At 45.3% G+C, this 140361-nt stretch overlaps 12 protein-coding genes and 2 pseudogenes across 15 annotated transcripts; 6 read left to right on the top strand and 8 right to left on the bottom strand.

Moving 5' to 3' along the window:
- The first annotated feature begins 39734 nt into the window (after positions 1 to 39734).
- LOC133925732 (uncharacterized) lies at positions 39735 to 42749 on the top strand. Of its 2 annotated transcripts, none has more exons than XM_062371594.1 (8): positions 39735 to 40020; positions 40239 to 40444; positions 40552 to 40698; positions 40808 to 40969; positions 41079 to 41269; positions 41365 to 41623; positions 41733 to 41784; positions 42457 to 42749. In XM_062371594.1, exons 1-7 carry the CDS (start codon positions 39813 to 39815, stop codon positions 41772 to 41774), a joined length of 1215 nt encoding a protein of 404 aa, XP_062227578.1. In that variant the 5' UTR covers positions 39735 to 39812; the 3' UTR covers positions 41775 to 41784; positions 42457 to 42749. The 2 variants fall into 2 exon arrangements, with proteins under 2 accessions (XP_062227578.1, XP_062227515.1); XM_062371531.1 differs by having other exon boundaries at positions 41728 to 41784.
- A 2769-nt stretch (positions 42750 to 45518) lies between these two features.
- On the bottom strand, positions 45519 to 48547 carry LOC133925544 (S-type anion channel SLAH2-like). Of its 2 annotated transcripts, none has more exons than XM_062371500.1 (5): positions 48482 to 48547; positions 47692 to 47813; positions 47041 to 47601; positions 46117 to 46887; positions 45519 to 46020 (listed from the first exon to the last, which is right to left on the bottom strand). In XM_062371500.1, exons 2-5 carry the CDS (start codon positions 47797 to 47799, stop codon positions 45637 to 45639), a joined length of 1824 nt encoding a protein of 607 aa, XP_062227484.1. In that variant the 5' UTR covers positions 47800 to 47813; positions 48482 to 48547; the 3' UTR covers positions 45519 to 45636. The 2 variants fall into 2 exon arrangements, with proteins under 2 accessions (XP_062227484.1, XP_062227438.1); XM_062371454.1 differs by lacking the exon at positions 48482 to 48547 and adding an exon at positions 47937 to 48059.
- A 1233-nt stretch (positions 48548 to 49780) lies between these two features.
- LOC133887027 (U11/U12 small nuclear ribonucleoprotein 59 kDa protein-like) lies at positions 49781 to 52311 on the bottom strand (annotated as a pseudogene).
- A 1013-nt stretch (positions 52312 to 53324) lies between these two features.
- Positions 53325 to 59901, top strand: LOC133925453 (uncharacterized). The gene is made up of 15 exons (XM_062371397.1): positions 53325 to 53814; positions 54557 to 54678; positions 54772 to 54860; positions 54929 to 54967; positions 55182 to 55275; positions 56112 to 56154; positions 56288 to 56388; positions 56990 to 57548; positions 57624 to 57711; positions 57949 to 58134; positions 58251 to 58819; positions 58928 to 59066; positions 59159 to 59227; positions 59314 to 59433; positions 59567 to 59901. Exons 1-15 carry the CDS (start codon positions 53603 to 53605, stop codon positions 59678 to 59680), a joined length of 2544 nt encoding a protein of 847 aa, XP_062227381.1. The 5' UTR covers positions 53325 to 53602; the 3' UTR covers positions 59681 to 59901.
- Positions 59902 to 60612: 711 nt separating this feature from the next.
- On the bottom strand, positions 60613 to 62810 carry LOC133925364 (reticulon-like protein B1). Its single transcript, XM_062371331.1, has 5 exons — positions 62460 to 62810; positions 61576 to 61756; positions 61317 to 61458; positions 61160 to 61229; positions 60613 to 61060 (listed from the first exon to the last, which is right to left on the bottom strand). The coding sequence occupies exons 1-5, from the start codon at positions 62734 to 62736 to the stop codon at positions 60894 to 60896; spliced, it is 837 nt and encodes a 278-aa protein (XP_062227315.1). The 5' UTR covers positions 62737 to 62810; the 3' UTR covers positions 60613 to 60893.
- A 9613-nt stretch (positions 62811 to 72423) lies between these two features.
- Positions 72424 to 74128, top strand: LOC133925285 (probable membrane-associated kinase regulator 2). The gene is made up of 2 exons (XM_062371235.1): positions 72424 to 73693; positions 73793 to 74128. Exons 1-2 carry the CDS (start codon positions 72613 to 72615, stop codon positions 73870 to 73872), a joined length of 1161 nt encoding a protein of 386 aa, XP_062227219.1. The 5' UTR covers positions 72424 to 72612; the 3' UTR covers positions 73873 to 74128.
- A 5903-nt stretch (positions 74129 to 80031) lies between these two features.
- On the bottom strand, positions 80032 to 83840 carry LOC133925152 (uncharacterized). 2 transcript variants are annotated; one of them, XM_062371122.1, is made up of 5 exons: positions 83494 to 83838; positions 82476 to 82590; positions 81695 to 81813; positions 80964 to 81025; positions 80032 to 80338 (listed from the first exon to the last, which is right to left on the bottom strand). In XM_062371122.1, the coding sequence occupies exons 1-4, from the start codon at positions 83733 to 83735 to the stop codon at positions 80974 to 80976; spliced, it is 528 nt and encodes a 175-aa protein (XP_062227106.1). In that variant the 5' UTR covers positions 83736 to 83838; the 3' UTR covers positions 80032 to 80338; positions 80964 to 80973. The 2 variants fall into 2 exon arrangements, with proteins under 2 accessions (XP_062227106.1, XP_062227026.1); XM_062371042.1 differs by lacking the exon at positions 80964 to 81025 and having other exon boundaries at positions 83494 to 83840.
- A 2359-nt stretch (positions 83841 to 86199) lies between these two features.
- Positions 86200 to 86862, top strand: LOC133925066 (late embryogenesis abundant protein Lea14-A-like). The gene has a single exon (XM_062370930.1). It carries the CDS (start codon positions 86271 to 86273, stop codon positions 86724 to 86726), a length of 456 nt encoding a protein of 151 aa, XP_062226914.1. The 5' UTR covers positions 86200 to 86270; the 3' UTR covers positions 86727 to 86862.
- A 277-nt stretch (positions 86863 to 87139) lies between these two features.
- On the top strand, positions 87140 to 89564 carry LOC133924996 (3-methyl-2-oxobutanoate hydroxymethyltransferase 1, mitochondrial-like). The gene is made up of 5 exons (XM_062370814.1): positions 87140 to 87639; positions 88161 to 88367; positions 88480 to 88626; positions 89010 to 89063; positions 89156 to 89564. The coding sequence occupies exons 1-5, from the start codon at positions 87196 to 87198 to the stop codon at positions 89408 to 89410; spliced, it is 1107 nt and encodes a 368-aa protein (XP_062226798.1). The 5' UTR covers positions 87140 to 87195; the 3' UTR covers positions 89411 to 89564.
- A 255-nt stretch (positions 89565 to 89819) lies between these two features.
- On the bottom strand, positions 89820 to 95709 carry LOC133924916 (uncharacterized). The gene is made up of 9 exons (XM_062370697.1): positions 95190 to 95709; positions 94478 to 94569; positions 93634 to 93713; positions 92867 to 92908; positions 92668 to 92795; positions 91992 to 92172; positions 91729 to 91907; positions 90813 to 91061; positions 89820 to 90528 (listed from the first exon to the last, which is right to left on the bottom strand). The coding sequence occupies exons 1-9, from the start codon at positions 95564 to 95566 to the stop codon at positions 90285 to 90287; spliced, it is 1572 nt and encodes a 523-aa protein (XP_062226681.1). The 5' UTR covers positions 95567 to 95709; the 3' UTR covers positions 89820 to 90284.
- Positions 95710 to 97164: 1455 nt separating this feature from the next.
- Positions 97165 to 101457, bottom strand: LOC133924823 (uncharacterized). The gene is made up of 8 exons (XM_062370582.1): positions 101292 to 101457; positions 101000 to 101219; positions 100438 to 100662; positions 100094 to 100350; positions 99293 to 99522; positions 98749 to 98874; positions 98155 to 98334; positions 97165 to 97384 (listed from the first exon to the last, which is right to left on the bottom strand). The coding sequence occupies exons 2-8, from the start codon at positions 101101 to 101103 to the stop codon at positions 97187 to 97189; spliced, it is 1320 nt and encodes a 439-aa protein (XP_062226566.1). The 5' UTR covers positions 101104 to 101219; positions 101292 to 101457; the 3' UTR covers positions 97165 to 97186.
- A 1415-nt stretch (positions 101458 to 102872) lies between these two features.
- LOC133924743 (SMR domain-containing protein At5g58720-like) lies at positions 102873 to 110483 on the bottom strand. Its single transcript, XM_062370467.1, has 11 exons — positions 109596 to 110483; positions 108396 to 108421; positions 106735 to 106899; positions 105857 to 105933; positions 105216 to 105433; positions 104757 to 104827; positions 104600 to 104656; positions 104120 to 104187; positions 103945 to 104051; positions 103746 to 103813; positions 102873 to 103204 (listed from the first exon to the last, which is right to left on the bottom strand). Exons 1-11 carry the CDS (start codon positions 110332 to 110334, stop codon positions 103082 to 103084), a joined length of 1719 nt encoding a protein of 572 aa, XP_062226451.1. The 5' UTR covers positions 110335 to 110483; the 3' UTR covers positions 102873 to 103081.
- Positions 110484 to 112018: 1535 nt separating this feature from the next.
- LOC133930401 (mitochondrial arginine transporter BAC2-like) lies at positions 112019 to 113519 on the top strand (annotated as a pseudogene).
- A 9326-nt stretch (positions 113520 to 122845) lies between these two features.
- LOC133887018 (indole-3-pyruvate monooxygenase YUCCA4-like) lies at positions 122846 to 126518 on the bottom strand. Its single transcript, XM_062326927.1, has 4 exons — positions 125603 to 126518; positions 124053 to 124301; positions 123831 to 123953; positions 122846 to 123431 (listed from the first exon to the last, which is right to left on the bottom strand). Exons 1-4 carry the CDS (start codon positions 126350 to 126352, stop codon positions 123240 to 123242), a joined length of 1314 nt encoding a protein of 437 aa, XP_062182911.1. The 5' UTR covers positions 126353 to 126518; the 3' UTR covers positions 122846 to 123239.
- Positions 126519 to 140361: the final 13843 nt, after the last annotated feature.

Raw genomic sequence — 140361 nt, 5'->3', positions numbered from 1 at the left:
TTCTGCTTTGCAACATTTGAAATGGATGGCCTCATTATTTCCCCTGGCAAAGAGGATGTTTCCAAGGCCTTCTCCTCTGCCTCATCCACCACCTTCCTTTACTCTCTCTGCTGCACTTCTGATCCATGCATGTTGGGGCACGAAAACGTGCCCGAACAGAGCGCGACAAGAGCCTCTCTAAGAGGGCTCAAGCTTGGAGCTGAGCCTAGAGTAGGGATGGCAATGGGTCTAGACCCGTCGGGTTGTACCATCCCGTACCCGTACCCGTATGAAAAAAATTACACCCGCTACAATACCCATACCCGCACACGGGTACAATATTTACCCATACCTGTACCCGTGCGGGTAACGGGTACCCGACGGGTTACCCACACCCGGAAACTCACCCTCAACGATCGGGAGGGGCGACAGAGGGTGAGGCGGCGGTGGCGGCAGGGAGGGGTGACGAAGGAGGAGGCAACGACGGTGGAAGCCACTGGGAGGGGCGGCGGAAGAGGAGGAGGCGGTGGCAGCCGGAAGGGTGATGGAGGAGGCGATGTCGGCGGCGGTCGGGAGGGGCGACGAAAGAGGTGGTGACCGAAAGGGGCAGCAGAGGGGGCAGCAGAGGAGGAGGCAGCGGCGGCGGCTGCCGGGGGAGTCAATGGAAGAGGAGGAGGTGGCAAAAGAGGCAGCGACGGGGTTGGTCGATGGAGGAGGAGGCGGTGGCCGGGAGGGGCGGCAGAGGGGGCTACGATCGAGGAGGGTGATGGAGGGGCGACGAGGGCGGTGCTCGGGAGGGGCGAAGACGGCTGGGAGGGGTGGCCGGGAGGGTAATGTGGGCTAATTGGGTTAGTTGGGAGATTGAGGACCCATGGGTACACGGGTACGGGTAGTAGGAGAACGGACCCGTACCCGCTCCACCCGACGGGTGACGATTTTCCCCATTAATAGACCCGCGGGTATAAGAAGTGGTCCATACACGGCCCCTAATGGAGTAATTACCCGTCGAATTTCGGGTTTCGGGGCCCCATTGCCATCTCTAGCCTAGAGCTTAGATGAAAAGAAGAATTATGGAGGAGCTCTATAATTAATGGGAGAACTCTCTGTCCTTCCTGCCTGCCCTTAGGGGCTCATGTTATAGAGAGAAGGGGTAGGAGAAATTATCATCTTGCTCTCAAATTGTGTTACAACTATGTACATATGAGGCTATTTTTGGTAATTTTCTTCCTCTACATGGGTTATATCAATTTGAGAATTATAATCGCCTATTGTATCCTGCAGTACATCGTCAGGGTATCCATAGGTTGGTGTATTTTTCCCAACAACAACCCCTCATCCGCTGGTTTCGAGGTATCAAGGGGCGAGCGGATGCGCAGAGAATTAGCTCAGCCCCTTTGAAGTCAAAAGATCTTGGGTGGCTTTCTATCGTTGCAGCGCGGACGTCTTTGATCAGGAGCGAGGGCTGCAAGGTTCGCGGGTGGCGCGAACAAGGCCCGACTGAGGCGACATCACCCGGGGGCCTACAACAGGGGCCTTGAGTAGACAGCATGGAGGCTCAATGGAGGTAATGTCATCCGGAGAAGCACGACCGGAGCCGGACACCGAGTAGACGGCGAGGAGGCTCGATGGAGGTGACGTCATCCGGGTTACAGTGACCACACTGTCCAGGGCTTCGCGGCAGTGACCGGAGGTGAAGTTGATGGAGAAGCCGAGGGGGGCGTGGGTCTGCGTAGTCCGGAGCCCCACAGTGGTAGTTGGAGGCGAGGGGGCATAGTGTTGCGATCCCCTCAAGGTTCAACGGAGGCGATGTAGTTTGGAGCCCCGTGGTGGTGGTCGGAGGTGAAGTCGACAACGGAGCTGAGGGGCGGCGAGGCTCGACGAAGATGGCATGGTTTGGAGTCCTGCAGTGGCGGCCGAAGACGAAGTCGATGGCTTCACCAAAGGTGAAGTCAACATCGGAGCCTAGGGGTGGTAAGGCTTGACAGAGACGGTGTGGTCCGAAGCCCCGCAGTGGTGGCCGGAGGTGAAGTCGACGGTGAGGCTGAGGGAGGAAGTTTGCGACCCTCTCAACGCTATCCATGATGAGGCTCGATGGAGGCAGGGCCGTCTGGAACCGCGTGATAGTGGCCAGAGGCGTAATCGACTGTGAGGCCGAGGGAGGAAGTCTGTGACCACCTCAGTGCTAGCCCTGGCAAGGCTTGACGGAGTCAGGGGCGTCTGGAGCCACGCGGCGGTGGCCAGAGGCGAAGTCGACGGTGAGGCTAAGGGAGAAAGTTTGCAACCCCCCTCAGCACTAGCCGTGGTGAGACTCGATGGAGACGGCGTGGTCCGGAGCTCCGCGATGGTGGGTGGAGGCAAAGTCAACAACGAGACTGAGGGAGGAAGTCTATGACACCCTTACCCTTAGTGCTAGCCACGACAAGGCTCGACGAAGGCGATGTAGTCCGGAGCCCCGCGGCGATGGCCGGAGGTGAAATCGACGTCGGAGCCGAGGGGAGGTGAGGCTCGATGGAGATGGTGTGGTCCGGAGCCCTATGGCCAGCGGTGGCCAGAGACGAAGTCGACGACGAGGTTGAGAGAGGAAGTCTGTGACCTCCTTAGTGCTAGCCGCAATGAGGCCCGACGGAGGCAGGGCTGTCCAGAACCGCGCGATGGTGGTCGGAGGTGAAGTCGATAGCAGAGCCAAGGGGCAGCTAGGCTCGACGGAGACAGGGCCATCTGGAATCGCGCGGCGATGGTCGAAGGCGTAGTCGACAGCGAGGCTGAGGGAGGAAGTCTGCGACCCCCTTAGCGCTAGCTGCGGCGAGGCTCGACGGAGGCAGGGCCGTTTAGAGCTGTGCGGCGGTGACTGGAGGTGTAGTCAACATTAGAGCCGAGGGAGGGAGTCTGCGACCCCCTTTGCGCTAGTCGTTGCGAGGCTCAACGGAGGCAGGGTTGTCCAGAGCCACGCGACGGTGGATGGAGGCGTAGTTGACAACGAGGCTTAGGGAGGAAGTCTGCAACTCCCTTAGCACTAGCTGCGATCAGGCTCGACGGTGGCAGGGCCATCCGAAGCCACGCGGCGGTCCGAAACCACGCAGCGGTCCGAGCATGCTCTTTGACGGCAAGTCTTTTAGCAATTCGAAACATCGCAGTGGAGATTTTGTGTGGAGGCGAGATATTCTCCTCCTTTTCTAGTGCAAGTACATGATGACATAAGGTAACAGTAGCGTGTCTGACAGGGTAATGCGCCAGTTCTCCTAGGGTCTTGCGTCAACTGCCCTTGCACACGTCAAAAGGGATTCGAGCAATAAACGTGATGAGACGTGTGTACAAAAAACTAGGGCATTAACGCAAGATGTTGCCACATGTGTGAGGGGCTAACTGGGGTGTTGCCACGTGCCCTCGAGTAGTAATTGGAAAAGCTACGGAATTAGCATCATGACAATTCCTTTTCCTTCCTGAGGCACACACCAACGACTGGCAGAGATTTATAAGCAGAGGTTTACCTCGTGAGTTATCTATTGTTGAGTAACAGAGCAATCCTCCCTTGTTTGATCATGTCATCTTCTTCCACTCTAGGCGCAAGTGATCTGGCCAGGGCCGGGTCACATCTCACGCTGGCACTAGTTCCGCTAGCCGTAGTGCCACCGGGAGCGGGCTATTCCAAGGGCCCGTATCCAGGGCTAGAGCTGGTTCCAGCCACCGTGCTCCCGCAATTGCCGAAACGACCACTGCCCGCCTCTCCACTTCCATCTCCAGCCCAACTTGTTTCTCCAGTCGAGATCATCAACATATCCAACGACGAGGAGGATATTGATTGGGATCTCCTGGAGAAGGAGAACGATGAGGAGGAGGAGGAAGAGGAGGAGGAGGCCAAGGAAAAGTCCCCCAGCACTTCTTCGTCCTCTGATGGCTATGGTGGCTCGGGGGCCGGCTTCTACATCAGCCTTCTCGGCGGGACACACTTAAAGTGTAGACGTCGCCATTAGGATTATTTGGTGTCCTTTTGCTTTATGCTTTCTTCTCCGAGTTGCTCGAAAAGCTATGAACTTGGAGAGGTGACTTATGCATGCAAACATCTTTTGGGTGACTTTTATGAATCCTTGGTCATCTCCTTTGATTATCTTATGCTAATAATGCTTTTACCTTAATTGAAACGTTAGTGAATCCCCAGGTAGGACTTCCATTCAACCGGGGACCTGGTAGCCCATTGGTCATCTAATTGGGGTACTGAGCCTTCTTCGAGTTTGTAACATCCTAAGTTTAAACATATTAATTAATTGCAAATTTCACTCCAAATTAAAAAAATTGTGATTAATTAGGCTAACTAAGATTAAGGAAATAGGTATATGAATGTATATATATACCAATATGTATACATTCATATATATTAAAGTTACTCAGATGAATAGGTATTCCAAAATGCACTAGGTAAATTTCTAAAAACTAATCCCTGCATTAAATTAATTCACATACATTGGTTTATGGTTTTTATGGTTCTTTGAGTGGAGATTTGAAATTGAATGTCTCTCAATTTCAAATCTATTCTTAGTTTCTATTCAGCCCAAATCCAAATTGAATTTGAATCCTCCCTCAAGAACCAAGATCCAAGTCCAAATCACAATTCAAATATGTTTATTTGAATTGATATTAATCAAAAGTCAAATCCAAATTCAAATATCTTAATTTGAATTTAAACCTAATTCCTTATTCCATTTTCCTTTTACTCTCTTCCCGGGCCGAACCTCTTTCCCTTCCTTCTAGCTCAGCCCACACCAATAGGCACGGCCTTCCTTCCCTTCCTCCCCCTCCTTCCTTCCCCACGCTAGGCCGCGACCATGCTACTCGGCCCACTCGGCCTGCTCGCCCTCACGCTGGACAGCCCGCCCGCGTGCACGCGCCGGCGCGAGAGTGGTTGTCCACGGGTCGCACATCGATCGGTCGCCCGCCCGCCCCTCTCCTTCCTCCTCCAGCGCGACGCCGCGCCGCTCACCACCGGAACAGCCGCCCCCTCCGGGGAAAATATCCCTGATCGGCCTTCGCTTCTCCTGCTCTCTCCCCTCTCTCTCACTTTCTCTCTCTGCCCATGCCGCATCGCCCATACCTCTGCAAGTCACGTGAAGTTCGCGCCCCGCCCGCGTGTGGACGACGCAGAGCACCCACACCCCGGGAAAAAGGTGGGCGTTGCCCTACCACCTCATCGCTGCACTTGTTGCCCATGCCGCCCGACGTCACGAACCGCACCGCCTCTCTCTGCTCACCTCTCTCCCCTCTCCCATCTATAAATAGTGCACCCGGCTCCTTCTCCTCCCCCTTTTCCCATTCCACCGCCGCCACACCCATTCTCTCTGCCACAACTTCACCATTACCGAGCCATGTCAATGTGCTGCCAAGGAGCTCTAAGAGTCTAATGCCGTCCCTGTGCCATCGCTCGTTTGCCAGATGCCCGACGAGAGCCGTCCGAGCAAGAAGACCAAGCCGCTCCACCGCTTCGGCATTGTCGCTCTGCCGGCTGCCTTCCAGTTCTCGCCGTATCAACGCCGGTGAGCCTCCCAATTCCCCCCTTGAGGCCGCGTAGATAGCATGTAGGTGTCCCTGTAGCTCCTTCTCGCGCGTAGCCGTAGCATTTTTCCTCCGCCACTAGCATGCTTTTGCTATGTGTTGTGGCCTGCCATCATGCCGTGATGCCTCGAGGCACTAGGCCTCTTTTCTTTGCAGGTGGCACCTACCAGTGTAGGGGAGGTGCTGCCCAAATTTTTCTAGGCCACTATCCCCTCTCCGACCGCTATTTGGCGTTGATCTCGTCACTGGCCGCCGTGGATGAGCTCCCCGCCGCATCCGCCGTGCCGCGTAAAAGCCTGACGTCGACTTCCCATCGTGAAACCCTGTCGGAATTTCAACTCCAGTGAGCTTCCCAGTGTACACCGCCGTGGATTCCTCACTGCTAATCGTTTTTCCCCTCTCCTCCGCCGCTCGCGTTGCGCTAGCGCGCCCGCACGCTTGCGTTGATCGGCCTTGGGTCGTGGCTCAGCCTAGGCTGAGTGGGCCACGGCTCAGCCCAGCGCGCCGCTGCCCAAGCAGGTTGGCCCAGCAACCAAAGGCCCTGCCCCCATGGGCCGGCTCAGCTCCCGTAGCCCGGTAAGCCACCTGGCCCAAACCGAGTGGGCCAATACTGTGCAACCCAAAGCCTAGCTCAGCCCATCTAGGCCCGGACTCAGCCCATCTAAGCCCAGTTCGGCCCAATCTTGCACTGTTTATTCGGGTCCCATCGACTCATTGTTCATGCGGGTCCAAGTTACTGTTCAGTGGGCCTCACCAGTGGATCCCAACTATGAATAGTGCTATTTTGTAATTTCTCAATTTAAGTTTAGATTAAATCTTTCGGGAGCCATAACATTTCCGTTCTGGCTCCGATTTCAGTAATTTTTTTGCCAAAATTCATTTAAAATTGAGATCTACTCATCTATAATATTGTGATATCCATTAAGACTCATTTGGCTTTCCATTTGGTGTTATTTGATTCTCCTCTAGTATAGCTAGTTGTTGATCATAGCTGTAATGGCATAAGCACACGATTTCTGCGAATTCTGCGCGGGTAGTGTCAGGAGTGAGGAGGATCCTGACTACAACCAAGAATTTGAAGAAAAATCCGGAGAAGCCAAGTCCTATATCCTTGATCATACTGAAGCTATTGTTTTAAATAATCTACTTGATCAACTAAAACTGGACTATTATCGCATGTGCTATGTATTGCGCTTATACAAACTGCTTGTAATAGTTAATGCAATCAAACACATGCCATGTCTTGAATATTATCATCCAGAATACATATCACCTTAGATTTACATGTTGTTATCTATATTAATGTCGGGCGATGCCTTGATATCTAGTATGCTTAGGATTGAATACGTCTCCTCGGGGACATCACTTTAAAATGCATCTCTTCGGAGGTGACGATTTACTGTTATCCATATTAACTCATATACAATGAATCCTTGATGGTTATGAATTCTGTGATGATTGTGAAATCCTTGATGTCGTGTGGGATATGGAGGGTTATGTGTAAAAATAGGTGAAAACTGTTTTAGCGGGGGCAGGCGGAGTAGTATTCTGGATGAGGATGCTCTTGGGGGCTTCAGTCACCTCTGTGATGTTCGTTGCTAGAATATACCTTCACTAGTCGCTTAAGGATCAAGTCATGCAACGCCATGCTTAGCCACCCTGTGCAACCAAGCATCCTGAATGGGCAGGACTTGACTCTTCTTTCACCAGACAGAGTTGGACATCATACTAAGAGGCTGGGAGCAGCGGGCAATCAAGTGACTGTGTGGCCCTCTTTTTGAGCGTGCAGAGACCGAAAATTGCTTAAAAAGGGAACCTGGCATTTAGTACAAGACTACCAGTGCTTGGGGGTAAATCTCGTAGAAAAGCCTGACAGGAAAGGTGTTTGAATTATCTCGATATGATTCGCTCCTCCACATACAATGGTTGGAAGCTGAGCATATCGTGTGGGTACAATCTACAACCTCTGCAGAGTGTAAACCTATTCAAATAGCCATGTCAACAGTCATGGACATGCGAAGTCATGTTCACGCTTGATTAGACTCAGGGTGCGTGTGTCTTGATGGGTGAGTGTGTGGACTAGATGTTCGTGTGATGATGGTTCCTGGCTCAATCCGCCAGAAGCGGTGTGATACTAGAGGAACACCAGATGTGATAATAGAGACTGCGGAGTGAGGTATAGCCCCTCAAAGGATAAAAAAAACCCAGATATAACTTGTGGCTTTGTTTTGAACTATTTAAACTGTTTTAAAGTCAATGGTAGATGATACAATTGAACACCTGCATAAACAGCTTTGAACTCAGGGTTAATTGGGAAAATATCATCTCGAATCCTTAGGATGGGGAAGGTTGGCTCTCCGAAGGTGAGGGGCGACGTGATTACGGCGAGGCTTTGGAACCAATCACACTCTCGTGTGCCATGTAAGTTCTCGGGATCTCGACCCTTGTATTGGTCCTTTTCGTTCCTTGTAACTGTTTTGAAGGTAATGCATTTTGACAAGGTTAGCAAAATCCTTTAATTGTGCAAGACTGTCTAAGCTAGCTATTATAGGTTGGCTAGCACGCAACTGGATGCACATTGTCTGCCATTTTGACTTCCTGACCCCCCCGGTCCCCTTGCATCCTTCGGCCACAAGCGAGCGGAGGGTGTGTCCTGCATCTTGTGTGCAGTGTGCATCGCATGGATCATTGTCCCTCAACCCCCTTGTGTCTTTCGATCATGAGCTGGTGGACAGTGCATTTTATTAGTGCCATTGCTTTGGCTTCTACTGAGGCGCGGAGCCGTCGAGGCAATATGTCATGCGACTGAGGCCTGTGGCCTTCGAGGTGGCGGAGGGTTACCACGATGCGACCGAGGCATGTGACCTTCGAGGTAGCAGAGGGATTTTGCCATCATCGTGGGCTTTTGCCGAGGCACGAGGCCATCAAGGCGGTGTGTCGTGTGACCGAGGCTTATAGCCTACTAGGTGCAGAGCTGTTTATTTCTCGACGCGACCGAGGTATGTGGCCTTCAAGGCGGCGGAGGGTTACCTCAACGAGACCGAGGCTTGTGGCCTTTGAGGTGGCGGAGGGCTATCTTGTTGTGACCAACGCCTGTGGCCTTCGAGGTGGCAGAGGGTTTAACCTCAATGCGACCGAGGCTGTGGCCTTCGAGGTGGCAGAGGGTTACCTCAACATGACCGAGGCATGTGGCCTTCGAGGTGGCAGAGGGTTTAACCTCGACACGACTGAGGCCTGTGGCCTTTGAGGTGGTGGAGGGTTACCTTGACGTGACTGAGGCCTGTTGCCTTTGAGGCGGTGGAGGGTTTAACCTCGACGTGATCGAGGCACGTGGCTTTCGATGTGGCGGAGGGTTTATCCTCAACGCGATCGAGACTTGTGGCCTTCGAGGTGGCGGAGTTAGTGCCACTATGATGGGTTTTTGCTATCATCGTGGGTTTTTACCAAGGCATGGGGCTGTCGAGGCAGTGCGTCGCGCGACCAAGACTTATAGCCTACGAGGTGCGGAGCTGTTTGTTTCTCAACATGACCAAGGCATGTGGTCTTCGAGGTGGTGGATTTAGTGCCACTGTGATTGGCTCAAGCCATCGTTGTGTGCTTTCTTCTGTCTTAACTCATAGAACCCTCTCCTGCAAGCAATAGGTGTTCTTTCTGGACAATAGCAATGATCTGAGCTCAGCAGGTATTCAGACATCCTAGGTTTAGCAAATACACCAATATGAAGGACCCTCATAGCGCTGCGAAGGCCAGGCTCAGATGGAGAACACGACGACACGATGGTCGGGCATCACACAAAGGAAGAGAAGGAGCACACGGCGTGGCCAGAGCACCGACTACGATGGCGCGGCCAGGCTAGGCTTGACGGTGTGGCGACATACGATATCACTCCTACCGCTTCATTGATGGTGGAGATAGGGGTTGCGGTCCTATATGGAAGGGCCTCGGCGTGGCCCAGCATCTGGCTGGTCTTCTTTTCACATGGGTAGCAGCATGCAGGGCCTCAACACGGCGCAGACCTTGTAGAATCGGCCCAAGCGTGGAGTAAACCTTCAGCGGTGGAGGGAAGCTTCATCGTGGCGCCACGTGGGGTATGCCTCCTATCTCGGAGCAAAGCCAAGGCGCGGAGCTCAGAGGGGGCCTAGTGGCGGAGCCAGCCCGAGCGTGGGGTAGGCCTCCTGCCGCGGAGCGGAGCCAAGGCATGTAGGTTGGAGGGGGCCCCATCGTGAAGCTAGCTCGAGCGTGGGATAGGCCTCCAGCCATGGAGCGGAGCCAAGGTGCGAAGGTTTGGAGGGGGCCCGTAGCGGAGCCAGCCCGAGTGCGAGATAGGCCTCTGGCAGCAGAGCGGAGCCAAGGCGTAGGGGTTGGAGGGGGCCCAGTCGCGGAGCCAACTCGAACAAGGGGTGACCCGAGGTGCAAAGTTGGAGGGCCTCTTACTGTCTCCAAGAGCTTCAACTGCGGTGTGGGCCTCGTTCATGTGATGTGGCCCACATGGTGACCAAAATAGAGCCGTGCGTTAGCTAGCTGCTGCAAAGCCTCGCTGATGCACCGGTCCAGGCTACGTGAGGCCATCCCCCAGACTTTGGGGGCAATTGCATGCATGGTTAGCCAAACGAAATGCGTGCATTCAAGTTGTGCCACTCCCTGTCACTATGCGCACATGCAAATAATTGTGAGCAAGTGGGGCACGGGCATGCTGGGCTACCACAACCTCATGTTCCTACCTCTAACAAAAAGATAAGCTTACATGCACCCTCTTATGCTGACCATAGACTATAGAGACTCTGCATGTGTATGTCAAGTAAATAATATGCTACTATTTTCTACACCAAGTAAATAAGTACCCTAGTGACATGGTATGACCACATGAGGACTCTAGTCAAGCATTGTGGCGTCATGCCCTGCTGTGGATGGTGCATGTGTCAGGAACCCCCCACTGAGTGGACACAACCTGCCCCTTGATTTTTTCGCCTTGTGCAATGCTCGCTGGCCAGTACTCTAGGCCGCAGTGTAGTGAGCTAAGGGTATTTAAATAAAGGCTGCTATCACGGCGCATGCTTCCAACAGTGACACTACCAGTACGTGGCTACTCCCTAGCGTGCCATTGACTTGTACTCACCCGTGGAAAAGCAGCCAACACTATTTTATTTATCCATTTATTGTTCCTGAGGTCCTTACATGCTTACCTTCACATGGAGCTGCACTCGGAGCTATCCGTGTGTGCATATTCGCGAGGTGATGGTCAGCCCTCTCAGCCTGCAGACCCGCGCGCTGCTTGCCGGTGAGCTGTGAGACTGAAACCATGCTCCACAAGGCGCACAACAGATGACACGAAGGCGCTCTGCGAGGGAGCTCCGCTGGGTCTATTGTGCCCAGCAAAGGCTTGACGAGGTCACAACGGCAAGCCCACGTACATGAAACCGCATGGCAGGGGCCTACCCGTCGGTGGCGCTGAGCTCTCGGGAGATGTAACGCTCGCACTCGTGGAGCTACGCTTGTTGTGGCTTTCCTATATCCGTTGTCAAGGCAGTGAAGAGCAACGAGCTGGCACGTGCATAGTTGCACGACAACGTCCCTCCACGCCCGTTGTTCGGCACGTCGAGCTACACGATGTTCAGCTCTGAGTTCGAGTATTGCAAGGGTGTCAGGCTTTCATGTTCTGCTCTCGTGGTGTATTCTCAACTCCTTTCCTCTCATGTATCAGATCCCCACTGATGGCGTCATCTGTTGGAGCACGAAAACGTGCCCTGAACAGAGTGCGGCGAGAGCCTGTCTCCCCAGAGAGGGCTCAAGCTTGGAGATGAGCCTAGAGCTTGGAGGAAAAGAAGAATTAGGGAGGAGCTCTGTAATTAATGGGAGAACTCCCCATCCTTCCTGCCTGCCTTTTGGAGGCTCATTTTACAAAGAGAATGGGCAAGAGAAATTATCATCTTATCCCCCAAATTGTGTTATAATTATGTACATATGATACTATTTTTGGCCATTTGCTTCGTCTACATGAGTTATATCAGTTTGAGAATTATAATCATCTATTATATCCTGCTATACACTGTCAGGATATCCATAGGCTGAGATATTTTCCCCAACAATACACACTAGCTCAGAAGCCCCTAATCTCCCACAAATACTTTATTTTCTTACAGCATATATATGAATGACTCCATATAATCCATATATGACTTTCATCACAACTACTCGTATGTAAACAATCTTAGTTAAAGCTAGAGCTGTTAATCGATCCAACAATATACAGTTGTTATGTGGATCGTGCAGTCTGCTTCTCATGCCCTTGCCATTGTGCTGCTACTACCAGCACAAAATGCAGCTGGTTCCTTAGGGCTCGTTTGGCAGGGCTCCAGATTCTCCCAGAAACGTTTCGGTTTCAAATTTTTCCTGGAAACGTTTCTCTGGTGAATCACTCTCAATTTTTTGAAAACGTTTGGCAGGGATTCTGGATTTGGATTCTTGAAGAAAAATGACCTGAGTGATTCTTGAAATGGGTGAAACACCATTTTGGGTGATTCTCCATGTAGTGTTAAAAATGAAAAACGTTTCAGGTGATTCAAGGTGAAACGTTTCACGTTTTAGTGCGTTTGGCAGGGATTTTGTAGAATCACTAGAGAATCTAAAACGTTTTTTCAACCAAACGGGGCCTTAGTTGTTGGACTGACATGCATGTATTGAACAATGATAGCTGTTGCATTCAACTAGAGTACCCATTACAGTAGTTTAGTGACGGATGCAGATGAGTCAGATATGGAGCTCATCCATCTCTATCTTTCCAAAAAAAAAATCTCTTCCTCTTTCTTCCCTTTCTATTTCCTTTTTCCTTTCCTTCATCCATAGCCAAAAAAAATATATTAGAGGGCTTAAGAGGGCTTCCATTGACTGCCAATCGACAGGGGCCGGGGGCTGGAACCCCCTGTGTCCACCCTGCTGTAGTTGGCTATGAGTCCTTGTCCTAACATTACTGTGAGCAGCTGCATGCATGTCCTTATCCTCTATTAACTGACCTACTATTCTCATCTATGCAAAATTCAGATGGCCGTATGGGCTTCGATAAGTTCATGGCTCCATTCTTTCCTATCCTTTTCAGTCTCGACCATGTAGAGGCATCATGCCCTAGTGGCCTAGTCACCAGCTACGAGCTAGTGTCCAGCTTGACAAAAGAGCTAAGAAAGGACATGCAAAAAAAAATATTCTTACAACCCTCAATGATTCAAGCTTGTTAAGCCTCTTTTTTTCGAATGAAAGCTTGTTAAACTTTTACAATCAAGCATTTACATCCGTGTACTTGCATACTGACAAGTTTTCTAGTATTACATCTCTACTTTGTCCAAAAACTAATAAGTCAATGAACTGTAGTGCATGCAGACAGGATGCAGAGTTTTGAGACGAGCTTGCTTGGACTGGAGCCATGTACGCTCGTAGAAAATTTGTGAATAGGAGTAGCACTCTCACCTGTTGAACATTGAATTCAAAAGGACCGTATACCTAGATTTGAAAATGTGTCACTCACAACATCAAATCACCTGCGGCCCTGTTGGTCCCTTTTGCCTCTGTAGTCCCTTCAACTTCTTATCCCCAACAGCCTGCAACTGTAGTATTCCTGTCTCACGAGCCCTTGACAAGTAGGAAGCAAAAAAAAGTAGTCCAATAATACATGCATGAATTCATGATACTCATATCCTGCCTCCTGCCCACAGTACTACTCTCCTGTGACCTAGGGACGGAAACAAGCACAGGGTAAGGTGAGCTTCAGACTGAGACGTAAGAATTTCGTTTAAGGTATAATTTAGGTAGCAAAATCGAATCTGCATGATATTTTAATATTGATTCTAGACGATTAAGATTTAGTATGGTGCGTGATCAAATCCTGGTTATGCTCGAGTGACCTGTCTATCCATCGCTTATTGTGATCAGCTGCAAGAAATTTGCAGCAGCTGAACTGCTTGGCAATTGTGAGTTGAGTTGACGCGAGCTCGAGCCAGAGTGCCAGACAGCATGCTGGTAGCTTTTACAGTATTTTGTACGAACGCCAAGGGCACGGCAGCACGTACATGCATGGAAGTGTAGTGCTGAATTGATGCTGCATGCAAGTGGAGTTCGTACGTTAAGGTGCAACCCTGACCTCGACATCGCGTCAACGCAGAGGCAACAGCTCCATCTCAAATCCTTGTCAGCAACAGTGCATGCATCGATCGAGCCCATGCTATTGCTTGCCCCCATGCATGCATATGTGCACACCAAAAGAATAGTGAGTGCACTTTTTTCCTGGAGCCCATAGAATCGAAGTTAACTTGAACAAAGCTGCTCCTTGTTCGATGCAGCAAAACACATGCTGTCATCATTGTCCGTGGATGATGTGGCAACAATGAACGCTTTCTGTTTGTAATTTGTGCAGAGCTTAAATTAGCTTTGTGGATGTACGCAGGCAGGGTTGCATGCATCAATCCATGGGTATTTTTAAACTGGGGCATGTAGAAGCAGAGCCAGATGGAATGCCCACGTACCAGACGAGAGCAACTGCGTCGATGATGATCTCAGATTCTGTCTCAGTGCAGACAAGTGTAGTAATTTTCTCCTCCTGTGACTATGAGGCATTGATCCGCATTGCGCGCCTCGGAAACCGAAGAAATTCCTCGTGTCGGTTTGGACTTACTCGCGTTCGATTCCCGGAAGCAGCTATCGGCATCAGATTCCGCCAACTGCACGGACTTTTGCAGACACACACTGCACGTATATCCACGCATTTCAAACGAGTTTGAAACAGTGTCAGGTATCCATCCTGCTCTGCTCATCTGGGTTAATTTGATTAGCTTATCATCAAGCTAGCAGTAGTATTTTAATTTAGACTTGTAGCAGCAGCAGTAGCCAAGAAGCAAAGAGATTAACAGTCGCATGCATGGTCGGATGAGCATGGACTAACCTACTTCAATTCGTACGTAGTACTGGTTCGTTGATTAGAGTTTGCATGTCACAGAAGTAGGACGCGCGTATAGATCATAAACATGCACGCATCAACGTGCATGTGGTTCGAAATATAATCCAGGCATGCAGCCGGTGAACTATGCGAGGGTACACTGTGATGAGCGAGCGGCAAAGGTACGTGGAGCGCTCGCGCGTGTTCGTGGCGGCATGCATGCGCAGCCGCGGGTCCCGTCGCCGGAGGAGGCAACTCCACGGGAGCAGAGGGCGAATGGCCAACAAGTATCAAACAGCAAGCTAAGGTGATGGATGGCGTGATCTGGCCCTATTTTAATTTGCGATGATTTGATCAAAATTTGGTGAATGGTCTCGTGGTGAAAAGGCTTAGGGTCATATGAATACGATCCTTGGTGGCTACAGCCTGTTTGAATTGCAGCTTAAAACTATTGGCAGCAAAGGGGCCGGCCTCATCATGTAACATCTTGTGTCAGCAAGACCGGGGCTTGTTGGACCACAAAAAAGTCATGATCGGCAACAGGATCGAGCACTATCACGATCGATCGGACGGATCGATCGGGAGTTCGGGACCATGCCGGCCACTTTGCAATCGGCAATTATATATGCAGTGAGCCAAGCTCCCTCCTGATTCCTGAGCTGAACCGTGCTCGCTAGCTTGACCTTCAGGTGACGCCAAGCGCAAGGATCGTGCTCGATCGTATAGGCGAACAAATGGCCTTTTCCACCCAACCCAACGGCTTTAATCTCGACGAACAGCTAGCTAGTGGTAGCTTCAGCCTTACCACCGGCTGCTAGCTCATGTCTTCTTGCCCGAACGACTTCTTTGAGAAAACGATAAACAAGGCTGCATAGTTGCTTTCTACCCTGCTACATGCATGCCTGAATTCAGGTCGTTATCGCTTATGATCAGTATAGCTTTTAACTTCTGAATCGATTCTTCAGCTGCGTGGTGGTTGCTATGATCATATATCTGATAAAGACTCGGAGAAAAATAATTGTGCTCCAGTTTGGGTTCACTCAGAGAGCCGTGTGCTCTGGATTGGATCGCTAGCTGCCAGCTCAATAATCAAGAGGAAACACAAGATGTATATATGTAAAGCAACTTCGGTGCCAAAAATAAGACAAGCAGAACAGTCAACAGTTCCGGGTGAAGGACTCGGTGAGATCGATGAAGGACCACATATGCTACTCTATCCATATTCCTTTGATATTACAGCCAGCCAGTACATAGTAATTCTTAGCTAAACAAGTCTTGCGGACAAATTTGTTAAGTTGTCAGAGCAAACTCTGAGATCAAGTACACCATTTTCCAATCTTTATAACAAGATATTTCCGCTTTAGATGTAACAGCATTCCTATATAGGTTCACATCCTATCACCATAACGCTCTAACGTCCCCGATATCCTCCCACATCTTGGGGCATCGCCGTCTTAAGACACCCGTCCAAATAATCTTCACTTGAAGCTCATAAGGGCCTAGCTTGTTTGTACGTTCTTCAACATCATGCCCTAGAACAAGCTTAAAGCATTCAGATTCATGGTCACCCTCACAAAACAGAAACATTGAGCACCAGGTCTTCATCCCGTGGGACAGCTACTATACAACGAGTTAACGAAACAGAACGACCATTTCCAAGCTTTGTCTCAGTGCCTGCCACTACACTGTCATGCAGAATGATTTTGTTTTTATCATTTTCCAGTAGTCCAAGCAGTTATTTTGCCAGTGAAATTAGATTTTTTGAAACAAAACCTGCAGACTTGTTATATTAATAAGAAGAAAAGTATGATGGACTGACGTGCTCGGTTAATTAAGGGAAATCGAGCAAAAACAAAAAAAAAACTGCGGGCTAAGCACCTAGCAAAACTAGACCTATATCATTGAATAGACAACACAACAAACTACAACCAAAGCAACTACAAGAAATTAGATTTCCCATTCAAAATATTGACACCAAGGAAAGCTTCCAAAGCAAATGGAACTGGCGTATACACCATATCGACTATATTCAGGTAACTTTCTCGCGATGAAGTCATGGGTAGACACTGTTGGGGGTCGTCACCGAGGGCCCCCGACGCCCTTGGCTCTGGCACCTGAACCCAGAGATCCACCCTGAAGGCAAGAGTCAAGGAGACCATGCCAACTTGGCTAGCAGATCGTTACGGCCTCTGAAACCCCTCCAGGGATCTCGGACTCCGAGTGGCCACAGAGACCAAAGTCTCTGGAGTCCGAGGACCGCGAAGACCTAAGCCTCCTGAGCCCGAGGACTCCCGGAGGCTAAAGACCCCCGGACCCATGGGGGAGCAAGCGGCCCCTCCGTAGACCAGCAAGATGGGGGCCCACCGGCCACCAACTACATGCCACGAAGTGATCGGCATTTAATACTGGAGTTGTTAGAAGCTGACCACTAGGACTAGACGAACCCATCACTGCAACTGACGGATTGGCCGAGTACTGTGGTCACCAATTGCCACGATCACTATCACGGTTAGGTGATGTCATCAGAGTAGTTAGAGGTTGACCTGGGCCTGGACAATGTTTTAGCAGGCTAGCCCTAGGGCCTAGTTGTACAGTGATGACTTGTATCTCTACTAGCCTCGTAGTGGTATGTATGTACACCTACACTCTAGGTGGCACTATAAATACTGACCCATGACCATCGTGCTAAGGGATCGAGAGTTTTTCATCACTCTTGGCATTCTCTTCCCTTCCACTTCTTCTCCAAGCTTGAGCCACCCCAGTGGGTTGGCTCTCACCGCACACTGTTCATGGAAGACATTCCTTATTTCTTCCCAATAGTTGCAACCGTTTGTGGGGACGAAGCATTGAGAGAGGAAAGATGCCGTCAAAGAAGAAAACCGCCAAGGTGGTAGCCTCATCGGCTGGCTCCGCGGCGACGCCTATGCGAAGGTCTACACGTCAGCCGCGACCAAACACATGCTATGCCAAAGCCGGTGCCCCAACCTGGGGCGACGACGAGTCGACCCTCGGGCGGGACGACAGCCCCGCGGCCGGTGCTAACCCGGCTGTGACTCGCACCATGGCTGACGCTAGGGGCCTCGCCGATTCGGAGGCTTTTCAGCAGCAGTACAGCGAAAACATCATAGCACCCTAGGGGGCTACGGCTGAGGCTACGGTTGTACATGCCACCAGGGCCAGCAACCAGGCACATGTTGCGGCCCTTCAGGTCCAACTGAAGGAGCTACAGGCGGCCCTACAGGCTAATAGGCTACGATCAAAACTGGGGCCACTCCGGTGACGATCAACGCCGTGGTGGCTCAGGCTTCGAGGGCTAACAAGGGCACCATCGCTGCTCCCCGTCGTTCACCTCTAGTCAGCTCGTGGGCGCTTGAGCCTCGTCCCCGTAAACGCGAGGCTCCGCTCCTAGACTCCGACTGACCCCTGCACGCAGACTTGCAAGCTACGCCCTTCCCTGATGGGTTTCAAACCCCTAAACTTCCTAAGTTCAAGGGTGACTCAGACCCAGATGAGTTCATTTGCTCGTACACCCTTGCCATTGAGGCCAACGAGGGCAGACTAGCCACATGGTCAAATGCTTCCCCCTTGTCTTAAATGGGGTGGACCTTCGCTGGTTTGGGGCGCTGGAGCCGAGGTCCATCTACACCTGGATCCAGCCTCGAGACGCTTTCTGCAACAACTTCTAGGGAACCTTCGTCGAGCCACTGACCTCCGGAAGCCTATTCACCATCAAGCAACAGTCAGACGAGACCCTCCGAGATTACTTTCGAAGGTTTGCCCAAACCAAGGCCCAGATAAAGGGCATCTCAGAGTCGTTGGTCATCGACGCGGTGACTCAAGGTCTGGCCTCCGAGCCCATCTTCAATTGACTACACCGATGTCCAGTGCGCATGGTGGATGCCCTCATGTGACAGTTTGAGGGATACGCTCGCGCGGAGGATGAGCGACTCCGTCGGGTGGCCAACGACGCTGCCGCAGCCCCACATCGGGCTAGCGAAGCTAACCACGCAGGCGGGGGCTTCTCGGGCCTCACCGTCTCCCCTAGCAAAAAGGGGTTCTGAAGTGGCTAAGGGCTCCGGAGGATGCGGATCCCAACAACGCTAGCGCCACAACATCCACAACACCAACCACGCACGAGGTGCTCCGAACTCGCCCCGATCTAGGGAGCGGGGCCGCGGGCAGTATAGCACCTATCCTGAGCAACAACACATCCCCAGTCGACACCCTGAAGATGGGTGCTGGTGCACTCTACACGAGGCTGGGTGTGGCCACAACACTAAGGACTGTCGGACCCTCATAGCCTTCCGAGAGGAGTACCTCAAGGGGAAGGCAACGTGCGCATCACCGGGTAGGGCCAGAGGCAAGCGGCCCGGAGGCGGTGGTCCTATAGCAAGCCGCCAGGTGGACCACCTGGCCTCGCAGAACCCTCCATGGCTAGCTCTACCCCCTCAGCTTCTGCCACCTATGGTGCAACACATCACAAAGGAGGACCAAGCCAAGCAGGTGGTCCTAGCCATAACCAGAGGAGGGACCTTCGTGGCCCCTCAAAGCAGTAGCGGCGAGACTACGCTCATGGGGTATGCCATGTTGTGGCAACCAATGTCCATCACTGTGTCCCTAGATGGGCTGAAGCCCATGTGACCTTCACCTTCGACTACGATGTGGGGGTGAACTTATCCCACACTGACGCTTTGGTCATCACGGTCGACATCGCTGGTGTCAAAGTCCGAAGAGTGCTGATCGATGGAGGGAGCTTCGCAGACCTCCTCTTCATGCATGCCTTCGACCAACTCCGCATCCCATGAGGCCGGCTCTCTCTTGCTCGGAGGCCCCTCCAAGGGTTCAACAGGGCCCCCTCGATGCCTTGGGCCAAATAGAGCTTCCCATCACTTTCGGAGTGGGCTCCACCGCACGAACCAAGGTGATCACCTTTGACGTTGTGGATGTACCTACGCGTACAATGTCATCCTGGGCTGGGGTACTCTGAACAAATTCAAAAAGGACCCCCATCACAACTACCTCTGCATAAAGATGTGTGGACCCCAGGGGCTGATCTCCATCCATAGCGAGCAAGGCTTGGCTAGGTGCATCAAGTACAGGTATCCTACCCTGCTCGATACCTGCCACATCCACAATGTGGCCGAACACCCCCCCCCCCCCCCCCGCGCGGGCCCCTCCAACGAGCCCCGAGCACTATGGCACCCCAAAGCCACGACCAGAGGGGGAGGTCAACCACGTCCCCGCGGGTGTGGGCCACCTGGACCAGACCTTTCATATCAGGGCGGACCTCACTCCCAAGATGGAAGCTCAGCTTCTGGTCGTCCTGCAGGCCAACATCGAGGTTTTCACTGGTCCCCGTAGGACCTCCCAAGGGCGGACCGCTGCATCATCGAGCACGCCCTCTAAGTCGACCCGCAGGCTAAGCCTATGCGCCAGGGGATCCGCAAGCTATCCTCAGAGCTTGCGGAGGCCGCGAAAGAGGAGGTCTAGAAGCTGCTAAAGGTCAGGGTCATCCACGAAGTCATCCACTCTGAGTGGTTGTCAAAGCTCGTCCTGGTCAAAAAGCTTAATGGGAAGTGACGCACATGCATCGACTTCACAGCGCTCAACAAGGCCTGCCCCCGAGATCCATATCTGCGCCCACGTATCGACCAACTCGTGGACTCCACCGCCGACTGTGAGCTATTGAGCTTCTTGGATGCATACTCTGGGTACCACCAGGTGTGGATGGCTACGGAAGACAAAGAAAAAACTAGCTTCATTACCCCCTTCGAGGTGTACTGCTATGTCCAGATGCCTTTTGGCCTTCGAAACGCTGGAGCCACCTTCTCCCGCTTGGTATGTAAAATTCTGGAGCAATAGCTAGGCTGCAACGTGGAAGCTTACATCAATGACATTGTCATAAAAAGCAGGCTCAAAGCCGACCACATCACTGACCTACAAGAGACCTTCAATATCCTTCGGGCCGCAGGCGCGCGGCTCAACCCGGAGAAGTGTGTCTTCAGTGCCAAGGCTGACAAGCTGTTGGGATACCTCGTCTCCAAGAGAGGCATCAAGGACAACCCAACAAGATCCATGCCATCACTGAGATGGCACCCCCATCGATGTGAAGGGGGTCCAGCAGCTGTCCGGCCACCTCGCAGCCTGCAGTCGCTTTCTTGCCAAATCTGCCTAGCACAACCAACCACTCTTCAAAATACTGAGGGGCTCCGAGCCCTTCCAATGGATGACGGAGTGCCAGCACACCTTCGAGGCGCTCAAGGCCCACCTGTTTGACCTCAGGATGCTCGCGATACCACTCCCTGGTGAAGGGCTCCTCCTGTACTTGTCCATCTCCGCCTCCGCTGTGAGCGCCGTGCTCATGCGGGAGGAAGGGATTGATGGCTGCCCCATACAGAGGCCAGTCTACTACATGTCGGAGACCCTATCCAGAGCCAAAACGTGTTACACCAAGCTCGAGAAAATAATGTATGCACTCCTGATGGCCTCACGCAAGCTTTGACACTACTTCCTTTCCCATGACATCACTGTATCAACCTTGTACCCACTAAGTAATATGTTCCGCAATCGGGAGGTGGCATGATGCATAGGCAAATGGGTTGTGGAACTTGCCCCCTTCGCGGTGAGGTTTGTGGCCCGCACGATCATCAAATCGTAGGTCCTGGACGACTTCGTCGTTGAATGGACTCCCCCCTTCGCAGGGCTCCTAACAGGCCCTCCCAAATGTGTGTGGACAATATTCACCGATGGAGCCTTTGGTTCCACCAGTGTGGGGGCTGAGGCCATCCTCATCCTATGGCTATACAGTGAGCTGCGTTCTCCGCCCGCCTCGAGTTCAAGACAACCAACAACATCACTGAATACGAGGCCGTCCTCTTGGAGCTTCGGAAAGCTCTAGCGTTGGGAGCCGCTAGACTCATCGTGAAGACAGACTCTCAGGTCGTCGCTGGACACATTGACAAGAGCTTCTAGGCTCGACATTAGGACCTTGTGAAATAATTTGAAGCCATCCGGAAGGCTGAAGGGTCCTTCCGTAGCATTTCAGTGCAGAGCATACCACGCGCAGATAACCAAGAGGCTGATGCCTTGGCCAAAGCTACCGGTGGGAGCAGTAACCTTTCACCATGGGCCTTCTTCGAAGTACTCCATGAGCCAGCAGGGGGCAACTCCAGTGGGGCCACCCTACCATCCTCCCCATCAGCCTCCCGAACTGGAGGGCCCCCTCGTCTCCTTCCTGAATGGAACATGGGAGCCTGATGACCCTGCCAAACTCCATTGCATGGAGCAGCGTGTCAAGGGCTTCCTCCTTGTGGACCAAGCTCTCTACAAAGTAGGAGTTTGCGCACCCCTCTTCCGATGTATCTCCAAGGAGCAGGGGCCGACATCCTCCGGGAGATTCACGAAGTGCTCTGCGGCATCCACCTCGCCCCTCGCGCCCTTGCAGGCAAAGCACTCCGCCCGAGGCTATACAGACCCGCAATTATGTTGGATGTATAGGAGCTTTCGCACCTACCAAGGATGCCTGTGGATGGTGCGATGGAGACACCAGCCTCTGACTTTGCTGCAGCTGATCACTCCCGTACGGCCCCTGGCATGTTGGGGAATAGACTTGATCGAACCATTCTCTAGTGCCAAGGGAAACGTCCGGTACGCAGTGGTGGCCCTAGAGTACTTCTCCAAGTGGATCGAAGTTGAGCACCTCACGGCGATCACGTCCAGGAACGTCCATAGATTCTTCTGGAAAAATGTCATATGCTGTTTTGGCGTGCCTCGCCAACTCACCGTCGGCAATGGGACGCAGTTCAATTCTGGCCCTGTGAGATCATGTGATGAAAAATGGGTTTGATTGATGAAATTGGCAGAGCAAAGTGATTTAGCGTAATCATATTTGGTTAATGTTCATGAGTTGCTAAGATATGCTTGGATAGCATAGTTGGTTTGATGCGCTATCATTAGTTGGGTATGCTTATGTTAGTATGTTGGTTTTGTTTGCATGGGGTTGCGTGAACTAATCTTGAGTCAAGTCGGGAAGGACTTGTGCTCGTACTCGATTGTTGTTTGATTCATATGTAGGTGTTGCTCAAAGGCGAACGTGGTTGATGACGGATCGATGAACTAAGTTCAGGGAGGAACTGAGGTTCGACGACTAGGTTCAGGAGGAACTGATATCGTGGTGATCAAGGATGTCATGTGGGACATTCGAGCTGAGAGAACAATGCATATGGAGACAAGGTTTCGCGATGGACACATGAGGCGATCTGATCGTGAGAGGACGTCAAGACTAATTCGTGTTCGAGTTGGAGCAGGCACGAGGGAGTAGTGTGGTGGATGGACTTGAGACAAGAGTTAGTGTCGGAGACAGCCTCTGAGTTGGTTACGTATATGCATGTATGCATGGGAGATGTTCGTGCATGATTACGTAAGAGTTGTTGGCTAATTAGTTTAATTAGCGGAAGTTGTTTGTCCTCTTGTGATTAGAGGAGAATAGAGATCAGATTGCATACGACAGGGAGTTGTAGTTCGATTCGGTCACGTTTATATGTGTGGCTACCCTATAAATAGATAGGTCCGTTGTATTGGGTAGAGTACAACAGAGCACAGAAAAAGGCAGCACAACGCAACAGAGAGATAGAGAAACTCGAGAGAGAGCTAATTTGGGATTTCATGGAAATACTTGTTGGATGCTTTAGAGAGGCATCTTGTAAACTCATCTATGGAATGAAAATCAAGTTTCATAAGTTGATGAGTTGCTAATTCGAAATTTTCTCTATGTTCTATATTCTGCATATTTGGTTTTGGTTTTCAATTAATCTCGTGCTTTTATCAAGTTTCATCTTCGTTTAATCCATCCAAAACCTTGCTAGAATATCTAGTTTTTGATCTGAGAAAATTTTGAGTGGATTTGGTTTGATCTCGAGTAGCATTTTATCAACTCGACTAGGTTTTGATCTACTCGATTCTGGTTGACATAGTCCACTTTGACCAGGCATAATTCTTGATCCACATATCCGATTTACTCAATTATTGTGAGGTTAATTTTGTATTTGAATCTAGTTTCTTCTGACCAAAATTGAGAGCAATCCGACCATCAAATCTTTCTCTACATTGTTTTTTACTAGAGCTTATGCAATCTGTTTCGAGTGGAATACCGAGTTTAAATCGAGTTTCAATTTGGGTGAGTTAATCTTTTAATTTGGTTTCTGCAATCATTCACCCCTCCTTTGATTGGGTATTTTTGCTCATATTCGATCCTACTAGCCCATTCCGGGAGTTCTACACTGAGCTTGGCATCGAGCTATGCTTCATCGCGGTTCATCACCCACAGTCCAATGGAGCTGTCGAGTGCGCCAACGATGTCATCCTCTCTGGCCTCAACAGGCGTCTCGTTGACCTTACCAAAGGCTTGTGGGTTGAAGAGCTTCTGAAGGTGTTGTAGTCCCTTCGCACAATAGTCACACACCCCACCGAATTTACTGCCTTCCTCCTCCTGTTTGGCAACGAGGTTATGACTCCAACTGAAATCAAGGGACACTCCCTCCGGGTTCAGCTTTTGGAGACCCTCGAAGGAAGAGAAATCAACCTCAACCACGCCGAAGGCATGAGGCTCCATGTTGTCCGCTACCTCGACCGCTATGTTGCTAAAGCCAAGGCTTGGTACAATGTCAAGGTCACACCGCGAACCTTCTGCCCCCGGCGACCTCGTCCTTCAGTGCACCTTGGCTCTAGGAAAACTGTAGAATAAGTGGGAGGGCCCTCACCTGGTCCTTGCATCCAACATGCCTAACTGCTATCGCTTGGCAGACACAGAGGGGACCACTCTCGAGAATGCCTAGCATGCAGAGGCACTCTGCAAAAATTATGTGTAAAGCTCTCCCCCTCCTCGTAGTGAAGGCGAAGAGCCAGTGTCTATAAGCAGCAATGTACACCCACCAAGCCAATGGCCACCTTTTGTAATGTATGGTTGAAAAACATTTCCCATGTATGCCCTATCAAACTCAGTCCTAAAGGGCATGGGTCTCCGCCCACCACTCCTCCACCTCGAAGGTCATAGGCCTCGGTCGCGTCGAGCAACGAACACTCCGCCACCTTGAAGGCCATAGGCCTCGGTCGTGCCATAGGCCTCAATCGCATCGAGCAACAAACACTCTGCACCTCGAAGGCCATAGGCCTCAGTCGCATCGAGCAACAAACACTCCGAACCTCAAATACCATAGGCCTCGGCCGCGTCGAGCAACGAACACTCCACACCTCGAAGGCCACACGCCTAGATCGCGTCCGATCCCACATCCCCGTACTACGAGAGCAGCATACGCTGCATACTACGCTCACGTTGAGTCCCAGCACTGAAGGCCATGGGCCTCGGATTGAAAAGTTCATGGTAAAATTTCTTGTGTGTTGCCTCCTAGCCGATTCGAGTCCCCTCTCCTCCAGCCATAGCTTAAAGGCCCCTTCAGTCGCACCCTCCGGCCGCTAGCGGCCGCAACGTGCAAACGGCATGGAAATGGGGAGGCTTTCGGAACATAGGCACAAGCAAAGTTAAAAGCAAAAAGGGAAGCAAACTTGATATATCACAATTTTACATATGTAAGTACCAAAAACTGTACTCGGCGCTATGCCTTACAATCAATCCAGTCCTAACAAATAAAATAGGCTGTGACGCCTTTCCAAAGCATGGAGAGATGCAGAGGACTGTCTCCGTCCTCTAGAGTCGCCAAACCCGCGGCTGAGCAGCGCACGATGTGACGGCGCAGATCCTCCCGATGCATAGAATGCCTGTGAAAGATGGAGCCTTCCTGAGCTGCAGATGACGAGGATTCTGCCTAGAAAGGGTAGGGGTCGAAGGCCAAAAAATCCAACTGCACCGATGACAACAAGTCCCCCACGACCTCCATTTCCTCCATCTTAATCCGGGCCATGACGTCCTCAAGTATATCCGATGGCACTGTTCTTTCGGGGTCCTGTGGGAGAACGAAACGCCGAGAGTCCCATGGGCCAGCGGCCTAAAAAATCCTCCACCACTCGATTACCCCCACGGAACTTGGTCCGGTCTCTAGATTAAAAGCAAAGGGACCCTTTGAATCCTCCTTAACGAAGATGTTAGCAGCCACCCCCGGATCCACGTGCCTTTGGGAATTGCGAGGTATGAGAAAGCGCTCCCGCTGTAGGGGATGTAGTGAAGGCTCGGGAGATCGAGGGATGCTAGACCCTCCTCTGGAAGCAGCAGCTCTAGCTCTAGGCAAGGTTCCTGGTGCTTCAGGTCCCCAAACTTGTACACACAATCCCTCTCAGAGGGTTAGCCACATGGCACGTATATTCCAGCACAACGCATAAACAAATGCATAAAGCGCAAAAGATGCATAGCTCCATAAATGTTGGCAAAGAAAATTCAGGATACATAAAGTAGGAGTGTCGAGTTAACAAGTCAGGTCTCCGACCCCTCGAAGAAGGTGAGAGAAAAAAATACATATAGGGCCTACTTAGAGCTACACCTCAAAAGTCCGATCCTATGAAGCGTTGCCCACGTGCGGAGGCTGTCCCCGCTGAGCGGTGTCCGGATGGGAGACAACATCGGTTGGCGGAGGCTGCTCCCGCGGGGTAGCGTCTGGCCGAGGAGGCAACCTGGATGAAGAAATGCCCTATTGTGGCGGCGGTCAACGTAGGGAGGCATCCAAGTGCAGGGCCTGACTTCCCGAAGGGGGGGGGGTCGAGCGGGGAGCTCCTCGATCAATTGACTTCACGCGATCAGCTATAAAACGAAGAGTCACGGTGTGAGGAACCTTCCAAATTGAATTCTAATTAATTATTAAGTCGGTCATTTACATAATCACGACTACAATGATTAACCAGAATACAATCCCGGTAGTCTCGGCATGTGTTTTATGCCCAAGATCGGAACACACGCCTTTACAACATATGTCATCACAACAAAGCTTAAGAAAGAGCGAGTAATGAAATTATATTACAAGTCTTTCCATCATTATAATTTCTTGATAATTTACAACAAAAGAGAGCTAGAAGGGATAAAAGAACAGTTTCACCTCCTAGCCACTAGAGAAACTACGCAACAGGAACAAATGCTATTAACAACAAAAGGTATGGGTGGAACCATTTGCCCTGAGGCGCCACCCCAAAACTTAACACTCGAGTAGTTTGCACTACTCCTATCCGTCACCTACATCGGCGGACATGAAGTAGCCGAACATTACCTCTTCCTCGACGGTAGCACCTGAAAGAGCAGCATGAGTATGAAAGTACTCACAAGACTTAATCCATAATGGGTACATATAATAACCTGACTCCAAGGATTATACATTTGGTTGAATTAGCAAGGATCAGACTACAAGGTTAAGTAAATTCATATGCAAAAGCGGTTTTGACACGAATATGTGAGCCTCTATACTTAACTACATGTATCCCTCTATCCTGAGATCAACATCATGAACATATCTATAAATAAACCATCTTATCTCATCAATAGAAACAACCAACCATTTCCTAACAAACCCTATCATCATCCCACATCGCAACTCTATGACTACTGCAAATGGACAGAAGCATGCTCATGACCAAGAGCGCGGCAATTCAAATTGATCTTACACCCTGCATGGGTGTACAGCTTTATCCACACAACTCGAGGACCATATGGCTTGTGTGACCACACAGGTCCACAAAAGGGGGTACTCGTGTCAAACTTTCCAAAGCAAGCTCCGATCGATTGAGATATGCGCATGTAGGTATGAGGGTCATCTAGAATTACTCCCAAAGCAAACTAGATACCCCTACAAGCCTATTATGCTCACGACACCCAAGACGTTCAAGCCAAAGGATCATAGCTACATGAGGTAATTGGCTCATCTTTCCCATAATCAAATATGTGGTTAGTACGGAAAGTGCTAGAGCCAACTGCAGCAACGGTTGATGCATAAACGATGCAAGCGGTCTATGGCATCCGGGTTCCTCTCCTGACCTACCCCTAGCACCACCCACATCTCACCTCATCCTCACAACTCATACATCCCAACATCATTAAGTCCTATAGCTCTCAAACGATGGAACATGCCACCGCTCGACTTCTATCGATGACCTAAGTATTTCAGTCAACCTTTTTAAGTTAGACACCAATACATTCGACCCAGGTTACAAGGATAAGGATTATCAACATTATCAAGGTAGAAATAATGCATCAACATAGGTTCTACCCATATAACCCGAGATTGGAAGCTCTACCATGCATACTTACATAAGTATAGTTTATCAATTGAGACATCATAAGATCCAAAATATAAGGTGTGATATGCTTATATACTTGCCTTGCTGCTCTGGCGTTTGCCTAATACTTCCTGCACTCATAGAATTTCGAAGGCTCGGTGTAGCCTTCGATCACTCCCGCATCACACTCCAGTCCTTGGTGCTCTAAGGAAGAACACAGGCAATAATGAGCATGAAAGAGATACAATGAAGCATGCTACATGATCCATAATAATTGAGGATGCATCAAAGAACCAACTAAAAGTACAAGACACGCGAAAGAACAAAGAAGGTTTATGATCTAAACGATTTCTGAACTTCCGATAGAACTCGAAACTTCCGGGTATCGGAATTTCCGATCTAACCTCTGGACGAGGTCCTCGGGTTGCGACTAATGTTTGACTTGGAAGTTTCGGGTTGAGGTCGGAACTTCCAGGTTGGGCCGGAACATCCGGGTTTGGCTCCAGACAGGGTTCTCGATTAATCCTAACTTGGGTTAATCCGGAACTTCCAGCCTCCCATTGCTCCTCCTCTTCTCCTCCTCCTCCTCCTCCTCCTCCTCCTCTCTCTCTCTCTTGGCCGGTTGGGGAAGAATGAGGGAGAGGGAGAGTGTGAGCGAGTGAGGGAGTGGGTGAGAGTGAGAGGGTGAGGGAGTGGGCAGTTGGTGTGCAGCCAAGTGGGAGAGAGAGGTGAGGTGTAGGGCCGACTAGTGGGTCCCACATGTTAGAGAAACAGATACGTCAACTGCAAATTCTATTCTTTCTCTCCCAATTTTCTTAATTCACGCAAAGGCTAAACCGCCCAAGAAACTAACAGGCACTAAACAAATACCCATGATTAAACATGATGCATATGATGCATGATTATGCTTAATGACGTGATTACGGTTTTTGGGATGTGACACGAGGGTCGAACATGCTTCGCCCATACCCCCCGGTGGAAGCCGTCCAAGGCAGGTGGATCTCTACCGGAGGTGCCTCAGGCTGGAGGTCCTCGACCACGGAGTCCGGGATCGGCTGCGAGCTGGCAGCGCCCGGTGCGGTGCAATAGTGCCAGCTGAAACACCAAAGCCACGTGGACACTTGAGCTGGCATAGGCCTTGGCAGTGTTGGTTATCACCCCCACTGTAGCTCGGAGCCAGCGGAGTGTCGCGACTAGGATCTCCAGGCCGGAGGGCAATGGCAAGCCCCTGACCCCGAGGCACCCAGAGCGTTCTCAATGGCGTGGGCTGCTTCCATCGTGCACCCAGCCAGTCCTTGGTGCTCTACGCACAACGCTTCCTCCACTACCCGGTCCTCCCCAGCTCTTGCTGAGCTAAGGCCACTGCGATCCAGAGGTCCCGGGCTTCGCCTTCTGCAATAATGTGGCCCACGATGGTCTGGTCAATAGAAGCCTCTACAACCCTACGACCTTCGGTAGCCTGCCGAGTCGCTGCCTCCATGAGCTCCCTGCGCGTCATCTCTTCCTGTAGATGACTCTCTGGAGCCTCTGTTCTCCTCTCGGCCTCCGCTAAGGCATGACGGAGCCCTGCCGCTTCGTCATGGGCCATTTCATGTGCCGTCGTGAGGGCCCAGCGCTGCGAGCAGCCTAGCGCCTTTGCTAGGAGCAATTGCTGCGAAGCACGACATGGGAGAAATAAGGTTAATAGCCAAAAGGCCATAACAAGGAAAACTTATCTAAAAACATACATGCCAAGCCGCAGCCTCTGAACGTGACGCTACCTCCTCTGGGCGCCTCTGGGCCAGAGACAGCTCAATCTCCCTGCTACTAAGGAGAGTCAAGGCGAAGGTAAAGGCACTCGATGCCTTTGGGCGAAGTGCGAAGTCATTTGAGGTCAAAGCCTAGAAGCTCAAGCCCTGCTCCAAGAATGTTATGGCGACCGCCATGGAGGGACCAGCTCCCATGGCCCCAACAATGAGAGGTAGGGCAGGGCCGACAGAGACAACCTGGGGCGGTGAAGTCGACACCTCCGAAGCGGCTGCCTCAGGTGCCTTCGGAGTAGTCATCGGGTCCTCTAGAGAAGCCGAAATCTCTTGTGCGAAGGCACAGTTCGGTGTCCTCTATAAGCAGAAAAGAACAGGGAATTCAGTTTCCTTAGGCGAAAATGAGCAGGGAAAAATGGGGAACCATGTCTCACCCACACCGATGGCCGCTGTAGTAGTGGGGCCCGTGACATCCTCATCGTCGAAGGGGTCTGCAATCCCTCATGCTGCATAATCATCAAGGGAGGCCTCGCACCCCCCCCCCCTCCGCTCTGGTCATGGCCTTCTGGATCTAAGACTACCAGAGCCTTCCCCAGACCATCCCCTCTAGCTTGGGACTCATCGTCCATCGCGCCACTCGCACTATCGGTGCCTTCAACATGCCTTTAACACTTCATCCCATCTGACTCCACCTCGGAAGATTCAGCTAAGCTAGCACAAGAGGTTGCACGGCCGGATGGAGGTCAAGCTTAGAGTGGGATCGTGGGGATTGCAGAGGCTACAACATGTAAGGCCCCGCGACCTCGCTTTCTGGTGATCCGGGGCTCCACCAGGTCTAGCCACACCGGAGCTGCCATTCTGAGGTGGGAGCAGACGCGGTTGTACCACTCCCAACCAGCTCCTCACACTAGTCCCGCTCCACAATAGAACGTTGGCCGAGGAACCGATCCACAATCTCGGACACTTAATCCACCGTAAGGCAACCTTCTGAAAGCAAAAGACGTCTCAATATGAAGGGGAGGACTCACCAAAATTTATGGTGGGTCCGAATTATGCGTTCAACTTGCCTTCCTCATCTTGCTAGAAGGTGTGGTCCCAATCCGCCCAAAGGGGCTGAATTTGTTGCATCGTGAACTCCTCCGCGAGATCACGGATGCTTATCCTCTGAGCCACCTTCCATAGGAGTGTCACCCTCGAAGCAAGCTGGGCCCTGTGCATGTCCACCACCGGGATCTGAACATAATGAATGTCCCAATTGGTGGAGCGAAGGGGGTATCCGAAGCCTACGTCATACTAGAACCACCCCTTCGGCCATCCGGTGTACCACCAATCATTGATGGCCTTCGTCAAAAACACGTCCTAATACTCCTGTTGGAGCTGGAAGTTCACGGTGCCAAAGTTGAAGGCCTTCATTTCTCTGCCCTTCGTCCAGGTCTTCAGTTGGCAGCTTGCCTCATGAAGGGTGGCAAAAAGCTCCGCACGTCCTTCGCAACCCTCCGCCCACATGGTCCACTAGAAGATGGTTAGGCGGGCGATAGCGTTGGTTGAGAGTTGGAGGAGCTCCACGTAGAAGTGGCGGAGCACCCCTTCGAGGAGTGGAACGGCTACGAAACCAAGGCCCGCATCGAAGAAGGCCTCGAAGACCACAGTATCATGGCCCCATGGCGCTAGAGTCACCTCCCAGCGCGAAACTCGAGCGATGGATCGAGAGGGAATCTTTCCCTCCTCGACCATTCTGTCGAGCTCGACCTCGGTGATGGTGGACGCCCCCAGCACACTAGTTTGCTAGGGGTATTTCTTGCTAGCACGATAGAGCGTCACTCCCGGCGGCATCCCCGGCAGTGGCGGAGGAATCTTTGTCGCCCGGGTCCCCATTAGTATCCGCGCATTAGCGGCCCCGCCCTCCGCTTGCTCAACCACGACAGTGGCGGTGGAAGCTGATTCCACCTGAGGGGCGGTGATGGCTGAGGATGCCACCGCGTTGGTCGGGTTCCCGAACATCGCGTGGCTACCCATCAGGGAACTGGCTCTGCCATGTGCGCTAGATCGAGCCATGAAATCCCTAGGACACGACGAGGAGAGGAGCGCTCGTTGGCGATGGAAGCTGAGAGCGCTGCGACCAGTGGACACAGGCGCAAAAGCAAAGGCAAAGAGGAGAAGGAATGCCTGATAGGGCCGTTGTTCGGCCGGAACCCCCACTTTATAGACCAGGGGGTTGTTGCGTCCTTGGGCGCGTGCGCACGCCTTGTCACTTCGCCCATGATCATGGGAAAGTGGAATCGTCCCCCACGACCCTCCAACGCCGATATGCCATGTGTCCCACTACTTCTTGGTGTGGCACGATTACACCACTACTTCTCTCTCTCTCTCTCTCTCTCTCTCTCTCTCTCTCTCTCTCTCTCTCTCTCTTACCTATTACGTTAGGTATCCGGCTCCACGAAACTGAAAGACCGTCAGACCGGTGCTTGGGATGACTCCACGAAACCGAAAGACCACGAATCCCTCAGCGACGGAGCCAAGGATTGCCGAAGACCCTGCTCTGAAGACCGCCAGGTCGATCGCTTCGCGGGGCCTCCCTCGCGAGGGGTTGCTGTTGGGAGGTCACCACCGAGGGCCCCCGCCACCCTTGGCTCCAGCGCCTGAACCCGGAGGTCCTCCCTGAAGGCAAGAGTCAAGGAGACCATGCCGGATTGGTTAGTAGATCGTTACGGCCTCTAGAACCCCTCCGGAGATCTCAGGCTCCAGGTAGCCACAGAGACCAAAGCCTCCGGAGCCATGGGGGAGCAAGCGGCCCTTACATAAACCAGTGGGATGGGGGACCCACCTGGCACCAATTACCAGCCACAAGGTGATCATCATTTAATGCTGGAGTTGTTGGAAGCTGACCGTTGGGACTAGATGGACCTGTCACTGTAGCTGACGGACCGGCCATGCACTATGGTCACCTGACGCCATGATCATTGCCACGGTTAGGTGATTTCATCAGAGTAGTTGGAGGTTGACCTGGGCCTGGACAATATTTATCAGGCTAGCCCTAGGGCTCAGTTATACAGTGATGACTTGTATCATTATTAGCCTTTTATGAGTATGTATGTATACTTACACTCTAAGTGACAATATAAATAATGATACATGGCCATCGTGCTAAGGGATAGAGGATTTTTCATCACTCTTGGCATTCTCTTACCCTTCACTTTTTCTCTAAGCTTAAGCTACCCTAGTAGATTAACTCTCGCTGCATTCTATTTGTCGAAGACATTTCTCCCAACAGACACGTATCACGGGAGGCATCGCGCGTATTCTAGCAAACCTTGGCTGAAATCTTGGTCGACTGCTACCTCGCCCTTAATCTTCAAATGGAACTAAAAAAACATAGTATCTCTGCCAGTAAGTGCTTGATACGGACCTGCTAAAGTTAGGGTACCATTCTGCACAGGGATTTAGGGGAAGCACATGTAAAAAGGAACCGAGCTCGATAAGTCAAACGTAATTCAGACCATCTCGAGGTCTCATGTCATGAGAAATTTGGGTACATACCACACAAAAATATGAGCTCTATGTATTTACCACGAAAAGAGTTGGGTTCACTTAAAAGCTAAACACCACCAGAAGATTGAAGATTTCATAAATTAACCACTCTTGTCAACTTCCGTCTCATCCCGTCAATCAGATAACGCGAGCAAATCCTCATTGTACGGGGATTATTCTTTTTGCAAAATGAGAGAAAGGATTTTGTGTACGTGCGAATCACATTCTCTCGCTTACATATTGAGCACTAAATCTTGTTTTCAATGAGCCAACAAGCAAATCATTAAAGGAAGCAGACAGAACAGAATGAAAGCAACCTTCCACATAATGGTGCAACAGCGGCAGACCTTGTTCTTCACTGTTGATCTCGTTAAGAGCGTGAGTACCTTGCTCTTTGTATTTTCGCACGCTACTACAAAATTTATTTAGTGGAATATCTCTATACAGACGGATCTATAGAGTCATCTGTATAAATGGTACCACAGATGACTCCAAACTAGAATCGTCTGAAAAAATAGCAACAGACAGTAAAAAAACGGATTCTAGTTTAGAACCATCTGTATTGTTCCTTTTTTACAAACGATTCTAGTTTAGAATCATCTGTAAAAAAATGGTTAGAACCGTCTGTACTATTAGTACATACGGTTCCAAATTTAAACCGTCTGCACTAATATTGTCTCACTTGTTTTGAGCGTATCTCTTATATAGATTATTTTCATATAATGATCAGCAATGAACGACAGGTGAGACGGTAAGGAAGGTTCGTAGGTTGTGGGTTCTACTCTAGAAAACGCACTCTTGGTATTTCGCAAGAAAAATCGTGTGACTTACGACTATCCCTACATAATAATATAGGGGCTAGTGTGGGTTGAAAAAACATTTTTTAGATTTTTTTAGCTCCAGAAAACTTAGTACAAATGGTTTCAGAGACGGTTAAAAAAACGTCTCACACGGTGTTTTCGAACCGTCTGTACAAATGATTTCTCTTGTAGTGACAGCAACTAAGAGAGATGGAATGATGCAACTAAGCGTATTCTTAAAAATAAGGAAAAGAGAGAGATAGAATGTTGCAAGTAGGCGTATTCATTGTTTGACATATGTTAAACACTATTTTTCACTCTCAGATACCGGTAAATGAATGGGATAAATCGATAGTCCGACACTAGGGGTTAGAAAGGCGATAGCCGGTAGGTTGCCAGAGTAAGAGGAGTAGGATGAGGTAGGAGAGCGAGCGAGGAAGATAGGGGAGAAGCGTTACTGAAAAAATTGGCCGGAGGTGACATTTGGAACACACAGAATGTAAGTTAGTTATTTTCAATCAATAGTAAACTAGAATAACTATAAAGTGACTCACGCTAATAAAAACCAGCATGGCACACATGTGCCGTGGCCGTGGCCTGCCCGGTTGGTGCCGCGCGCACATGAAGCGGTGCTGTTCCTTCGTCGGTGGATGGATCATTGAGTGGAGGCGCTGCAGTGTTTGGCCAGGCCTCGTGCACGGCGCACCTGGGGCTGCGCGGCGCGGGGGCGGCAGCGCGCGCATCCATCAGTCACCTCGACGATCAAGCGGCTTGGCTGTTCACGCCCAGGCCCCCACACCACACTGGCCCGTGCGCGTGGTGGTACGCATCCACGTAGATCGACTGCAAAATGGAGCTCTGCAAGTACAAGATATGAGATCAACTACTGCATGCAAATCTGCACATATTTCTCTAGCGGAATATGGTAATCCGAGATTCAAACTTCCCGCCTTTAGTAGACTGAAACAACTCTGATTCTCTGCTAGGCCATTAAATGGTCTTTTATTAGAGCAACTCTAACAGCATATTTATATTTCGTACTCTATATCCTTACATAGATTATCATCTATAAAGATTCTCTCTCCATATTACTCCACTACTCTAACAGTATATCTATATTTTACCCTCTATAATCTTCCTCCTATTTTTAATAAAATTCTATAACTAACAATATATTCGTAGACCACATGTCATTCTCTCCCGCCCTCTCCAATGCTCCACGCACGGTCGCACTAGGCACAAGCGGCAAACTCGCATGCTCCTGCTCCCTTCTCTCTCTGCTCTTCCACGCCCGCGCGCCACCGCCGTGCACCCCGCCGCCGTGACGTGCTCTGCTCTCCACCCAGCCGCTGGTCCGTGCCCCCGGCGCGATGCAACCCTACTGCCCTGCGCCGGCCTGCGTCGCTACTCGATCGCACGCTGCGCTACACGCACACATGCTGCACACGCCATGACGCCGTCGTGTACGCAACCGCGACGCTGCACCTCTGTGCCGTCTCGCATGCTGCCGCTGAGCGAGCCCCGCCGGCGAGCCCTTCCTTGCCCTGACCAGTGTCCCTCTTTCCCGACGCGGCTCCCCTTCTCCGGCCACCTCCTTCTCTCCATTGCGTCGCCCGGAAGCCGGGGCGTCAAAGGCGGGGCGGTCTCCTGTGGCTGAGGCGGCACACTCAGGTGGCGCACGTCAGGGAGAAGAAAGAGGAATAGGGGCGACCGATTTGGCCTAGGGGGAGAGGGCACGCCATATTGGCGTGCGGGAGGAGTGGGTTGGCAATGCCGGTAAAATGGCATGTGCGTTGGCTAGTCTGTTGGAGACAAAAATTGATCATTCTTGGCGTTTCAAATGGATGGCGTGCGTGTTGCCGTGGCTCTTGGAGATGCTCTTACAGTCTTAATATAACAGTCGGCTCGTCGCATTGAAGTACACGTGAAGGGGAGAAGGAGACACTAGCCTGCACTGCAGGGCTAGCATAGCTGAAACAAGAGCTACCATTACTGCAGAAACGCTTAACACTGTCGGCTCCAAAATTGGCAGTAGGTAACGGGCAGTGATAGTCGAGGACTATCACTGCCGGCTCAGGGGACCGACAGTGGAGACGGACAGTCCCTTTCCCCTGTAGCCTCCCCTCATGGCGAGATACAGGCACACCAATCGATTTGAGATTCATGTAGTCGACGTAGAAATTGATGACGCAGATGCAGGCACACCAATCATTCCTTGTCAAGCATCACTGACTGTTGGTAGCGAGAGCCGGCAGTGATAGTCAAGGTTTCACTATCGATTTGTGGCTAGAGCCGGAAGCGATAATCAAGTTTCACTATCGGTTCTTTTTTAATGACCTTTTAGTGTCGGTCCTTGATACGAACCGGCAGTGATATACTGACATATAAGCCTTATTTCTGTAGTAGCGAGAAGAGCCAAATTAGAGAAGAAATTCCTGCATGCATGTGTGGTTGGTGTTGCATCCACTCCACGGTTTTGCCGCCGTCAGGGTCGGACGTCTCTCCTCCTTGCGGCCAGTGAGGGACACCACCGTGCGCGTCGAGTGGCACAGAACAGCTCGCAAGAGCGGGACCTCATGCATCTCCATCTCACCTTCCTCTCCCCCCTCCCTGTTTCTCCCTCTCTAGGCGCGGCACCATCAACCCATACGCATTGGAGCATTGCCCCTGGCGATCTCCGTGTTCTTGCCACCGTTAAGGTCAGACCAACTCGATCTTCTCTTGGCGGCCAGCGAGGGATGACACCACGGTGCAGCCCGGGTCGCAGGTGTCAACCTCGGCCTGCCTGTGTCCGTCTCGCTCCCTCTCCTCACCACCTCTCCCTCCCTTTTGCGTGGTGCAGCAGCGAATCGCCGACCCGTGGTGGAGCAGCGCACCTGCGGATCGCCCACCGCTTTGCCGAACCGCTCGCCAACTTCCTCCGATAGGTATCGGATGGGACCAGGCGGTCGCCTGCCTATCGATCCCAGGCTCTTGTTTTCTTCCCCCTCTGGATCCGTTAAGAGGCGAAATGACTCTGATATGATTTGATACAAAGAAATTAGGAATAGACTTGTATATCTTATTATGTACAATTCTTTTTAAATAAAGAAGCAGTACATGGGTATTTTGAGTTAAGTTTTTCGTAACGGTAATGATGGATAATTTATAAATAGAGTAATTTGCCATTTTTTCAGTGGTAATTTTTGGTTTTGAATGTGGGTGCTCCTTTAACCTTTAAATAATAGGTTAGAAGGAGCCACCATGTTTGTTTCAATACCACAAAATTATTGTATTAAACGGTAAAAAAAAAAGAGAAAGATCTACACCGTTTATATGGTAGCTCCATATTATAACGGTGCATATCCATCGCTGAATCAGATTGCCAGGGGATCCATCTGGACTCTTTTAGGATCAATCCGGATTCTTTGGGGATCCAACGTGAGCCTGATCCGGAAGGCATGCAGTGAGAGAACACGCATATTGAGAAATCTAGGTGTGCAAGAAGAGAAAAGGAGATCGATCGATCTCAAGCCGCAAGGCAGGGTGGAAGAGCACGATGCATGCGACAAAGGAGGCCGCCAAGAACCTCGGCGCGTTGGCTCATGCCGATACAGACAAGACCCGCGCCACCTTGCAGGAGAAGTCTACGGAGCACGAGGCGTCGAGGACCAGACTGTGCCCGAGGCGACGCAATGCAGAGAGGCCATGCAAGGCAACGCGGCCGCGAAGAAACGCTACGGCGGAGGCGACCAAGGAGGCCGCAGTGAACCTCGGCGCATGCCGGCACGGACAAGCCATGCAGGAGCAGTTGAATAAAAATGAATCAATTGGTTAACTAAGTAGACAATTTTTGTACTTCATATTAATTAATTAATTAATTAAATTGAACTAAGTGAATTAATGGATTGATTCATGCTCATCCCTATTCTATGGTGCAGACTACAGATATTGGCCCAAGTCAAAAGGCAAATTTATGATACTACTGATAGCTAACTACTTCCTCTGTCCATCAATATAAGCCATAATTGGATTTGAAAAATCTTGTAAGTTTTGACCAACAATTAATCAAATTACATATATGTTTAGTGTACAAAAGTTGTATCAATATATTTGTATTTTAAAATGTTCTAATATGATGTTGATTTTGTATCAATTTGCAATATATTGTAAGAGAAACTGATAGTCAAAACTTAAGGTTTGAAGACTTTTTCATTTTAAACTGTGCCTTACATTAATGGACGGAGAGAGTAGTGCACAATTTTGAAAGTGACTACGTTTTCTCCGTCAAATTAAGTCAATTGCGTTGACACCTTCGGGCAGCCAGAAGTGGAGAGGAGAAGAAAGATTATTTATGTGCCGCGTCACTCAAACCGGGATCCCATTAGGCCTGGTCAATATGGTGCTTAGTACCACTCTTGGAACTTCGTATCTTTTTTTAAGGAAATCTAGCAGGTGCTCCGTCTATCCATTGAAGGTAGGAATCGTAGTTTGACAAATCTTATATATACGAGTTAGAGGCTCCTTTTAAGATCTCCATATTAATTCTCAGATGAGACACGTTAAAAAAAGAACTACTAGAAATTCTCGCAAATCCTCAGTGAGAACCAAAGGAGAGAGGAGAGAGCAAGGGAGGAGTAAGATATAGGGACGGCAACGGGACCGATCCCTACTGGAGAATGCTTCCCTATCTTCATCCTCATTTAGCTATCGGGAGAAGATTTCTTTCATCATATCTCCGCGGGGAATTTTGCGGAGATTAGATTCCCAATGGAGACGTAAAATTTGAACTGCGGTTCAGACTTGACTTGACACTGCAAATTAAGTTTTATATAGTTTTGGGAGGCATCAAACGTATAGTTAGGGAAGTCCAAAAGTACTAAATTTTTGGATAGACCAAAGATTGGTTAACGATCCCCAGGTGTTGTCATTCAAGTTTAGGCTTAGGCTTTCAAATGGTGCATAATCGAAAGGTGCATCAGACAAAAGCTGGCAAACAACTTAAACAATGTTGGCTTTTGTGGCTTAGCAAAAGTATGTAAGTTAAAGTCAAATTTTGGCCAACTTTTGGTGGATGACAGAACAACACGTGGACAACATATTCGAGGTGATATCATCCCAAGATGGCTCACAGAATTCAAATGGTGAGCTTTGGAATAGGGCGTCAGAGCAAGGTTGGAATCCTGGAATTTCAAAAGCTTAAAAAGATTGAATTTTTGGAAGCTCCAAAGGATTAGCAAATGAGCTCCAGAGACATCAGAATTTGTGGGTCTACAGAGAAATGTGTTTAGAACACAATTCCAGAGGTTTAACTCATGGAAGCCTCATGAATTCTAAACTATTAACTTGCAAACAGGGCTACTTGATATCAATTTGCACTTGAGTTTAAACTTCCTAAACATTCATGATTTCAGCTTAGGAACATGTTTTGAGTGTGTTTAGATTTCCTAAGCATGTAGCACTGAAGTTGACTTAGGAGATTCAAATCCACCACAAAATCCATAAAAGGCAAGCAAATTAACACCAAATTTTAAATTCAACTAGCATTCAATGCAACAAGCATGCATCATATGAAATGCAACATGTATGCAGGTGCACATGTTGATGATTATTAATTTTGAGGTGTGACATTATGCACCGCTTTTAGTGACATATTCTCTTGATTCCACATGTTGCGTCGTTTGAGAGGATTTTGCAGAATATCATTAAATGACAACACAAAGGCTAAGGAGGAGAGGGATTCGCAAACAGAAATCAATAAAGAGGAACGATGCCAGACTAATACATGTGTGTGTTCCATTTTAATTACTCTGTTGTTTTAGTATGCAAAGTGTGTGATTTACAAGCGATAGATAGAACTAGAGATGGATTATATAGGAAAACAAAAAGAAGAGAAAAGGAGGAGCATGTGTCGGGCTTTGGGCTTCCGAGGCGGGCCGCGCGCTTTGGGCCGTTGGATGCGGAAGCTAGGTTCTCACGTTAGGTCGGTCCGTCGGTATGGCTGTACATCTCTTCCCTTGCCCGGCGTCTCCCCTCCCCACTCCCGCCCGCATCAAGATTTCGAAACTGACCCCGGCGCCGCCGCCTCCATCAATCCGGGAAACCCTAGGAATGGAACTCCAAGAGGAGATAGGAGCCAAACCTAACCCTAGGGCAGATGAGAGCGTCGTTGAGGCCTCCGCGTCAGAGGAGAGCGACATCTCGGAGGATGATTATTCCGACTTGCGTAGATCCAATGTGCTGGGGTGGCTTTCAGATCTGGAGGAGGACGACGACGGTTTCACCGATATACCGCCATACTCTATAGTCGCGTACCCAGGTACGAATTTCCTTGATGTTTTCTTCTTTCTTTCGGGATTATTTTATTTATTATGCATGCTTGGTTCATGCGGCCTTGTGTTCTGGATTCGACCCATCTAGAGAAGAGGCTTCTTCGTTAGTTTATTTGCTGCTTTAAGATTAATTTGTTGACAGAGATAGATATGAAGTGCCGATGCTCTATTTCCCTTCCTATTTGTGATTTTTTCCCATGTTAAGATCTTCTCGAGAGAGGATGGGGATGGGAAAGGTTGGTGCCCTACAGTTGTCATTCTGTTCAGTGGTCCGAATACAAGACATACCTTGAGGGCTATTACAGCCACAATGCTGGCCAAGTTGCCGCTCTTTGTGCCCAGCACAAGCCTGAGCCAATTGGACAAGGTGTTGCTGCTGAATATAATGTCCTGCATGCTGCAGCCAACCTGGTAAAATCCTCCTACCTCTGCACAACCAAACTCCCTACAACTTGTTTTATTGATTCAGTTGCTAATTAACTTCCTTGCACCGTTGCACAACAATCAATCCTTTCCAGTGTCTCGAGATTGAGGACAAGTTTCTTAGGAGCTGTCTTGACGATATCACTTTTGAAGATATCAAGCTGAGCCATGATATCAAGAACCATGCAAGGCGTATGATCAAGTCAGAGGTTAAATCTTCTGTTGCAGCTGCGGGCTTGGTGGTATGCCTGCTACAAACTAGACCAAACTGTGGCCTACCTAATTCTAGTAATTGTTATTTGATGTTTGCCTATTTTTTTGCACCGAGTGCGCGCAAACGATGGTTTCCAGTGTATCACGAAGGAGGCTGAGTTGATGTGCATGTTGGTGAAATGTCCGTTTGAGGCCACCAAAATGCTCACCTTGAGCAATAAGATCCGGCGGTCTGCCTTAAATCTTATGCTCTATAAAGGGACTGAATCCGATGCTGTAGCTGCCACCGCTGCCATGGTGGTATGTGCCTTCCCCTACCAAAACAAACTGCCACTTTCCTAACTTGTAGTATATATTCTTTTTATGCTGACAAGCTTGTTGCCACTGATTTCAAAACTATGTTTTGAAGGGTATCACAAAGGAGGCTAAGAACCTTTGTGACCTGCTGAGTCAAGACGACCAAGACATATATCTGGGGTATATACCTTGTAATACGATCCGGCACCATGCAGCAATAGTTTTGACCATGCTTGAGAAAGAATTTGCTCGCGAAACTGCTGGTGGCACTCTTACTAGTGATAAATCAGAGAAGCCTATTGGGTATGGTCTGAATAATAAATCAATATTTTGTTTTTCTTGTTGCGAAAATTGTTGCATCAGGATAGTGACATTTGATTGCTCTCTACCATCGGTAGGGCCAGTGCTGTTAGATATCTGAGTTGTGAAGAATCTGACTCAATGGAGAACTCTAAAAAGGATGTGAATGAACACTGTGTAAAGGACAATAACACTAAGGGGAAGAAGAGGAGAAACAAGAACTCAAACAAACGGGCAGAGAAGAAGTTGAAGAGGAAGTTGAAGAAGGAGAAGAGGAAGCTGGAGGAGAGGAAGTTGGAGAAGAGGAGGTTGAAGAAAGAGAGGAGGAGGTTGAAGAAGAATGGAAATGAGGCCAAGGTCGAAGCGTGAAAGAAGACTGCATCATTAGCTCTTGTTTACTTACATCTTTAATATTTCTTGTGCGGAAGTCCTCACTGGCATGCACTGTTTGTTTGTTGAAGCTCAGCTCGACAATTACCTTGAAGGGAAAGCCTCTGCAGACATCTGAGCTACCGAAGGTTAGTGGAGAGGCAGATGAGAATGTTTCAAATTAAACTCTTGCATAGCGCCTTATGTTTAGAAATGGACTGAGTACCAGTTATGAAATGCTGATTGTCTTTGGCAAACCAGAGACATTGGCGCAGTCCTATCCTTGTTCGTATGCGATCAGTATCTTGCTCATTTCTTCAGTTGATCATGCTAGATGGTGTGAACTTGTGTTCATTGCATTTCCTTCGAGTGAATTTTAAAAAAACTACAACTTCGTTTTCCTTTGTATCAGAAAACTACACATTTTGTGGCATGTTTTGAAAAAACTACACATTTGAGGTCACCTTGTGTTGAAACATGCCATTAGATGTGTGTTTTTTTTTTTTAAAATAAGGTTGCCTTAAATATGTAGTTTTTTTATACAAATGCCACAAAAGTTGTGGTTTAATTTACACCCCCAACTTTGATTTACAAAGTCTTCTTAAATGTGTAGTTTTTTTTAAAACATGCCTTTATATGGCAAAGAAGTTCTAGTTTTTCTAAAGTTTCTTCTTTTCTTTTCATGGTCATAAGAGTGCAAGATTATATGCTTCTGATTACAAAATGCTTGGTGCTATTTGAAGTTGGTGTAATTCTCTCTTCCTTTATAATCATTGGGGTTTATTTATGCCTGACATGATTTCATGGTAATTTATCTGCAGGGGTCAAATGGACGAAGTTACAAGGGGTGGATGATGCCCTAGGAGTAACCAGAAGGATCTAATGGAGTTGGGAGGATGGCTGTGGTTTCTTTTGGGCCGCACTTTGTATTCTGGCTGTGAGCGTTTGGACCGTAATACAGTAAAGTACTAGTACTGTATGTCACTTAATGTTATGGCTGTGAGTGTTTTGGGGACGTGTTCAAGTGAAGTACTGGTATTGCATGTTTCCTCGGTCTATGATGTGATCTGTATACCTGGTTTTATGTACCAGTGCCAAGTTCTCTCTTGTTGCATTCCTCGGTCTATCATGTTTCCTTGGTCTATCATGAAGGTGCTTTATGTGTGGAACGATGAGATAGATACATTTTGCGACATACCTTCTATGCCTAACGTGAGAATTATCTGTTGTTGCTTGTCTGAAACCAAAAACAAGAGCACCAGATTCGTATAACGCTCGTTCTGAATTTGTTAGACGTGGTAACTAATAGGAACAGTGGCTGAATCTTCTGACAGATAAGGCTTTTTCTGTCCAAGTTTCGGAGCCAGATCGGGGCTGGCGATGGAGAGCCCCACGAAGGAAGAGGTAGGCAAGGAGCTAGCATGGAGAGGAAGAAACGAGGACTCGGGAAGGAAAGGAGCTCACCTCACTGCTGCTGACTCGTCACCAGTCGTTGCGGCCTACGGGCGTGGAGGCAGCGTTACTGCTTTGCGCCTGCATGGCTGCGCTCGTGCGTGCGGGTGGCTAGGTCACAGAGCGACTGACTGGAGCGCTCATGATTTGATGTATCGGCTTCATATGGGCTGGGCATATCAACTTCGTGAACTAATACATACGGGCCCAAATATTTAATTTTTGTGTATTTATTTTTGGGTGGGTACTGCTTAGATACGTATTAGTGGTGTATCCATATTAGATACGGTGTCCGGTGCGGATACGCTAACAAAGTGATGTATCCGTGTTTTAGAGCTTGCGAGTACATTCTTCAACATTATGCCCTAGAACGAGCTTAAAGCATTCAGCTTCATGGTCACCCTCACAAAACAGAAACATTGAGCACCAGGTCTTCATCCCGTGGGACAGCTACTATACAACGAGTTAACGAAACAGAACCACCATTTCCAAGCTGTCTCAGTGCTTGCCACTTCACTGTCATGCAGAATGATTTTTTTTTTATCATTTCCAATAGTCCACCAATTATTTTTGCCAGTGAAATTAGATTTCCCATTCAAAATATTGATCGACACCAAGGAAAGCTTCCAAAGCAAACGGAACAGGCATATATACCATATCAACCGTACTCAAGTAACATTCTAGTGATGAAATCATGGGTAGACACGTATCACGGCAGGCATTGTGTTCTAGCAGCAAACCTTTGCTGAAATCTTGGTTGACTGCTCCCTCGTCCTTAATCTTCAAATGGAACTAAAAAGACATGTTATCTCTGCCAGCAAGTGCTCGATACGGACCTGTTAAAGTTCGCGCGTATCATTCTGCACAGGGATTTAGGGGAAAACATGTAAAAAAAATGACATAAAAAGGAACCAAGCTCGATAAGTCAAATGTAATTCAGACCATCTCAAGGTCTCATGTCATGAGAAATTTGGGTACATACCACACAAAGATATGAGCTCTATGTATTTACCACGAAAAGAGTTGGGTTCACTTAAAAGTTAATTAAATACCATCAGAAGATCCAAGACTTCATAAATTAACCACTCTTGTCAACTTCCGTCTCATCCCGTCAATCAGATAATGCGAGCAAATCAGATTATGAGACTATGTGTATCTCATTGTACGGGATTGTTCTTTTTTGCAAAATGAGAGAAAGGATTGTGTGTATGTGCGAATCACATTCTCTCGCTTACATATTGAGCACCAAATCTTGTTTTCAATGAGCCAACAAGCAATTCGTTAAAGGAAGCAGACAGAAGAGAATGGTACGTATTTTTGGGATGGATCGAATCTTCTGGTGGCATAACATAGCCAAGCCAGTGTCTACTGGATGGTATGTACTCCAAAGCTTGGGATCAGCTATTGCTGCTCTGCTCATCAAGGAATCAGGTATGAACAATGACTTGGAGCAGCTTTGTTTTGCATTGGTGTTTCGTTTAATTTGCTTCTCTTTTTTATGTGTTCCCCTCCACCCATCTCGTGTTTTTTTATTATCCCTGTAGCGTGCTGCACCGTCACTTCAGTGATTGCCATCAGGATTTGGGAACTCAAGTCCCCAAAGTCTTCTGAGGATGAAATGTACCGGTGACCTTTGAAGTTGTACGCCTTTTCAAGATTGATATATTCGTGCTTGAGTGAAAGCAACCTTCCACCGGATGGTGCAACAGCGTTAAGAGCGTGAATACCATCCTCTTTGTATTTTCGCGGCAACTAAGAGAGATGGAACACTGCAACTAAGCGTATTTAAAAAAAAAAAGGGAAAGAGAGAGATAGAACGCTGCAAGTAAGCGTATCTATTGTTTGACGCTCGTTAAATACTATTTCACTCTCGGATACTGGTAAATGAACGGCGCAAAGCGATAGCCCGACACCATGGGTTAGCAAGGCGACAGCTGGTAGGCGTGGATACGGTGGCGGGGTAGTTGCCGGAGATGGAATAGGATGAGGTAGAAGAGCGAGGCGAGAAAGATAGGAGAGAAGTGTCACTGAAAAAAATTGATTGGAGGTGACATTTGCGATGCGCAAAGTGTAAGTTAGCTATTTTAGTCCATGGTAAAATAGAATTAACTAGTAAGGTTAATCTTGCTATTCATATTAATGGTATGGGTAGTCTAGCTGTAATATTTTATCAGATAACATTTGATTAAAAATTAATCTCTTTTATTCTTTATTTTATTTTATTTGAATTTTTTATTTAGATATTTTTCTTCGCAAGTCATATAGAAATTGAACTGCTAATTTTATAATTTTTAATTTCGAATTTAGCTATTTATTAATCGTATTCAATATGGACACTTTAGTTTAATTTAGACCGTTAGATGTTTATAATAAGTGATCTATACATATCATTTTTTCATTTTTTTTCAATTAACGTGGTAATTTCGGTAAAAATGTATTTTAATACTCAAATAATATAATAGATAGAAAATAGATGTAAATCCAGATCATTGCGAGCTAGAGATCCATCAGCGAGCGCAACGCCGGCAACGGTTGCCCAGCTGATCGGTTTACGTATACGACGTCGCAACGGCGGCTTCCAGGCCCCTGTCGTCGGAGGGGGCGCGGGCGAGCGCCGCCTTGCTGCCGCTCTCCTGCATCATCACCGTCGCGACGACGCTGGGCTTGAGCCGGCGCTCCGTGATGGCGATGGAGATGTCGTTGGGGAAAAGGTCCCGGTGCACCACCGCGTGCAGCAGCGTGGTGAAGAAGAGCGCCGTCACCGTCAGCGTCGCGGCCGCGGAGAGCCCGATGCACATGCACTGCGTGAACACGTTCTTCCTCACCTCAGACGAGTACCGGATGGACGCGATCGCCGCGCTCGTCATCGGGAACGTGTAAGCCCACCACGCCAGCGAGAACCGGAACCCCCGGAACAGGTTGATCCGAACAGCCTGCACGAAATGTAAGCAGCGACAATTAGGCATGCATACATCAAGTGTGATCGATCAACCATGCATGCACGGTGAAGAGTAGAGTACTCCACTTACAAGTGACGCGTAGAGGAACATGGCGATGAAGTAAGCGATCCGGGACCCGTAGCCGAAATCGCCGGTGATCCTCGACCAGGCCAGGCAGGCAACGCTGGGCGTGGCCACGAACAGGAAGAACACCGGGTGGAGGTCTCTGGGCAGCGTCTCGCTCGTCGGCAGCCTCTGGTACAGCGTCACGAACAGCACGATGTAGTGCGCCAGCCCGACGGCGAAGAAGAAGAGGGGGCCCTCCTTCAGGCCCATGATGCCGCCGAGGAGCGCGCCGACGAAGTTGCCGACGACGGACAGGTGGTTCGTCGGGTTCGCCACCCGCGACAGCCGCCTCTGCCCGCCGGAGATCCACTGCCCGTAGATCTTGAGCTCCAGGCACACGATGGGCGCCATGAGCACGTACCAGAGCCACTGCGGGAGGCTGGCCGCGACCAGCTCCGGCACGCCGATGGCCAGGAACAGGCACGCGATCCACGGCGCGAAGAAGAAGTTGACGCGGATCGGGTGGTAGTACTCGCGCCGCACCGCCTCGAAGTAGAAGACGACCTTGCAGGCGTACAGCACCGAGAGGATGAACATGAGCGCCACCGAGATGCACCAGAGCACCATGTTGATCTTGAGCGTGATGTGCAGGAATCGCGTCGACGCCGAGATCGCGATCCTCTTCCACAGGATCGCCATGCTGCTCATGCCCATGCCCATGCCGAACGCGGACACCGGGAAGCGGAGCAGGAACGGCCACGTCTTGTCGGACGGCAGGATCAGCTCCTCCGAGGACTGCCACAACACAACGGCAATAACAACACGTCGGTCAGCTACGTACGTGCATGCGTGCAACCATAGCACGATCAAGCTAGAAACATGTCGTGCAACGACGCTCGCATGATCATGAACAACGCGCGAGTTGCTAGCTGCTACTGATGTGTGTACCCTCAGCTTGTCGAGTTCAGGGCCTTCCAGCGCAGCGAAGAAGCGCTGCACTCCGGGCATGGAGGACCTGGGGCGGTTGCTCGCCGCGTATTCTTCCTCGGGCTCCTCCTGCTCCTGCTGCTGCGGCCTGGATCCTAGTAGGTGCGTGGTGATCTGCTTCTCCAGCTTCCCGGACCACGTCTTGAACGAGTCGTAGCTCCTGTCCCTGCGCGCCTTGGTCCTCGCCATGGGCGGCGGAGGAGCGCTCCGGTTCGAGTCGTCGTACACCTGGGATTTCTTGGCCTGTGGCGGCGCCGCGGGGATCGGCTGGGACCGGAACACCACCTTGTCGGGCTGCGCGAGCGCGATGGGCGCCGGGCCGCGCGGCGGGAGCGGACACATGAGCGACGCATCCGTGACGGCGTGTCGCTGCAGCTCCAGCTCCGTCCTTGCGATGTCGAACCTAGTCGGCGACGCCGGCAAGCTGATTGACACCGAGTGCGCCGTTGGGAGAGCGGGCGCTTGGAACGGCGAGTACCCAGGGGACGCCGCTGCCATGGCGATCACGTCACCGTGCCGCTCCTACATCGGCACGCAACTGTTCATACTCGCGGTTCGATGAGACGGCATGCATGACGGCAAATTAAGGTGCATGGTGACACGAAGACTTACACTGAAGGACGGTTCCTCGGCGTGGCGGCACGACGGGATGTGAGCACCGGCGTCGTCTGGTTGCACACGCGCCGGGCGTTGCGGCACCGCGGATCCGTCCGTTTCCATGAACCTCACGAAACCTGCGACACAAACACATGTTAATCGTCAGGGAGAAGAAGAGGATGGAAATCGAAACACATTGTCACTTGTCAGTGCAACAAGTCATGGAAGGATCTCTCTCTCTCGATCAGTAGAGTTCTTACGAGCGCACACTACCCAGTACAGGACAGCGCGAGCAGTGACTATAAAAGTACAGGGGAATGATCAAGCCAAAATGAACTATCAGCTAGTCTCGAGGAATCACAACTCACAAGAAGGTGCAAAATACTCGTGTTATGGAACCACACATATATAAGATGTTTGTGCAGGGTTCTAGGACAGCGTCAGGCAGAATGTGCAATTCAATGCACACGCATCATGGACCGTCCAGATGTGTGGCGTAAGTGCGGCCATGCAGGATATCCAGGCAAATCTTCGGACTTGTGGCTATGAAATTTTGTTTGCAAGTATGGCAGCGTTAGGCAGGGAGTTCCAGAGACGCAAATGGCATAACCTTTCCTGGTCTGCAGGTAACCCTGACGAAAGCATGGCCTCTAGTTTGCTAGCAAAGCTGGGGAAGAGAACAGTCAGGCTCAGACACATCTACTGTGACTGTAACGAAAATAATTGAGCAGGCCACAGTGATAGATTGCAAATGGTCGATGGCCGGTTGATAGGAAGACCGTCATATCAGAAACTTATTACTTACCTTATCATTCGGGTGTCCATTGCCACGAGGAAGTGAGCAGTTTCCTTTCTCCAATTAGAAATGGTGCCCTTCAGACAGGGAAAGCAGTAAGCTCTGAAGCTTCTGCCAGCGCAAACAAGTGTAAATGGCCGTTAGTTTTCTTCCAAATAATCTTCTTCATAAAAGGCTGAGAGTAATTTTCTTCTAACATGTTTGGCAGCCCCAGTGCTGCGCTCCTATAAAAACTCTCTTCTCTATCAATGAAATAGGCACGATCTTATGCCTGTTCGTTCAAAGAAAAGTTAACAAAAGGTTTGTATCTAAGTTGGCCTTAAATATATGCATGGTTCATAGAGAGATTTTTTCCGGAAGAAAATCGGAGAGAGAGGGGGAGAGAGAGAGAGAGAGAGAGAGAGAGAGAGAGAGAGAGAGAGAGAGAGAGAGATTCATTTGTCAGTTATGGAACCATATTAAGCTGGATTTAGATTTGCATCTAAGTTGGTCCTAAACATACACATGCTTCAGGTCCCAAGAAAACTACAACATACACACGCTTCATAATGAGATTAATTGGTCAATAATGGTCAAATATCAAGAACAGATGAAAACCAAGTGTTGGTGCGAGGTTTTTCGCCCAGCCCGTCTGGAACCTAGGCGTTTCATTTCTGCGGAAGGGTTTCCCTTTCCGTATTCCCTTAAAAAAATATCAAGAACAGATGCGTGCACAAGGACACTTGTGGTGGTGTAGCCCTCTTGCCACGATCGCCATCAGCCCAACAGCAATAAGAATTGAAAGTCTTCAGCTAAACTTTTCCCCTTCTCCTTTCTCTAAGTAAACGCATATCTTTTTATGATCATGGCCTGTTGGTGTGCCTACAAGTGAACAAAGCCATGCGCCAACTTTCTCAACTGAAAGCGAGGCGCATGCAGAATCTGCACACGACGTTAAGGTTTGCCCCGTCGAATGCGGCATTCAGGCAGCTCAAGAAAACCAGGCTACCTTCTGACTGAACCACGCCACATTCAAGAAAAATTCTGGTGATAAGTTGAACTGACTAGAAGCTTCAGATGCCAGGTTAAAAAACTAACTGGAAGTTCAAGAACCGAAGAAGATTCAGGCTTCTGCAGGAAACGATGGCGCCATAGGGCACCCAGCGTATTTCTAACTGACGATACATTCATCAAAGAAAAACGTTCTTCTACGATGCAGCATCAAAGAAAGGGAAGGCCAAGAAAGAAGAGCCCGAATCAATTGATGGTCTCAGAAAAGAAAAAAATCAATCGATGGATTATACCTGAACATATGTACGTACAAATTTAGCCAGGGCCCGCGATGCCCGTGACCTCCGGGAATCCCGGCCTTGACGGTGGCCGCGGGTGCGTGTGCTGGGGAGGGGCAGGCCGGCGGGCGGTTTGAGCCGCCGGAGCGAGGTTGATCGCGAATTGGGGCGGTGGCGCGCGCGGCCGGCCGGGGTTAGGCTATGAAGGTGGCGGGCGTTGGGGTGTGGACCCAGCGTGTGGTAACTCAGAGATTTTGCTCGATGATTGTATGATTGTGCATATACAATTTCGTTTAATGGAAGAAAGAGGATTGTTAGTCATGTGTGCTTCAACTTGCAATGCCTGAATCCAAACAAAATAGCCTTAAGGTCAGAAAACAACGCGATAATAACACTCCATCTGTTTAGTACATGCTCATTTTCTTGGGAATTATCTTTTCGCAATGTAAGTTCGCTACGAACATAAAGTGTAGCCAATTAATTTTTTCCAACCACTGGCCATGCTTTTAAGGCTGTGAGAGAGAAAGAATGGTTAACCATTAAAGTATTTATTAATGTGAGTAAACATGACCCAATTATTAACCATTTCCTAGATACTGCTCCTAATTGATCTGTGGGCACAATGTTGTCAAACATATACTGTGAAACAGAGAAAGGTAAATAAAAACAATAGGTAAACAAGAATATCTTGCCTTGTTTCTTCAGTTTTTGAACTCTTATAGAGCGAAGCTCCTGTAGTTTCTCGACCATAAGGGCAAGCTCAAGCTGGAAGTGACAGATTTGTATTGGGAAAATCAGTTCATCCGGAATCAAGAGTATTATGCTGATACTATTAACTAAAAAACGTACATAGAATCATTAGTAGATAAAAATATAAATAAAGCAACTCAAACAACTACTCAATAATTCTTTGATTGCATACAACTCTGGGGGAAAAATAGCTGGAATGATGGTGCAGAAGTTTTATTGCACTTCAAAGACAAATATAACAAAGTTTTAGATGGTGACTTCCAGATAAATAGATAATAGAGTTCAGAGGGTTCCTAAATTCATAAGAAAACTAGAGAAAGGTCACAAGAATAAAAAGGTATAACTTCAAGCCTGCAACTTAACTTATCCCGTTCCAAACTCAAGTATCAGGTTGTATTAGTATTCAATAGTATGAGCAGATACACTTGCAGACAATTAACAAAACATAGTCCTCAAAAAGAACAGACATTTCACAGGACACACTAAGCATGAATTTTGTTCCAATATTACCTCAGATTCTAGACGCTTCCTTTCCTCATTTGCTTTCTTCTTGGCAATATGCTTCATGCTTTCCACCTGGTTTGCATGTATACCAATGAATCTGTTAATCGTGGAGCCACAATGTAGTCCTACTATAAGGTATCCCTACGAATGAAACAACATTTGAGAAAGCACCTTGCGTTTTGCAATGTCCTTGGCTATTTGCCTAGCCCTCCATTCATCAGCTTCCTGATCAACTCTGTCATAATCTGCACGCTCCTGTGAAACATCAATACAGGGGATGTCATCCAATAGTCGGATTCTTTTACTGCTTTGAAGGAATGTTTTCGCAAATATATGAACAGTGAAAGACAGTGATAAGTGCCACCTTCTGGAAAAGCTCCACGACATGCTTTCTTTTTCTCTTCCTCCATCGCTTATTCCTCTTGGATTTCTTCAGCTTCTGAGTTAACCTAACCATTGCCGATCTTTCCTTCCCAAGGACCTCCTTGGTTAATCACAGAAGAAATAGGTGCAAGAAGATGCTGAAGCTGATGACAAAGGTAATTAGCTGCGTCTATTCCCATGGGCTCATGAATATCCTGACTAATCCCCATAGTTGTAGCAAGCTCAACAAAACGAAGGGGCTTGTCTTCTAAAGAACCACCAAACCCCGATGACAATTTTGACGAAGACAAATCAGATTCTTGTGCACAAGTATCACCTGAATTTCTAGACATCTCAATCTCGTCAAGCTCATTGATCCTGCCAATTGAAATCCCTTTTCAGACAGCGGCCGCAGAGAACAAGTTGCATGGTCATCAGTAGCTTTAGGGGTTTTAGGAACTCACGCTGCTCTTGAAACCTCGATGGTCTCTTGCAGCTTCTTCACATGATCCCGCACATTGTCGCGCTGCCAAAAGGAAATGGCAGGCGAAGGCTGGGGCGGCTGTTGCCAGTGCCATGGGGGAGGCTGAGGAGGAGGTGGCGCCCCAAAAGCATTCGGCGGCCGAAACATACTGAACCACAGGGTTGGACGCGCCTGGTGTGGACGGGCCCTGTGGATACGAGAGTCATATATGCAAGCAATCAAATTTAGGGTGGGAAGCACGGCCTCGCGCGAGAACCTGATGGAATCACAATCACAGGCACTGCTCGCGGCATTAGGGGGCAGTGAAATTGACGGACCAATCGAGTCTTACCAAGAAACAGTTATCCGGAGGAGCAGCGGCGCGGGAGGAGGAGGTGTTTGGGCGTCCCATCAGAACGGCGGCGGCTCCGGTGGAGGATCGGCTGCGCTCAGTTTGGAGGAAGGAGAAGCGGGGAGAAGGCGCGGCCCAACTCGACTGGGCCCGATGCCCTCGTCTCGTGCAACTCGAGGCCGATGAATCGGGCGGGCCACCTCTCCTCTCGGGAGCGGTGTGACGCGGCGGCCCGGGCCTTCTCCTCCTGGCCAGGCCGCGACCGGTAGATGGGCCGGTAGGTTGTCTTCTCCCCGCGCGTCGGTGGGCAAATTTGGCCCAATTTCAGGGGCCTTTCTGCAAGCAAACAGAAGGGTGGTTCCGGCGGCGCGGCATGCACCCAATCCCATTCCCAGCAATGCAAGAGAGCACCCAATTCCGGCGTCACCGCCGTTCACGCCTTAGACCCTGTTTGTTTTAGTTTAGTATTATAATAAACAGTTTATAGATGATAGATTATAATAAGTTGTATTATGATAAATTAGAGGAAATAAGTTGTGAGCTGTTTAGCAACAATAATTTAGATTATTAGTAAAAGTCTGCAATACTCTTAATAGGAAACGGGAGATTCGGGTGTAGAGTGAGGGGAGTAGCATTGATGGGTAATTTTTCCTAAATTTGATAGGTAATACAGTAAATACTAAAATAAGCTCTTTTTCACAGTTTATGAGATTATTATAATCTGAATTTCACCTTATAATAATCTGTACAAATAAACTAATTGTTTGTTTTAATTTAAAATAAATAAACTAATTTATTATAATCTTGAGCTGAAACATACATAGCCTTATTCTGGGACGCAAAAGAAATTTATTTGTGCCCGCTCAATGCTCATGCACGATGACTTGGTACCCAGATCAAATAGATGATGCACCAATGCAATGCATTATATTACATTACATTACATGATTCCGCCAAACCTTGGGAGCCCCGGCGAAAGAATGCCGAAATTTTTTTTTTTAATATGCCATATTATTAAGCATTGGCAATGGGGATGTCACCGGACACCATGACCCATCCAGATCCAGATATGTTCAGTGACTATCCGGTTCGATCCGTGTGCCGCCAAACCTTGGGACTGACACTCTCCAGCCTATCTCCAGTTTTTCTCAGCTGCAGGCAGCGCAGCGTACGTGTATTGCTATTGCAGGAGGACATTACACGTGCCCCGACGCGGAGAGAGCGAAGGAGGAACGAGAAGCCTGCAACGGCAACGAGCAGAGGACCGCCACTTGCGCCACCCTCCCCCTGCCCCCTCCATCTCGCCAAGCCACCCGTTGCCGCGCGCGCGCTCATCCCTCCCCCCTCTTTTAGCCAATCTGCGACCCGCCCTCCCGCACAGGTGTTGCAGCGTCGTCGTTGGATCGCCGGAGTTAGGCAGGCAGGCAGGCATGGAGGGGAAGAGCGTCGTGATGTCGGCGTTGGGCATCGGGATCGGGGTCGGGGTGGGGCTGGGGCTGGCGTCCGCGCCCTGGGCCGGCGGCGGGGGAGGGACCGCGCGGGCCGGGGTCACGGTCGAGCGGGTGGAGCAGGAGCTCAGGCGACTCGTGGTCGACGGCGCCGAAAGCAAGGCCACCTTCGACGAGTTCCCATACTACCTCAGGTTCGCCGCAGCCTCCTCCCTTGCATCGTCTGCCGCCTCCCGATCCAACAATTCCACACGAATGAAGTAAAGCAGGAGGTGCTACTGCATGTGTCAGTCTGCACATCACTCTCTGTGTTCGTTTCATGGAACCGAGAACTGTTGCGTCACCTTGTTGCATAGTTCGGAACTTCGGATCGCTCTTTTGATGTTTTTTTTGGGGGGGGGGGGGGGGTCCTTGTTTGTGTGATTTGCTCGTGCACATGCTGCATGAGACATACAGATAAACTGCATATTTTCTGAAACAGACAAGGAAAAGATAGCGAAAAGTGTGTGTCATCTTCATTCTTCTTCAGTCTCAGGGGTTAGGTGAGGAACTCTGCCTCTGAACGCTGTTGCTCGAGACAGTGATCCAGATGATGTTCTTTCATAGCCTTTTTCGAGTTTTTCTCGTTTGTAGGACAAAACCAAACACATCTCACAGGTGGTCACAAAAATCGCTTTAAAAGGATGAACATGTAAAGAAACGGTTTTGCTATGTTTGGTTGTTTTCCCTTCACAAAAAAGGTCGATCCTTTGATGAAAAATAAAAGTTCTTTATAGTATCAGTTTACTGATAAAAGAGTGATGTTACTGGATGATGAATGATGGGTTGCACGCTGCGAGCTCTGTTTTCTTCTGTGTTTTTTTTTTAAATCACATTTTTGCTTTTCATTTCATCTTCTCATCCCCCTACGTTTTTACCTCCGATTCCAATTTGCAGTGAGCAAACACGTGTTGTGCTGACAAGCGCTGCGTACGTTCACTTAAAGCAAGCAGAAATCTCTAAATACACCAGAAATCTTGCTCCAGCTAGTCGTGCAATTCTGCTGTCAGGCCCTGCAGGTAAATTATATTCTGTGTGAAAGTGATTACTTACTTGATCGATCATTTTATTTCTGCTTCAGACTAAGTTAAGACCAAGTTCCTGTTTTGAAGAGCTTTACCAGCAGATGCTCGCCAAGGCGCTTGCGCACTATTTTGAAGCAAAATTGCTCTTGCTAGATCCTACAGATTTTCTTATAAAGGTGAGTTTGGCTGGCATTTCCATTCATGCGCAAAATATGTTGATGTTCTAGAATGTTCTTCCTTACAGATCCATAGCAAATATGGCACTGGTGGCAGCACAGAGCCGGTAAGACCTTTAAACGCTTCTGTTGTTAGTTTCATCTTGAAATCGGACATATTATCCCCATACAGTCGTCAGTCTTCGGATGTAGTTAAATAGAAATTGCTGGTGGTGTGGTGTAATATGTCTGCACATCATTGCCAAGCCTGAACTTTTCAACACTTCACAGATTGTCAGGTCTATATTTATTGCTAACTGAAGAAAAATTTCTTCTTATCAGCCGTTTAAAAGGTCCATCTCTGAGACAACGCTAGAACGTGTGTCCGGATATATTGGATCTCTTTCAATTCTTCCACAAAAGGAGCAAACCAAAGGTGACACTTGGCCATTTAGTAAATATCGTTCAACTCATCATTATTCTGCAGTGATACACAAGGTTTTGCTTGGTGCTGTAGTAGTCTATTTCAGTTTTTTAACTGAACCTGTAGAACTCAGATCAGCGATTAACAGTTGATGTAAACTTCCGGGTGCTATTCTCCTTGTACAAACCGAATGAAACATCTACTTTGATGCATATATCACTCTGACTTCACATATTGCATAGCTGAAATTATGAAGTCATTCCTATTCTTGTTGTTCTTAGTTATCTGAGAACCTGATTATTTAGAGAGAAATATTGTATGCCTTTTCTCATCCTTTGACATAATATGTACTTGCGTCCTGCTGTGCACCAATTTCTATGGAAAAATGGCAGAAGTACAAAGCGACAGACTTATGGAGAATTATGATTCGTGAGAAAATCAACAGAATTAGTTAGGCTTCTGTTTGAAATTCAGCTAATGCTCGCAATGCACTGAAGTAATGCATTTGACTTAACATCAGTAACCGCTATTTATACTGAATGCTGCTACAAAAAACAATTCGTTGCTTTCATTGTATAACTGAATTCACTTCCATGCAAGGACTGAAGAACATCTGATGTTAGCCGCTATTTATACTGAATGCTGCTACAAAAAGTTATTCATCTCTTTCAGTGTATAACTGAATTCACTTTGCATGCATGTACTGAAGAAAACATCACAACTGAACACTGTTCTTTTAGTAGTTCATAAATTTAGTTGTATGTTTATTAACTTACTTTGGCTTTTGTCCTTTTAGTAGTTTGTAAATTTAGCTGTTATTTATTAACTTACTTTGGCTTTTGTCACAGGAGCTATACGTAGACAAAGCAGCATGACAAACATGAAACTAAGGTCTGAGAAAATTAAGCTTTCTTTTATTCTCGAAAAAAAAAAGATAGCTAAGATTTAGTGGACCTGTTACAGAAACAGAGATACTAGAACTCATTTACTGTTTTTGTATGCTCTGCTTTATGCAATTTTCCAGGAGTTCTGAAAGTATGAGCAGCTTATCGAAGCTCAGAAGAAATGCATCTACTTCATCCGATATGAGTAGCCTGTCATCTCAGGGCTCTTCAAGTAATCCAGGTCATAGCATGTTCTTTTGAAAGAATATAATGGCGCAGAATAAAATTCATGTCCCTGAATAAATTCTTAGTTTTCCTATTTACCAATTATGAACTGACCAAAATATTCATAGAACTGTTGTCTATCATTACCGGTAGTCTCTCATTTATATTGCTTGCTTAGCATGTCAAATCGTGATCTTGTATTAATTTATGACTTGCAAGGTAAAAGTCTGATCTAGAATTATGGTACTGTAGTAAATACAAACCGATAAGTAGTAGTCTACTTTTGTTCTCTTTGTCAATGCACCTCATTGCTTTCAGTATCCTGTACATTTCAATAATTCAACTTGGAAGGAATTAACAAATATGCTTGCGTGTCAAGTTTTTTTCTACAGATAACACTGTTTCATGCACATAGTTGAAAATAAGCAAACAAGAACATGTGAACTGAATGAACATGGAGGGAATGAACAAATAGGTTGTCCCATTGCTATTTCTAGTGCAGCTATTACCTTCGTTATTTCTTGCCGCATCGTTACTTTGAACTATGCAACTTTTCTGTTCTCGTTAACTATGCAACTTTTCTGTTCTCGTGGTCATGTTTAATAAAAAAAATGCAGCTCCTCTCAGACGTGCTAGCAGCTGGACTTTTGACGAGAAAATTTTAGTACAAGCGGTGTACAAGGTTCTTCTTTCAGTATCTAAGAAGAGCCCAATTGTACTCTACATAAGAGATGTTGAGAAGTTTCTTCAGAAGTCCCCAAAAATGTATCTCCTGTTTGAAAAATTACTAAACAAACTTGAAGGGCCAGTACTAGTCCTCGGCTCAAGGATTGTAGAAATGGATAGTGATGAAGAGTTGGACAAAAGACTAACTGTTTTATTTCCATATAATATCGAAATCAAGGCACCTGAAAATGAGAACCATCTTGTAAGTTGGAACTCCCAATTAGAAGAAGACATGAAGATGATTCAATTTCAAGATAACCGGAATCATATTACAGAAGTCCTCGCAGAAAATGACCTCGAGTGTGATGATTTGGGCTCAATATGCCTATCTGATACAATGGTCCTTAGTAAGTACATAGAGGAGATTGTGGTATCTGCAGTTTCTTATCACATGATGAATAACAAAAATCCGGAGTACCGAAATGGAAAATTAGTTCTATCTACAGAAAGGTAGTTAGCATCTTGGTATATTTGTCTGTTGATCTCTTCATTTCTTCCTCGGTTTATGACTCATTCATGGCACAGCTTGTCCCATGCATTGGAAATTTTTCAAGAGAACAAGATGAGTGATAAGGACACCGTGAAGTTGGAAGTGACTGGTGATGCTTCAAAGGTTTATTCGATTCTTTTTCTTCCAAGTTGATTATTATGATTTAAATAACAGATATACACTACTAATAGGGAGGTATGGGTCAGTGGGTGTACACTGCACACCCCACCACCACACAAGTTTGCCTTATTTTCTTCTTGATACACAAATACCTAGTTCCTCCTAGATATTCTTGTTTTACTTGTTCAAAAAATCATTTATAAATTGTATGTGTTCGCATATCATACTTCCAATATATAGGTTGCTGAAAAGGGGATTGCTCCAACTGCTGCAAAAAAATCAGAAACAAAACCTGCAAATTCGCTGCTACCGGTACGTCCTCCTGCTTCTGCTGCTTCCACTGCTGCTGCTGCTGCTGTTGAGAGCAAACCAGAACCAGAGAAATTGGAGAAGAAGGATAATCCCCCTCCAGCTGCAAAAGCACCGGTAATAGCATTACGGGTTGCATGTTTCAGTAAATAGCATTATTAGCCGGTTTATGTTATTTTCTGCATGTCTCGGGAAACTAATTTACCAATCTGTACTTTCTTTTTTTCAATTAGGAAGTGCCACCAGATAATGAGTTTGAAAAGCGTATCAGACCAGAAGTGATACCTGCTAATGAAATCGGAGTTTCATTTGATGATATTGGTGCCTTAGATGATATCAAAGAATCCCTTCAAGAGCTTGTCATGCTCCCTCTTCGACGGCCTGACCTCTTCAAAGGGGGTCTTCTTAAGCCTTGCAGAGGTATATTACTTTTCGGTCCTCCGGGAACTGGTAAGACGATGCTGGCCAAGGCTATTGCAAATGAAGCTCAAGCAAGTTTTATAAATGTCTCTATGTCAACTATCACGTCAAAGTGGTTTGGTGAAGACGAAAAGAACGTTAGAGCATTGTTCACATTAGCTGCTAAAGTATCACCAACTATCATTTTTGTCGATGAAGTTGATAGCATGCTTGGGCAGCGGAACAGAGCTGGAGAGCATGAGGCAATGAGAAAGATCAAGAATGAGTTTATGACACACTGGGATGGCCTCTTGTCAAGACCAGATCAAAGAATTCTTGTTCTTGCTGCGACCAATCGGCCTTTCGATCTTGATGAGGCTATCATTCGTAGGTTCGAGAGAAGGTTTGTATATTTTCCCTGCTAGACGCTAGTTACGTTCATCCATCCCTGAATTTGTAACAGAACCATTCCATTGTTCTATGTCTGAGGTGTGTTCTCTTTCTTTAACAGAATCATGGTTGGTCTGCCGTCAATGGGAAGTCGGGAATTGATTATGAGGAGGCTTTTGTCAAAGGAGAAAGTTGATGAAGGGCTGGACTTTAAGGAGCTAGCAACCATGACAGAAGGATATAGTGGCAGTGATCTCAAGGTCAGTATCATGAAACATGAATACATGTCATCCACACGCATACCAAAAAGAAAAGAAAAACTCCTTTGCTGACTTAGATTGCACTGTAACAGAACCTGTGCACCACGGCAGCATATCGCCCTGTGAGGGAGCTGATCCAGAAGGAAAGAAAGAAGGAGCTGGTAATCAAACCACAACCATACTTAGCATTTAACTCATGATGAATTGTGTGAATTCATTATGTAACCTTTATTCTCAATATCTCTAGGAGAAGATGAAGCGTGAAAAAGGAGAAACTCCATCAGATCTTCCAAAGAAGAAAGAAAAGGAGGAGGCAATCATTCTAAGGCCATTAAACATGACAGATTTGAAAGAAGCAAAGAACCAGGTGAATCCATCTTTTTATCTGATCAAGTGGAATTTGAAGACATATGCAAGCACATAAAACATGTAAACATGAAACTGGATAACTGGCGGCTTGACGTCAAAACTTGTTAATACTCTTAAACTCTCAAATGCAGGTGGCAGCAAGTTTTGCTGCTGAAGGTGCCATAATGAGTGAACTGAGGCAATGGAATGAGTTGTATGGTGAAGGAGGCTCCAGAAAGAAGCAACAACTGACATACTTCCTCTGAACTATCTGAATGTCACACGCAGAATGTATGAACATGATTTGAAAACTAGGGTAGATGAGAAAAAAAGCCATGAGGATGAATGGGTGGTGTTGGGGGGCAAGAAATCTGGCTAGAAAAGCTGGTTCAAACATGAAAGAACACTTTATATCCACCTAAATTGAAGTTTGCCTGTGCAGGTTGTTGTATACACTAATAATGAATCTGCGGTGCAGTTTTTCTTTGGTTTGCTTGTTCACACCATGCTTTTTGTACAGTTAAACTGGTAGGTTGTGGTTGGCTGTAAAAACAAGTGCAATCAGATGCCTGTGAGGTTTCCTGTACTGCAAACATCGGTTCTGTTTACTGTCATGAAGTTCATACTCCCATATGTGTCGCGCGGCAAGTTTCAACAAGTCGTAGATGTGCAAAGAAGCAGAGTGCATCTGATGAACCACGGTTTCAGAGTTATTACCAATGCTTCCAGTTGGACTAAAGGAGTTGCTCTAGAGATGAATTCATTTTCGTCAATGTGTCGGGGAACAATTCGTTTGCACAGGGGAGCAAGGACTTTGTACTAAGCACCTCAAAGGCAAATGAATGTATGTAGCATACACCTGTAAATGTAAGCCCCAGCCCTCCATATCACTTTCACTTAGAAGGCTTGTTTGGATAGGTGGCAGGGCAAGTCCCTTGCTCCTGGATCGATTGGAAAATGCGAAAGGATTGTGTGTGCCTAACCACCATCCACCCAGACAAGCCCTAAAGACTACAAACCCAGACAAATAGCAATGTTCAACGCACAACAAACTGAGCACTAGTAGTACAACCAGAACAAGATAATAAGTTCTTTCACCAAAGCCACGGTAGTAATGAGTAGATGGTACCCAAGCTCAACAAAAGTCCAAAAATATCATCAAAGTCCAAACTGCATCAACGTAAGTGGCACAAAAATCGTTGCAGAAACAATACCATTGGCATGCGGCATCGTACAGTATGTAGATCAAAAATCAAACAGCAGTACAGAAAATCGCAGGCTGCATCTGCGTCACTGCTCTAGGGCAAAGCTATTCGGCTACTCCCATCAAGACTAAACAACAAAAGAGCCATACATAATACAAGGCAATAGGTGGCACATTGGCGCTCGTAACACAAGGGCAGTCGTGATGCCTCCTGAGCCGAGGAACTCGAACCACTTGCTAGCATTCCCTACCGAGTACCACTGAACCACTTGTTTCTAGTACTTCTTGTCTTTCGCGGGGCCCCTTGGTACTTTGCTCAGAACCTTAGCATTGAACACGGCGTACTGCTTCTTAACTTCCACCCACCCCTTCTCACCGTAAGAGTCAATGTGATCCTCATACTTTTCGTACAGAACAGGGACTGTGTGCAGCACCACAAAGACTGTTTTGCATAAGAGAAGAGGATCCAGTGTCAGCCAAGTAGATACTTAGAAGAGGTGTTAAGAAACAAGGTTCTCTCTGAGTTGATTGCATCCCTTACCAATGTAAACCAAGGTCAAGAAGTTGCAGCAGCTCCCAATAACAGAAAGCAACCAAAGCCCAGCAATCACCTAAAAGTTGCAAGAAAGATAAATGAGATGAATCCAGTTTGCTGTAAGAACCATTGTTCAGCATAGGCAATGACATGGTAAACGTACCATAAGGAACTTCTTTATGTCCCGGCCAAGAGCAATCTGACGAAGATTGGCAAATGCCCTGTTGATCTCATAACGAGTAGATAGTGCAATGTTGACAACCAGATCTTCAGGAATAATCACCTCTGGGATCCGTGGGGGAGACCTAAAATAAAGGGCAGGACTTTACATCATTAAGGAAATCTATGTCCATCTAACTTGCAATGAACAAACTTGTATCTTTATCATTTGTGCAGCTTATGACATTGGAATGAAATCTCACTTGTTGATGAACGAGGAGGCGTTAGACCAGAGAAAGAGAACACCCAGAGAGAATATGAGACCATGGCAAACGAAAGTTAGAAGATGGTAGCCAAGCAATTCAAACAGGATCCAGGTTGCAGTGGCACCACCAAGTACTCCAGCAGAGATGTTCCTGTTCCTCCACAGGAACACATCAGCAGCTGCAGAAATAGAGAACTGAAATGAACACAGCAGGTACAACAACAGATAATCAGGTCACACAATGCCATTACACCTCGATCACCAGACAATGCACCTTGATGCAGAAAAAAATGGGTTCAAGTCTAAGACAGGTGAATATCAGCCATTGACATATACTGATAAGTGAATGGTGCTGTGTTTGTCATTCGTTTGCATTTAATATGTAATCGGGCACAAAGACGCAGTGTGATAAGGTTCCTTCACAACCGCAAAGGAAAACCGTTGGAACGCTGAAAGGAACAGGAATCGCGAAGGGATTCGGTTGGAGATGGCCTTACAAATCTAAGGCTATCATTTTTGTATTACCTGACTAGACATTTCAAAATAATTGTTAGCTTGTTCAGCTAGACAAACTCAAGAGCGACAAGTATAGATGCATCACTATGTGATAGGGAATATGTGATCAACCTGCATTGATCAAATTCGAAGCAAGAGTTTGCCTCCATTTTTTAAGGAGGCTCAAGATCCCAATGTGATTAACCCCGCCGATCTAAACAACCGGCTACCTCCTAAAACCCTACTTTCCCATTCCCGGAAACGTAAGCAATCAGATCTAGTCTGCAACCCAAGGACTCAAACCCACCCAGATCCGATCTACAGACTTGAAGGCAAAACCACAAAGAAATAATCAGAGCATTATCTAGATCATTAACAGAACCATACGTTTGCCGCCGCCGAGGACCCTGTGGATCGGTTGCTCGCGTCCGAAGAGGCGGAACACCTTGGCCTTGGCCTCGGCCGCCGCGGCCGCGGCGGAGTCGGAGGAGGGTTTGACCTCGGCGGCCGCGGGCGGCGCCGAGGGGAGCGGGCGCTCGTCGTTGTCGGAGTCCGAGGACGACGAGGAGGAGTCGCCGCCGCCGACGTGGAGCTTGTCGGCGATCTTCTCCATTAGGGTTTCGGACTTGGGGCTCGCGCCCTCCGCGTGCGGCTGCTCCGCCATGTTCGAAACCCTCGCACTGCTCCGTGGGAAAGGGAGAGGAGAGGAGCGTGTGTTGATGGAGCAGATCTGAGCGAGTTGGTGTGGCGGCGCTTTTATAGGGTTTACAATGATGGGGAAATCAGGGACGTCAGATTTGGATTGGACGGTGGAAAGGGACCGAGTGCGGTGGATCGGGGTGAACGGCGGGGTGCGTTGGCTATAGGTATGGTAACGGGTCGGATCGATTGGGAGTAAAATAGATCCGTATCTGATTTAAGATCCGAATTGTCATATCTGTCGGATACCCTAAATATGCATGCCACCCGTGGGTATATGACCAACAACTTTGAGATCAAGTTGTGAAGAGGAAAAGGCAAGGGTTGGGTGGGTACCTGGGGGTGGTAGGGTCTGTGGCGCCGCGAGGTGACTGGGTAAAGATGAGTCTATGCAGGCGACGATGTAGTGTCGTGGCTAGGGGCGGCACCTAAGGATGATAGCGAGTTGGGGACGATGGCTGGTTGGGGTCTGGCCGCCTAGGGGTGAGGAGCGGTGGGCGACGGCTAAGGGTTAGCGTGGAGCGTTTACAGCTTAGAGTTACTAGTTAGTGCTATGTGTGTGTTAAGGTTAGAGATATAGATGGATTGGATCAGGAGTGGGACGCTTAATGTGTATACACGTGGGTACTTATGGGTAGATTATAATATTTGTGCTCAACCTATGACTTCACGGGTACCTAACCCGCTATGCCCATGGACAAAATCTTGTGCTGGTACCTAGGTAGGATTGTCTTCCTTAGTTGGCTGAGTGCTTTCGGTGCTGAGTTAGAGAATAATGCTTGGAGCACACTAGTTTGGAAGAAAAATGAATCAGTGCCATACTGCCATTTTATGCGTTTTGGTCGAAATCGAGCGCGACACCGACACGATTCTCGTTGTAGCTAACTATCATGCCATAAACTCTACCACAACCGGAGTACGTCTGGTATAATCAAAGTGTCTGTGCTGCAACTAGTAGCATCATCTCTTTGCAATTTAAACCAGTGTCATTTTTTTTTGGCTAAACGTGTATTGTGGCTTTATGAAACTAACACGCATTTTGTTACAAACAAGAATCTTAAAAATTGTAGTCCCGAAACAGATGGATGGGCTCAGAATTCACACGTTGGCCACATCAACACCGTCGTCGGAAGTTCCGAGCTTAATCTGTCTGGAATCTTGTCTTGGGCCTCCGGCCCGACCGAGTACTTGCCTTCCCAGCCTTTACGTTCACTAACCATGGCAAACCAAACCCAAGCAAGCCAATTTGGTCCAGGTTAATTTGTATACTTTATTGCCAAGCCAAGACGAAAACGACGCAATATTCTTATACTGTTGCGAGTAAAGTATGCTAAGGACATAACTGAATATCCAGAAAAAAGGACACAGCTGAATAAATTAAAAAAACGACATGCCTGAATAGACAACTTCGTAACTCACAAAATCAACTTGCAATAGTTTGAAGTGTCTGTTGTGACACTGACTTTTTTTTTTTTTTGAGAAACTGACCATGATCGTCTGGCACTGCAATATCTTGAAAAGAAAACAAGAAGATGTGAAGAGAAAGACTGAAGACGCAGTATTGCAGATTCTCCATTCATATCAAATGATTAACAGATCAAATCTTCAGCGTCACAAGTCCCAGCGCCGGCGGCCGGTGTTTGCGTTCGTCTGGCATGCAGATCTCGAGAGCACATCATGTTCTCGTCAGAACGGCATGATGGTCTTCCAGAGCTTTACGAGCTCGCAATTGTACAGCACGTCCAGGGCCGCCGGTCTGGGGGTCGAGGGGAGCGGCCGTCCCAGCTCTCAAAATCTAGAGGTTCTATATGTATATATATATTGTATATATTGGTTTAAAAGAAAAACTAAAAAAATTAGATATATACGATTTATATTTAATAATAAAACTCTATTTTTAATCTCTTCCTGAATCACCGAAATATCAGAACCGGAATGTCAGGAGCACGTCCCCGTGGCCGAACATGCAAAGGTTGTTTGTGATCCGTGGGTAGCTTGATGGCTTCTTCGGGGCGTTGTTTAGGAGTGGCTGCATGATATTGGACGCCACGATCGTTGGACGTTGGTCCATCCACGGTTCGGGAATGGAACGGCGCCATGGCACCTTTAGCTGAGGATGCCATCCCAGTGCTATTCACGTGATGTCAGTTTCTCACCCAAGTTCATACTTCATACGGTGCAGCATTACATGAGCTCATGCAGGGATGGATTCGTTTTCATTCGTTCCACCAAACGCAAATCCCAAGGTAAATTCTCTCCTTTGCATATTCAGAATGATGATCAGCTGGCTTTCATTTTTTTTTCCTATTCACTAGCACTGACCGTGGTCCCCTGTTACAACACCAACACCACCAGCGGCGCGACCCGGCAGCTCTGAAGCAGCACGACGACAGACGCGTGACATACTGCGCTCTGGACGCAGGACGACTCCAAACAAGCGTGTAACGGGTGACGACTGGGTGAGTGCGTGAGTTTGGGCTTGGCCCAGGAGCACTATGTATAAAAGGGGAGATAGAACTTGCGGAAGGGGCAAGAAAGAAGGCAACTGAGAATAGAACTCTGAATGGGAAGATGCAGCTGTTCTTCCCATCTCCTCTCTTCTTCTCTGGATAAACTTCTCTGTCACGCTCCTTCTCCGATCTTCCACCCACCTCTACCCTAACAACCTGGTATCAGATTCAACCGATCCTGTGCGCGCTGGAGCCTCATCCACACTTCACTCGCTTCCAGAAGAAGGCCGGCGCGATGGAACCGCAGATCAAGCTGCTCGCCGACGAGTTGGCGAAACGCTTTGATGCGATCGAGCAACGACTTGATGGCGTCGACAACACGATCGTGGAGCGCTTCAAGCAGGTGGATGAGATCGCATCCGCCATCGACTCATGGAAACCTCAGATTGAAGCAACGGTGGAAACACTGCGCCTCGATGTTTCCGCTCTGCGCAAACAAGTCGGCCGCATTGTGCTCGATCCACCTCAAGCCTCCCCCGGTCTGCTCCTCCACCCTGAGACGGTCGCCGCGCGCCCACCTGCCGGAGAACCGACCGTCGACCCTCATGGGCACCGCGAGCACCACTCTCACCGGGAGCCAGTGTTTGGGTCGGTCACCACCCTTACACCGCTCCCGGTCACAGGTAACCAGCATTCCACATCACCGATTTGCCATACTCAAATGCATACTTCTGGTGCCTCGATTCGTTCGTCGTTCACTAGTGGTTCTGTGAGCTACAAACTTCCTAAGATGCATTTCCCTGAGTTTGACGGTGAAAATCCTCGATTATGGCAAAGCCGGTGTGAAAAATATTTTGATATGTTTGGTGTGGATCCATCCTTCTGGATGCGGGTCGCATCGATGCATTTGACAGGAGTGGCTGCGCGTTGGTTGCAATCCATCAACCATCGTGTTAGTCATCTCACATGGCGTGAGTTATGTGCCTTGCTCCACCATCGCTTCGGTCGGGACCAACATGAGCACCTCATTCGTCAGTTATTTGCTATTAGGCAAACAGATTCAGTGAAGGAGTATAGTGATCGTTTTGTTGAATTGGTCGATCAGTTATCAGCATATGAATCCCATCCCGATCCTCTTTATTATACAACACGCTATGTGGATGGTTTACGCGATGACCTCAAATCCGTTGTTCTTATTCAGCGACCACCCGATTTGGATACTGCTTGCGTGTTGGCTGCTTTGCAGGAAGAGGTCACCGATCCGAGCCGTCGTCATGATGGCCGGCAACAAGAGTGGTCTACAGCTGCGCGATCCACACCACGGGGTGCCCTACCACTACCACTTCCTCCACACTCCAAGCAGCCGCCAGCACCATCTGTAGAGGACCGTCGGAGTCTTGACAGTGCACGGTCTCCAGCATCTGACGACAAGATGGCAGCCTTACGCGCATATCGTCGCACACGTGGCCTCTGTTATCGTTGTGCAGAGAAATGGAGCCGAGATCACAGATGCAATTCTACTGTGCAACTCAATGCAGTGCAAGAACTGTGGGATATGTTCGGTGGTGGGTCTGTCTCTGAGCTGGGCGATGACATACCGGACAGTAATCTCTTTCAGCTATCCTGTGCAGCATTTTCAGGTCAGGACTCCGCAAAAACTCTGAAGTTAATTGGCCATATTCAGGGTATTGAAATCTTACTCCTCATAGACTCTGGTAGTTCCCATTCTTTCTTGAGTACAACTATTGCAAAGCAATTACAAGGTGTTACTGATCTCATGCGACCAATTCGAGTACAAGTAGCTAATGGCCATATAATACAGTGCACTACTGAGCTCCTCAACCCGCAATGGTCTATTCAAGGTACTGAGTTTCATACTTCATTCAAGATACTGCCACTTATCTCTTATGGTGCCATAATTGGTATGGATTGGTTGGAACGATTCAGTCCTATGAAGATTAACTGGGCTACTAAATCTCTGACAATTTCGTATGAGGGTCACTGGATTACATTCCAAGGCCTGCCAACTGATCAGTGTGAGTGTGCTGTACTTCAACTGATGCCAGTGTCAGTAGAACCTTCATTGCCGGATCTCACACAGTGGCCATCAGCAGTCCAATCTCTTTTGATCAATTACAATGATATATTTGAGGAACCTACGGGACTACCACCTCCCAGACACTGTGATCATAAAATTCCACTGCTTCCTGGCGCCAGACCTGTCTCCATTCGACCCTATAGATACTCACCTACTCTCAAGACTGAAATTGAGACACAAATTCAAACTATGCTTCAACAAGGGATTATTCAGATCAGTCACAGTGAATTCTCTTCGCCAGTCTTATTAGTGAAGAAGAAAGATGGTGGCTGGAGATTTTGTGTGGATTATCGTCAGTTAAATGCACTCTCCATCAAAACTAAGTATCCAGTACCGGTAATTGATGAATTTCTGGATGAATTGACCGACGCCAGATGGTTTTCTCGACTGGACCTTCGTGCTGGGTATCATCAAATTCGCCTCCATCCTGGTGATGAGTTCAAGACATCATTTCAAACTCATTCAGGGCATTATGAGTTTCGTGTCATGGCATTTGGTCTTACAGGTGCGCCAGCCACATTTCTTCGTGCTATGAACAACACTTTGACGTCCCTCTTGCGCAAATGCGTTTTGGTCTTCTTCGATGACATCTTGGTCTATAGTCCGACCTTCCAGGATCACTTGGACCATCTTGAGCAAGTTCTACAATTATTGCGCCGTGATCAATGGAAGGTAAAATTGTCCAAATGTTCTTTCGCTCAACAAAGCATTGCTTACTTGGGCCATGTTGTTAGTACTGATGGCGTGCACACTGATCCGGCCAAAGTTGCTGCTGTGCGTGATTGGCCTGTACCCCAAACTGTCAAGGAACTTCGTAGCTTTCTGGGTTTGGCCGGCTATTATCGCAAATTTGTCCGTAATTTCGGTTCCATCAGTAGACCTCTCACTGACCTTCTACGCAAGAGAGCTATTTTCATTTGGACTTCCCATACTGAAACAGCGTTTCAAACTCTGAAAGCAGCCTTAGTTTCAGCACCTGTACTCGCATTGCCGGATTTCAGCAAGCCCTTTCACATTGAAACAGATGCCAGTGAAGTGGGTGTGGGAGCTGTCCTGATGCAGGAGGGCCACCCATTAGCCTTTGTTAGCAAGTCTTTGGGGCCTCGTACACGTGGTCTTTCCACATATGAGAAGGAATACTTATCTATACTGCTTGCAGTGGAACAATGGCGTCAGTACCTTCACCATGCTGAATTCGTCATTCATACAGATCAGTGCAGCCTGTCTTATCTTAATGAACAGCGACTAAACACTCCTTGGCAACAGAAAGTATTCACAAAATTACTTGGACTTCAATATCGTATTGTGTATAAAAAGGGTTGTGACAATCGGGTAGCTGATGCTCTCTCTCGCCACCCTTGTCCGACAACACAGCTCCATGCCATATCTACTTGCCAACCCACATGGTTACAGGAGGTGGTAACAGGTTATGCAAATGACCCTCAAACCCAAGTATTGCTCACTGATTTAGCAACTCAACCATCTGCAGGACCCTACACATTGCAACAAGGTCTGATTCGCTACAAGAATCGCATTTGGATTGGACACAATCCCGAACTGCAAAACAAAATCATTCATGCACTGCATGATAGTGCTCTTGGCGGCCATTCCGGCTTTCCTGTGACATATCGTCGCATCAAGAAGATTTTTGTTTGGAAAGGCATGAAATCACAAATTCACAATGCAATCAAATCTTGCCACACATGTCAGCAAGCTAAACCGGATCGCACTCGCTTACCTGGACTTCTGCAACCTCTACCAGTTCCTACACAAGCTTGGCAGATTATTGCTATGGACTTCATTGAAGGACTACCTCAATCTGGTCGCTATAATGCTCTACTGATTGTAGTGGACAAGTTCTCCCGATATGGTCATTTTCTCCCTGTTAGCCACCCCTTTACAACATCCAAAATTGCTCAGCTGTTCATGGATCATATTTACAAATTGCATGGCTTACCATTGTCAATTATCTCGGATCGCGACCGGATTTTCACTAGTCTGTTTTGGCAAGAACTCTTCAAACTCGCTGGCACCAAATTGAGAATGAGCTCGGCGTATCATCCGCAAACGGATGGCCAAACAGAGCGCTTGAATCAGTGCATTGAGACTTACCTGCGATGCTTTGTTCATACTTGTCCCAGGAAGTGGAGCAGTTGGATTTCCCAAGCAGAATACTGGTATAATACCAGTTTTCATTCCACTCTTGACAAATTCCCATTTGAAGTCCTGTATGGCCATTCACCAAGACATCTTGGCATTGAGGACCCATCCAATTGTGCTGTCACTGATTTGGCTACTTGGTTGTCTGAGCGCACATTGATCAATCGCCTGCTTCATCAACACTTGGTCCGTGCCCAACAACGCATGAAAGTACAGGCGGATAAACATCGCACTGAGCGACACTTTGCGGTGGGTGATTTCGTCTACTTGAAGCTGCAACCCTATGTGCAATCTTCAGTTGCAGTTCGCGCCAATCACAAACTAGCTTTCAAATACTTCGGCCCTTATCGCATACTGACCAAGGTTGGCTCAGTTGCATACAAATTGGAGTTGCCATCAACCAGCACGATCCATCCTGTATTTCACGTCTCTCAACTCAAGCCAGCCATTGGATTCAAAGGTGAGGCTGTTCCTATGTTACCTGCAACTAACATGCCATTGCAGATACCAGAGCGTATTCTTCAGACGCGGCTGATTAAGCGCGGATCCTCCACCATCGCCCAAGTGCTCATACAGTGGTCTTCTTCATCACCGGCACTCGCCACATGGGAGGATGCGGAAGCATTGCGCCAACGATTCCCCTTTGCACCTGCTTGGGGTCAAGCAGGCTCTCAAGGGGAGGGGGATGTTACAACACCAACACCAACACCACCAGCGGCGCGACCCGGCAGCTCTGAAGCAGCACGACGACAGACGCGTGACATACTGCGCTCTGGACGCAGGACGACTCCAAACAAGCGTGTAACGGGTGACGACTGGGTGAGTGCGTGAGTTTGGGCTTGGCCCAGGAGCACTATGTATAAAAGGGGAGATAGAACTTGCGGAAGGGGCAAGAAAGAAGGCAACTGAGAATAGAACTCTGAATGGGAAGATGCAGCTGTTCTTCCCATCTCCTCTCTTCTTCTCTGGATAAACTTCTCTGTCACGCTCCTTCTCCGATCTTCCACCCACCTCTACCCTAACATCCCCTGTTCAGTTCAGCACGGCATGCCGTTCTATGTGATCCAAAGCGTGAGTTGCACATCCAGTGCCAACAGAATTTGGGTTTCTGTTTTCCAAAAGAAAATTTGAGAAAACAGAATTGGAATATTTACTACTTAAAAGCAACCTAGTTTTGATGGTAGTGGTGGACTGGTGGTTGGTTCTTTCTCCTTTCTCCTCTTAGTTGTTGGAGTATATCTGGTTGTTATGGTAAGATATTATTTGTTAGGATTGATGGTGACATCTTTGTTGTTGGTTCCCTTGGTTGTAAACATGAAATAGGGGTGGGTGATGAGGAATTATAAATTAAATAATTAAAATTTTACTAAAAATATAATATATCCTATAGATATGTCACCATCATACACATTTTTTTCATCCAATATGATCGGTTTCATAGCATGAGATAAAATAAGGCATGTGCAAATATTTCATATATTTTATCGTGTTCTACACATAAACGATCCCTATATTAGAAGGAAGTCTTTCAAATATTTAAAAGTAATACAACCTAGAAAAATTGCAGTAGGTGATTCCGAGTATGTTACATCTCCTTGACTCCGACTATATAAGATGGTGAGGGAAGCGTCCAAAGGGGAACCAAATTCCAGGACAGGCAAGGAGATTCCAAGCGAGAAATCAGACAAGCAACACAGAGTAAAATTGGTTGGATAGGAGCAGAAACAATCTATTGAGATTCACAATATAAATCGTGTCATGATTAGATTCATCCAATAAGAACTTTAGGATTTAAAACACGATAAAACTTGCAAAGATCCAAAGGATTAATCTTATATGTTTTGACAAAGCCTTTATGCTAATTTGACATCCTCAATTCACAAAATTGCCATATCAATCAAGTTGTCTGAAGTGAATTGACATACGGTACGTCATTCCCTATAATGTAAAAATATGATCTATTATATTATTATTTAAAGAGAAAAAAAGTCATCATATTTACCCTCATTGTCATAAAATTATCACGTTAATCGAAAAAAGAAAAGAATCTAGACAACTCATTGTTATGAACAATTAACTGTCTAAATTAAACTAAAGAGCACATATCAAATATGATTAATAAATAGCTAAATTCGGAAACCAAAAAATCCATATCAAATATAATTAATTAATATCTAATTTAGAATTAAAATTGTAGAGAATTATCCGTTCGATTTCCATACAGTTTGGGAAGCAAAATATCTAAATAAAAAGTCCAAATAAAATAAAATAAATAATAATTAAAATTGAGGTTAGAATAGAAAAATAACGATCCATATCAAATATAGTATTATAAAAAAATAAATTATTATAAAAAATTAAATACTTGAATAAAGAATCTATATAAAATACAATTACTCAATAGCTAAAATTCATAAAATAAATAAAATAAAATTCTTATAAAGATAATAGATGAAGAAACACCGTTTAGCTCAAATTCATCACATCAAGCAGACAGCAGGCAAGGTACATTATGTAGGTAAGTCAAACTTATTCTGATTCTGGTTGGACTGCCTACATCTGATAAACAATTTTGATAGTTGATCAAAACATATACAAACAGAAACAATATACGTATACGATTTGGATAAAGTTTGAAGCATAAATAATTTTCTTTTCTATTAACATAATTTTATGTATTTTATAATTAAATGACACTAATCTCGTAAAAAACTAAATAGACTAATTTTTAATTAAAGATTATTATGATAAAATATTATGGTGAGACTAGTTACGATATTAATATGAGTTCCCTGCTAGTTATAATAATACTATTTTTTTAGGTAATGATTTTTTTGTGGGCTCATTTTAAATTTAGCACAGGTCCTTGAAAATGTTTGGTACGGGCCTGTCTGCTGCTCATCTATTTGTCATTGATGCCGCAACGCCACCACCACAACCTTGTCGTCCTCCGCCTGCTCAGTGCTCACTGCTCACGCCTCACCTCACCTCACCTCAAAAGGCTCCCCAGACAAGAGTCTTTTTTTTTAGTGTTGAGAGTCAAGTAGGGAGTAGTTGGGCTTGGAACTGAGTGAGCAAGAAGAATTGACTGTCGAGGAGTCGGGAGCGAGTGAGCTCTGTTCCTCTGTGCGCCATGGAGTCCTTCAGCTTCCTCAAGTACTTGCGCGGCGGCGCGGTTGCCGGCAACCAGCGCGCGCCTGTGCCCACCACGACCATAGCTGCGTCGGTGTGTGAAGACGGCGGAGGTGGAGGTACAGGTGGCGGTGGGGACGTTGACGACGCCACCTCCTTCTTCGATCTTGAGTTCGCGGTGCCCGGCGACGAGAGCGCCGCGTCCGACGCGGAGGAGGAGAGGGTCGAGTTCAACTTTGCCGTCTCTGGCGACGACGTCGCGTCCGGTGGCGAGGTGGTGGCCGTGGACGCGGTGGCGCCGGGCGAGGAACCCGGCGACGGGAAGGACGACGCGGAGGCGGCCGAGGTTGCTCCGCCGCCGGCGTCGTTCCTCCGGCCGGCGACCAAGTTCCGCGTGCTGCTGCTGAAGCTGAGGAAGCCGAAGGTCCCCGTCCCGGGGGAGAGCAACGGTGGCGGCGCACCGGCGGCGAAGGTGAACCGGTTCTTGATAAAGTTCCGGGTGGACGACGCGCCCCTCGTGTCGCTCTTCACGCGCGACAACAGCTCTCGCAGCTCCGACGCCGGCGCCGGCGCAGACAAGCCCGCGGCGGTCCAGGCAGCGCAGCCCCAGGATGCGGCGGCAATCACCGCCGAGGAGCGGCTCTTCGTGAAGGAGGTGCTCCTCAAGTACCTGAACAAGATCAGGCCGCTCTACGTCAAGGTCTCCCGCCGCTACGGCGAGCGCCTCCGCTTCGCCGGCGCCAGCGAGGGCGAGGAGACGGACGCCGAGCACGAACCTTCCCCTGCGCCTTCCCCCACCCCGTCCCAGCCTCCGTCCTTGGCGGCCCCGGCCCCGGCGCCGCAGCCAGTCGTCGTCGCCTGCGGCGTGCGCGCCCCCCGCGCCAGCGTCCCGGCCGGTCTGAAGCAGGTGTGCAAGCGGCTCGGCAAGAGCCGCTCCGCGTCCTCCGCCGTGGCCGCCGCGCCCTCGCCGCCTCCCCCGTCCACTCCGCAGCCGCAGCGCCGGGATGACTCGCTGCTGCAGCTGCAGGACGGCATCCAGAGCGCTATCGCCCACTGCAAGCGCTCCTTCAACGCCTCCAAAGGTACATGAACGGATGGCCCACCTTCCAGTGACACTGCAGCAGCAGCAGCAGCAACCTAATGGCTGATGGCATCTCTGTACTTGCATGCAAAAACCGTAGGGTCCGAGTCGCCGCCGGCGCGGTCCATGACGATGAGCGACCCGAGGGACGGGAGGGCCGACACCAACGACGGCGCTTGACGCGGGTCGTCCGATCCGCTGATACAAAGATGAACGGTGATCAAGTAGTATTAAGGTAGATGCTAGTAGTGTTATTAGCCTCATGATGCCGTATTAAAAAAAAAGCGTGCATGTGTGCTCTCTTCCTTGTCTTAACGTGGCCAAAAGATCTGTCTTCCGTGCCGCGATGAACTCATAGTTTTAGTACCTACTACGTTCATGCTCTCTCGATGTAAAATATTGCCCATCCCCCATGTGAAATCGCCTTTCTAGTAAATTGCTCCTCCTCTGTGTACCTTGTTAGAAATACTTGTTCACATTTTTGGGCCGGTTGGAACAACGGATAGGTGTAGTGTAGTGTAGTGTAGTGTAGGACCGTGTAGTTGTAGGATTCAGTAGTAGCATTTCTTTCGCTGAGAAAAGACGGCTGCGTCGTGTGTCTGTGTGTCGGACGGCAGCACGCTGCCCTGTGGGTATGGAGTTGGGGAAAGGAAGCCAAGCCAAGCAGCAGGAGGAAAAGGTTGGAGCTTTGTTTTGTTTCCGGCCGACCCCGATCGAGAATGGCAAGACGTGTGAGGAGTGACAGCGAGAGTCCCAAATCTGCCGCTCTTTTCGGCCTTTCCGTCCCCTCCGACGTCCATCGCCTTGTTGTTTTGCCCGGCCCGGCGCGGGCGCGGCACACTGCTCTCTGCCGTCGCGTCGGAGCCGGGGCGCAGGTAGCGGCAGCCTCGGTTCCCGCGAAAGGCTAGCTCGGAGGTGAAGGGAGTGGCTTTGTGTCGCCTCCCTCCCGGTGCTGACGGGCTTTCGTTCGTACCCACGCATCAGATTCATAAACCCGGCAAGATTGCAGAATCGCATTGACTTTTTTACATCTGCACTACTCCAACTAGATGCCTGCCTGCCACAGCCAGCGTGGTTCGAATCGATGGAGGCTGGATGCACTGCATGCGGAATTTTCTACCCGTCACCTGCTGCCTCGGCCGGAGATCTCTATGCGACCCAACAGCGAGTATACCATGGCCGAGTTGGTGCTATATCATTTCCATGAGGTCTTCAGGTGGTACATCTCCGGTTGTAGCTACACAGCCTATCAGCTGGCCATCTGATTTCTTTTTCCATTTCGAAACCATACAGGATTTTATTGGATAATGTTTCTACCCCGCTACTTCCCCGACGTTTTGCTCCAAACGGTAGCTAATGATTTCAGAAACCGAGTGAGGTCCCAGGATGCCGGATTTGTCTCTAGAGTTTAGAGGTAGTGCCTCCAATGCAAGTCCATCCAATTCCTGATGCATCCATCCTAGTCAAGTGTCAAGTGCCCCCTACTACTCCGTCCTGATGATGCTGACCTCTTTCCGCTTTCACCAATTTAATTTAATACATATATCTAGTTTTGTTTTTTTTCTCTGGAGAAGGCACGTCCCATTCAGCATCAAAATATTCTCGAAGCAGGAAATGGGAGTATCAAAGTACTGACGCCGAGATGATCTACAGAATGAAATCGCATCACTTCGCTGCAGGAAACGATCACCAAACAAAACTATTGGCATAGAACGTGAGAATAGCACGGAGGTGTGAGGCTACCAACAAGAACTTAAATTCTGATTCTTGCAAAAAAGAAAGTCTTTCGCTGTGTGTTTTTTGGGTTTGTGGTCGCTTAGCGATAGCGTGCAGTTTGTAGCTGGTTTTTAGATCTTTTTCTCAACCTTAATGCAATGACTTCAAGATATCTCTCTAGTTTTTTTTAATATGTGGGTCAAAACGTAGACAGCAATGCTACTACTTTCTTCGGTCATAAATACTTAACATTTTAACAAAAATTTGGTTAAACTTTTAAAATTTTGACCATCAATTACTTCTAAAATATTTAGTTTGAAAACATAAAAATTATACATATAGATTTATCTTAAAAAATATTTTCATAATATTATATTTTTATTAGATATTATAACTATATTCTAATAAAATATACTGATCAATTTTGCACGTCGAAGATTTTGAAAAATAAAAAAACCGGAGGGAGTATCAGTCAGCATTAAGTATCGATGCCTTACTTATATCCTTTTTCTTAACCAAGTCAATGTGCTATCCTACCACTGCTTGAGGAGCGCTGTGCCCCCTCTGCAGCTTTATGGCGTACGTACGTGTGGTAGGGCACCATGTGCTGCTGGCAGAGGCGCAGAGCTTGCTCTTCCATGATTCAGCTACACCGAAGGAGGGGGCTGTACGGTAGTGGTAACTCGTCTCCCTCTTAGGCAGTTTTTAACAGAAATTCTAAAAAAATCATTTTTTATAATAGTATTATAACATCTTTTAATATTATTATAGTGTTCACTATTTTTTTCATCTCTAAAAGACATAATATTTTCTACATTTCATTTCTCTCCTTCTCCCCTGAACCCACACGTATACTCACAAATAGTGATACGGGAGCCCCCAACTCGACGGCAAATTTGGCTTTGAAGCCAGCTCCAGCTTTCCTGTAGCGAGTGGTAAATCTCAAATGTCGTCTCCATTGGAGTGTTTTGCCGGCGCTCTCACGTGGCAAACGTACGGTTGGAAAGGTAAGCGGCAAAAATGCCGTCTCCAACGGCTATCGATCTCGAGTTCGAACATGTATGAATACATATCTATTGTACGATAATCCTTCTGTGCCGTACATGTATCTCTATCCTTTTTCATACAAATCTATCGGCAGTGTTCACATCTCGTCGACAATGAGAGTGAGCTTGAATGAGAGAGAAGACACAGCATGCAACGCGACACCATGCCATGAACAGGAGAGAGGGCAGTACCAATACAATACCAAATTACCAACCCTCACTGTTGCGGAAAGAAAGAAAGAAAAAACGATATCCTGGGGTTAATGCTTACAACATCTAAGAGGGCAGCCGAACCTAGTGGTTCCTCAAGGCTGCTCTCAGGTGAGAGACCCGGGTTCGATCCCCGACTCTCACCTCTAGAGACGCTATGCAGCTCCTGTACAGCTGCATAGTGTGGGTCTTCACTTTGGAAAAAAAAAATGCTTACAACATCTGAAGCTGTTCTTCCTAGGCAACGACAGAACATAACCATTACTGCTAATCTGCGGGCAATGTGGAATACAAGTACGTAGCAAACTGTGGAGTGGCCAGGGCAAAATCACAGCGTTCGACAGTGATTTTGTTGCAAGTTTTATTATACTGGATTGAGATCTTGGCAACTTGAGTAGAGTTCCGATCCCTCGGATTCTTATTGTCAGGCGTTGGCATCAAGCTGCTTCGACGATAGCTAGTTCTTATCACAGTGCGGTTGTTTGTACAAAATCTCTCTTTCCTTTCTTAGTGGGATCGGCAGAGCCCGTCCGCGTTCGCCAAAAAAACAAAACAAAACTAGTTCTGTTCTCACTGCGTTGGTATGCTCGTATCATGCATATGCACGTCAAATGAACAACTACTGCAGGTAAAGACATCTGTTGGATGATAACTTGCCCAATTAGAGCTACGTGTCTGACTGAACGGCGACTTCTAAAAAATGTTATCCTACTACTCCGTTTGGTAAGATCAACTCCAGTAGACCCTCAAATTTGCAGCAGATTTATAGATGGTATAGTGTTTTACGGGTGCACCACTGTAGCAGTACTGTTTATAGAGGCTGATAGTGAGGTCGGAGGGAGAAAAACCCCGTAGGTACCGTAGCAACGCTGTTTGCAGAGGTTGACAACGGGACCAGAGAGAGAAAAAGAGAAGTAGAAGGTAAAAAATAGGGTAGCTGCTAAGATAAAAAATAAGAGATGCTGTAATAGTAATATGTGATGCTGTAATAGTATTTTACGGATAAAAATTTAAGATAGCTACTGAAGATGGCTTAATACAAGTTTCGTGGTGGTGTTCAATCCAGTAAAAAAAACACTGTAGATGTGAAGCGAGGATTCATTTCAGAACCATGTGCAATCAGAGTCAGACTATCCTTTTCGTGCGTCTGTCGTCGGCTGCTGCCGTCCGCCGTGCGCGCAGAGGCTGTCGATCTCTTGCCTGTGCTCGCTGCAGGAAACAACTCCTGTGACTTCTGTCCACTCTCCCAACACTACGGATCCGTCTCGGGCACAGAGGAATGGCACATCAGTCACGGACACCCACATGGTTAATGGAATACTCAGAACTCATCCGTGCAGATTAATTGTAACACGAGATGCAGGGCAGGGTACTGTACCTGGACTAACTATAGCAGGCACGCGTGCGATCTTGCAGATAGCATTTGTGATCATTATTATTTTTGGAAAAAAGAGAGAACGTTACTGACGGAGCATATCTTCAAGTGGAAAGATTCAGCAGATCTGGGCTTGCTTGCAATCTACGCTAGCCAGCGCGAGCAGTGTACAATGGAACGGGAGGTTTAGGCTTTGTTTGGCAAGGATTCCAGTTTCTAATTTTATATCAGATCTTTAATTTGTAGAGTAAGATAAGGTAATTTAAATCTTTATTTTTAGACTGAAATAGAAATAGAAATAACTCATCTAAACACATTAAATGTATTCATAGCTTCAGCTTACGAATTTTTAAAGCTAGAAATATCCTACTTCAAGAATTTTTAGATCAAAAGCTCTGTCAATCCGGTCCTTAAATTAACTTGTGCTCTTAGTTCCAGAAGATGAAGTTTATGCAATATCGATGTCCATATTTAAGCATGAATGTAAACCACTGTGCCACGTTTTGCTCTTACGGCCCACAGATAATGAAGCAAATTAATCCAATGCTATGCGTCCTGGAGTATATCCTATTGTATTCTAATCAAGCAAACGTATGGGGTACTCATGCACAGAATAGAGCATTGATTGTTTAATGAAACATGTTCTCGAGAAAAAAAACCAGAACGGAGCATTGCCTCTAAGCAAGAAAAATATACAGAGCATATCACAAAGAACAATGATTTTGCTAACTTTGTTGCCTCAAGTTTAGGTAGTAATATTATAGCGAGTATATGTCTAGATCTAATCCTAATGATCTTAGAGAGTTCTCTTGTATTCTAAATTCTTTTGTCGGATGAATCTAATCATGTCACGACTATGTTGTGGATGTCAATGAGTTGTATCTGCTCCTATCAGATTAGACTTGCTATGTATTGCTTGTCCGGCTTCTTACTTTCTTTGGTTCAATGGCTCTCCCCTGGCCTCGGATCTCCCCTTTGGACGTACCACTTCCCCTTCTTATATAGTTGAGTCTGAGTATAACATTCCAGAAATATATTACTTTCGAATATTTGAAATATTCATTCCTAATCTAGGGATGGTTATAGAACCTAATGTATCGGATTAAGTACATACATATGGTGAATATCTATTTCTAGTATATACCGTATTTCTAGTAAATTCTTTAATTATTAATTATCAAATCCTCATCAACACGGCTTTCTCTATGAAAGTTGCTCAACATGTGAAAGATGTTAGTGCCTTGAAGCACAAATGAGTTGATGTGCCCTTATTTTGGCTATGCAATTCGTGAGAGAGTAGTTTGCTGTGTCCTGTAAATTGATGGAATTAAAGTAGTGGTAGGTGTGATCTATGAGGCGAGGCCCTAGCGAGAGGGCGAGAGGGAGTGTGGCGTCCGGCACGTACATGCTCGCTGGCGGGTGGCCGGCGGCCTCATCGGGGCTGCTCCTAGGCGCCATTTTTCACGTTGATTGACGAAACTGCGGCAGGATTAGGGCTTTTTAATTACGAGCAACTAGTTAATAGCAATGTTTCACGTTAATAGCTTGTTTTTATGGTATAGACGTGACATCTTTTTAACCACCAGATCGAGACCACGACACGCAATGCAATAGCAATGTCGTGATGATCCTATTTGCGTGGCCATTTTCTTAAATCGAATAAGGAAAATCTCTCTAGTTTCTCAAACTCTGTAGTTTACGTAGCAAGAGAGTGAACCAGCAGAGCATCTGGGCTGGGCCACACCTTTCTGCTGCAATGTAGTATTTGGTTTGTTTGCATCTGACAAGGTGACTGTCAACCCCATCCTTGTTTCAACCCGTCACCTTGTTTACATTTTGGACCGGCTTGTTTGCATCCATCCATGATTAACAAAGTGAATCAGGAGATCATGTGGAGCATACCTCAGGATACAAACTTTGTTTGCAATTGAAGATAAATTTTATGAACAGTGACCGGATAACTCATGGATTAATCATAAAAAAGACGACATATAACACTGTAAGAGGCAACAAAGTTTCTATCATGAAGGCATCCATCGAAATCAAACAAGAAATTTACAGGAATGTGATCACAATAGAGCTATTGAAATCATTACAGACGAAGACAACAGCTTTGAACCATCTAAAGGTCTAGTACATGGTGCAATTGTACAAACACAATGAGAACATGACCATTTTTGCAACAGAGAAGTCTCTAGCATCGCTTTCTCAAAATAGTCATAATCACATAGCATGGTGATCTCACCACGCTAAAGAACATGAAATGGAATTGTTATAAGCTAATGCCAACCATCCAAATCTGCAAGGAAACGTTGCGGTAGTGGTAAGTATGTGAATAAAAAATATAGGCAACTAGGCCTTTTTCAGTTGTGCCGGTCCTATATAAAAAGTTCTACTACATCATGTCAAACTGAAACACAATAAGGAACTCAATGACCAGGACAAAAGGGAAATGCACACCCAGACGTCTTGACATAAAAATCATATTTCTCCATCTTAAAAACTCGTTGACACATATTTCTCCCTCTTACAAACTCGATGACACATATTTCCCCCTCTTAAAAACTCAATCATTGACTGATCGTAAAGAACATCTAAAATTCTAAGAGTCAAACACCCGAACATTCTTGTGAAACTGACATCGAAGGCTCATTCTTTAGACAAAAAGAAAAGGGGCACATGGTAAAATCATCCGAAATCTTGTTATTCAGGAGTTTCTTATCAACTCAATAACACTGTTTTACCAAAGGAGCATACAAAATAAGTGAGGAAAACATGAAATCTGTACATTTCTGAGCACAGAGCCCCAAGCAATCACATAAACGGATTGTCAAGCGTCCATACAAACATTACATGCAGAGTTCTAAATAAACACCACTGATAGATAGTTAAGCACTCCACGAAACACCAATGACAGAAATTACCTCAATGATATCAAATTAAAGTTTTCACATATTGATCGAGATGTTTATTGAAAAGTTCACACCTGCAAACAAGAGATGTTCAGGAAACTAGTGAACTGAGATAAAGAAGATATTAAATAGGCACTAAGCCTACAATTGTTTGCGTATCGGTATCATCATGAAACTAAAAGATTATTCAGTTTGAACGATCGAGTACAGGACTAATATCCTCAATTAGAAACAACACTACAAGCTATGGATTAACTATAATTAAGACAATAGCTTATGAATAGCTCGGACGACCATGCTCAACACAATGGTTAAACAACAGCAATTTCATGAACGATCATGCAAATCAACTAACAAAGCACACCAATATTACTGACTGCAACTATCACACTTCTTTTGAATCATTGAGGTCAAATGAATTCCTTCACAGATATGAACTTCAGTATGTTTGGAAGATTGAGAGGACTAAACGTGAGAAGATCTAAACCCAGATGCTGGCTGTATCTGCCGTGATATCTTATTTGCAACATCCAGATGCCTCCCTAAATAAGTTATGCGCTAATACCTGTGCAGTGTCTGCTCATCACTTGATTCAGTTGCTCAGATATGACTTATAAAACAAAGGAAGCCTTGTACAAACAGTCTGACAAAAGGACCCCATCCCTCTAAACATCCGTAATATTAGCAACAATTCTAGCCAACCATGCAGTAAAAACAAATTTCCATTAACTGGCAAAACTTACTTGATTGGGGCGCCAGGAGCATACAGAGGATTTTTTACAACATACTCCACGTATAGGTTGTAGATATGCTTCAGTGAATCTCGCTGATCACCAGTCCTTGGATGTGTAATTAGAATAAGCTAAACCAAGATGGTAGAGTTAGAGATTGAGTATAGCTTGCACATTTATCTGCTCGATCGACGATCACTACAATGCTAAATAAATGACCAAATTTTAAAGAACATTTGTCAAGTAGAATGAGGCTACATAAAACTAAGGTTGCATTGATGCATTTAATACTAAAAGTGACATACCACGCCATCGATTTAGTACCAATATCAAAGGAAGTGAAAGTGATTTAACTTCTCACAGATGTATCGTATAGCAATATTGCTATGTTAAAATATATTTATTTTTGGGAAAGACACCACACAACCTTGTTCATCTTGGCTGTACAAGACTACAAGTGTTACACATCCTCAGAGAAAAACCTTAACCTAGTGTGACCAATGTCAGCAGCTTTCCTGATAGGCCGATACCGACTGGACTAGGACATTATGAATGAGAATTGAATGAAAATAATCAGCAAGCGAGTAGGTAGACCAAAAGGCGTGGTATCTGGCATCTTGAAACTATAGCAGGGCCGACAATAATTGCAAGTCACTGTAATCCATCAATTAAGATATTTTCATGTGGCCCAAACACGCATGAATTTTGTGATACATGAAAAGAACCTTCAATCATAATGGACGAACCAAATTAATAAAGAAGACAATAGGAGAAGAGAATAGGTAATACTAACCTTTATACCAGAAGGGCTCTCCATGAAGTTTAGTTTGTATGTGTTTGTCTTGAAGCTATAAAATGAACAGCCCTGGCCTGGCAGTAGTGGCACCCCAAGATTCCCCTTTTCAGCCCTGTATTTGACATGTAAAAAGATAATGAGGCAAATAGGCGAATTAGGAATGTTAAACACTCAAAACATTTGTTACTTGATATAACTCAGTGTCAGGTTCTCCAGATATTTGGTAGGATCAAATGATTCTATTTTCCACTATAACCCTGTAACCAGTCGGCCAATGCGCAGTTGGGGAAACATATAAATGATATAATATAAGATGAACGCAATTGGAATGGAAATACAAAAACTCTCAAGCAATTTGGAAATCTGAATTGAATTCTCAATAGTCAATGGTTAAACATTTAGGCAATTTATCAACTTCCAGATCTCTTGTCCTTCGTCCTCTCATGTCAACTTGTATGTATGAAATTTTGTAATCCAGTAACTAATATGTAGAATCATTCGAAACACAGATTTTGAATTGTTATGAGCTTTTTAACTGACCCCAAAACTCTATACATAGACAGATGGAAGGGGCGAAATCACAGGCCTGACATTTAGTATAAGAGACGGAGATAAATTCAACAACTACGAGGATATGCCTCCCTTACCCTTTGCAATTGTCTTCTCATTCCCGATCTTCTCCACTCAATTCTACCACAAACTCTATAATCTCTTTTGAATTGGTCGTGATGTGAATGACTACTACCGAGTTAAAGTCGCTGATTGAACAACGGTGCCAAGAACACTACAAGGACGGGTGGTCGAACTATTGCTCATTTCTAACAAAACATCATTGGTTACAGTTGATCTAAAACCAATATGACAATTGGCCTGCCCAATTCAAGAACCACTCGCGCGATGAGCACCCCCAATACCACGTCATCTCCCATTCTCCTGGAAGGAAGCAGAGCAAGGCGCAGAAACAGCGGGTGCAAAGGAGGAGGAGGAGGAGGAGACTTTGTTTCGAAGCACGTACGTGGTGGGATCGACCTTGGCGGTGAAGGATCGGAGGGAGTAGAGGAGGCCGAACATGAGCTTGTGGTCCTGGGTGGGGTCGAGCGTGCGGAGGGGGCGGTGCCACTCGCGGTACAGCAGGCAGACGCCGTTGCGGTTGAAGACGTAGAGCACCTGCGCGTTGGCGCCCGTGCCCGTGCCAGGGGGCGCCGCCGGGGCGGGGCTCGCCTCCGGCGCCACCGAGGAGCCGCTGAAGAACTGCATCGCCGGATCTGTCCGGTGCCGACGAGGGGGTCGGATCTCCGGCCGTGACTCGATCGGGAGTCTTTAGAGTTATCAGCCCAGGTCTGGACGGCCTCGTTTCCTCCTCTTCAGCCTAAGCCTGCAAAGATATCTGGATAGAGTGAGCCCGCTATTTTGGCCCATCTTGTTTAACCTTCATCATTAATAAAATGAGTAGCTATATTGTATTATTACTAGTTAATATTTGTTAATTTGATAAGTGTTTTTATTAGTGTACAATTGGTGTGTTGATTAGATTATGATTTAGTGATAATTAGCATGTTTGTTGTTAATTAGTGTGTTAATTAGTGTATAATTAATTATTATTATTTAAAAATAAGAGATATAATTTAGTTAATTATTCTTATTGCATCCGTCCTCGTCTCTACAACCAAACACAAACTCGATTCATCCTATCCACCAACCAATCATACGAGTAAGATATCCTTATTGTTATATTTACTAACATGAATTATCATATCACATATAGTCTTTACCATATGGTATGAGCCAAATGGTGTTGTTGCTACGTAGAACATTCAAGGTTTCGCTGAAACGCATGAATTTCACATAATAGTATATAAATTTTATAGAAATCAGTTTAATTTTATAAAAAACATAGGATTCGCAAAAAAATCCTGCAATCCAAAAAGGCCTACCGTTCGGGTGGCACAACCAACCAGCTCAAATGTCCGTCCATATGCTTCGTAGCAACTGGTGTCTTATTTAAAGAATTCAAGGACTGTATGCTTTTTGATTTCGTCTGTTGTCGAGTCCTGATTTGTCCTCGAGCTTGTAATAGAGTATCAGACTCTTCAGCTGCTCATGGTCGAGTATCAGAGGCCTCTGGTTCGGATTTATGGCTAGACCATGCCTCTAATTTTGTATCTGAAATGCTCTTTGGCGACATGCTGAGAGCAGAATTCTAATGGAATCATATAGTATTCCAATATAAAAAAACTGGTCAATATCACAATAATCATACACACTGATTCTTCTTACTTTTGAGATGGCATCATACTACCTGATTCTTAATGAAAACTAGCTAACTCTGATAGCTTAAGTATATACTATATCAAGTATATAAGGACGAATTAGATGAAAGATGGGATAGAATGAAAGTAGCATTATGCTTATATAGCTAAGAGAAACACCATGTTGTGCATGTACCGCCAGAAATAATATTATAAAAGATAAATAGTCAGTAAGTGACGTGATATGAAGCAGCACTGGATGTAGCAATTTAATGTGATATGACGGAACACTGGATACATCAATTGATAGCAAATGTGGGATGGGATGTTTCACGCTGCCTGTAAATTGTACAAATCTTTAATACCGATAACACTAAAATGATTGGTTGAATGGATAAAGCTATAAACTGAATCTGTCGTATGGCTATTAATTATTACTAATAGAACTGATTAACCGATAGTAGTATGTACTATTAGTTTGTGATTTCCTCTTATATCTTAAAGGACTGTGATGAATATTATAGGATCTTTAGAGAAAAAATAGAATAAACACATATATAGAACACAAACTAATCCAAATTGCCATAGTGTTAGGCTAAATTACACTATTCTAAAATTGCTGCTTGTCAAAATCGAAGCCATAATTACCGTCTACTAATATTTGCATCTGTCATAGATTTTTTATGCGTGTTTTCATACAAGAAAAGGAATTAGTATTAACGCAAATTACATCGAGATCCGCAATTGTCTATAACGACTAACAAACATCGCCTTTAACTTTCACGAGTTGCGAGGTAGCATTTAGCTTTCACGAGTTGCGAGGTAGTAAAAAAATAGCACCTTTTGAAAGAGATGAGGTGCATCCAGTGTAAATTGTTTGGCCACATCTCACACAGTAAATTGATGAACGACTTAATTTACTAAATCAATTTACTGTCTGCATGCCTCTCACGCGGTTTGTAAATTGATGGGACACATATTCAATTTACACATTCAATTGATGGGATATTTTACGTAGCTTGTAAATTGTAAAGGTGATTATTTATGTCAATATATAGTATCTTCAGAACGCTACAAATTATGAACAAATTGAAATTAATGTGAGGTGAAGCAACGCTGCCTTGTCAAACGCTATGTCATCAACTCGTGAAACATAAAAAATTATTGAGACCGCGAAATCGGCTGCACCGCACACATCACATTAGACGACTCAAAAAATAAATTAGACATGACCACACCAAGAGGTCGCGAAATCGGCGTGGCCTAATACTTCTAATATCTTTGATTATTTGTATTCCATGGGACACGAAAGAGGAAGAAGGTTAATTAAGTAATGCAAGCGCCGGCCCATTCATCGAGACTAGTCTCGTGCCGCCACGCCACCCAACACGCAAGCCCCCGACGTGTCATCCGCCTAAACCCCCGGGCACCCTATTTGAGCGAGATGGCATCACGGTGTGCCACCCAAGTTGCTTGCAGCTCTCCAACACCTAGCAACCAACCAGTAGCGAGCAGGAGAAGTGAAGCGGCCGGCCAAGCAACAATGGCGCAGCTGATGAACAAGGCGAAGGGGTTCGTGGCGGAGAAGGTGGCGCACGTGCAGAAGCCCGAGGCGGAGCTGGCCGACCTCTCCGTGGGCCACGTCGGCCGAGACGGCGCCACCCTCGCCGGGCAGCTCGACGTGCGCAACCCGTACTCGCACGCCGTCCCGGTCTGCGAGATCAGCTACTCGCTCAAGAGCGCGGGGCGGGAGGTGGCGTCCGGGACGATGCCCGACCCGGGGTCGCTGGCGGCCAGCGCCACGACGAGGCTGCACGTGCCCGTGAAGGTGCCGTACGACCTGCTGCTGAGCCTGGCGAAAGACGCGGGCCGGGACTGGGACATCGACTACGAGATGCGCGTCGGCCTCACCGTCGACCTCCCCATCCTCGGCAACTTCACGCTGCCGCTCACCAAGTCCGGCGAGCTCAAGCTCCCCACACTCTCCGGCATCTTCTGATCCCTCCCCTCCCTCCACAAAGCAGCGCCGCGTCACGTTGCTTCTCAAGGCCAAGAAAAATAAAATAATACTGTATGTATATGCAAGTTTTGGACAAATAAATAAATAAAGGACGACGGTTTGAAAATTTATCTTCAAGTATGTATAGTTCCTCTAGCTATTACCGAATTACGTACGTGTTCAGAGTTCACAAAACTAGCTCTGTGCTACCAACAATTTCAAACTTATGTTTTCAGTTTCTCCAAAATTTGAAATTTAAAACTTCTTCTTCCGGCGAGGATTGAGAATATGCCAATCTCGCCAGTTCAATATTTTAATTTTATACCTTTTTTTTCAAGAACATGTTGGAGATATTTTTCTTTCACAGATGAGACAAAAGGAGATGACACACCTACACTAGAGTCGACGCGATACCAGCCGTCGCGTTGGGGACGAACACGACACGAGTCCAATCCATGCCATATTTAATATGCCGTGCCGACGGAAAACGGAAAACCTGCCGTTCCTCCCGTCCCCGTCGCTCGACACGATGCGGCAGTCTCTCTTCTTCCGGCAGCTGGCGCGGCGGCTGCTGAGCAACGTCCCGGAGTCCGCCGTCTACGGAGGGCCACGGCCGCAGGAGGCGGCGCGGCGCGTGACGGTGACCACCCTCCGCGGGAAGCACCGCCGCGGGGAGCCCATCACCGTGGTCACCGCGTACGACTACCCCTCCGCGGTCCACGTCGACTCCGCGGGGATCGACGTCTGCCTCGTCGGGGACTCCGCCGCCATGGTCGTCCACGGCCACGACACCACGCTCCCCATCTCGCTCGACCTCATGCTCGAGCACTGCCGCGCCGTCGCCCGGGGCGCCCCTCGGCCGCTCCTCGTCGGGGACCTCCCCTTCGGGTGCTACGAGTCCTCCGCCGCGCAGGTACGCGCGCCTTCCTCATCCTCCTCATCCATATCGGATTCGATATTTTGATGCGATGGGGACGGAAAATTGCCGTCACGCAGCGCGTTGCCGATTGCGTTTGTGTCAATGTTGACGTTATAAGAGCACATTGTCTTACAATCCGGCTATTTCGATCTCATTTTCGCCTTTTTGATGTATTGCTATGCTTGTTCATGCGAGGAGTAACAATTTGGGTAGCAAATTTTTGTCTTGCAGTATAACTTTACCTGTGTGCTACCTTTCGGTGCTCATAAAATTAATTGATCATAGCTACTGCTGTCAGAAAGTTCCTCTCTTTGTTCCACTTAGCATCAAACATTGGAAGTTCAGCAACAAGTACAAAACTTTTTCTCAACTGTAGGGCACTGCTGTGCCTATGCTAAATGGGTACTCAAAACTCTAAACGCAATAACCCATCAGATCAGCGTGTTGAATGCTATCGACATGAATGCACATATACGAGGTGTATTGAGTTTTATAGTATTTTCATTTTCTTATAGGCTGTTGACTCAGCGGTGAGGGTGCTGAAAGAAGGTGGAATGGATGCAATCAAGCTTGAAGGAGGTGCGCCGTCAAGGATCAGTGCAGCCAAAGCTATCGTGGAGTCTGGAATTGCGGTCATGGGGCATGTTGGCCTCACGCCGCAGGCTATTAGTGTGCTTGGTGGATTTCGACCACAAGGGAAGACGGTTGATAGTGCTGTAAAGGTGTGCTGCCTTTCTTTGTTGGTGGTTTGGCTATAACTGGTTACATGTTTGGTGTGCTTACTGACTGATAGATTCTTAGGATTCTAATCCATGTTATTCTGCTTGTGTGTAGGTTGTGGAGACAGCACTTGCCTTGCAGGAGGCTGGTTGCTTCTCGGTAGTGTTGGAGTGTGTGCCTGCTCCAGTGGCAGCTGCTGCGACATCAGCATTGCAAATCCCAACCATTGGCATTGGGGCTGGACCATTTTGTAGTGGGCAGGTTTGTTTATTTGTTCATGCTCTAATAAGCAGCAGTTGCTTTTCTCACAGATACGATTTGTTGATTCTGTTCATATTCAAGAATGTAGATGCTATAAGTCATATTTATTCTAGTTATGCAATCATTTCAACAGTGCATACATGACATATGCCTGTCCTTTAGTAAAGCAAGCTTGTTTTCCTAATAATCTGAATACATTTGCTATAGGTAAACTTGTCGGGTATAGTTGCTTGATATCTTTAATCTCGTTTGTTATGATATTTTTTATGTACCAACATGTGACAAATGTTCTTCTATAATATACCAATACAGTGTACCCTATATCTGCAGATGCATAACTTGTTTGTTCATAAAGCCCTGGTATCCACATGTTTCTAATGCAGGTCTTGGTCTACCATGATTTGTTAGGGATGTTGCAACATCCACATCATGCCAAGGTAAATGGCGTTGTTCAATTGTTCCTGAGCACTTTTTCTTTGTTACTCGTCTGATTTTGTCAAGCTCAGTGTGTATTTCTACTCTACCTCAGGTCACACCGAAATTCTGCAAACGATTTGGCAATGTCGGCGATGTCATCAACAAGGCACTATCCGAGTATAAGCAAGAAGTGGAAACACGATCTTTCCCGGGGCCAAGTCACACCCCATATAAAATAACTCCCACAGATGTTGATGGCTTTGCGACTGCACTACAGAAGATGGGCTTGAGCGAGGCTGCAGATGCTGCAGCCGCCGCCGCCGCCGAAAACAGTGAGGAAGATGGAAGGCCAAAAGAAAATAGTTGATTCAATGTCAGTTATTTTCAACCGCTATGCTAGATCTAGACTAGAGAGCATAAGAGCAGTTTGATAGCTTGCTTAGCACAAAGGTGTCCTGCGAAATGTTAGCCAATCCGTCTGTTGTCTGAAGAGGATGATGAGATCATATACGTTTGAATAAGTATCAGCTATAGTAGCTGCACAGACCTGAACGTTTCCGGGTAAGGAATTGTGGAAGAAAGCCATTGGTGCCTAGTGTGATGCACCTTTGCTTTGATGGGACAAAGCACTGCCTTGAATCAACACTGGATAGGGGGATAACCTTTTATGATTCAAGATCGTAGCTTTGGATGTCTTCTGCGATCTGTCAATTTGTTGAAACGAACAAATAATAAAGTGCGGCTTTATTTAGTAGTAAATAAATACCCAACAAATGAGGCCCAATAGCATATGCTTTGAACAAGCTGTAAAGTTGATATGGTTCGAAGTATTTATGTGCCCAACAAAATAAAACTAGCTATCCACAATGGAACACCTTATCAACATTCGTTTCAACGCTACCTTGCTGCCTGCCTACCCTACACACATTGGGCTGCATGTTCTACATACATACATACATTGGGATTAAACTTTATATTCACAAACATTCTTCCACAAATCATCGTCTCCAAAATTCTTAATAGCCTAGTCGTATGCATGCGGTTCCCTGGAAAAATTGGCTCGTACCATCGAGCGGACATCACAGCAACGTTGGATTGCCTCCTAAGTCCAAACTGAGGACAATCGATGTGCAAAGGATCTGAAGACCTCCGGACATTTATATCATTAGATCAGTGGGGTCCTCCGAGATTCGCATCAACATGTTCAGTTGATTTGGTTAGAAATTGTTCGTCATTGTGTCTCACGTAGAGCTGATCTTTGTTATCCTGGAGTAGTCACCGACGTTGGCAACAAAAAGTGGGTCTTTCTCTTCGTTGAAGGTAGTTTTTTCACCTGTCTGCTCTAACTCTTTCGTCAAGTCTTCCATTGTCTTCTTTAAATCGGCTTTGCTCATCTGGCCACCTTCACCCATTGAGATGCCAACCATGGTGATTTTGGGAAGAAGAGGGTTCGCTGGTAAGTCATTGTTCATGCCAGCATCATATCTGGTCAACAAACCAAGACAGCTTCAAAATATGTGGATAAACAATCCTCATAAATTTTAGCCAGATAAAAGAAGCAGCTAGTTGGATAAATTATCATCTTAAAATTATTTTTTGCTCTAAATTACTTTTAGATAATGAAGTCATATTTGTCCCATTACCAAGTGTAATTTGATAGGAAATTCTAGTAAGATTGTGAAGCATTCTACTAACTGCATGGGCCAAATAAGTGCATGATACCGCAAATGAGAAGGAAGAGAAGCAGTATAGACTATTGAGGAACAAACCTGCTGAATTTGCTGTCCCTTTCTTGTGCTTTAAACTTTCTGTCATGCCCTGACCATATATTTGGAAGCAGATTGCTAAATGGAAAGTGAAATTGATTATGATCTGGGTCATTGTGATTTCTGTAGTTGCTGTTGTCAATATTCGGCTCCGAAGATTGAGATTGCTGATTATTTTGGTAGCAGTTATCATCCTTAGAAGCAGTAAAATTCCTGCTAGTAGTAGCAATATCGGCAATTGAAACAGCAGTCCTGAAAAAGGGAACAAAATATAAACATAGATGGTTCACAATGAAGAAAGAAAAGGGTGAAATGAACCGATACCAATCATATAGCCAAATCAGTGCATGTTATTATTGACATAACAAAGAATAAGGCTGAATAGCTTGTTTCAGAATTTCACAAGTTCCAAGGTAACCTCTACGAGATGAAGTTTAAGCATTGTTCCACCTATCAAGGCCAGAGTTGTAAACCAAGCTATAGATTTATATTTTACCGGCCATTAACTGAATCTATAAGCTTGACATTTTGACAGTTTATCTGTTGTACTATACATGGTAATTCTCATGCTCACTAGGTAAGTTGGTCACCCCACTCATCCATGAGAAAAAAATAAGAAAGTACAGACTAGGCTAAAGAAAAATGACTAAAACATAATGTTGAAAGTACAGACTACAAGGTAAGATAAATGAGTAAATGACAATATTGGCAGGAGAATCTTATTCTTATGGGATAGAACTTACTTCCAGTATGCAAAATAATTCTAGGGATAACAGGGCATGCACAATTAGTATTTCTTAAACCATTTAACTCAGCTCGGAAAGTTAATCTCCCTCCACAAGTTTATAACAACTAAAGAAGCAGTTCTATGACAAATTGAAACAAGAGATATAGACTAAGCATGGCATTGCATCTGCACCTTTCTTCAAATGAATCAACAACATAAGGGAACTGTGGTTGTATGCCAGCAGTTTTTCTCAACCACTTATTTCCTAGAAGAACTTTGTCAACAACATCAAGAAACTGGATCTCTGCAGCTTTTGTTACAACACTCAATGGTATTCCAGTTGGACCTATCTCATTCATCAGTTCTTGTACCTACATCAACAATACCTCATAATAAGAAGGCCAAAAACCATAAACAAGATTCAAGATCTTATGTGCAGAAAATGATCATAATACCTCTGGGGGCTCAAGCAAGCTGTCAACACTTTCTTCACTTATCTCAGATGTTAAACTATCATCAACAATATCCCTCCTACGTTGTGTATGGCGGTTTTGCATTATTGAATGGAAATGTTGATCCATTGAAGCTTCAAGAATATTGTCCAACAAGTTTTTATCAAAAAAGTATGGTGTATACCTGAGATCATGATCAGTGGAGTTCATATTAGGTTTCCATGGACATATTTAAGACAACAAAACACATCTCCGCCTTGGTACCAAACAGAAGCATCTACTATGCACAGGAACTGCCATTAATAGCACATTAAAGTAACGGAGGAGTCTGTGAGGACATATCAGTGGACCATATAATGGTAAGCTAACCTTCTTGACATCCGATCGAGAACAAGACACCATGCAAAAAGGAAAATCAGTAGAACTGAAGAAAACATAATGCGGAAATGAAAAACCATAAATATGATAAGGTAAAGTTTAAAACAGAAATTAAATTTAAAGGAGGAAAGTTTTTGGTTTCTCAATTTCTCAATGATGTCTGCTCATAGGAAAAAAAACATACACAAAATAGAACACAGGATAACCACACATCTTGACATGCCAGTAAAAAAAAAAATCTATAAGATGATATATAAAGTGTTAACAGAAATAATCAAGGAAGCATCAGGAAGATCCATACCATCTAATTCCATCATTTGTCGCCACTGCAATATTTAAGTTTTGAGCACTAAAAACAGGGACACCACCAAGTTTTTTCCTTCTGCCCCTTTGTGGAAATGACTTCAATAGCTTATTGGCAGCCTTGACCTAACAGGAAAACAATATAATCTCCAATGGTATGAAAGTTATAAGTAGACCTGAAACATTTTAGTGCAAACCTGCTTCTCATTTGAAACAAACTGGAACATGTGAGGCTTTTCCTGCAAAACAACAATTATCCTTAATTTTTAAGAAGAAAAGGACAATAATTCAGTGTCAATTGAATCAAACCAAGCTATGAACTTAATGGTCAATACAGAACAGGCTGAATCTGAAATGAAACAAAATTTAGCAGCAGATAACAAATGGAGTTAAGTCGCATGAAAAAAATATACAATAGCAATCGAATAACATTCTCAAAGAACTGAGTACTTCAAGTCATAATTTGTCATCTGGGATAGGTCACTATCGTATATTGGAAGCCAAAGCAATCTAGTCCACAGACTCCGGTGTCAACCTTAGTCTAACACCCAAAGGCAACTAAACATATAATCCCGCCAACAATATCCATGGTTGCTCATATCTAAAGAAGACTTCACTATTTTTGTAGGGTAGAAAGAGCCTAATACACACAACACGTAGGAACTGAGTATTTGAGGATTGATCAAACACCGTCTCAGTATCATGTAGATGTAGCAAACACAACTGTGACCCTGATGGGTTACTTGTTCCAATACAGCAGCACCGTAGAATTGTATGTTAGCATACTATAAAGAAATGCTAGAAACAAAAGCTTAGCAATAAGCTAATAAGACAACACAATATAAAGCTAAAAGAACATTACTAGCAATTAAACAATTTAATCAGAGCCGTCTTTTATCCTTAAAAGGAAATCGTGAAAAATGACAAGAAAAACTTCCTTCTTAAGAAGATGACCAGAACCAACCTTGAAATGTTCGTATGCTACATCAAGGCGACAAGCCCCCACCATGCCACTTGGCACATTTAGCCGCTTAACATAGGATACTGGAGATGTTAAACCAAGTTAGATAAAAGTCCTTTCCTGATTCTCACTTAAAAACTGTAAATAACTAAATTTGAAGAACTTTGTTATGAAAGAGACAGTAGATAGAAATTATGTGTGTTTTGAGACGAAATTGTGTATTAGTAATGAAAACAAATGCTGCTTTGCAACAAGCATTATTTCTTGACATAAGACATGCCAACCTGACACCACTACTTAATACCTGCAAATTACATCCAGCGAAATAAGAATCAAAGTGAATGTTTTTTTAGCAGAACAATAGGCAATGGACCTTTTTTCTTGCCAGAGCTGACCACAGCCCATTTCAGCATTAATCGTGTTAGTTTTGGTGTATCAAATGTGAGGGGGGCTTCCGCTCAGATTTGGGTTCAGGAAACCTATTAACCTGGAAATCCAGAGCTAAGAATCGGCTTCAGGGTATTTTTCAAGGCCCTGATTAAAAGCAGCTCCAAAGTTAGACTTAAGGGAGAAGTGCAATTGAAGGTCACTCCCATCTAAAAGCTGGATTCCTGGAATGTTCTTTTTTTACAAAAAAAAAAAAAATATTGATAGCCCTGATGCTAGTCTAAATCTGTAGTTAGTAGCATAGCTAATCAGTCTTCAATTGTATAGAGAAAAATAAGAGAACTGAAATACTATGTGCTGGGTGCACAAGTTTTATATTCTGAACAGACATTAAATAACTGTCAAGATCATAACACATCAAGCAGAGAAACGATAAGAAATGTTTAGTAACAGCAAATACCTGCATCATTCAAATCCATAAAAAACCTAAACACTGGACCATTTTCACTCTTCTTCAATGGTGAAAAGATTGTTTTGAACCACGTAGGAGTTCTGAAACAGAATAAATTTATAAATGTTAAATTAGCAGAACTGACAATAATATTAGCTCAACTATGATATAATTATAGGTTACAGTCAACAGTGAGGATTTTGTCCTCCACAAGTTGTGCATGATAAGTGAGCACATCAAAGCGTATAAATAACAAGTTTTAAACAGTACACTTCCTTAGTCTACAGAATTCAGACCAATTCCTTGAAATCCATTACGACAAATAGACACCAATTACTTAAAAATTGTTAGACATAGACTTCCTCAAGCACGCATTAACACAGCGCCAAATCCCTGGTGGCCAACATACTGAAACATGTTGTAGGGGCGTAGAGATGCAGCATTCCCTCATTGCTCGGTAGATTCACAGACTATATTGAAACCTCAAACTTCTAACTGTACCTTGGATGATACAGTTCAATTGGTGTCAAATTTTTGACAGGATTATCCAATACAACTAGGTTCAACGTGTGAATTCCGGCCCACACGCAATACAGAGCTACAGGCTAACACATCCCGCTCAATTCGCGCACCTCGTCGCCGAGAACGCCAGTAACACCAGCGCTACACAACGGAAATCAACAGCTCGGGAGTGTAGGGTGCTAATTGGTGCATGATGTACCTGTTGGTGAGGAAGCGCGGGAGCTCGAAGCGGGAGGCGACGGCCATGAGGCCGTTCCCAGAAGGGTCGAGCATGGTGAACACCTGGCCCACGAACGCAGGTCCCCCGCCACCGCCGCCCTTACCCCCTCCTCCCGCCGTGCCGGCACCGGCCATCCGCGCGCCCGGTAGCGGCTGCGGGCCGCGGCGAGACTCGGATGAGGACGGGGATGACGAGGTCGAGGCTGCCGAGGAGACGGGGAGGAGGAGCGGGACGGCGAGGTGGGGAGCGGCGGGCGCGGGCGAGGAGGAGGCGGTTGAGGATGAAGAGGAGAGGAAGGGGAAGGTGGAGGCGAGGGAGTGGAAGGGGTTGGACGCGGAGGAGCGCGGCAACGGCATGGTGGCGCGGCGGTGAGTGGATTTGGGCTTGGAATCTGGTATCGTTTTGCGTCGGCGAGGGATTTCCCTTCATCACTCTTCTTCCCCGCTTAACTTTTGGCCACCCGGCAGAGTTCAGACGGCTCACGCCCAGGGTTCGGTTCGGACCCTGGCGCAGGCAGCAGCGTCAGCCTCACGCGATCGAAATCGGACCCGGCCAGAACACGATACAAATATAAATATTAAATACGGTAATATCAAACATAAATTTAAATTATAGAGACATAGATATATTATAAAAATATATCTCCTAATTTCTCTTATATTTTTTTATTTATTTTTATTAGTAAAACAAATTTCATACCTATAGCCGGTAACTAAACAGAAAAATTAGAGAAAAGATAGACGATAAAAATAAATAAATTATTTAAATTTTAAAGATTTTTATTAGGTAAAAGAAGAGTAGAGATGAGAGGTGACACGAGAAACAAATTATAATATTTTTATATAGTAGAGATTAAAAAAAATGTTTTTATATAGTAAAGGTCTACAGCAAAACATAAGCTGGCTGATGCTTCGGTGAAAAAACCCGAGCAAATGCCCTCCATGAATCACAAAAAGGGTATAAGAACCGGCATCAATCAGAAGCAGAGGAATTGCTTTCAAGAAACACACAAATTTGAGGACCTCCCGGTATCGTGCACATACTGTTTGATGATATCACTAGGCCTGTTTCGTTGTCATCAGAGATTATTCTTTATCTATTTCTGTACAAAATTGGAGAATACACGAAATCGTCATTTTATCTGATCCAGAAGAACGTGAAGCTCAACGTCATACCGCCTTGCTCCCAACATTGCAAAGCTTTGCCTTCCTTGGAAACACATGAACTGAGGCTGCGCCCTTTTCGTCTTTGCTTAGAAAAGGTACGTTTTCCTCCACGGTCAGATCGCCGGCCTTGTTTCTTCAGTCATTCTTTCTTTTGATCATGCAGGCAGCCGAACTGTTAACATGTTTGTATCACTCTCGTGTGGACAACAAAGCTCTTTCCTCTTTCCACGTCTTGATTGAAACTCGGCACTTTCTGTTTCCTCTGCTAGTTTAACTTCACCTGGGGCGTATAGTTCGAACACAAAACATAACTTTCATCTGCTTTAGTTCAAAAAAACTTTCATCTGCAGGGTCGGCTGATCCTGTGGCATGTGAGTGGCCGTGCTTTCACTTGAGTGAAGTACTTAACTTTTGGCTGAGTGGCTGAGTCTTTCCACGAATGTCTGCTCATAAATGGCTATCACAAGGCATTAGAGGTAATAGTCAAGTAATGTAAATGGCTGCATGGCATGAATGACCACAGTAGTCAATAACTTAAACATGATGTAGTCAAAGTAGAGGAGCGGTAGGCATGGGAATGTACAAAATAAAAACTAATGTTAAAAATGAATAAATGAGAATTAGCAATCTTAGACGTTGGATTGAATCTAGACAGCTTAGATCAACCACTAGAAGGCAATGGAACTTTTCAAAAGACCTCCTAGATTATTCCACTTTTCACTCATCCAACTCACCTGGATCTACACAATCTAAATTGAATCTAAGGGATGAGATTTAAGTTCCTCTTATCCTATTTATAAACGGTAGCTCCTACTGGGCACACACACAAGCAGACAAACTAAATAAAGCTATAGCGACCACGATGTTTACCTTACACAACCAACTGTTGAGACGTGAGGTTGATAATCTTAAACACCACTTCTCATAAGTATCTATAACCTGGTGCATAACAGCAACCCGCCCCCTACCTTCCAGAGCTGACACAAAAACAACAGGTATTCCTGTAACCTGCCAAAAAAAGGAATAGATTTTAGCATTTTGCCATCTGTCACTCTATAAAAACATGAAGCAAATCAACATATTCCAGAATATAGCAGTTCTTTCTTTTCAGAGAAAGAAAAAATTTGGGTTGGTCAACTTTAGAGGGATCATATATGCAACACATTCTCGAAAGATTATAAAAATAAGCCAAAAACCAAGAAATTTAGACTCTTAACTCTACATTTTTCGGTTATTAACAAATATTATGTGAAAAGAATTCAGTGGCTTTGTCAATCGAGGAACATGACAGATCCACTGCTCCATCAGTAAACATAGTAATGCACGTCTTGCACATCTCACGTTGTAATGGTCTTCGACCAAAAACTATTTCTTTCTTAATACAAAGATTCGCAGTTCTCCTTCGTATTCTAGAAAAAAAACAGTAAACAAGTAAAGCATATGCATCTGCGATGATCACAAAAATAAAATTGATTCTATATTACCCCGCCGGGTCATCAATAAACAAAATAAAGATCTGCAAACATGATAACCAACAAAGCATCAAGTTCATCAAAGAAAAGTGCCTCATCAGCTACTGAGGAAAAAAGGTTAACTGAAAATATAAGCTCCCAATATAATTTACAATTTTGTAAATTACAATTTTGAGAGAAACCCTATGGTCAAAAGTTACAAGTTTCACGCAGCCAATAATTAAACATTCATATTACCATTTAACAATTCCGTTCTAGAGAAATAGTAGTAAACCCATCATGAACTAACAAAAAAGTAACAGTTACCTGAGGAATGACTGTCTGAATTTCTCTAGGAACAGCATCCATCACCTTGTCAAACAACGGTTGGTTATCTCTAAGGAGATCCATTTTATTGACAATCACTACGAGTCCATGGCCCTCTTCTATTGCTTGTCGTGCTATCACAACTTCTGGATGATTCATGCTACTCTTGGACTTTGCAATCTACATATCCATAGAACTTTATCATGGTACTGGCCATTATAATTCAAATGACATTGAACATGTATTAAGGCATCAGCAGAATCAAACCAGTACACTGAAGGCAAACATTGAGGTTGATACTGATGATCATTAATTTGACATGGGACTGGAAATAGAACATCAAGCTTACACATACTTAAATCAATAGCCATCAAGTATAGCCATCTAGCGCAACATAATTACAGAACTACTGTCACACATCCCATAAAAAATTGAGGAGGTGAATCATTACTGTCGCGCATGATTGGTGATATTCTAAACTGGCACCAGACAAGAGGGCAGTAAAAATGCTTTCGATTAACCACATAAGAGGAAGTGTACCAAGTCAGAACTTTACATGTCAATGGTTCTGCACATCAAAATGAAAGTAAATACCTTTTCTGCATCCAGCACAAGAGCAACAATGTGAGCTCTCATCAGGTTCTTTCTTGACTGCACCACACTCAAAGATGCTGGCCCTTTCTCCTTTCCCGATCTTTCCATCCAACCTGCAGTGTCCACCTGCATCACAAAAAAAGAAGAAAATGACTAGACCACATTTCACACAGAGACAGCTTGCATGATCACTATGCCTCTCAGTAGTTTAAATAAAACAACAACATAATAAGCGGGGATGAGCCAAAGAAAATTCTAGTATCTCAACACCTATAACTTAGACTGAGTGTTGCGTGAGTCAATAAAAGAGGTGAAAATGCACACTAGAACAACAGAAAATGAGCAAAGTTGAGACTTCTTTATTTTCATGGTAATTGGTAATAAGACTTGTTTAACAAAAAATAGTTATGGATTATTATGCGGACAAAGTACCATGATTTACTTTTCCATGCTGCATGAGTCATTACAGCACATATGACCAATAATATTCACAACATAAGCACAAAAGTATATATGGTGGTACAATAGAAAATATTAAACTTACCAAATATACAGTTCGGTTGTCAAACTGAAACTGAGCCCGAATCGAGTCCCTTGTTAAACCTGCCTCTGGACCAACAAGAACTCTTTGTTCTTGCAACAAGGTATTCAGAAGGGTAGACTTCCCCACATTTGGACGCCCCACAATTGCTAACTGCAAAGGCAACTTGCTTTCGTCACCTTCATGGGCCTCAGTTTCAGCCCCGGAAGCAGGGTCGTCTTGGTTGAGTCCATCTATTACATATTTACATGTCAGTGTAAACCGTGAATATTATGTTTGAGGCTGACATCACGGGTCCCCCTCTATATCACTAATGCTATAGAGTCATGCATTTCTCTTATTGCTAGAGAAAAGTAAAGCATTTTAAAAGGACACAGAAGACTTCTGCCTCAAAAGTTCAATACGCGATGGTCACTGATTCATGACGCCAAGATTCCTCCATCCACCTCACAGAAATAGATTACCGAGGTACAAAACGTGTACAAAAAACCGGAAGCATATTCAATCTTCCAAAGTTGTAGTTATTTTCAGACATCACATCTACTTGAATGGAACTAAAATGGATAGAGAGTTAGCAGATGCAGCTATTATATTTGTTTGAAGCGCCACAACACCTAAGCAAAATCTTGTGTCTCCTTATACTAATTCTTCACACCAGTAAATAGAGTATTATTTCTTCAATCAGTATAACAATAGACGACGACAAAGATGCTTGGCCAAAGAAAAACTAGCACTTGGTCACGAAAGATAAAAAAAAATGATTCATATTAATAAGTACCATCACACATACTGCTACAAACTTACTGTTCAAAAACTGAAACATGTACTCCTCAAACAATGGCCTGACTATCTCATAAAGTTCTGCCATCCCCAGGCCTGTCTCTGCGGATATTGCAACTGGATCACCAAAACCCAACTTGTGCGCTTCTCCAGCAGCCGCAGTCAGAACTCCATGCTCATCAAGTGACTCAGACTTGTTCATTGCGACTATGGTATGTATCCCAGATGCATGCTTACGCAGCCATTGCCCAACCTCAAGATCCAGTGGCTGTAGACCATCCCTTCAAAGACAATTGCACTTTTACTAGGCAACAAGTAATAACATTTTCACCTGACTCCATTATGAGAACAAGAAATATCCCACTCACCTCACATCAATCAAGAAAATGGCAAATTGAGACCTGGCCAACACATTCCCTGTCATGTCAGCTGTCCGTGCGAGAATGCTCCCAGATGCCGCTGCTGTCTCGAGTCCAGCTGAGTCAAGCACACGGAAACGGAGATCTCCAAGCTTGGCAACTCCTTCGCGGATGTCACGCGTGACATGGTCCCCGGGTGTATTGTACACCAACGCCTCCCTCCTCCGTATAAATCTAACTACAAACATCGAAACGTTTCAGTTCAGAAAAAAAATATAAATCTAGTTAGGCAATGTTAAAACATAAACACATAAACATGGTAATAAAGGAATAATATATGTCAATATTCCAATACACGAAAAGCTGAGTATGTAGGACCGTTGAGGCACATTGTTGGGAGAGTGGAGACGTGCATGTGCCAATGCATGCTGACACAAAGCTGCCTGGAAAAATGTGCAAATGTGCAACCTGCAGTTGTATGGAAATGCCACCCCCATGGAGCTGCACGGAAACTAAGAGCGAGAACAGACGACCCAAAGGCCTACGAGGCGTACGACTACGAGTATCTCACCGGTTGAAGAGTGCGGACTTGCCGACGTTGGGTCGGCCAACGAGGATGACGGTGGGGAGAAGCGCGGCGTCCACCTTGGTGAAGTCGACGCGCGACTGCTTCATTGGGTTCTGCCTGGCCTTACCCTTAAGCCTCGCGGGGGCCGCAGACTCCTCGGCGACGGTGGAATAGCCGAAGCCGGTGGAGAACGGAAGCCGTGGGAGGGGAGGAAGCGCTCGGCCTGCATTAGGGAGGCGGATGGTGAGAAGAGGAGGGTTTAGGGGTTAGGCCAGGGAGAGGAGACGGGACTTACCGATAGGCGGAGGAGGCGAGAGGCTTCGGGCGGAGGGGAGGGGACGCTGGAGAAGGAAGGCGGCGGCGGCGGGACGGGTCCGCCGGAGGGCGGCGCGGAGAAGGCGGCGGCCATTTTTTGTTTTGTTTTTGGAGTGGAGCAAAGGGAGGCGGATATGGGCCACGTCCCCGTTTTGTTTCGCGGCAAGACGGACGGAAGGCCCTTTCCTTTGTGTCTATATATGTCACTTTGGGCCTATAAATGAAACGGCAAATTTTGTTTCACTCCACGCAGTTGCGAATCTAGCTGTGACAAAATGTTACTCGTGTCAATTAAATTCAAATCCAAATGAAACATGTGTTCATTCCGTTAAGTTTCGACGGAAATTGCAGGATGGTAGCATTACAATTAAGAGCTCTATGGTAGTTAGGCGTGGGAGAGGGCTTCGCCTGTTAGGTTGTTTGGACGTTCTGATCGAGGTGCTAGCTAGACACAGTCGCCTGCCGGGCTACTCTGCTTGCTGTGGGTGCCTTGGTTAGCCCGGAGTATCGGATGGTGTCTTTAGTCTGTGCCGAGCTGCTGCTATGTGTTAGTCGAGTTGTGCATTGCTGAATCTCTGTCAGCTGGTATTTAGAGGGTTGAGGTTCTTTCTTTCTCTTTCTGTTTTGCTCGTAAGCTCGACTCTATGAGTTGTACTGTTTTGCTTGTAAGGTTTTAGATCCGATTTTACTTATAAATTAGGTTACTTTTTTTTTAATATAATAACGCATAGCCTTCCTGCGTGTTTGAGAAAAAAAAAGCTCCATAATGAACAGATCTTACATGTGAATCCAATACAAACATTGTTTGTCGATGGTGTCAAAGAATGAAAAAGATTTACAATTTTTTAAAATAGACGTACATATTTACAATTTTTGATTTAAAAAATAAAAAATGGCCTCTCTCCTCTCCCCCGTTGACCAACTTGGCGTCCACCCCCTTGGCACCTCGCTCAAATGGCCGGCGGTCGGCGCCCTCCATCCCCACCTGTGATCCGTTCTGTGGAGGTCCAGCAGGCGCAGGCACAAGCGGCGGTCCTCGTACTCCACAGCTCCATTCTGATGGGAGGGACATCGTCCCCCAAGCCCTCAAGCAGTGTTTCTGGCCTCTCAAACCACCCTGCAAGCCTTTCCTATGTATGGTTGGTTGTAGGTTTTGAAATTCAGATCTGATGCACAAATGCAGTTGTTTTTCCTCAGTTTTTTTATTTTGAATTGTGAAAAAAAATCGGTGCATAATTGCTTCTGTGATCTACTCTGTTGTCGAAATGCATGTATCAAGTCCACGATCTCTAATTTCAGTGTGCCAAACTCAGATTTAAGTATGGTTCTTCGCTGCTGTGCATGTTCTTGCTGCGATTTGGTTGTTCTCTCTCTGACGTGGGGGACCCGATGGGGACCTGTTACCCCCTGCATGGGGACAGGGCACGGGGGAGGTTTTCTTCCCTCCGGGATAGGGAACGTTCTGGCACTCCCCAGCAGGTGCAGAACATCAGATTACACTATGATGTTCCTACCTTACAAAGTTACAATGTCCACAGAACCACATCATAACAACTAAACAGGTCTACAAAGCTTCAGATTACATTACACTGTTAACATCAGACAGTACATACTTGTCGCTATGACTGAACTTCTGTGTGCCAGAACTACAGCCTACAACAGAACCTAGGTCACCTAATTACAACACATGTAAATACAGATAGATACATAGATTACATCAGATGTTAATCTATATTAAGTCTACTCAAAAGGGGAACCCATGGCTTCAACTTAATCAGTATCACTATCATGCTCAAGAAAACAATACTCTCTTGGCCCACCAAGTCGCAGTACTATGGTTCCGGAGTTTTCTTCATGCCACTCAACACATTCCTTCTCCGCAAGCTCAATAACCTATCACAGCCATTTATTTTACAAAAATTCAACGACATTGGCATGCGAGACAAATAAAAGAATAGCGTGCATCATTAGGTAATAATCAGGAACAAGAGAATTATTTAGATCTCGCTGTGAAAATCAATTGTCCTAAACAATATAACCGCAGTATGAGCATTGCAAATACTCACAACACATGTTTGAGTGCAAACCACATTTTGCCACATATTTTGTATGAAGAAATTGATCACCACAACTATGGCAAACTTGGGTAAGAAAATGAGACTATGATAAGACGGACAGGGTGCTAAGAAAGTGACATGCTAAAAACAAAACAAACAGCTGACTAAGAAAATCAAACCTATGTAACTTGAGTGTAGCAAAAATTGGCTATGAACCAAGCATGCCTTCAAACAACGCATTTCAGGAGAGTTATTTTCATTTGCAACGCATAAAATGTTTAGAATACCGTGGAAATAGAACACAGGATCAAAACCTAAGAATGCAGAAGTGGCAAGCATATCAGCAGGAATTACAACTCAAACAAGTACATTCTTACCGATTGCTTTATTTTCCCCTTCCTTGTACCTTTTGAACCACAACCAGTAATTACTCTCAGAAAGACAGCTGTTTAAAGAACAAAGGAAAAAAAGAAGAAAGGGCACAATAAAACATTAGATCAACAAGGATGTGGCTAACTGACATCAATGACAACATTGGTACGGAGTACAGTTATCTGATAGTGTGTGAACACTCACATGGCATGCAAACACAAATCATCATGTGAACCTTGAGAAGTTTCATAGCTTGTTTGACATGTTGACCATGCAAGTCGATAGTAACTGTATTTGTAATATGCTTATTTCTGCAAACAGAAGATTAGCTCTCAGAGACGAATTAAGAAAATATATATTAGGAAGACGACACAATTACCTGGCTTCAAATATCTCCCTGCTGGCCTTCTCGTCGTCCATTCGAGCCAATGCCCGATAATGTTTCCCCTGAAATAAAGAAAATAAATCCCAACTGGGAATTGAATAACACAAGTGACTGACACCCAACCACCTAAGTGAACACAACTGCTATTTTTGTTGCATTGGATGATGGATGCTGACAGGAGCATTCCAGCATGAATGCTTCAAATCCTGTACGTTATAGGCTACATAACTGGATAAGAGTACAACATCAACAAATCATTTTAAACTCATTTAAAACTATCCTTCATCAACCATTTATGATGAATAGGCTACATAACTGGGTGAATACATCTGTACTAGCATTATGGGTTGAAAGAATACGACATTAATACATCATTTAAAACTATCCTTCATCAACCATATACGATGAACGGTCAAGAGATTCTACATTTTTTCTCTTTTTAGTGTCATTTCTTTAGTGTCAAAGTTGCCTGACCTCCTCTGCGAGGTAAGAAGCATATGATTTGTCTCCCTTGGAGTATGCCAGGGCAGCCTGTATGGGAAGAAATGTAGACAATAAGATATACCAAAAAGAAAAGGAATGTTGTACGATCAAACTGGCTCAAGCAAACTCTGGCCCAAAAAATACATACTTTCTGATAATATTCTTTCATTTTATCATAATGCCTTGCAGCAACACCTCGGAGCTCTCGATAGTCACCCCCTTTAACACAAAGCAATAACAGTTGCATCATTTGCATAAGTATCAGGTGTAACAACAAAAAAACCCAATAGCTAATAGGTGAACGAGACGATTTTGCGTAATTGCAAATAAATTCATCAAAAGAAGTTACAAACTTGCAATGTACGTTATATGTGGGGCCACTGATTTCATAAAAGACATAGGGATTGGAAGAAGGGGCGGGGTTATTTTACGTGCCAATTGTAAAAATATACCTATCAGGTCAAAACTATGTATATCCTACTAGGGCCTAACAGGAATGTATCAGATGGGTCTTTAAGGAATATGGCAACCAATGATAAAAGGCAATCTTAGTTAATAGATTGAATCTGCATAGTTTAGGTGAATTATACAAAAACAATATACATACCGTTTTTGGGTCTTTCTAGATTGTTCGATGCGATGATAGAATTGAACGATTGCAGCTTCTTTACTGCCTTTTTCCAGTCCATAGAACTTGGCTCATATGTGCGTATTTCTGGTATTTTAAAAAGCGAATCCAAGACCTGTTGTGGGCTGGCTTTCACTGCTGTCGATCTTGAAGGCGATGTTGTTGAACGTGGCATCCCCAAAACAGCCTTTGCATAGCTATTGAAACAAAGACCAAGTAAGCCATAAAATTAAGAGCCAGTTATTCGAAAGTGCGAGTATATAGTCTATCGTTCCAATTACCAATGCCATTGACAAATGCCAACTACGAAATAACTAACTGTACTATTGAAGTCTTATGATAAACAATATGAACCCACAGCCACCAGACAGCGCTACCTATCCAGTGGCAGTAGAAAAATATCACTAGAAACATTATTGACAAAAGAAACAATTTCCAATAATGTTTCTCACACACTCCATTTATCCGAACAAGAAGACATAAAGGGATTCCAAACAAAATTCAAATAAGCATAGGGTACCAGGTTCCCACACAGGACACATGCGGAAATCAGGCAAAGAAGGTTCCCTAAGCACTTGGAGAAGCATATATGGTCAGATGAATTGGCTGAGTTGACTCACCTGGTGTGAGGCTCACCCCACAGGAACTCGTGTTCTAGTTCAGACTGGAGTGTCATGCCGGATATCTCATCTGATAACTGAATAAAAATATAACAATAGAATATTTAAACAGGATTCCAAATGGGAAGTATTGCAATCATTTCAGTTGTAGCAAGCAGCAACAGGGACCTGGAGATGTATTTAATGGACTAGTACATGATATCGTTCAGCGGTTAATAGCAGATCGAATACAACATTATTTGGTATACCACTTTGAGCTAGGATTTCTATCAGTGTCAAAATGAACAATACTAGAAAGTTTCTATTTTGTTACTGCTGGTTCAAGGCAACCACGATTGTCATAGTTTAAAATAAATTAGAACCTAAAGAGCACCAAAAGTAATTGATAATGCTTTGTGAGTAACTTCAAACTGCGCATTGTACTTAACATCTGACAAGTTGGGCAACGTTGTAACACCTGCACTGACTACAAAACACTAAATCCGTTCTCTTGTCGTTTCAGAAATCAAAACAGTAAAGTAAAAACACGAAAATATTGACCATTATTTATTTTCCAATTGTGAGTTAGTGGTACTTCCAAAGAAATAATGATATAAAAATACCTTTCAAATGACAAAACTAAATATTGTTTACATCTAAAAATGTATGCACTTTACAGTTTGTGTATATTAGTGGTCAAAGTTTAAGTTTGACTGCATACATTCTAAACCAACTACTATTTAGGAACCGAGGTAGTAATAAATCCATTATAACATACCATTTCATTTGCTGCTAACATATGCAGCACTCAACCCAGTTTAATTAAAATTCCATTTTAGCCATTTTACACATGTTTTGCATCCAACAGAGCAAGCATAAACCGTAACTGTGCTAAGCACCTGTAATGGGCATTTTTTATTGCCTGCCGCCAAGTTGTCCATGGATAGCTGATTTCCTGGGATGATATTTGGATAGCGGGTACCATTCCTTTCAACATTTGTATAACATGTTTCTATGTTTTGAACGGAAAACACGCCAGAGATATCAAGCAGCGCATCCAAAGCCTGAAAACACTTGATTAGTGTAACACTACAAATTCACCAAAATAGTAACAGCCACTCAGAACAAGGGAAATGAAAAAGGCGCAAAGTATATAGGAATGCCAGTGTAATCACACATGAATACAAAGCAGATGAATTGTTCTAGAAAGGTATTTGGATACTTCACAGGAATTTGGAGAGAAAGAGAGGGGGAGGGAGGTAGAGAGAAGAGGTTTACACAAGCCACAAACGATTTTTTTCCATAATTTCATAAGAATGATAACTTGTTCCTTCATTCCAAAGAACTATATAGGAAACCCTACAAAGATCCTTAAAAAAAAGCACTAGCTCGTCAGATAAAGTAAGGTACCAAGACAAATTACCTATTCATAAACTTCTTTTTTTGTTTTAAATGTGAAAACTCAGTTTGTGTGAACAGTTTAATTGCTTTTGCTGATTAAACATCCAAATGAATTCTGCAATGATGATTATCATTGAAAGTATATAAAATAGTTCAATTTGTTATGTCAACATGCCACTGTGGTGCATATTCTGAGCTGATATAAAACATCACGGAATAGCTAACTGTTGACCTGTACCAGACTAATAGATCTGAGAAACTTTTAAAGAAAAACAACAATATTCAAAATTGAGTGGATGAATTTAGCAGTATCAAGCGGATTAATAATTCAAGAATGTCCTAAATAGTGGCCACTAGTCCGCTACAGCGACATATGCACACCGACTAGCATGTCAAGGGTAGGCCACCTGCTCCTCAAATCAAGAGCAGTAACCCGAGGAGCATTTAAAGAGGGGGTGATCACTTGCTAGCAGCTCTTTAGAAAACTGAAGCCTGAAGCACCAATAAAGGATCGCAATGATGGCAGGAACCACATTTCCCCATGATGATCAAGAAGTCCAAAAACAGTTATAAATTCCTATGTTAATTTTTGAAATTAAATTTTGAATGTAGCATGATTAGATTACATGTATTTGTAATAATGACGTGATTTAATTAGAACATCGAGAATCTGGAGACAAGGTTGCGATAGCAAACTTATGAGCATTCACCATTTATTTCTTAACACATCGGCACATTACCATCATCACCAATCACCACCATATGTGCAAGTGATAACACAACTTATAGGTTTCACATTTACTTGGATTGGATGTACCATTCAGGTACAAACAATTGCAGAGTAATGTCATGTACTACATATTCTCCACCAGGAAACGAAGGCTATTCCCAGAACCATGTGCTAACCGGTCTCGCATATGAAATGTATTGTTTGAAATAAAGGCAAAATGAAGCACTGGTTAACATCGACAGCAGGCCAGGTTCTAGCTCATTATGAAATGTATTGTTTGAAATAAAGGCAAAATGAAGCACTGATTAACATCGAGAACAGGCCAAGGTTCTAGCTCATCCAATGGGTGGGATTTCATGCAAATTAAAAAAAAATGAAAACCCAGGTTGCAAGTAACTGAAAAATGCACCTGATAAAAAATTTGTTTACCTTCTCAACATCATACCCATACTGACCTGCAAAATGGAATAGACAAAAATATCAACATCAGAAGTTCATTCCCATACGATTAGTTGGCCAGCAAGTTGCAGAAATAAAAGAATATGAAGCAAACTTCGATACACTCAAATTTATTTCAATTTGGACAAAAAAACAAAGTTCACCATGAAAAGCTTTTAGTTGTGGAAACGATATGGTCTACCAGCCTCAGAAACACTCAATTTCATCCAATGATTACACTCATAGCAGCATTTGTACTATTAGCAGTTGTATACAGGTAAAAAATGCAGCAGTTAAGCATACAAACAGATGGAAAAAAATTGTATGTCTATTTCAACGCTTATAACAAGAAAGTGAATCTTTCAGTTGAAAACAATATTGTCCAGTTCGTAGTTTTGATAAGCATACCAGTATACCACACAAAACAACCACTAAAGCAACAATCTCCTTCACATCCCAATGTAAGCTCAGCAATGCTGAAATACATATTTCCTTAGCAGCAAGCTAGCAATCCACTTAACTGTGTACACATGAACCTTGGCTTTGCTCTATTTTCTCTGAGCTTCTCAAGTCTTTTGACATGATCAACTGCAAATCCAATCATCTGAAATGGCCTTGACCAAAGGACCTCGCCCAAAACCATCGTCGTAGCCTTTTCCATTGCATACATTGGCACTGTACGTGGCATCATCAAATCAATTTGCCACACATCAGGAGGGAGGCAATTCGACAGCGTATTACTCCTTTTTCATTTTAACCCTTGGAAATAAATGCTACACTGCAAAACTATTAACACATCAAACCCTAGCATGGGCTTGTCATCCTTTGTTACTTAATCATCTCAAGCTACAAAAAAGAAATGGCTAAAAATTTTCTAATGCATGTTTGAAGGAGAGTCAATCAGCACATCATTCTTTTTCGCGAGATTGTCACTAAAAACTCATTGATGGTTTGATGTTACAGATCCGTTTTGTGTTCTTACTATTCACTCCTAACGGATTCAATACCTAAGCAAGCTAAAAAGACGCCTTAAAATGCTGTCTTTTGAACCCTCTCTGCTCCCTGTTTTCCGAGGGGATAGGGCTTCTATTTTCACTGTACTAAATTCTACTCAGTTGTGACAATGGCAGGGAACGATCGAAGTACAGCATTCTGAATGAAAACAAGAGGAGCAGGTGATAAAAGACTCACCGAGCACGTCTCTGACCACACCCATGCCAAGGTCCGAATTATCCCCGAGCATGGAGCATAGGAACTGTTCGGCATCTTCAACACTGTACTTGCGGCCACCACATCCGCCATCCCCCTCCCCATCTGTACCCTTCCACTCACTGTTCGCGCTTGCCCCATCCCTACCTTTCAATGCATTGGTCACGTTTACAGGAAAAGGGGCAGGCCGCGTGTAGTCCCTGCCAATGACGTCCGATACCATGCCAGTGGCGGCCACGGCAACCCTCTTTGGCCTCCGACCAGCCTTCTTTCCACCAGATCCACCGCGCGGCGAGAGATCCGGCGGCGGCGGGGGCGGCGGAGCCGGCCGTGGGGGCTGTGGTGGCTGCGTGTCCTGCGAGGAGCCAAGGATGCCGGCGGCCAGAAAAGGGTCGCCGGCGACCTCGCGGTAGGCGGAGTCGACCTGGTCGATGGTGGCGCTGGCGAAGGCGTCGAGCAGCCACGCGAGGTCGCGGCGCTCGTCGCCGGCGACCGACGAGGACGCGGTGGAGGCGGAGGAAGAGAAGGAGGAGGTGGAGGCGGTCCCCGACGAGCTGGCCATGAAGGCCGACGCATACGTCGAGGCATCCCAGCTGCTGCTCGACTCCATCTCCGAAACCGCGGCAGCGGCGGCTGGGGTTAGGGTTTCGGACCCCGGCGAGCACGATTCGGCGGGTGCGGGCTTCTTCTTCTTCTTCGATTTCCTCTTGGACGGTTTCATCCCGGCGGTGGCCGTCGGTTCGCCCTCCTTCTCCTCTTGTCCTCTCCGTCTTGTCGTCTCTCTCTCTCTCTCTCTCTCTCTCTCTCTCTGTCTCTCTCGTGGAGGTGGGGAGGGGAATGCAACACAAGAGAAGCCGAGGAGCAGCCAGCCACGCGGTCTCGGCGGGGGAGATGGCCGCGGAGGCGTGGTAGGGCCCGCCTAAGAATATCCCACCCAATGGCACGTGGGGCTCGTGAAAAATAGGGGCCCACTGTCATTGGTAGAGAGGCTTATTTTGGAGCGGCTGGTAAGATTGAAATAAATTCTATAGAACGGATACTATGAAAGATTTTTTTTAAGGTAATATGTATCTTCTTCCTTCTTTTTTTTTAGCTCAGCCGTTGTATCAGAAGATGTGTGACTGTATCAAGATCTTACGAAGATCTTTCTAAAAAATCTTATAAAATTTGTTTTCAGTTAGACCAGTGGATGGGCCTCACCGACGGTAAAGGGAAGGGATCGATCAGATGAGGATCTTCCGCTGTGGAAGCCCTTCCTCGTCGTCTCTTCTTCGGTGCCAAAGTGTCTCTTCTCAGAGTTGAAGGGTGGGACTGTGTGAAATTGTTTTATCCAAGCAAGAGGATTACGAGAATAATGAACATCACCAGGGAGGGAGGGAGCTGAAGCAACAATTTCAATCCGGAATGCAATGAGTCCCCTTCATTCGTAGCCAAACACATGGCTCCAACCCGGAACGTCGGCATCACATCAACTACGTGGTTGGCAACGAGACGGATCGAGTCCATGAATTGCACGCAAATTAAAAGCCTTTTCGTAGTTCACGTCGATGAACTTGGCAGTCTCACAAGTCCCATAACCGATAGCCTGAGATAGTATAGTATAGCAGGTCATGCATCATGGCAGAACCCCGGGCTTGAACCAGAGCACTTGAATTAGGCAAAGTCATAAGTCCCGTAGCTGATAACCTGAGATAGTATAGTATAGTAGGTCATGCATCATGGCAGAACCCCGGGCTTGAACCAGAGCACTTGAATTAGGCAGAGTCACAAGTCCCGTAGCTGATAACCTGAGATAGTATAGTAGAGCAGGTCATGCATGGCAGAAGCCTAGGCCGTGACAACAAACAACGCATTCCGGCGATCGGCTCAAGGCTGCGAGCACGGGAACACGGCATCCCTCCCTCGGTCCACCGCGTGCCGTGCGGTGCCTCTATAAACAGGAGTCTATTTGGTAGAGCTTTCAGAGCAGTTTTTCGGTTGGAATCAGAGAGCTTTGCTAAACAGTAGTTTTCAGTTTTTAGCTTTCAGAATGAAATTTGTGGGAGTGATTTTTTAAATGAACTAAAAGTTGGAGAGGTAAAAAAAATAACTTCCCCTGATTCATTTCCCGCAGAGAATCATTTTCTCCATATATTTTATTTTAAGAATCATAGAAAATCACTTTCAATCGCAGAATCACTTCCTTAAAAAAATCAATCTCCGTAAAAAATTTAAATCAGAAAAAACTTTAATAAACAAGCCGTAGAAGTACCGTCTCCTCTCCCTTCCTAGCCGATTGGTTTTTTGCCACCGCCAAGAGGTTCCCTGCTCGATTCTTCAGCCGGTGGCCCATCATTCTGGTGCGGGAGGGCGATCGGGGAGTGTTGGATTGATCCTTCTTGGATGGTCGTTGTTGGGGCGGCTCGATGGAGTTCTGGCCGGAGTTCTTGGCGAGCAGCTGTGGGAAGGAGTTCGTGGCCGGCGGGGTCGGCGGCATGGCCGGCGTGCTGGCGGGGCACCCACTCGACACGCTCCGCATCCGCCTGCAGCAGCCCCCGCCGCCCGTCAGCCCCGGGATCACCGCCGCCTCGCTGCTGCGCGGCATCCTCCGCGCTCTACCGCGGCATGGGCGCGCCCCTCGCCTCCGTCGCGTTCCAAGTGAGTTGCTGGCGCATGCAATTGGTCTGACCGGATTCCAGGAGCTCCTGGCTTCTTTCGATACGTCTTCCTTTTTTTTCGAAAGGACATACGTCTTCCTTTTGTCTTGATTAAAATTAAAATTAGGTTGATCGATCGATCGTTTTCCAGTAAGAATTTTTTGTTCAAACATGCGACATCCAAATCTATGTCTCGACTGACTGATGAGCTAGCTAGCTAGCTATTAGAGAACGCCACTGCTGACTCACTGAAAAAGATGTGTTTTTTTCCACTTGCTTGTCGCGTTCAAGTGTTCGTGCTACTCCTTTTGCCTTTGCCGCCTCTGTTCTTGCTTACTTCCCCTGTTTCCGTAAGAAAAACGCGTGGAAATGTTCAGCGGATCACCAAAATTTGAGGAGAGAGAATAACTGCATTTCTGCATGCTGGGGATCGCCCGAAAGATGCAAGTGCTGCACTCGGCAGCGATTGGCAATCGTTGCCACGCTGTGTGTTTAGTATCTTGCATTCCCGTCAGAGCTGTGTTCCAAACGCTCTTCTTGTTTGCTGCAAAATGCGATGGTCTTTCAAGTCTACGCGATCCTATTGCGGTCGCTCGATCCAGAGAGCTCCATCTCCGAGCCTCCCTCATACACGAGCTTGGCCCTCGCCGGCGTCGGCACCGGGGCGCTGCAAACGCTCATCCTTTCCCCCGTTTAGCTCGTCGAGATCAGGCTGCAGCTGGAGCCGGCGGGGCACAAGCACCGCCGCCCGGGCGACCAACACGGCCCTGCGGACATGGCCCGGGACATCCTCCGGAAGGAAGCCCTCCGCGGCACGGTGACCGCGCTCCGCGACGCGCCGGCACACGGGGTGTACTTCTGGACGTACGAGTACGCCAGGGAGCGGCTGCACCCGGGCTGCCGGCGCAACGGGGACGAGAGCCTCTCGACGATGCTCATCTCCGGCGGCCTCGCGGGCGTCGCCAGCTGGGTCTGCTGCTACCCGCTGGACGTGGTGAAGTCCCGGCTGCAAGCGCAGGCGTTCCCGCCGAGGTACCGCGGCGTCGTGGACTGCTTCCGGAAGAGCGTCCGGGAGGAGGGGCTCCCCGTGCTGTGGCGCGGCCTGGGCACGGCCGTCGCGCGGGCCTTCATCGTCAACGGCGCCATCTTCTCGGCGTACGAGCTGGCTCTGCGGTTCTTGGCCAGCAGCAACGGCCAGATTCGCAACTGCGCCATTTGTAAGATTGGAGCTGCTCGCGGCGGCATGTCTGCAATGTTGTACATAGGCTAATATTCATCGGGATGCCATTACAACGAGTTGAGATCCTCAGAGTGTCATAGCTGCAAATTAATATTCATTGGCATGCCTCTTGATGGTGACGGTCAATTCCCCAATATTTTGTTGGTGTATTGCTATTACAGATACAAGAACATCAGTTTGGCAATGACAATTTCGCAGATGAATAAACCATGCATGGAAAATACTACACCACTGTGCTTGTAAGTTGCTTTCTTATGAGCTTCCTGTCAGAAGTTCAGAACATGAAAAAGGTTGCTTTCAGCAGCTGCTACATCACTGATCAAATGGAGGAAGGCAAAATGGATTAGCTTTTTCTTGGAAGCAGCTGTGGATACGGAACTACCATTTGTGCGATTTTATTCCAGCCAAGCAGGTGCAGATTCCGATCCGATTCAAGCACGGAGTCCTGGTGGTTTGAGTTCCCAAGTCACTGGAGAATGGAGAGCACCAACGTGTGTGAAAATTGGATTTGTGTTGTTTGTCCACACAGGGGAATGGCGGATGGCTTATCTCATCACTATTTTAGGTGCATTTGGTTGGAGTACGAGATTTGATGCGATACGATCATCTATGTTTTTAAGATTAGATGATTTAATTTTATGTTTGGTTGGGATATATTGGATTTGTGAGATTAAAGTAATAGGATAAGACAGTTTTCTGTTTGTTTGTTGGTATTAGAGTTCATAAGATGATCCATTCATATTTATATACATTCTATAAGTATTTGTATGAATTTGTGCATATTTAAATTCAGTATGAATTAAAAGTAGAATATCACATGAAATGATAAAAATACATATAAATGGAGCATTACAAATTAATTCACTTTTCACCAAATAACCTAGGTTTGAAAGTATTTTTATATATTAGTACATCACATGAGAACAATATTAATGAATTTTTTCAGATTTTTGAGAATTTATTTGAGGCATTAAAAATTGCTAGAATTTATAAAAGTATGCTTCTTTATAGAATTTTAATTAAATATCGGCACATGTTTTTTATCAAACCAATTAAAATAGCTTACTAGTAAGCTCTAATTTATTCATGAAAATATTTAAAAAATTTAGATCACTCTTATACTTTTAGATCACGAACGCACACTTACACTAGCACGAACGGTCAAGCTAACCAGAATGGCTCGGACCGGCCGGCCGTTTTCGCCCGGCCGGATCAGCTCATCGAGCATATCAGAAAATATTCCTCCATCCTAACCGCCCCATCCAACACATACAACGGACCACGAAAATTGCATAGCCATGCAATCTCCCGGATGGGTTCATATATGCATATTTCTAGCTAGGATCTACCACTACTCGATTAATATATGATCGTGTAAAGAAATAAACATGTTTACATGATGTGTTTTAATCTAAATCCTTAAAATTTAGTTTAGCTTTGGGCTGCTCAAAGCTGATCCCCTTTTAGTCAGTGAATTAAATCTCGCAAACTGTGGTGAACGCATGACAAATTCTAAGTGGTGCTCTGGCTAACACTAGATAATTATGAAAACTTATATATACTCCTATAAAATAGACGAGTTGTAATATATTTGAACAATCTTCACATACATCTTACACGATTAAACGGTCAACAGTCAAAGTTGGTCTTCCATCTATTCCCCTCTCCTATAATATCGAAAATCAAATCAATTAGTCGATTAACAATCAACATACTCCCCACACATCGTCCTTGATCACATTACTTCATTGCAGCGTGCTCTCTTTCCTTTTGACATTCTATTTCCAAATCTTAGCAGTGTGCTAATATCATCTAATCATTTTTGTGGTGTGTGGTTCATACTTAACACTTATGCTGATGTGGTCTCTGATTGTAGGAGGAACCTGATTCAATTGTTGTTGATTAATTGATCATCGAAGACATGGTTAGCTGGTGCTTGCCGTTGTAAGCATAGCTTAGAGGTTAGACTTTAGAGCATTCTTTTTTAATTTGCAAGAATTGAGTTTTGCCTTCAGTCAGCAGTCATTTCAGAATGCCATACGAATTGTTCTGTTAGGTAGAGATTCTAGATGTTCAACATCATTCTTTTAGCTAGCGACTTCTCACACAGCACCACTGATGATACTAATTTAGAGTTTGTGACTCTGTCTTTTTATGTTTATTCTAGTTCAGACTATTTGGACCAAATGTACAATTTAGTTGATACTATATAGGATATCTAGCTCTTGCTAAAAAAAATATGGTTGCATACCATGTCGTTTGTTAGGTAGAAACAACACTGCTTTGCAAAAAGGAATGTCAATTTATTCAATTCGTTCTTGCATAAAAAAAAGGATAAAATACAACATCAAACTAGCATCATGCATGTTTTTGTCATTTATGCAAACTGCTGTTGATTATAGTGCATAGAAATTTTATTTTTCAAGAACTGTATTTATCTTTTCAGCAAATTTTATTGGTGTGGTAACTAGCAAGCACTTGACAGTTGCCACCAAGCTGACAAGTTTATCAAAGTGCTAGTGTGCTACCCTTACAAGCTGCAGTACAACGGATGGGTGCATCATGATTCATGCATGTGTTTTTTTGAGTGAATTGTGAGCTTTTAGATAATATTTTCTAATTATCTAGCTTGGTTATCGTAATTGAGACTTGTGAAGTTGTGAAAAATGTGAGTTTGTGACTTGTGAACTGTGAGCTTATGAAAATGTTAGTTTGTGCAGTTGTGCCTTCTGATTTGTGATTTGTAAATTTGCAAGAACTAAGGAATAAAAGCAAATTGGTCGGGTTTCAGGTCCCTCGTTGGGTTTCGAGTCCCCGGCCCTGTCTGAACCTGAAGGCCAAACCGGATTCATCTAAAATGAATACAACTACTAAAAAAATGTAGTAACTACCACACTCTATTATCGTAATTGATGTTAGCTTTTATTATTACCATGGTTGTATTTAAATATCGTAATTCACTTCACTTTATACGGTAAATTGATGTATATTTTGTGGTAAGCAAAACATCAGATGACTTTTAACTGGTCTATATTGGTGGTGTGCGGCAATTAGATAGCAGAGGCCGAGTTGATCACGGCTTGAGTCGGGCGAAAACAAAAGTCTGAGTTGATTTTCTTGTTCATGGATTATGCTTAATGATTTATATATATTACGTATACTATGTTTGTGCTAATTTGATTCAAACCACACTATTATATTTTTTTAGTAAATAGAGTAGCATTTTGTAGTAAGAAAAGAAATATCTCATTGTCAGCACATGGTAACAGATGAGGCAATTTTATGGTAACACAATAAATACATCTCTTTGTTTCATAGATGGGGCTAGATACGGCGGCCAGTAGGATAATAAATGTCGCCAGATAGTTACGATCCAAATATAGTCAACATTGGTTTTGTCGCTGCAGAGGACATAATCAAATATAGTCAGTAATTTTAGGAGCCTGATTTGATTCCCGTAGACCCGTCAATCAAGCATTAACTGATCCTCACGAACAGGATGGTAGTTACGATTGGACCACCAGTTTCCATCGGCTCGCTTCGGCTCGGCTCAGGAATAGAAGGCATGGAAAAATGTCTTACTGTTGAACCGCCTGATCAGATCCGGTTTCTCTGGCGCTCGTCAGTTACGGTCTTGGCAAATCATAATCGACTTAGTTCGACTACGACGTAACCAGGACCAACTCAACGCAGAATCGGTTTCCAGGAACCAAGAGAGCCACCATAAGAAATCTGCCTATAGGATATGCTATTTTATAGCTGGCTACAAATTATATATATATATATATATATATATATATATATATATATATATATGACAAGTATAATATGTAGCTAGTTATAATATAGGTTATTCTGTAGCCAGAGCACCCAATGATCCCGACCGATCCGTCCCGCGTAGCTAGCTGTGCGGGTCCGCGCCAGATGTCGGCCAGGTCCGCGCCATGGACAATGGCGCGGATGTTGGCTGAGTCCATGTCATGGACAATGGCGCGGATGTTGGCCGTGTCCGCGCTACAATATCCGCGCCATGAACAATGACGCGGATGTTGGCTGGGTCCACGCCATGGTCCATGGCGCGGATGTTGGCAGTGTCCGCGCTACAATATCCGCGCCATTGTCCATGGCGCGGGTGTTGGCTGTGTCCGCGCCATTGTCCATGGCGCGGGTGTCTGTGTCCGCGCCATTATCCATGGCGCGGATGTTGAATCGGGTCATTCGGGTTGGATCGGGTCATTCGGGTCGGGTCGGATGCGTGAGTTGAGTCCGGATGCGGGTAGGATATTCTATAACTAGTTCTATAGCTAGTTACTTGCAGGGAGGTTGACGACTCTTTTTTTGGCTTTAAAAAAGAAAGAAGGCCCCAAAAGAATCATGAATAAATAGACCGACACCATTCCCAGGCCTTTTGAAGATGGGAGCTCATCTCGGCCGATCTATATGGGCCGCGGCCGGGCCCCTGTGAGAAGTGCACAGGGCCGAGCAAACAGTCTGTTGGACCAAGTCACACTTGATCCGATCCGATGATGTGATGCGGGTCTGTGAGTGATGCGCCTCCCAATACATCGCGGCCTCCCGGTGAAATGATGAGGCGCCCAAGAGACCTTTGACGCGGCGGCGCACGGCCGAAACGCGGCCGCCCTGCCCCAAAAATGGCAGGAAAAGTCCCCAGCTTTCACGAGCGCGACAGCTTTTTCATCATCTCAGGTTGCGAGTCCGCATCAGCCTCCGGCCGGCCGCTGCCTCGATCTCGACACCAACACGATGGCGCTCATCATTTTGACCTGCACTACCAGCCAGGCAGAGGTAGTTCACCGCCCATACCGGCCGACATGGCCAATCGTCGGTACGGGGCCGCTGGCCACCACGATCCTGGGACCTGGGTCTCTCCAGATATGATGCAGGAATCTCTCCGGAATCTAAGATGGCCGCCTAAATTCGACAATGCTGCAGTGCAAGCTCCATGTGCATAATGATTATTAGTACCACTTGCCATTGTTGTGTGTAGTGCGTACTCCTACTAGCTAAGCTTGTTTGGGACATGCAATTCCTTCAGAATTCACACAGAAGAAATTAACCCTGGATTTCAAAAAACACCAAAATACTATGTGTAGGAATTTTAAGTCCTACAAACAATTCTAGAAGTTGCTCTGAAATGTCCTGCTGCCAGACACGCACGCGTTGTGCCTTTTTCCTGCAGCGCACAGATCGCCAGGCGGCTGTGCGTGGGTGTCAGGATATGGCATGGAAGCAGCAGCTATGTTACCTCGGCCTGCTCTACAAATGGAAATCGTCTGGACTACGAGCCCCCATGATTATCCGGAACGGATACATATGCATGCCAGACACTCGGCGCGTGCAGATTCGACGATGCTTTGCACACATGACATGAGAGGAAGTTGGTTAGAGGTTAGGGGTCTCAGGCGAAAGCCTTGCCCGGTGTTTAGTCTGAACCGACAATGGTGATGTCCTCGGACGTCGCTTCTTTCTTGGAGATGTTTGTTGATTGTGTTTCTCCTTTCTTCGTCGCGAGATCTTTTAGGCAAAAATTATGTGTTTGAGTTAATTTTGGCTACGATTAGCCGGAGGTGGGATGGCACGTCATTAGCGGCGAGCCGTGGCGTGAGTTTAGAAGATAATTGATCTTTTCCTTGTATGTAACAGTCTATAAATAGAGAACAAAATAGAAAACAATGTAGATTGGTTGCAAAGCACAAAAACATTTGGTGCTCCATACGTGTGATCAGTTTTCAGCGATTCGTGTGTGCCCAGGGTCATAGCGTGTGTTTAGTCGCTAACTCGTGACAACAACAATGAGTATCAGAGCTTTGTTGCTCTTATACCCTCCTCTGCTGCATTCGAAGGTAGTGTCGAATCTGACGGGAGTGACACCCTGATAGTACAATAGACGGTGAGGAAGATTGGTGCGGCCGCATACCCAATGTTCACACGAACAAACTACGGTGACTAGACCCTATTAATGCATGTCATGTTGGAGGCGAGAGGCCTTTGGACAGCCATCGCAGCCGGCGGCGTCAACCACCAGGAGGATCAGATGGCACTAGAAGCGATACTTCGTGTTGTCTCGTCGGACATGATCTCTACACTCGCTAAGAAACCAACTCTTCTCACGGCCGAGCATTGTGAGCTAGTGCAGGTCAATGTTGTCGCGCCACCACAGATCATTTTCCTTCACGAGGAGAAGGTCATCATGCAGGACGTCAGCACTGTGGTATTTGGACACTGGTGCTAATAACCATATGACGGGCAGCCGCTCGATGTTGTCTCAGCTCAATGAGACTGTGCAAGGCACAGAAAAAGTTTGGTGACAGTTTCATGGTGCAATTCTACTAGAAGGGTGCCATCATGTTTGAGTGCAAGAACAAGGAGTAGTGAATATTCACTGGGGTATACTATATACCACTGCTTCAGAGAAACATCATGAGCTTGGGATAGCTTGACAAGAATGGATGCAAAGTCACCATCGAGGACGGTGAGTTGTATATCTTCAACGGCGAGCGGTTGCTGTTTGCGCTCATGGTCCGCTCAAGGAACATGTTGTACATATTGGCACTCAACTTGGATGTGTCCATGTGCCTGCTAGCGAAGGCGGACGATGAGGCATGGCGTTGGCATGCGTGCTATATCCATGTTCACTTCCACGCGCTCCACGGCCTCACCGCCAAGAACATGGTCAACGGTGTGCCGATGATCCACCGCACGGAACGGTTCTGCGATGGGTTCACGCTTGCCAAGATGCACCGGACCCTGTTCCCAAGTGTGTCATCATCGTACCATGCCGAGCGTGCACTGGAGCTAGGGCAATGGGATCACTGTGGCCCCATCACGCCACTGATCCCGAGCGGTAACCGCTATTTCCTGCTCATCGTTGATAACTATAGCATGTTCATGTGCGATCAATTTCCAGTGATTCGTGTGCGTACGTCCAGGGTGATAGCGTGTGTTTAGTCGCTAGCTCGCGACAACAGCAGCCACGCTACTGCTGCTGGATTAGCTCATCGGAATCGATGGAGGAATGCGCGGTCCGTTTGCCCTCCTCTCTCGGCCACTGTACATGGGTGTCAGCGTTCCATCCGGGACCGCCACTCGAAACACACTACTAGCTCAATTGTCCCTCCCTCTCCCGTGCTCGATCGATGCATGCTCTCCTTTTCTCGATCGGATTCTCACAATTATGCATGGACCAATCAAAGATTCCACGGCAGATGCAAGTACTACTACTCTCTTCTATGCGAAAACGATGGCCGGTCAACTTTCACACTTCACCTGCGACGGCGTTGCATGGAATCCACCGGCCCGTCCATGGAGATATATTTAGTGCGGCTCGTTGTCGCTTCAGAATCGAGTGTCCATGAAGTTTTTGAATTATCATTACCTCGTCTGCAGAACAAGAACAGGCTTGCATGAATGTGCCTGGCCTATCCAGTTACCGGATGTTACTATACTGCTGCTAGTGCCGATCTTAATCTAGATAAGGCTGGCTTCTTTCTTGAAAGGTAGTCTGCAACTAGCGTGCTCTATCTTAATCTAGATAACTGTTTTATCCGGACTGATGCATTGCAATCATGGAATGGAAGTAAAGCGCCTGATATTTTTCCTGCCCATAACTGCTGGGTCTCCACAGGGTTTAGGGTTAATATGCTGCTAATCTTCCCTGGAACGAACGAAGCAGGTAGGTAGCTGTTGGCGGCGACCTGATGGGACTAAAAGTACGTAGATCATCACCTCACTAAAACTAAAACAAGTTCCAAGAAAAGCGGCCTTTTAGCCTCATGCATCCTGCTTTCTGGGAAGTCCCTCTTTGTATGGTTCACCTGACCTCATGTACTGCATCTCTAGCTGGAAATGAGCTTAATTTTCACTTGTTAGCTCCCGGCGGTCATCATACAGTATATATCTTCTCTGGAACTAGCAACTCATACTACGTACATACTGTCACGGCCTATTAGCCTAGCGCACTATATATAACATGTAAATAATGCTCAGGAACAGAGAGATTAAAAGCTAATGAAAATAGGGAGAAATATGCTCATTGGGCAATAATATAATGGATTGATTGTGTGCCAAGTTAGGTAAACTTTGCCACAGGGACAACATTATAAGATGCATGCCAAATATAACATGTGATGCCCCATAAGAATACCACCTTTGCTGCCACCCTGGGCTTGCTGCTCCCCCTGCAAAGTGGAAAGTAACAGAGGGAGGCAATGCAAAAGTGGAGATGAAATGGAATCATGGCACCAGAAAAGCTATGGAGCTGGGTTTGCACACACTAAAGTGCAAGAATATGCTCTCGGGAAGAATATTTATACGAGTGGAGTATATATGTGCACACGGTCAAGGACAGCACCAACAGTGATGCAGACGCCTTCAACTAGGGCATGGCATAGGTTTGAGAAACATCTTTGCATTTTTCCTCCTCTTAGCTGCTGGTACCTGACGATTGCAAGCAGATCCATCGACCAACCTCACAAAGAGGTATGTGATGGTGCTAGTGGTGGTGGTCCCTTGGGATGCATGCATATTGATCTAGAACTATGACGACATAATTAGAAGCACTATGCACAAAGGAAATATCAAGAGTAATTTAAGGTATGCATAAGAAAGACCAAGCTTAAATTGTAGGTAATCATGCATATGGAAGGATAGAGAAGCAGGAATTTAAGGTATGCATAAGAAAGACCAAGCTTAAATTGTAGGTAATCATGCATATGGAAGGATAGAGAAGCACCCCCTATCTTCAGCTCGTTCTGGGAATTTTTTTTAACCATATACTATTTTTGATATTTTAAAGATACATTGCCTGGTGGGGTGGTTGTCACCCATCCAACAGGGGTTGGATTCTCAACTCATGCAGGTTAAGCTAGGGTAGACATCTCTCCCCATAATTGAGTTTTATATATATATATATATATATATATATATATATATATATATATGAATGAATGATATTTTAACCTTCCTAGGTATCAAATATGCATCCATCTCAATTATTGCTCATCACTTTCTATTAGAAAAATGCTAGTTACTTATAGTACCCCTTCTGAGCACAAGTTATTGCTTCTATCTAGTGTAAAAAACTATGTTGTACAGAACTAATATGCAAGAATTTTAGGCACAAAACATAAGTATAAAAAATTGTTAGATTAAAGGCTAGTTGGCAAGTCTCAGAGTAGGGCGAAAATTATTTTGGTTGAAATTTGCTTAGTCCTAAAGAAGAAATATTTTTTACTATTCAAATGTGGACTCAACAAATAATCCTAATCTAGAAAGAATTTACGTAATTGCAAGAGTAAAATAAGAATACATAAACATAAAAATATAATGATAAATGTTGTCTATTACAATAAACACTTACAAAAACAACATGACATCATTTGCCAAAAAGGAAAGATATTGTTTCAAGAAAAAATGAGGACAAAAAATAAACAAACTAACACTCTCAAATCCTTGCCCTATTTTGGCCCTATAAAGTTAGAGCAAAACTAAAATGCAATGAACAATTAGCTGTATGATATTTATTTACATAATGGAAAAATGGGGAAATTTTTCTACATGTACTAGCCTAATTCAACTAGTGTGCTGATAGATAAGCTAGCCTATTTTTTTTAGTTTCTAGCGTATCTACCAGTTAGAATGAAAAGTAAAATAGACCAGTACACGTATTCACAAAAAAATCGAATCATCAAAGGGGAAGGGGCCCTCATTAATTGGCCGGCCTGTCTGATATCATTTTATCTTGTGTCTTCCATAGCCTATGCCATGCCAACATTGCACAATGTCATCTGCAATCTTGGTGGCATCTACGGAAACACCTAAGAGCCCACGCCGTGAGAAGCCAACAGCATACAGGCCATGCTCCCCTTTCCATTCATTTGGTTTCCGTGGGAATCCATCTTTCTCCGAGAAGAATTCTTTCTCCTATATAAATAAGAGAAAGTAATTAGGGCGGTAATTTACATGATATAATTATATATACATATTCTCATTTAATTAGATATTTCATCCGTTTCTCAATGTTTGTACATAGCTTAGCCCACCGTGTGGGCTGAATTCTAAGAAAAAATTTAATGAGAAATGACCAACCATACCCCTATTAAATGATATAATACAACTATTTTCTCTATTCCAAAGCATTTAAATAGGGATATAGAGTGAAAACTTTGCAATAAACTACACTCTTGATTTTCTCAATGGACAAATATTTTGAAACGGATTCTCCAAACAAGAGTAATATATAGCCACTTGTCGGCATACAAAGAAAAGTAACATCAAGTTGAATAGTGCATGCTATATTTATATGGTACTATATATATATACCTTTAACCAATAAGGCACGTTGCTTTTGTAACCGGTGGCAAGGATGACAGCGTCAAACTCTTGGATCCTACCATCAACGAACTCCACAACATGCTCCTGAAAACGTCGTATTGCTGGGAACACCTGACAAACGCGCAACAAATAATAGTATGAGGCCATGCAATTAGAAAAGTTATACTATATAATTAACGATGACATCTAATCAAAGGATTAATCATTTACCTGGATGTCTCCAGAATTTATTCTGGCTATGGTTCCCACATCGAGCACTGGCGTCTTCCCGTAGACTCTTTTTAGCTCCATCGGGCCAAGGTTGGGACGAGCGATGCCGAGGCGGGCTATGTCACCAAGCACGAGACGCGCCAGGAGTAGGAGGATCCGGTCCACCGCTTGGATAGGCAGCCACCTGAGAAGCCACAAGGACAACCCAAAAGTGGAGCACCCCATGATCTCCCTAGGTAGGACGTGCACCTGGAAAGATCACAAAAGAAATCATGAGGTTCATATTTCAGAGAATAGGAGTTGGTAGTGCACCAATTACAGTTACAATCAGTTGAAGAAATCATCATCTATCTAGGATACTATAAACTAACACCGAAAGGGGAAACAAATCGAAGTGGCTCTTGTTTTTTTTGTTTTGTCTGTAACATGGACTATGTTAAACGAAGGAATTAAGCAAAGGCGGCAAAAATAAAGGTTGCAACACTTGGAGCCTGCCTTTTGCTGATATGTGTTAGTTGCAAGCGCTGGCTAGGTTGTACTACTACAACTTTGCAAAGTGCGCAGGAGCAACAACTTGGTGCAGCTTCCATATGCATATGCTTATCGGCATCAAAGCAGTTTTCATAATGGTTTGTAAATCACATTCCAATAAGGAGAAAAAAAGAGAACATAAACTATACATCGAATAGTATAAAGCATATAGAGGCCAATCCAAAAGAGTTTTCTTGCTAGCCGTTAATAATATTCCAAACGGCACAAGTTAGTGCTATTGTTAGTTAACCAATATATACAGGTCTTATTAGTAGTACTCCAATTTATGTGGCTAAATAAGGTACTGAAGCGGTTTGGAATTCAAACTGTTCTGGAGAAAATCTAGGTGTGTTTTTTTTTTTGTTATTCCTTGAAAAGGATCAAGCGCATGCTCATGAATCCCAAGAAAGTTCCTTAGAGCATCACAGCCTCTTTCTTGGCATGCCATGTATGGGCTCTAGCGAGGTTGTGTGCTTTTTTACTGGAAAAGGAAAAGCAAGGTTAACACATGCGGCGAGATCAGAAACTATGAGTAGAAAATTATTGTGCTTCGGGAAGTGTATGAACACGTGAGATCAAGTGTGATGCCAACTAAGATGCATGGAGCATTTACAATAAGTACGTACACTACTCAGGCTTAATTATGCGGCATTGTTGTTACATATGAACAAAAAGAAGGGAAAAAAGGTTGCACCGATGGAAAAGATGGAGAGATGCAAATTCACCTTTTTTTTAATCTGTTCGTTTGTGCGTGCATGTTTTCGGTCGCTAATGTTAGTATTGGCAAAAACAAATCCTCAAATTATCGAATTCTTTCGCTAGCGATCACAATGATTACTTAAATCCACACTCCATCTGAACCAACTAACAAAGCAATTAAAGATGAAAAAGAACTAGAAAACAGAATCACAAGCATAGGAACCCGTCCCGCAAAAAAAGAAAAACGAAAAACGAAAAAACACATAGGAGGCCCGAAAACAAATGAAAGAGAAAACGATGGATGATTTTTTTTCCCTCACCGCGTCACGAACAACCATGGAGGTGTGCACATTGTGGTTGGAGAGGTCGAGGGACACCTCCATGCCGGAGTTGCCGCAGCCGACCACGAGGACCTTCTTGCCTTGGTAGCCCTCGCCGCTGCGGTAGTCGCTGGAGTGCATGACCTGGCCCTTGAAGCCCTCGATGCCGTCGATCTCCGGCTCGACAGGCTCGGCGTTCTCCCCGGTGGCGACGACGAGCCATTTAGACCGGTACTCCGTGGTGGTGCTGCTGAGGACGGCCTCCTCGCCATCGATCGCCGCCGTGATGACTTCCTTGGTGCGCACCCGCCAGAACTCACCGTCGTGCTCGGCGCTGACGACGGCCTGATGGAACACCGGGCGGATGCCGTACGTGGTGGCGTAGTCGTCGAGGTACTCTAGAAACTGCTCCCTGGTGGGGTACGTGGGGAAGTTGGCCGGGAAGGGCATGAGCGGCAGCTCGCAGAAGCGCTTGGGCAGATGCAGCTTCAGCCTGCGGTACGTGCGGTGGCGCCACAGCGAGGCGATGCAGTCGTACCGCTCCAGCAGCAGGTACGGCACGCCGCACACCGCCAGACACGCCGCCACCGCCAGCCCCGCCGGCCCGGCGCCAACGATCAGCGGCCCGCGGAACACCTCAACGTACTCCTCGCCGACGGGGAAGCCTGTGGCCGTCGCCCTCGCCGCGCGGCGGGGGCTGTACAGCGGGTCGTGCGCCCTCTTCCCCTCGGTCTCGGCGAAGCAGTCCATCTCCACAGTCGCCGGCGGCCACGGCGCACTATCTACTTACTAGTCGTTGGATCAGACTATATATGTAAATGTATATGCGTGAGAGAGAGAGAGGAGAGCTCAGCAGTTCGGCTCCTACTAACAGAATTCCGCTTTTCGGATTATATTGTTCCGATGGATGGATGCATGCATGGATGGATCGAGCTATAGCAATCGTAACAGGAGAGCGTCGTATATATACAAGCTAGGCGGCACGGATCGATACAATGCGGACGGCCTCGTTATCCGGTCTTTCTCTCTCTCTCTCTCCTCGCACATCTAAAGCTAGCGGTTAACCGAGAAGCAGGGGGTAGGGAGCGGTGTTGAAAATCGCAACGGATTTTGGAACCGGATTATTCCGGCCGGATTCATGCCGCGAGGAAAGAGGAGAGGACAAGCATGCATGCAAGCCAAGAGAACTCATCCGCGCGCGCGGTTCGGCCGGTTCTTGATCCATTCCTGGCTCGTCTCACCGCGCAGATCGAGGCAACGGGTGGTGGTTAGTTATCTCCCAGTATAGTAGAATTCAATTAATTACGGCAGGGTAAAACGGATAGGACTTATCTATATTATATATCCGACTATATATCCTGTTAACTGGAAAAGATGCGAACTGGATATACTTTAGGATTTACCATCACATTAACAAATCATCGCTCTTGTTCGTGTTTTTATTAAATATCACATCAAAATATGGATCCTCAGTGCTAGTTTCATAAGATTAATTCGACTCGTGTTTTGTTGCCAAATCAATGGAATGGATTGTTCCTTCTTTCTCAAACTCTAATTCTACCCGTTCGTACAAAAAAACTCTATTTCTACCAGAAATTTTATATCTCCCATTCACAAAAGTCTTTATCTTATAAATAACAACAAAAAAACCTGGAATATTCTAAATGTTGCAAGGTAAGGATGCGAATTATCTAAATTTGATGTTTCTAGGGTTGTTTGTAAAGAGACGGTATTATGCAAAAAAAGGGGTGGGGGGGGGGGGGGTTCAGATTTCAGACCGTGCTAAGTGACAATGACGCAAGTACTAATTTTGATCGGATCTTATATAAAACGTCAAGTATTTATGACCAAAGGGAGTAAAGTCTATGATAAAACTCTAAATGCCTCATCCTCTAAAATATTGTTCCCACTGAATAATAATTATGGATGATGCTAGAGAAGAGGAGACGAAGACACATCCGGAAAACCACACCAAGAATATATACAAGGCATCCGCACGCGGTCCTCTTGAATCTGATACTCTTGTCCCAATAGTTGTTGCATGTGGTCTCTTTGAATCTGGTACTCTTGTCCTAATAGTGGTCAACCGAGAAGTAGGAGCGGGTAATTTGTACCCCAACCACATCTGTGGTGTAAAACGGGTTAATAACCTAACAATATTTCTGGGTGTAAAATGGATAGATTTATCCACAATATATTTTTCAAGAATGGTTTATCCACAATATACAACTATTGTATTTTTTAGAGGACCACACTACCATATTGGATAGGATGCTAAGTTTAGAATTAGCATCGGATTAATAATTGTTCTCTTGATTATGTTTTTATTCAAAATCAAATAAAAAATATGGGCACACATATATGTTATAGGATTTGGGCATCCGAAATGTTATATTATCTGAATTACTATTCTTACGTGTATTCAAATTCAGCCGAAGCTATATGCATTATACCTAGTTAATTGGATAAATTTTAGAATTCACGTTTCTTTAGGTGAAATAAACTTGAAAGAATAAGCTACATACGCTTATCATCAAATAGGAAAAAACATGTGCCTTCAATCGCTATAACCTCTCTCTTGTGTTGAACTACTATGATAGCACAAGTTGGAGCAAGTGGCACGGGTCCGACAACAAAGAGTAGTGTTTGTGTTTCTATTCAAATCCACATAAAAAATATATATAAGATTTTTGCATCCAAAATGTTATTTTATCTGAATATATGTCTATATATTTTAGCAAAGCTATACGTGTATTTGTTTGCAATAGGTCTAACTAGGCGGATGAGTTTTCAAATTAAATGTTAATTTATGTTTCCTCAGATGACTTAAAATATTAGACAAATTAAGTTCACTACAATAATTATAAGGATAAAGTATCTTCAGTACTGAAGAGGACATATAATATTATATATTATATAAATATCATATATCTATAAAGGGTATATGACGATCATATGTATCCTACTCGATTTGGGGCTAGTCGTGTCCGTCATAGAGTTAGTATAAAGATAAAAGACAAGGAAGATAATCGTATCGGATATGAAAGCTATCTTTTATTCGGTTAGAATCCTACATATTTAGAAGTCTATTGATCCAAAAGATTACGTCTAGAGAAGTTCTGATAGGTCATACTCAGGTTCTCCCAACTATAAAAGGAGGGGAGATGAGTACGTCTAAGACAAAAGTCTTTTCGATAACAACACAACAGAAGCCAAGCCGATCAGAGCAACCCACACCTTTAGATCTCCAAAGTCGCAATCCCCAAAACAGGTCTAGTCTGGTAGAACACACACACCCATGGAAGATCCATGGTAAGAATCATCCATCATATGGTTAAATCTTAGCAGTAGGAACACGGAGCAATTCGCCAAGTTCTTAGAATAAATCCATACACAAATCTCTTTGTACTATGTGATCTGAAAATAATCAAGTCAAGACAGGATGTATGACTATTATACAATTTGAAGGCTTAAATATGTATAAATTTATTTCACTCTTTGCGATACTCTTCTACGAATAAGCAGGTTTCCCTATTATCATATTTTAAATAGTAGGCAGTTATGAACAAATCCTCGACAGGTATCTTATCACGCAAGTTATGAGAACATGTGCATCTGGCGGACTAAGTAGATATTATTCGTATCTATATATGTTCAACATGATTTTTCATTCTCTTAAAGAACACGAATGGAGTGTGGTCTGACCACTGTTTGGTTCTGCACGCACCTCTAATCTAGCTTGGGCCATGGGTCATGGTTACACATATGTACATCTTTTTTGTTTATTTGCAAAATACTCAGTGTTTAATAATAGGTATATTTGGTATTGCACCTCAAATCGTTTCACTTTGCTCTCTACACGTATCCTATTTCTAGTTCCATCAGCCTACGCGTCCAGGAGCCCACCATCTTATAGGTCCACTTTGAACTTGATCCTAAAATTCCCAGAGGAAATATACATTATTATCGAGTCACACCTTAGCTCAAAGCAAAATGTAGCTTTCCTATAAAGATGTTTGTTGCTTACCTAACCAAACAAATCACATTACTAAACGAGACAAAATATAATAGCTAAATCATTTTGGACGGGAAATAAAAGGCGAAGTTGACTAGTTTATCTCGATACTCGACATGAGCACTCTACCAAACACTTCAAGTGAGTTATATGTATCGCATATCATGTACGCTCTATTTTGTTTTGGGTCTAAAATGTAAATAATCACAATCGTACATGATCAACCTCCTGATTTAAAAGCGTCAACCGAAGGCAATGTGTCGAATTAGTGAGGCATGTGCTTCATTGCATCAAAGATACTAAAATCAATGGATATATATTTGGTATTGCCCACGACCTAATTCTTGTAGAAGTCCAAGCTATTGATGGAAAACGTGTAATGTAATCATTCCTGAACGCTCCCAGTCTTGTCTAGGTTCTATGAGGACCAGCTTTCAAAAGAAAAAAAAGATTATACAAGGATACCTTAATTATCCACTGTTGCGACCATTTGGTCAGCAGACCCCTGAACCATATCAGATATTACAGTTATATGTTCCAACATCTGCACCAGGTATATTAAAGCTTATTTTTATTACACGGATGACACACAAGGCCGGTCCCGAGGTTTCAATGGCCTGGGACGGAACTAAAAGCCTGATCTTACTGAACATAAATATTAAAATATTTATATATTAATTATAAAAATAATATTCTGGTAGAGTCTATTAGCATTTACGATAAACTTGAACAACTCGGAATGCGTCTATTACGGTAAGCTAGAACAAAATTATCGTAAATGCCCGCGGGAATAAAATTATGAGGGATTGGAGTACATATACGTATGCTTACGTTAATGCATGCTAGCGAGGTAGAGATGCTCACATACCCATGTACAACTTGTTGTGTACAGCTCTAGTTACTCATCGATACATGCATCATGTAGCTTACAACCATAATAGCTTTGGAGCTATCTGCTCGCATATGCCAGCACCACAATACAAACGCTAGACCCATTGATCACCAGAGCAAGCGGAGACCTTTCCATATTTCAAACGTGCGATCTCAGCAAGGGTTTAGTCCATTTGAGGTGGAGTAGAAACTATAGAGGAGAAAAACCAGCGGCGAAAACTCACATGGCAATGGTTGACGTATGTCCTCGATCGAAGTTGTAGGCATGCAGGACGCCATAGAGTCGTGGTCCCACAGAACACAGGAAATTGGACTGTCTTGACGAAAGAAAACACGAAACAGGCAAACAGCCAAATAGGCTAGGCAGACATGTCACTTGATTTTTTATGGAACAGAGTAACCAGACCACTTGCGTCCTATCGTGCGGACTGCTAGACCTAGCTCCTACTTTAGACCTAGTTCTATATATTATCATACGGACTGTAAGACATACATACTATACACAGGTACATGAGGAGGGACCCCTCGATTTTGGGGGCCCAGGGCGACTGCCCCGCTCGACCCCCCTCAGGGTCAGCCCTGATGACGCACTTGCATACACATCACCACACACACACCTTAGATTTATGATCATAACTCTAATACTACTACCTCCGGTCCAAAATAATTATCATTTTGGGTTGCATATAATTATCTGTTTCAAACTTTAATTACAAATTACTTTTTTTTGAGTTTGGATACTTGAAAATCGCGTAGATAGATTTGTCTCGAAAAGTATTTTTATAACAATATATTTTTATTATATTTTATCAATATATTATAATAAAAAGTAGTAGTCAAAGTTTTATTTTAAGACCGTATCGATATACAAAATGACACTTATTCCGGACCCTAAGGAGTATATATGCTGTGAGTTTCATGCATTATATTGATTAAACTACCAAGCAATGATAGGATTGATCCCAGGTGTGGAGTTTGATATCACTGCGCATGATGAGAAGCTTCCACGATATAGAAGGCATCATTAAATTTCAAGTGATTTTTCACATTAAAAAGTCATCAGAAAAGTAAGATTAGATAAGATGCAAGGCGTTGCAAATTAAAGGTGCTACCAAACCTGAACATCCTATGAGAGGGGAATGTTCGCATTTAGAATAATCCATCACTGGTATGATAGGGTATATTGCAATCGCAAAGCATTCCCTTACAAATTAAGCTATCAAGTTTGACTTGTCACAACATCAATTCGTCGTGCCTTTGCAAATTTAAAACCGACGAGAAGTAATCAAAGTTCCGGCCACGGCCGGTTGAGATTCTTAGCTTTTTTTTTTCACATTCCAAAATTATTCAATTGGACAGCAGAAAAGCTTCCGTTCACATGCGAAAGTTTACAATAGCAAGTTGAAGCTTTGACCTGTAGGGGTTAATGAAATTAGGTTTATTCGTTTACTTCAAGAGAAGTGTGGTTGCTAATGCTACCTTTCCCTTTTTGGCGCTAAATAATGCACACAGATGGAAACTTTACTAACTAGGCCAATTTAAAAATGGATGATGAGTGGGAGGGAATAAAGGATGCATATATAGATTTTGCAGTTCGCCCTATACCATGCACGTAGGATATAGGCTTTGCACGAAGCCATGAAGTTCACGTCAAAGCAAAATACACTACTACAGAAATAATTTAGTAGGACATCCCAGTTCAGACGGTTCTGTGAGCCGTCTGTGCAAAGATTATCACAGATGGCTCTAAATAAGAATCGTCCGTGATAATAATAAGACATCTCTGAAAGTGATAGGACACTTTTAGTACAGACGGTTCCTGGGAACCGTCTGTATTAATATTATAGATGGCTCTAATTACGAGTCATCTGTAATAAAATCAATATTACAGACGGCTCGTATTTGGAGCTGTTTATAGTAAAAGGGATATCACACCGACTCCAAACAGAAACTGTCCGTATAATTAATACAAACAGCTCATATTTAGAGCCGTATGAGAAAATAGTCCGGAAGAGGTGGGACACTTTATTGCAGATGGCTCCAAACATGAAGCCGCCTGTACTATTAGAACAATACATCATCCCTTACCTCTAGATCAAAGCAGAGCAGTGGCGCCGAACAACAGCGCACAACTTTTGGAGGAGACGGTAATTTTGTCCAAAAAATTTGTTAGATTTCGATGAAAGTTTGAAGATTTATTGGTATTTATTTCTCCAAGGTAAGCATTATGTTTTATTTCGTTTTAGATGGTCTAGATTTTATTTTGGAGAGCTAGCTAGATCTAGATCTAGATTTTTTTTCCATAATAACATAGTTTTATTCTATTCATTAGATGATGTAGATTTGTGTTTTAATTTAGTCTTAAGATATCAAATATATCTACATCTAACTTACACGTTTTTTTCATGATGATCTAGAATATTAGTTGTTTTAGGTATATATGAAGCTCAAAGTATAGATGAAGGTTTAATTATATGATACTATAAATGACTAGCTTTAATTTAGTGTTGCAGATAAATTTTAGATTTTTGGTATTTAAACATAAAATTATCAATAACTATATAATATTTAATAACAAGTTTTGAATTAATGTTTTCCCTTATTTTTAAGTATTAATGTATATAATATAACAGTAATCATTAATTATTTTTAAATTAATTATCATTTGTATGGTTCATTCATGCATGCATGCATTATAGCTCTATTTTTTTTTGACAAAAAGCTTAGTTACTCTTTTTTATTAGGTTGATTTGACATTAATTTACTTTGCATATTGTAGATGGATCATGGCTGGATATATAGATCTCGTACGAACCAAGTGTACCTTGATGGTGTGATGGTTTTTCTGGTAGCTGCCGAGGAGGATTGATTGGAGAAGGGTGTTAAATTTATATATTGTCATTGTTGTGATTGTAGAAACAAAATATCCTTTCTTAGACATAACGCAACCCTACAGATCCAAGTGCACTTGATTATAGGGGCTATAAACCGGACTACACGTGTTGAACTAAACATGTTGAAGAACAGAATGTGTTACATGAAGACGTTGGTATCGTCAAAGAACCTAAATTCGACGTAAGAAGAGAAGATAATGAGGAATTTGGTACTGCTGATGATGATTGTGGTGCTGCAGGTGACGGTGATAGGTTGGATCAGATGTTGTGCGATACAGACGTGAATTTGAGTACTCATAAAGACTTTAACAAATTCATGTGCTTGATCGAGGACTCGGAGAAGCCGTTGTTCCCTGGATGTAAACCAGAATACACAAAGTTGCCATCCGTGCTTGAATTGCTAAAATTGAAAGCAAGCGATGGTTGGTTGGATAAGAGTTTCACGGTGCTATTAGAACTCATATCGGACATGCTTTCAGATGGAAACGAGCTGCCCAAAAGCACATACGAAGCAAAATAGGTTCTTTGTCTGTTGAGGATGGATATAGAAAGGATACATACATGTCCGAATGACTGTATATTGTACCCTAAAGATCTATCAGACTTGCATTCATGTCCAGTGTGCAAAGCATCTCGATACAAGCGTAAGAGTTAATCAGATGACGACGAGGTGAAGAAAGGAATTCCTGCTAAAATGGTGTTGTATCTGCTTATAATTTCGCGTCTTGAGCGTTTGTTTGCGAATCGAAAAGAGGTCAAATTGTTGTGCTGGCACTCGGAGGGCCGCAAGCAAGATGGAAAGCTAAGGCACCCTGCCGATTCACCCCAGTGGAGAAACATCGACACGATCTTCGATGACTTTGGTGCAGAATCGAGAAATATAAGGTTTGCTTTGAGCACGAACAGGATGAATCCTTTTAGAAACATGAACAGCAGGCACAACACTTGGCCAATTGTTCTCAGTATTTACAACCTACCTCATTAGTTGTGTATGAAGCAGAAGTACTTGATGATGTTGATGCTTATCCAAGGTCCGAAACAACCTGTGAACGATATTGATGTATACCTAAGATCATTGGTGAAAGATTTAAAAATATTGTGGAATGAAGGAGCGCAAGTATGGGATGTGTACAAAAGAGAGAATTTCACGCTATGCACCTTGTTGTTCTACATGATCAATGATTTGCCTGCACTACGTAACCTTTCGGGCTAGAATAAACAAGTAAACACAACGCGCCTCATTGCTTAGATGGTACCGCGAGTATGTGGCTACCCCACTTGCGTAAAACGGTGTTCATGCACCACCGTAGGTTCCTTATCAGGTATCACCCGTACCGTAACATGAAGGAACAATTCGACGGAACAAGGGAGAGAGATTTATGTCCAAGGCACTACAGTGGTCAAGAGGTGCACAATATGGTTAAAGACCTCTATGTTGTGTTTGGAAAGGGGAGTAAAAAAAATCTAATTATACTGGTGGCATGTGGAAGAAGAGATCGACATTGTGTAAGCTACTGTATTGGAAGCACCTTGAAGTTTGCCACTGCATCGACGTCATGCATGTAGAGAAGAACGTATGCGAAAGCTTGGTTGGTCTTTTACTTAATATTCCAGGCAAGACGAAGGATGGCCTCAACGCAAGGCTTGACTTGGTTGATTTGAAGATCATGCCCGAGTTGGCACCTGAGCCCTCTGAAAAAGGTAGAACGAGACTTCCTCCTGCCTGCTATAATATGAAAAAGACTGAGAGAACCAAACTGTGCTGGTGCTTGCATGGTGTGAAAGTTCCATCCGGTTACTCCGCTAACATCTCAAAACTTGTTTCGATACAAGATTTGAAATTAGTTGGCATGAAGTCCCATAATTGCCATGTGTTGATGACACATATGCTTCCTGTTGCAATCTGAAATATCCAGCCAATCTATCTCCGAGACAGAATCACCAAGTTGTGTTACTTCTTCAACACAATTTCTCAAAAGGTCATAGATCCCGAAGTACTTGATACTTTACAGGCCGATGTGGTGAAGACACTGTGTCATCTTGAGATGTACTTTCCTCCGTCGCTTTTCGATATCATGGAACATGTTATCGTTCACCTCATGAGAGAGATAAAGATATGCGGCCCGGTATTCCTACGCCAGATGTACCTATTTGAGAGGTACATGGGAATTCTCAAGAAGTATGTATGTAATTGATCTCGTCTGGAGGACAGCATCATCCAAGGATACACAACAAAAGAGGTAGTCAAGTTTTGTATCGATTACATGGAGCAGCTCAAACCAATTGGTGTGCCCATGTCTCGCCATGAGGGGAGACTGGATGGGAAGGAGACCATAGGTGGGAAATCAATCATTGCTGACTTTGCTACATTATCTAAAGCCCATTTCATGGTCTTGCAACACATGATTGAAGTATCCCCGCATATCGACATGCATAAGGATGTGCTACGTAGAGATAATACAGGTCGTACGGAGACTTGGATCACAAAACAACACAACCGTAGCTTCAATAACTGGTTGGCAGTGTGATTCAGTAATAATAGTTCAACAGAGGATAATATTGGCTAGTTGGCAAGATGGCCAAGTCACACAGTCATGAATTTGAAGCATGCGACATAAATAGGTACACCTTTTATACTAGAGCACGTGATAGTAATAGTACAGTACAGAACAACGGTGTACGCATAGATGCGTTCCAGGGCAAACGTGGGTTCTATGCGTACTGTGGGTACATAGAGGAGATTTGGGAACTTGACTCTGTACGTTTCAAGATTCCCCTCTTTCGGTGCCGTTGGGTCACACTCTCAAATGTCAAGGTAGACATACAGAATGACTACTATCGATCTAGAACGTGTCGCAAACAAAGACGAACTATTTGTACTCGCCAAGAAAGTTGTCTAGGTCTTTTTTTGCAAGATGCGGTAAATCCAAAGCTTCACGTATTTCTTCAGAAAAAGAAGGATTGTCAGATTTGAGAATGTCGTGGATAAAGAAGAGTATAATCAATTTGATGAGTACCCTCTTGGAGATGTCATCACCCTTAATGAAGAACAACTTCCAACTGGGACCGCTTGCTATCTGCGCGTTGATCATCAAGAAGGGTTGCTTGTTAAAGCTATATGATGTTACTCGATTGTTATGTACCTATATATTGCAATGTAATATGTAAAAAAAGAATTAGTTATGAATTTACTTAGAAATTTGATCTCATTAATTTGGAGTTCGTATGAATTATTTATGAATTTTGCTAGTTTTAGTTCAATTTAATATTTAGGTTTAATGTTCAAGTTAAATTTTTGTTACAGTAACAAGAATGATACCTGCACCATGTGATAGTACAGATTTAATCATAAATTTACATAAAATGTTTGTCTTATTTGGAGTATGTATGAATTGTTTATGGATTTTATAAGTTTTAATGATTCTGGAAAATCAATAGTGCAGATGGTTCTATAGTAAAAGACATCTGTACTAATATATGTACATATGACTTTGACTATAGAACCGTCTGTACTAATATATTAGTACAGACGGGTTGAAGTTATAACCCGTCAGTAATATATTAGTATAGACGGCTTTTACTATAGAACCGTCTGTACTTAAGCCGCTATATATACCATTTCGTCCAACTCGTGCCGCACCAAGTTCTCCAAAAAATCCTAGCCGCCTCTCCTGCTCCTCCCGGTTGGTGACAGCAACCGTGCTCCTTCTCGACGGCCCTCCTCCCGGCCGGTGACAACGACCGTGCTCCTCCCCATCTGCCCTCCTCACCGGAAAGTCCTCCCCTATGGCCCTCCTCCCTGACAGCCCTCTTCCCCGGTGAGTCCTCCCTGACAGCACTCCTCCTCGACAGTCATCCTCCCGGCGAATCCTCCCCGGAAAGTCCTCCCCTATTGCCCTCCTCCCTGACAGCCCTCTTCCCCGGTGAGTCCTCCCCGACAGCACTCCTCCTCGACAGTCATCCTCCCGGCGAATCCTCCCCGGCGACCGTGCTACTTCGCGGTGAGTTCCTCCGACCTAAGTATCGTGTTGGCTTGTTGTGGTCTGCCAGCCTTCGTGCCATGTTAGCTTACTATGGTCCACCGGCCTTCGTGTCGTGTTGGCTTGCTATGGTCCGCCGGCCTTCGTGCCATGTTGGAGAGGTTTGGCTAGTTGTGTTCCGCAGGCCTTTGTGCCGTGTTGGGTTGTTGTGGTCCACCGGCCTTCGTGCCGTGAGTTGCTTATGGGTATTTCTTTGTGATGAGTGGTTGAATTGAGATTGGACCTTTTATCTAAATACGATAGCATTTAAGCATGTGTTCGGTAGCCCTGGACTTTTGTGTTGGTGATATAATCTAACATGTTCATGCTCACTAATACACATATGTAGTTGGAGTACCGAAGTGCTACATGTTGTTTGATTTATGGTGTAGAGCTGCTGTGGTTCAAAGGAGGCTTGTTAATTTTGTTTCTGTATGATGCTGATGCTGATTTAGTTCCTTTAGCTACTATCAATTTGAGTTATCTAAGTCTGTTCATGTTTGTGCCCTTTGTTGATCATAGCAGCATTGTCCATTAATCTTTTGATCTATGTCCAAGCTCTATTTGCTAGTTGAGAACTTAGATAATAGCCTAATTGATGATGAGTTCAATAGAGCAATTAGGGGGCAGGACACCTAATGTCTTAGGGCCAATTTCTATACATAATCTGAGAGCAATTTCATACATGTTTAATGCTTATTGTCATCTCCTTGAGGTACACATGATATCTATTGTTGTCACTGTTATTTTACAGTTCTGTTATTTTCATATCATGTGTATAGAATTCTAGAGATATATGATCAAGTCAACTAGTGTTGCATGGTAGCCTAATAGGCTCAAAGTCTCAAACAATCATGGTGGCTAAGACTTTTCCGGTGTATAAATGTTTGTTCTTGGTAAAGAGGAGCAATGTCATGCATCTGGCTTATCTTGTGAAACAATATTTACCGCTGAAATGAACATATAAATGTGAATCGGAATCATTATTGTAATATTAAATTGTTAATAAATACAAAGATTTAGAATGATACATAAGAAACATACCTCAGCTTCCTTTTTTAAGATCTAAATGAATGAATATTGAATGCATATATAGAATATAGGCCATCTTAATTATAATAGGAAAATCCACAATCCCTCTTTTCATGATACAACTCTGGAGATTAGAGAGAGAGAGAGAGAGAGAGAGAGAGAGAGAGAGAGAGAGAGAGAGAGATGTGTCTTAGCCTCAGTGAGACCTATCCATGATACAGCTGCTAGAAGTGACCTTGTTAAGCCTGATAAGTTGGAAGTGGAACATTACAAAAGAGATGGACCTAATTAAAATACATACCTTGATTACTTTTCTTTTCTCTATTTCTGTGAATAATCTTCCACCATTATAATAAGTTCCTAATAAGCATATGACTTTTCCTATTTTGAAGATGGCGTCTGGAGATTAACTTGAACTGCCTTCAGTCTCTTCTCCTCAACAACAAGAGGGGGTTACTGCTCAACAAGATGTGGAGGCCACTTCTCCGGAGCAAACAGAAGAAACTCAGACACAAAAGTGAAAACGAGGTGGCCGAGGCAAAAACCAAATGGTCACGAGTCATTACACCATAACTCACGTCAATTAGGCAGGTGTGCCAACACAGTCTCAATAAGCTCAGGCGTCATTCCGTAAAGCATGCGCCTCACTTGGACGGACAAGGGTTAGGATAACCTACCCAAATTGGAGGATCGTGCCATAGAGCGAGACAAACTTCTTATGGGAAACAATTAAATCCCAATTTGACTTTCCTGAAGGATGCTCCTTGGAGGACGTGGAAAGACAGGCAATAGCCAAGATGGGCAAGGCATGTAAGACCTTCAAGAGCGAGCTGTATAACACACATGTGAAGCAGGATCTCGTACACAATAATATTGCTTATGGGTACTTGGCGGATCAATGGACAGAGTTTATGGTGAGGTGCCAGTCTGAGAAATTTCAGCAGCAGAGTCAGGTTAAGAAGGTACGTTAGTCAGGCAACACACACCCCACAGACTCGGCACTAGTGGGTACGCGCTCAAGGATTTAGACTGGGACAAGGAGGATGAGCAGGCAGCTCGAGAGAACCGCTCCACACCATTTTCATAGATCCCGGAGAGGTGGGCTCGAAATTGGTTCTGAGGAAGGGCTGTACGCTCAGCTGATGGTTCTGTCACCTTCAGGAAGCAAGAAATCGAGCAAGTGGCTCAAAGGATCCTGCAACTTTCAGAAGAATCCACTCAAGGATCATTCCAGCCATCTCAAGAAAAAGACATACTAACCTCAGCTCTGGAGAACAAAGCGCACCCAGTTCGCAGGTGTGGTATAGGTGTTTCCGTTCCATAGAAGTTGGGATTCCCTGACGGCCCCGATTCATATAGGAGCCGAAGGAGAAACAAAACTGAGCGCGAAGCAGCCGAGCATGGATGGATGAGAATAGAGATTGTTGCTGAGGTCAAAGCAAGGATGAAAGAACAGATGGATATGCTTGTAGAAAGGATGGAAAAACGGGTTGAGGAGCGAGTATAGCTATAAGGCAGCAGGATGCAGCCACGAAACTTGAATCTCCATCAGCTTAGCACCAAAGCAGTTGCGCATCTGCACTAGATAACGCTCCAGATAACATGTTCAATCAGCATGACTTCCCTATCGGCGGATTTGAAGGTGACCCCCCCCCCCTCATTGATGACATTCAGAAAAAGGTCCTTAGTGAGAGATACCCCATCGACGATATAGAGGCGGCCACCAAGTGCAAGCTCCTACTACCCACCAATGTTTGCTCTGATAATATCATTGAGGTTGGCACAGGCTTGATGTTTCTATGTGGTGGGGAACAGACGATTCACAGACTCCCGCTACAGCCTAGTTATGCTATGGTGTTAGTGGACTTGGTGTACACAAATTGCACGTCCCTCTCACTTCCTATTCCC

Source organism: Phragmites australis, chromosome 1 (genome assembly GCF_958298935.1).
Source record: "Phragmites australis chromosome 1, lpPhrAust1.1, whole genome shotgun sequence".
NCBI classification, from domain to species: Eukaryota; Viridiplantae; Streptophyta; class Magnoliopsida; order Poales; family Poaceae; genus Phragmites; species Phragmites australis.
This window is presented reverse-complemented; position numbering and strand designations above follow the sequence as displayed.

Coding starts and splice junctions, on each gene's coding strand:
- LOC133924823 (XM_062370582.1), bottom strand. CDS start 101,103: ATGAAGCAGTCGCGCGTCGACTTCACCAAGGTGGACGCCGCGCTTCTC. Junction 99,523..100,093: donor CATGTTTCAGTTTTTGAACA/GTAAGTTTGTAG, acceptor AATATGTAATAG/ATGGACTCAACCAAGACGAC. Junction 97,385..98,154: donor TTCAGACAGTCATTCCTCAG/GTAACTGTTACT, acceptor TTTTTTTGGCAG/GTTACAGGAATACCTGTTGT.
- LOC133925285 (XM_062371235.1), top strand. CDS start 72,613: ATGGAGTCCTTCAGCTTCCTCAAGTACTTGCGCGGCGGCGCGGTTGCC. Junction 73,694..73,792: donor CTCCTTCAACGCCTCCAAAG/GTACATGAACGG, acceptor CAAAAACCGTAG/GGTCCGAGTCGCCGCCGGCG.
- LOC133887018 (XM_062326927.1), bottom strand. CDS start 126,352: ATGGACTGCTTCGCCGAGACCGAGGGGAAGAGGGCGCACGACCCGCTG. Junction 124,302..125,602: donor CCATGGTTGTTCGTGACGCG/GTGAGGGAAAAA, acceptor TGATCTTTCCAG/GTGCACGTCCTACCTAGGGA. Junction 123,432..123,830: donor ACGTGCCTTATTGGTTAAAG/GTATATATATAT, acceptor TTATTTATATAG/GAGAAAGAATTCTTCTCGGA.
- LOC133925544 (XM_062371500.1), bottom strand. CDS start 47,799: ATGGAAACGGACGGATCCGCGGTGCCGCAACGCCCGGCGCGTGTGCAA. Junction 47,602..47,691: donor CCGAGGAACCGTCCTTCAGT/GTAAGTCTTCGT, acceptor GTGCCGATGTAG/GAGCGGCACGGTGACGTGAT. Junction 46,888..47,040: donor CTGAACTCGACAAGCTGAGG/GTACACACATCA, acceptor GTGTTGTGGCAG/TCCTCGGAGGAGCTGATCCT.
- LOC133925453 (XM_062371397.1), top strand. CDS start 53,603: ATGGAGGGGAAGAGCGTCGTGATGTCGGCGTTGGGCATCGGGATCGGG. Junction 55,276..56,111: donor ACAAAAGGAGCAAACCAAAG/GTGACACTTGGC, acceptor CTTTTGTCACAG/GAGCTATACGTAGACAAAGC. Junction 56,155..56,287: donor ATGACAAACATGAAACTAAG/GTCTGAGAAAAT, acceptor GCAATTTTCCAG/GAGTTCTGAAAGTATGAGCA.
- LOC133925364 (XM_062371331.1), bottom strand. CDS start 62,736: ATGGCGGAGCAGCCGCACGCGGAGGGCGCGAGCCCCAAGTCCGAAACC. Junction 61,757..62,459: donor GGTCCTCGGCGGCGGCAAAC/GTATGGTTCTGT, acceptor CTATTTCTGCAG/CTGCTGATGTGTTCCTGTGG. Junction 61,061..61,159: donor CTTGACCTTGGTTTACATTG/GTAAGGGATGCA, acceptor TATGCAAAACAG/TCTTTGTGGTGCTGCACACA.
- LOC133925066 (XM_062370930.1), top strand. CDS start 86,271: ATGGCGCAGCTGATGAACAAGGCGAAGGGGTTCGTGGCGGAGAAGGTG.
- LOC133924996 (XM_062370814.1), top strand. CDS start 87,196: ATGCCGTGCCGACGGAAAACGGAAAACCTGCCGTTCCTCCCGTCCCCG. Junction 87,640..88,160: donor ACGAGTCCTCCGCCGCGCAG/GTACGCGCGCCT, acceptor ATTTTCTTATAG/GCTGTTGACTCAGCGGTGAG. Junction 88,368..88,479: donor CGGTTGATAGTGCTGTAAAG/GTGTGCTGCCTT, acceptor GCTTGTGTGTAG/GTTGTGGAGACAGCACTTGC.
- LOC133924916 (XM_062370697.1), bottom strand. CDS start 95,566: ATGCCGTTGCCGCGCTCCTCCGCGTCCAACCCCTTCCACTCCCTCGCC. Junction 92,173..92,667: donor ACAAATGATGGAATTAGATG/GTATGGATCTTC, acceptor TCATGATCTCAG/GTATACACCATACTTTTTTG. Junction 90,529..90,812: donor AGGGACAGCAAATTCAGCAG/GTTTGTTCCTCA, acceptor TTTGTTGACCAG/ATATGATGCTGGCATGAACA.
- LOC133925152 (XM_062371042.1), bottom strand. CDS start 83,735: ATGCAGTTCTTCAGCGGCTCCTCGGTGGCGCCGGAGGCGAGCCCCGCC. Junction 82,591..83,493: donor GCCAAGGTCGATCCCACCAC/GTACGTGCTTCG, acceptor TGTCAAATACAG/GGCTGAAAAGGGGAATCTTG. Junction 81,814..82,475: donor AGAGCCCTTCTGGTATAAAG/GTTAGTATTACC, acceptor ATCTTGGTTTAG/CTTATTCTAATTACACATCC.
- LOC133924743 (XM_062370467.1), bottom strand. CDS start 110,334: ATGAAACCGTCCAAGAGGAAATCGAAGAAGAAGAAGAAGCCCGCACCC. Junction 108,422..109,595: donor TGTGGTCAGAGACGTGCTCG/GTGAGTCTTTTA, acceptor TCCATTTTGCAG/GTCAGTATGGGTATGATGTT. Junction 103,205..103,745: donor AGGGGAAAATAAAGCAATCG/GTAAGAATGTAC, acceptor TGGCTGTGATAG/GTTATTGAGCTTGCGGAGAA.
- LOC133925732 (XM_062371531.1), top strand. CDS start 39,813: ATGGAACTCCAAGAGGAGATAGGAGCCAAACCTAACCCTAGGGCAGAT. Junction 40,445..40,551: donor TGCATGCTGCAGCCAACCTG/GTAAAATCCTCC, acceptor AATCCTTTCCAG/TGTCTCGAGATTGAGGACAA. Junction 41,624..41,727: donor AGAATGGAAATGAGGCCAAG/GTCGAAGCGTGA, acceptor TGTTTGTTGAAG/CTCAGCTCGACAATTACCTT.